This window comes from Marmota flaviventris, chromosome 7 (assembly GCF_047511675.1).
Source record: "Marmota flaviventris isolate mMarFla1 chromosome 7, mMarFla1.hap1, whole genome shotgun sequence".
Taxonomy (NCBI): domain Eukaryota; kingdom Metazoa; phylum Chordata; class Mammalia; order Rodentia; family Sciuridae; genus Marmota; species Marmota flaviventris.
In genome coordinates this window covers 9600283-9744461 of record NC_092504.1, presented here as the reverse complement: position 1 = coordinate 9744461, position 144179 = coordinate 9600283, and the positions used below count along the sequence as shown (strand labels likewise).

The 144179-nt window shown below is 40.0% G+C and overlaps 1 protein-coding gene and 1 long non-coding RNA gene across 3 annotated transcripts; one reads left to right on the top strand and one right to left on the bottom strand.

Moving 5' to 3' along the window:
• Positions 1-69637: 69637 nt before the first annotated feature.
• On the bottom strand, positions 69638-90333 carry LOC114094967 (uncharacterized). 2 transcript variants are annotated; one of them, XR_011707950.1, is made up of 4 exons: positions 89842-90333; positions 86638-86711; positions 85403-85506; positions 69638-70280 (listed from the first exon to the last, which is right to left on the bottom strand). It is a non-coding gene; the product is annotated as an uncharacterized lncRNA (long non-coding RNA). The 2 variants fall into 2 exon arrangements; XR_003583173.2 differs by lacking the exon at positions 85403-85506.
• A 150-nt stretch (positions 90334-90483) lies between these two features.
• Bod1l1 (biorientation of chromosomes in cell division 1 like 1) lies at positions 90484-142959 on the top strand. The gene is made up of 26 exons (XM_027939371.2): positions 90484-90834; positions 96353-96477; positions 100643-100833; positions 101990-102604; positions 103142-103291; positions 105574-105740; positions 107213-107324; positions 107951-108089; positions 109385-109457; positions 111245-117359; positions 119747-119811; positions 121673-121739; positions 122882-122925; positions 124192-124252; positions 125919-125965; positions 126587-126659; positions 127724-127803; positions 131135-131219; positions 131577-131650; positions 132346-132421; positions 132515-132549; positions 133581-133626; positions 136855-136904; positions 137002-137086; positions 137480-137633; positions 141699-142959. The coding sequence occupies exons 1-26, from the start codon at positions 90598-90600 to the stop codon at positions 141814-141816; spliced, it is 9084 nt and encodes a 3027-aa protein (XP_027795172.2). The 5' UTR covers positions 90484-90597; the 3' UTR covers positions 141817-142959.
• The last annotated feature ends 1220 nt before the right edge of the window (positions 142960-144179 follow it).

Here is a 144179-nt window from a genome sequence, read left to right as displayed (position 1 = left end):
AGCCAGGCCCCCAGCCCCTCTGTGTGGCCTCTTCTGTCCTTCACAGCAGGTGTATCCTGCTCATGCATCTCCCTCCCTTGGGGGAAGGTGGAGCCAGCAGCCACTCACCTTCGAGTGCAAGTACAACCAGCATAGGAACCTCTCCTTGACTTCCATGTGAAGGTCTTTCCCTCCCATAGAAAAACTTCTTCATTTAAAGTATCAGCCAATTTCCCCTTTGGGGAGAGTCTCATGAAGTTGTCCCAGAAGCCTCCATCTTCCAAAATAGCTACTGCAAAATGACACCCAGCGGAAGCTTCCCTCCTCTTGTGGGAGGTCAGGCTCCTTCTCCACTCCCTGTCTTCTCCTCTCCTGCTGGGGTACGTGCACCCTTACCTTCCTTGGTTTCTTCTCTCTGAGAACACAGGAGTACAGAGGAGGGGAAAGCAAGGTTACTGGAGAAGAAATGGAGGAAGAAAAGGCACGGAGGAGGGGGCAGATAAATACACAGTACTAACGTTCATTGAGAACTTGCTCTGGTGTGAACGCCCTTACCAAAACTACTCATGTTAAAATAATCTCCATCATGAAGTAAGAGGTGGGACCAGGTGGGTTCTTTAGAAAGTAATCTGTTTTAACTCTGGAAAGCAGTATGGAGAGTCCGCCGAAAACTTGACCCAGTTATCCCACTCCTCAGTTTATACCCAAACGACTTAAAATCAGCATTGTTTATGGCAATCAATGTTTACCACATCAATGTTTATGGCAGCTCAATTCAAAATAGCCAAGCTATGAAACCAACCAAGGTGCCCTTCAACAGATGAATGGATAAATAAAATGTGGTATATATACACACAATGGAATATTGCTCAGCCATAAAGAAAAATGACTTTATGACTTTTGCCAGTAAATGGAAGGATCTGGAGACTATCCTGCTAAATGAAATATGCCAATCCCCAAAACCAAAGGCTGAATGTTCTCTCTGATATGTGGCTAACAAACAACAAGGGAATGGGGGAAGAGAAGAATAGAAGTTTATTGGATCAGACAAAGGGGAATGAAGGGAAGGGAGTGGGGATGAGAATAGGAAAAGCAATGGAATGAATGGGACCTAACTTTCCTATGTTCATATATAAATACAGGACCAGCAAAACCCCACATCATGTGCAACCCCAAGAATGAGATCCTAATTAGAATAAGTTATACCCCATGTACATATAATATGTCAAATACACTCTACTGTCCTGTATATCGAAAAAGAATTTTTAAAAGGAAAGTAATCAGGTTTAGATGAGATCGTGAGGGTGGGGGCTTAATGATGAGTGAGAAGAGAAGAGAAAGAGAGACCCGAGGTAGAGAGCCTGCCCTGTTTGACCAAGTGAGGCCCTGGACCACCTCAGGACTCAGCAGAAGGCCCTTACCTGATGCCAAGAAGATGCCAGCACCATGTTTTTAGCCTTCCAGACTGTGAACAAAATCAACCTCCTTCCTTTATAAATCACCAGGCTGTAGTATTCAGTTAAAGTTACAGAAAATAAACTAATATAACACATAAGTACCAGTTATTTAACTATTATCTCTCAGCTCCAAATCCACCCTTTTATGCTCCACTTTGATGCTAGTCCTGAAAATCAAGGAAACCCATTTGCTCTTTGCCTCCTCCTACTTTAAGATCTGCCCAGGGGTGGTACTAGGTGAAGATTGACAGGTGGAAGGGGGGAGGAGGGACCAACTCCTTACAACTTTGCTTCTGTTCTTGTCTGGGTCACAACATCCCAAGCTCTTCACCAGGGAAGTTGTAGTTGGCGCCACATTCCAGTTCATTTCCCCCACACACACTCAACATTCACCTCATTTTGGTCTCTCAGAAGCACTAGTACCCCCTCCCCAGAGGCTCAGTCTCAAGCCCCACCTCCCAGCTTCTGGGTTCTGATCACCCAACCTCCTCTTTCACTTCTTCAGTTTCTCTCTCTGTTTCTTCAATGTTCCTTTTGTTTGTTTAATCCTTCAATCCCTGTTTAACTGATTCTCCGTATTAAATTCTTCGTGTTAAAATATCAGGTGGAGTTTCTGCTTTCCTAAATGAATACTGGCCGACTCAACTGTTGTAACATTTGCTCTTTACAGAATCCCGAGGGGGACTTTGTCCTCCTTTTATGGATGAGTAAACTGAGACATGGAGTTATTAAAGTCTTGCTCAAGATCACACAAGCTTGAACTATAATGCCAGAAGCTTCTAACCCCATGCAATCCTGTCTAAAAATATCTATTTGCATAAGACTCTTGGTTCCTATGGTGAATCTGTATCCTCAGGGTCATTCGTAGAACTAATACTATATGCAAAGTTCCCTGAATAAAGAAGCATGAAGTTCTCCACCTCCACCTCACAGGACAGTCACGCAGAGACTTGCTACCAACAGATGGCCGCAATATAGGAGTGAGACACAATGTGCCTGGACTTCTGGAGGCCTACACAGCAATCCCAGGTAATTTCCCACCTACACAGCCAAAAAGGAATCAAATTCCAATCAAGAAATGATTATGTCTTTCCCCACAGTTTCTGATGAAAAAAAAGCAAATAAAGTTCATTGAGTTGGCTATTCCTTCATAATACACAACCCCTCTACCCAACTTTTTGGGCATGACTCCAACTCAAAGTCTCCTTCATGGTTTTTATCTCCTCTTTTTATTATATTATCTCCCCATCTCTCTGTTATGTAAGTAAAATACATTCTTGGAAGACAGCTTAATCCTTTGAGGGAGAGATTTGGTCAACTTTTTGAACTTTACACAGAAAAATATCCCCCATACTCAGTTTTTCATCAAAAAGTGACCTGTAACGTAAAACCTCCTGAAGGCTCAGTAATTCCTCCTATTTGATTTTTGGCAATGGAAAGATGTGTGCTGGGTGTGTAATGACAGACTTGCTCTTACTCAGAGCCATGCACCTCCGAAGATTCATTGTTTTTCCTTTACACGAGAAACTGTGATCAGCCATATCTTTATCTATGACTAAGTTCCAGGTCATCTCCAGTTATTTAAAACATTAACGTCAGAATAATGTCTCATGTGTCGGTCACCATTGGCTTGCTATTGCTTTTGGGTTTTGACCATCATTTCTAATCAGACTGCAGTTCCTTCATTTGCATTCCCCCAGCATGGCTTTTTTTCTTATCATAGTCTGAAAAATAGCCATTTTTAATGGAGCACACCTAGTATCTCAAGGAAGAAGAAAATGGCATCATTTCACATCAGGAGCTTTATCACCAGAAGCCAAAATTGTCCCCGCAAGGAGTGTGGAGTGAGCCAGTTATTTTGTAGTACTTTAACAGGCATCTCCTCTGGCCTGACTTAGGGCCTTCTGAGAGGGACTTGTGGGTGACATGAGTCACAGCCTCAATTAACATCTCCACCACAGCAGATGTCATGCAGGCCCCCTGTTGTGGAGATAGAAAGTGAATTATACTGGGAGTAAGAGGAGCCTGCCCTTGAATCCCAGCTCTGTACCACACTAAGGCTCTCAGAGCCTCAGGTGTCTCATTTTGTAAAATGAGATCTTTCCTACTCCCTAGAGTTAGCAAGAGTGAACCATTATCAGTGACGATATTCGCATGGTGAGCTCTGAATTTTCTCAAGTTGGATATTAGTTACCATCTTTATTTTACATATGAGGAAACTGAGTCTCGGATAGTGAATTAAGTTTTCTGAGGCTCTTGAGTGAGTAAGAGGTCAACCTAAGTTTAAATCAAATTGTCTAACCCCAAAGTTATAGCTTTCCTGCACACCACTCTGACACCTATCAAAGACTAGATGGGTCGTAGCAGACAGGCGGAATGGTAATAAATGGGAAGCCTTTCTCCAGGGCTCTTTAAATTACATCAAGTATTGCCTTCAAGAATGTGACATGCATGACCACAGAAGAGTGTGGAAAGGAAGGACAGGGAAGGAGCCTTGTCACATCAGGGAGACACTCTCACATAGCACAGGGAGGTGGAAGGCTGTCAGAGTTTAGTGGAGGAGTCCGCCTTCGCACGCATGCATTGAGGGCATGCTGGCTAGCGCTCTGGGTGGCTGGGGTTAGAAAGCCAATGTCTGTCCCTCTTCTCTCCTAAGGACTCTGGTCCATTGGGATAGACCCAGGAACCAGACAGAAATCAAAAGTGTCTGATTTATAACCCAGCTGAGGCTGGGTTGTGGCATGCTGTTTGGACCCAAGGCCAAAATAAGCGTCTATAATGATTTATTCTTTTCTTTCATTCACATTTCTCCAGATTCTATTGCCAAAGGGAACTAAGAGATTAATAAAAAAAAAAATCACTTTTCAACATTTTGACCCAGGCTCTCATTCTTCCTTAAAATGGAAGAAATCTTGGTAGAATTGACTTTTTTATGACCCAAGACAGATCCAAAAGAAAGGGGAGTCTTTCTTTCCTAACTACATTAACATAGTTTTATAATATATACAGCCCCATTTATTAAGACAAAATAAAGTAATACTCTATATTTTGGGATGCACTGATAAAATAGACTTGTCTAGAAACTTAACTTCCATATGTAACATTTTTTCTGTGGGAAAACACACACACACACATACACATACACACACACACACACACACACACACATTCTGTCTTCCAAACAACCCACAAACCAAAGTTTGAGAACTGTTATTTACCAGTATAAATATAGCACTATATTCCTGCGATATTCTTTCTTAAGAGACAGTCGGCTCCAAAGATCTCATTTTTAGTTGAAAAAAGACAAAATCCAATGCTAAACTCTAGGAACTGTCATAATGATGAGGGGGACAAAATTCCAATTCCAATGACTCTCTCCACCATCCTCTTCTCTGCACACAAAATCCTCTTCTTAGGTTTGTCTTCATTCCAACAACCTAATTATAGAGGAAACAGAAACATTTTTAATGACAACATTGCTTATAGGTGTGATATGAATTTATTCTGTTAGGCTCTGGGAAGTTAAATGCCTGAAGCATTCAGGGAGAAGGAAAGTATGAAATAATTCCCTCAAACAGTTAACTCATCACATTCTATTGTTAAAGGTTAGTATCCTCACTTGGGGTCCCTGCAGAATGGGATCCATTTATTTCTGCCTTATCCACTCTTACATCTTTTGTCTTAGATTGTGATTTGATTGTCATTGTGGAACAACTCTTTGTTCAAAAATCTCTACACGGTTCTAGGAGCATTCTTTGATCCTGACTCTCTCAGCAGCAGTATCGACAGTCTCAGGCAGGCAACTTCAATATGCATATAGAAGACTCAGCCAACACTCTGCCTTCTTTGATTTCTCCTTCAATAATTATCCATGATCCTCCTCCAGGCACCCATTCCACTGTCATACCCCAGACTGCCACACTACCACTATCGCTTCAAAATATCAAATGCAATAATCCCATATTTACCACCAATCCCATATTTACCACCAACCCCATATGGAGTCCTCTCCTGCTGTGCCCATATTCAACTACCCTTCATTGCAGTGCAGATTAAAATGTATCATCTCTTTTCACTTGTTCATGCCCCCCACCCCTCATCCCTTTGTTCATAGTCAACTTAAAACTCATGGTCTATCATTGACTGTAGAATCAGTCCCATATGTAGACTCTCAACCTTTCTCACCTCCCTGGGCATGGGAGGCAAGCCATGTTTGAGGACAATTCTCCACCTACCCTGTGCCTGCAGACATGGCAGAAGGAAACACATGACCACGTGGATTGATTCCACTTTAAATTCATGAGCACGATGCTTTAGAGGGTCCTTACTGCTGTGGATGGAATCTACCCCACACTCTCTGTCCATCTGTGATTATTTTCTCTTCTGGATCAGCGGCATCATGCAGATTTGATACAATTTCCCCCATCAATCCCTTCTGGCCACCATCCCAATCTCTTACAGAAACACGCTTCCTAAGAGTGGTCTGTATTCTTTCCCTACTTTCTTTATACTTTCTCAAATGTATGCCACTAAGTCTTTGAACTTCAGGTCTCCACTGAAACTCATTCTATCGAGGCCACTAATGGCCTTCACATTGGCATTCTCACTCACGGCTCCATTCTTGCCAAACTCAACCCATGAGCTTCATTTGAAATACCTTGAAATACCTTCTTGGCTTCCCTTCGGAGAGCACTTGACTCTCCTCCCGGCTTCTCCTTCTGGAATTCCTTCACTGACACCTCCTTTTTTTCCTGACTTCTGAATTTGGGAGTGCTCAGGACCCCCTCCTTAGATTTTTTGTTGTCATTTATATTATCTACCCTTACTCTCTGGGCCATCCAATCCCATGATTTTAAATATCATTTGTAGGCTGTTGGCATCTAAATCATCGTGAATCTGGTCACCACTAATCTGGACTTCTTCCCCTAACGCCAGACTCTTTCATTCAACTTCTTCTTTCAGTTCTGGATGTCTGTGGACATCTCAAACTTCCCATTATCAAAACTCAGCTCTTTATCTTCTATCTGCCAACCCGTTTTTCCCACCTTTATTATATGTGCAAATAACAACTCCATCCTTCCTGTCTCTCAGGCTCAAAGCCCACTGGAGTCATCCTTCAATCCCATCCCATTCGTCTTTGTTCATAAATCTCTCTGGCATTAATTTTGAAAGATATCTCAAACCTTGAGCTGCTTCTCACAACTTTCCCTGCTACCACCCTGGTCCAAGGAGCCATCACTCATTGACTAAATAATAATTGCAACATCTTTGAACTAGTCGAACACTCTTCAGACTTTCATTCTTATCCCCTTGTTTCCCACATAACAGCCAGAATGACCTCTGAAAATCATAACTCACATAATTTCTCTCCTCTGGCCAAAACTATTCAATAGATTTCCATAACACTCAGAATACTGAGTCCTTATAGACCTCCAAGGCCCCTGGCGTCCCAGCCTGACTCCCTTCCTCTCTAACTCTCCTGGTAGCAGTGCCCTCCTCTCTCTCTGTCCCTGCCACAGGGGCTCCCCCACTATTGCTCTTTCACCCAGACACACATTTGCCTCCTGAACTTGTCCTGACTGCTCTCCATGCCTGGAAATCTCTTCCTTCTGACATCTTCTGAAGGATTCTTCTTCCATTTCACACAGGTCTATACTTAAATGTCACCTTCGAAGAGTAACAGCTCCTAAGTAACTTGCCCATAACAGCTTCACACCACCACTGTGTCCTCCCTGGCATGTTTTTCTTCTTAGTACCTGTCCCCACCTGGCATACTGTAATGTCACTCCCTGCCTCTGATAGAGTTCCATGAGAGTATGCATTCCATGTCCTTTTTTGTTTTCAAATACTACATTGCCAATATGTAGAATAACATCCCTAGAGGCCCCCAAAAAATTAGTGGAGTTTATGAATGGCTGGATTAATGAACTCGTAGGCTATGGGGCTGTTTAAGCCTTCCAGAAAGACCTTTCGTATGTCAAGGCCACAAAAAAGGCAGGAATAAAAACTCAGAATCGGCTTCTGTACTGTGATGTTGTGGACGTTCTCCATGCCCTTCATCAGAACCTTCTTAGAAATGCTAAGTTGAGGGTCATCCCAGACTGAGAGGGTTAACAAAGAGCCTGCTCTGTTTTCTAAGTCAAGTCAAATAATTAGTACCAACTGTGACTTGAGTCTCACACTCCCAGAAAGATTAACCTTTGCTTAATGATGGAAAACCATCAAAAGGATCGGGATGTTTTAGCTTGTTCCCTCCTATATTCAGGTCATACTTAGCCAGCTTTGTTCCTCGCGAGGTCTGTCCCATGCCGGTTGTACTAGCAAACATGCCGCATCCATCATGCTGAAGCGGTCCTCTTCGCTGTCTCCCAGATCATTCAGTAATCACCCTTTGCACTTGATGTGCAAACTGACTAATGCGCCCATCCCTCAAATGCCTGGCACTCTAGAAGTGTACATTTTCTGGAAGGACAAAGACCTGAATGTCTTATAGTTACTGAAATATATGAGTGTGCAACATTACCAATGCCTTTTTTAAAAAAATATTTATTTATTTTTTAGTTTTTGGCAGACACAACATCTTTGTTTGTATGTGGTGCTGAGGATCGAACCCGGGCCGCAAGCATGCCAGGCGAGCGCGCTACCGCTTGAGCCACATCCCCGGCCCCACCAATGCCTTTTTGACTGATCCCCTATGTGAAAGTCCTCTTCTTCCCAAATTAAAAAGCACCAAATGGATAACTACAATTCTTTGCTAACAATAGATTGGACACCTTCTGTGTCCAATCCCTGGATCTGCCCAGTGCTGAAGCCAAACCCTTTATTCTCTTCAGAAGGCATGTTTCTCTCTATCCTAGGTTGCTGTTATCTCCATATGAGCCAGACAGAGTCAGACAGAGATGGGTCCCATCTCAGCTCCTTAGGGACAGTGTGACCATTGCTAATTATTTCACCTCTTTGAGCTTCAGTTCTTTCATCTGTAAAGTGGAGATAATAATAGTACCTGCTGCATGAGGCTGCTGCAAACTTTTCTTAGTATGATATGTAAAACCTTAACACTGTGCCAGGCACATAGGAAGGGTTTAATAGCTTAGAAGCCTCAGAGCATCTGTTTCTCTCGGTTGGGAGATGGCTGCTGTGTGAAGGGTCTTGGGCTTAATCAATGCAGAGAGGCCACATGCAAGCAGAAGCCACTGGAGGAAACCAAGGAAGCCAGCCAAGAGCCACCACCAAGGCCCAACGTGCTCATCCAGCCTGACTTGGGTGCAAGCATTGGGCTAGTTCAACACCTCTCTCTAGTCATGCCTGAGTATTTGCATACTAAAATATTTTATATATACATATATTATTTTATCTTAAATAGCTTTCCTTTAATTCCTCCATTTGTTATTTTTGTTACATAAGGGTATTCTATTAATTTAGTTTTGAAATAATATTGTAGATGGATTGTATTGTCTTTTCAGTAAAGTGAAGGAAGTGCTATGAAATTTTGTTAGAAAAAGGGGGCATCAGAGAGAAAAATCCCTGCCTTTGACAGTCTAACCTCATCCTCCAGGTCCAGGAGTGGCCTCACTAATGCTTGGTTAAGTGTATTGTCAGCATTAAAAACAGGTTTAATTACTCATGGACCCAACGAGTCATTTCTTCTCTCTAGGCCAGGGGTTCCAATTTTTATTTGTTGTACATGACAACAGAATGCATTTGGACCCATTGTACACAAATGGAGCACAGCTTTTCATTTCTCTGTTTATACATGATGCAGAATCACACCATTCATGCAATCACACATGTACATAGGGAAATAATGTCCATCTCATTCCACCATCTTTCCCATCCCTATACCTGCTCCCCTCCCCTCACTCCCCTCTGCCCAATCCAAAGTTCCTCTGTACTTCCCTTGTCCCACCCCCACACCCCATTATGGATCAACATCCACATATCAGAGAAAACATTTGGCCTTTGGTTTGGGGGGATTGGCTTACTTCACTTAGCATGATATTCTCCAACTCCATCCATTTACTTGCAAATTCTGTAATTTCATTCGTCTTTAAGGCTGAGTAATATTCCACTATGTATATATACCACAGTTTCTTCATCCACTCATCTGTTGAAGGGCATCTAAGGTTTGTTCCACAGTTAGCTATTGTGAATTGAGCTGCTATAAGATTTTTAATGTTTTGTTAATCCAAAACTATTTTTGACAAACATGGAAACAATTTATCTGTGGCCTCTCTCTCTCTCTCTCTCTCTCTCTCTCTCTCTCTCTCTCATACACACACTCACAAACACACACACTCCCATATTTTGCTGATTAAAACCTGATCCTCTGCTCCAGCTGAAGGCCTCCCTTCCTCGTCCCAGCTCTAGATGGTGTCTGCCTCCCTGAGGGACAAACAGCTTGATGAATTTCCATACCCCACTCTTCCCTAACAGCACCTACAATAGCACCTTGCACTTAATAAATATTTGGTTTATTTCTTCTTGGTTGACTTCATAAAGAAGAAGTAAATATTGCCTGAAATTAATATCAACTTGTGCAAATTTCTGGTTCATTATTTCTAATCTCCAAATGAAATATTTACCTCAATACCTCCTTCTATGCCCATACAAAAACCAAGAGCCCTAAGAATCCCTCTCTGATACAAATATCTTCACATTAAATGCAATTTTGCACAAAACCAAGTTAATGACCTAGAAATCAGGGAGGTTGTATTAACATTTTTAATAAGAGAGGTTTATTAAAGCATCTTTATGTGTGAAGAGATGATTATTTATTGAATCAGGCACTTTACATAATTTTTCAATGCTCACAACTGTTCCTTAACATACCTATTATTTTCCCTATTTCATAGATGAGGAAATCAATGGAGAATGAGCATTAAGTGGCTCAAAGATCAAGGTCATAACCTGATGAATGGCAGAGCCCATGTCTCTGAAGGCTGAGTCCAGGGTGCTTTCTGCTGCATCCCAACTATTAACAACTGTAGAAATGCTACATGCCCTGGAGACATTACCTCATTTTTTTAGTCCTCACTTTTCCCATCTTAAAATGAGGAGGTTAATGTCACTTAACATCAGAGAGTTACGCAGACCATACGAGCTGCTCCAAATGATCTTCTCAGACTAGCACCTGCCATACCATAAGAACAGGCCACCATCTGGCACAGAGTTAAAACAGAAACACAAATTGGTCATCATTACGCCTTGGACTCTGCTGCTTTCTGCAGAAGGAAGTTCTTTGTGTTTGCAAACAGCAGACAATACCTCAAACATTCATTCATTGGAGATTGAGTTCTGCCAAGGACAGAAAAACAGGAAGTAAACACCCTGGACCAGGTGTGTCTTGTAACAACCTATTTTGTTTGCCCTTGAAAAGTGCTTTCAACATTTGGCGCAATCCAATGCCTATTTCCATGATGCATGTATTATTCTCACCTTTCAAAGTGTATTCCAGGAGCCATGGAAACCCACATTCACTGTGTGGCTTTGTGATGCAGAGAAGCAAGACATTCAAGCCATGATCCACACCTGGACTGCAGGGAATCACAGAATGGAGGGTTCTTAGTCACTGCCCTTTTAACACCACCCACATCTTACTGAGAAGGAAACTGAGGCATGGAGAAGGAAGGAAGCTGTTTTCTCGGGCTTTGCTTCAACAGCTCTGTGAAGCAAATGGCCATCTGTTACACATGTCTCTCTGCTCTCCAGTGCACACCAATACTCCCCCTGCAAACCGTGAGTCCCCCTCCCTATACTGTTTCATCCAGAAGGGCTTTTCCTCTGCTCCCCAAACAGGTAGGATCTTGCTGGGGCCTTGGCTTTTGCCCCTGCTTCTCATCCTCCCAAGAACTCCTGCCTCGGACCTGCAGAGAGGTGACTCTTTCTTGTCCCTCAGGCCTCCGTCCAGCTGCACTGTCTTACACCCTTCCTATCACCGCAGGATTATTCAGACTCCCCATCACTCTCTATATTTCCGGGGCTCTGTGGCAGAGCACTTCTCTAGCACATGTGAGGCACTGGGTTGGATCCTTAGCACCTCATACAAAACTAAACAAAGAAAATAAAGGCATGCTGTCCATCTAAAACTACAAAAAAAAATCAAAAAATAAAAAATGATTTCCAACTATCTGAAGTAACTAGGCTCATGCACTTCAACCCATCCCTCCCACCCAATGCCCTGCCCCATGACAGAAGTCATATGCTCTTGTTTGCTGTTAATCTCCAAAGCTTAGCACAAGCCTGACACAGAGTTGATGCTGAATAAATGGATAGGTGAAGCCACATCCAGCCCTGAAGGGCAACCCCTAAAGGCTGGTATTTTCAAAAAGCTGCAACGTGGTAGTTAATGTGTATGGCAGTGACCCTCGAGTGCCTAAGTTTCTACCGTCTGTCAGCTGAGGGTTCCTATGATCTTGCCAAAATTTTGGTGGTTATCTTGTAGGTTTCAGGAAATGTTTTTCTTGAAATAAGTCATCATTCTCCCCACTCATTCTTATCTGAGAATTTGGCTTTATCTACTCATCACATTGGTGTTTGTTTCAGAAAAAATGGATAGAAGAAATTGTCCATTTGGTAAAAGATACAGGAGAATCCAGTATCAGTCTGCTCCATGATCATCTCCCGTGTTGACAGGGCAGAGACCTAATCTCAGAGACAGCCCCAGAGGGGAGGGACAGATGCTCTGATCAGGGAGACAGACACCTTGGGGTCTCATTCCCTTAGGGGTGACTTTGACAATTATCCAGGGCTCATTATCTTTATCTTCTAAAGTGCCTTGGATGTTCTCCGGGGTTCCTTCCAAGGCTAAAGTTAATATTCATTTATTCAACAAAGACAAATATTTGCTCCATAACTCTGTGCCAAGTACTGTCAAGGGGCTGGAAATAGAGCTTTGGAAAGCAGAGGGAGGCCATCTTCACCCCTGCATGACTTTATGTGATTGTTTACAGCATAATCCATTTAATTCTTAAAAGTTTGATCTTATTCATGGAATACTTTAATTATGAGAGAGTGGATTTCTTATGCACTCCCACTTGGGGATGAGACTTTTGCTCTTTGCTTTCCAGTCTTGTGCTCTGCTTTCTATCATGAGTGGAAGAAAACCCACCCCTGTCTCCTCTTCTGTCCTGACCAAGTGTTTGGTCCACCCAGTGAGCTTCCCTGTGCTCTTCCTTTCCTACCAAACACCCCCAATCAGATGGGGGCAGGGCAGGAGGGGTTGGGGAGGTGGAGGGACATCAGAAGTACAAGTAGAGTCACCCTGTGTCTTAAGAAAGCAATTCAAGTTAGGGTCCAGGATCCTGACATTAATCCACACTCTGCCAACCACTGGGCATCAGACCTTGAGAATATCCCTGAACCTCTCTGGGTATCAGTTTCATCTCCTCAAATTAAGGTGTGGTGGTCATGAGAATGTCCTGAAGACATCCCGCTGTGTCCCGTGGAGTTGACTGAGGACCTTAGTTCTGCCTTCTAAACTCCGTCACCACATTGGCACCACCAAGAGCCCCCAGCTAAAATCCAAGCATGGCAGGGGCATTGCTGGGAGAAGCAGGTGTGTTTCCGGAACACATGGGACTCCTCTGACTGCCAACTCTGGCCCAAGGGCTCCATCAGCTTTGCTAAACTTTCTTCCAGCTGCTCGTCAATCAGAGACTTTGTTCCTCTCTCCTCCACATGAGCAAGACCCACACGGCTGCCTGATGGCTTCCCAGCCTCCACTGCCCCTTCCCCACTTCCCCTAGAGGTGGTCTCCCTAATCCATCTCTTGCCTGTTGAACCCAAACTTAACACCCCCTTCTCAAGCTAACACATTGGAACTACAATAACTTTTTCCTCCCTCACTGTTGGGAAGACAGTGTCAACAAAAATATTTTACAAAGTACACAAGGCTTTCTACAACACAAAGACTCATACCAAGGAGACAGTGTCATTCATTTATTCACTTAATAGTGAATTAATTTATTTATTCACCTAATAGTACTGACCAACCATCCTGAGCAGGGATCTGGAGATACAAAGGAATGATGCTCTTCCCTGAGCAGGTCACAGGCTAGAGGAGCCTACCAGCTTCATCATGGACTTGCACTTAGATGATAATATCTTAGATAATAAGTTTTGGTGGCGAAATGAGATGGGGGGACATAAAGTAAGAGGAAAGAGGGAGAAATGACTCCGCCATCACACCAAGGAACTGAGCATGTTAGATCCTGGCTGTTCAAGTGGATGTGAGAGGTTTTTCAATTGTGCTCCCATGTAACCTGATGCTGCCCTCCTGCCAGAGCCTCTCAGCACCAGGAGGACTTGTTGGGATGCGATGGCTGTAGCGCTTTTGCAGGGAAACTCAACTGTTGTCACCATTTCATGGCTCTGAATATTCAGCTATACAACAGACCTCCAGGAGAATATGCTCTGAGTTGTAATTTTCCAAAGGCAACACGATTATAAAACCCAAGCAGATGGAAAGACAATTGCGGCGGACAGGAAAGCTGTTAGCAGTTTCCATTTGTAGACAAAACCATTATTTTTTAACAGATCACTGCCAGAATTTGATGAAGCCGGTACTCTTTGCACCCTCTGATTTGCAAAAAGCCCTGTAGCTCTGTAAGACTTTGCAAACAGTTGAAGAATGCTATTTTTATACATTTGTTTATGTCAAAGGCACCGGCTCATAGGGTTTCACATTTAGCTTGCTGTTAATCTCCAAACTTCCATTAATATAGAGTTCCCAACCCTGAAAATTGTACTTCAAAATAAATGGTGGTGCGATCATCTTTTATTTAAAATATCACTGCATCCCATCATTCAGTGTCAAGGCCCAGCTTGTTTATGGGAGAGCTTGATTACATAATTACATATTAGGAATCATTTGTAAGGAAAATTGATTGGTGTATTTACAGCAAGGATTTCACCAGAAATAACCCTGTCTCTAGATGTGGGAGTGAAGTATCAGGTTGAAATGGCACAAGAACTTCAGGAGCTTGTCACCATTTTGTTTATTTCTCATCCCAGGAAGGAGTACTTGCCCACAGAGCAACGGGGGACCAACTGTTAGCTTTGTTACACTGTGTGATCCACAAATCAAGTTTTAGGTGGTGGGTTTACAGAGTACTGGAAAGAGTGCTTCAAAGGGATTGGTGAGTCTCAAGTTCAAGGTCTGACCCTGTTGATAACTGGTAGAAAAAAATCGTTCTGTCTCTCCAAACCAATAATAAATGGCAATGAAAACATGAGTGATTAAGTGTAAAAGTTAGGCAATGCACAGGATCTGAGAAGGATCTAAAGGCACAGATGAGCTTCACTCCAAACGGGAAGATTGATGGGCGATGGAAAGACAGCCTTCTATCATTGGTGTCTTCGTGGTTCCTCCTCAATGGTGACAAGAGCCCTAAGATGGTCCCCATTCAGCTTCCCTGCAGTCCCAGAGACACCAGGTCACATCTTTCCATTCTTCTCTATTCTGATTTTCTGTCTGCACATTTCCTTCCTCAGGTTGCTAACTCTTTTTTAAATTTTTTTTTCTTTGCCTTTCATGATATCTGGCCACAGGAACATTTGGTCAATAGAATATGTCCAAATTTTTCTATGGAACCTGTCTGCAGCCTTTGTCTCTAGTACTGAAGAAGATGAGTTCTGTCCTTCTTATAAGATAAGCATGAAGAAAGCATACTAATTTAAACCTCAAAGTAGTCTCGGTCCCCAGAAAGGAAAAGATAATGAAAATTACAGCAATAGCAGCAGTTATAAGATTTGTCCTTCCAAATGTATTGGACTCTAGAGGGAAAAAGAGCATAACTGGAAGATTGTCACCATGTCTCTGCATCTGTCCTTGGCCATTTCCAGGTCCCCAGCATTTTTCTGAAAATGTTACTGCCGTTAAGAAAGGCAAAACTTAACAACTGTGACCAGGCCAAAGATAATCTTAGAAAGCAGATTAAATTGAGCAAGGTTGCAAGGGAGACCTTTCCCTATGAACTTTCCCTATTTCTCTTTCTTCAGGCAGGGTATCAATCTTCCAGGCCTCTGCCTCCTCTACCTGGTGTATTGTACCTGTAAGCTTTCTGAGGATGGAAATGGGGATTTGTTCACCTCGTCAATACCACTGCCCATCCTGGGTCCATCCCACATCACGCCTCAGTAAATGATAGTCAAACCAAACTGAACTAATCCCTTTTGCCTCCATGGGTAATGCCTACTCATCCTGCAGTAAGTCCCAACTCAAAAACCGCCTGCTTTTTCTATGAGCATGTAGTTTGCGTCTCCCTTCACGGTAATTCTACAGGGTTTTATCCACAGCCTTCGGTAGTCATCACAGTAGATTTTCTGCATCTGCATATCTGCCTTTCTCTGCATGCTTCTTCCCAGCATTCTGGTTTAAGAAGTAAACTGAATGAACAGTTAGAGGATGGGTTTCTTTGAAGCCCGCACAGTCATACACATTATCGGTACTTAATAGATGCTTATTGAATTGAATTGAACTGAACTGAACTGAATTAGTGCTAGGGTTTCCAATAGCGGAATTGGATAGATTGCTACCTCTTTAGCTCTAGTTTTAACCTTAATGATCTTACTGATGTTCGATGATGGATGAGCACAGCATAAACTGTTTCCCCTTTATCACCTGCCAAATCCAAAAGTGCTGACACTTTTCATGCCCTGTTGGTTCTCTTCCTTCTTGCAGAGGATAAGGTCAGACACAGTTTACTTGCAGTGATTGTATTGATCTTCATTCTTAAGATGCAATTGGAACTTCCCCTGGCAGGCACGTTGTCATTGACTTTTACTTGGAGAGACAGACACTGACCATGGATGCTTTGGAGGAAGCCAAGCTCAGTCTTCAGTTCTGACCAGTCCAGTGAGCTGGAGTTTTACCCACACAGAGCTAACCTTCATTATCTTGTTGGATGGGCTCTTTTACTTTGCTTCCCAAAGAGTTTTCTACAATACAGATTTGTACAGTGGGAAAGGGATATTAAATTATTTAAGATTCCCAATCTAATAAAATCTGCATCCTTTTCAAGCTCACAGTTGTCACTGTTAAGTCACACATGTCGGACATCAAAGAACAGTGAGGACAAGAGCCGGCTGAGTGAGCAGATGTGCATAGAGGAAGAATACAACTCCTTCCTTTGAACAGGGATGTCTTGTTTTAGAAAACACGCATTTATAAACATTGATTTGTTTGTCCTTGAGAGATCCCTGGCAAGAAATATACATTTATCCCCCTTTTTACAGAAGAAGAAACCAAGGTTCAGAGAGAACAGGAATAAATGGAATACAACACAGCTGAGAAAAGGTCTAAGTGTCAAAGCCCTTGCTCCACTACACCTTGCCACTATATTATTTGGCTTTTGTGACATGTGGCTGTTCATAGATACCTTCCTTTTCAATATCTCACCTGCTACAATAACACTGTGAAGAGATTCATGATCCCTTTGAAAGCAAACATCTGTGCATTGATAAAGCTATTCTTTTTAATGTAAACTTGAGCTAGAATCTAACAAACATGCATCAGACTTGCATGCTGAAAACTATCAATGGTGACCCAAAAAATCAAAGAAGATTTAAATAAATGAAGAGAAATACTTTTTTCTTGAAAGACTCAACTTAGTTAAAGATGCCAATTCTTCCCAAAATGAGAAACATATTTAACACGATGCCAGTCAAAAATCTTAGCAAGAGTTCTGAAGGTATAGACAAGAACCTAAAATGTATAGAGAAAACCAAAGAAACTATAATGGTTAAATAATTTTGAAAAGTAGAAAAAAAGCAAAAGAAATTAGTCTACCCAACTTTATAACTTCTAGTTAAGGTAATTAAGACTGTAGAACTGGCAAAGGGAGAGACACGTGGATCAATGAAGCCAAACACAGAACGTAGAGATAGATCCTCACGAACATAACAACTGATTTTTCACTAAGTTGCAAAGGCAATTCAGGAGAATACGCTTTTTCCAGAAATGGTAATGGACCAACTAGACATCCATAGTCAAAGAGGAGAAGGATAAGAAAGAGATGGAGAGAGAACAGAATGAGGAGGAAGAGCGGGAGGAGGAGGAGGAGGAGGAAGAGGAGAATTAGCACTGTTGAAAGCTTAGACTAGGGCTCACCTTCTTCAAAAATCAACTCAAAATGGGTTATGAACTGAAGGCACATGCACTTTATATAAGAGAGAATATTTTGGATCTGGAGCTAAGCAACAAGTTCTCAGACTCAACACCAAAATTCAATCCTTAGAAGAAAATATTGAGCAGGACACAGTGGTACGTGTCTATCATCCCAGTGACTCAGGGGGCTTGGACAGACGATGGCACATTTAACCCTAACCTCAGTGACTTAGTGAGACCTGGTCTCAAAATAATGTTTTTTAAAAGGGCTGGAGGTGTAGCTCAGTGGTAACGCACCCCTGGGTTCAATCCTTAATGCAAAAAGAATAAGAAAGAAAGAAATTATTAATAAATCTCACTTTAAATAAAAATGTTGCTCTGTGAAAAATACTGTTAAGAAATGAAGAAACAAGTTATAGAATGAGAGAAAAAAAATTGAAAAATCCACCCAGCCAAAAAGAGGTTCATATCTAGAATATGTAAAAAAGAAAAAAAAATCTCAGAACTCAAAAATAAGAAACAAACAATTATAAAATAGGCAAAAGATAGGAAGAAAAATATAACAGATGAGCACATGAGAATATGCTCAGCATTTTTAGACACCAGGGAAATGAAAATTAAAACCACATGAGATATAATCACACACCTATTAGAAAGGCTAAAGTAATAATAGTGACATCACCCTATGCTAGCGAGAATTCAGAACAACCACTTCGCTCATATGCTGCTGGTGGGAATGTAAAATGGTACAATCGCTTTGCATAACAATTTGACATTTTCTCAAAATACTAAACATACAACCACCTTATAACACAGAAATGACACTCCTGGGCATGTATTACAGAGAAATGGAAGTTTATGTTCACACAAAACAAAAACTGAACACAAATGTTTATAGCAGCTTTTTCTTAACGGCCCCAAACTGGAAACAACCCTAATGTCCTTCAGTGGTTAATTAATGTGGCACCCATTCACCATGGAATACTACTCAGCAATAAAAAGGAATGAACTACTGTTACATGCAACCTGAATGAATCTCCGGAGTATCTTGTTAAGTGGAAAAAGTCCCAAAAGGTCTCTCGCTGTATTATTCCATTTATTTAGCATTCTTGAGATGGAAGAGTTTTAGACAGGGAGAAAAGACAGGCTGTGGCCAGGGATTGAGGGACTGGGTCTGGGAAGGCAGGGAGTGTGGATGGGAAAGGGAAACGGGAGGCATCCTTGTGGTGTGGACGAACCTGTCTCAGCTGCATTGGTCTCAATCTCTTAACCATGGTGTTCACAAGAATTTTGCAAGATAGTGCCACCAGGGGAAGGTAAGTAAATGATACACAGAGTCTCGCCCATGAATTTCTTACAACCACATGGGAATCTACAATTATATCAGAATAAAAATCTCCATTTTAAAAATAGAAGTTGAAAAAGAAACCTGAAAAAGACTAGTTCAGAGGAATCAAGGCGTTAGGTTTCTACTAGTGACCTAGAACTCATCTTGTCACCTCTTTTATATTGACTTGTTTCAGTTTTCTCTAATCGAAGCATCTGATGAAATACTCCCCCCATGGCTACCTAACAGTGCCCAGAATGTCATGGATTTGCACTTGCTCTTTCTTCTGGCCAGACTTCACCTTCTCTCAGGCTCCCCCAGCAGACCCCTTGTGACTAGAGACAGTGCATGTACCTTCTGGAGAGCTCACCTACATGTACACATCAGGCCCAGGGGGTATCGGCTCCTTTGGGCATATACTTGAAGCTGCACACTGTTGTTATCTAATGTTTTTCTTGACACATTAATTGGACATATTGTGGGTTTCGGCATGCATAAAGTATGCATCAATCAAATCCAACCTCCCTTATTCCAATCACCACCCCCCACAAACCCTTCCCAATTTCTAGTAATCAACACTCCACTCTCATGTCAACATTTTTTAGCTTGCATCTATGACAGAGAACATGTGATGCTTGCTTTCTTGTGTCTGGCTTATTTCACTAAACAGAAGATTCTCCAGTTCTATTCATTTTCTTGCAAATGATAGGATTTCATTCTTTATGGCTGACTAATACTCCATTGTGCATATATGCCATGCTTTCTTTACCCATTCATCTGTGGATGGGCATCGAGGCTCATCCATGTCTTAGCTGTTGTGGATAGCTGCCATAAATGGGTATGCAGGTATCTCGTTAGTGGTCTGATTTCATTTCCTTTGGATGAACACCTAGAAATGGGAGAGCTGGAGCATATGGTGATTCTCTTTGCAGTTTGTTGAGGAACCTCCATACTGGTCTTTGTATATAAGTTCCTTTTCTCCACCCTCACCAGCATTTTATTTGTTTTTATTCATAGTAGCCCCTCTCTCTGGAGTGAGACGGACTCTCCTTGTCATTTTGTCTCTCATTTCTCTGATGACTAATGATATTGATTATTCTTTCCTATTTTTGGCTTTGCATTTCTTTGAGAAATGTCTATTTCTTCTGAGAAGTGTCTGTTCAGATCATTTGCCCAATTTTTAACTGAATTACTTGGGCTTTGTCAAGTTTTGGGGGTTACTTATTTATTCTGGTTACTTATTTATTAGCCCTGTGTTGGATGAGTGGCTGGCAAATATCTTCTCTCATTCTCTAAATTATCTCATTGCTCTGTAGTTTCCTTTTCTATGCTTTTTAGTTTGACACCATCTCATTTGTCAATTTTTGCTTCTATTTCCTGTGCTTTGGGGGTCCTATTCAAAAAAAATCACTGCCTATACCAATGTCTCAAGGTGTTTTCCCTATATTTTTTCTAGCAGTTTTAAATTTTCCAAATCTTACACTTAGGTACATTGTCTTTTGACAGTCTTGAAATTCTCTCTCTGTTCTGCTACATTGGCAATTCCTCACCTATCCTAGGAACAATTTTGAGACAAACCAATGCAGTGTCTTCAAGGAGGTGATAGACATCTCCCTAATTAGCAGAGAACACACTCTTCCTTTCCTCCCCCACTGCTGGAAATATTGGCTGCTGGTCATTCTCAGCTGAGTCCTTCTCCAACACCCTGGGCAGGGTGAGTTCCTCACCCCATTCAGCACTCCGGCATCAGGGACACCAGGAGATGTCAAGGTACAGCTGTCACTTAGATTCGGGGCAACTCTAAAGGGCCAGCTCCAAAACTCTCTAAGAAATCATCTGAGGTCTCTATTGCAAGTACATCAACTTGTCCCTCTGACCAAATTTGTTTCCCTCCCTTTTTACCTGGTGTTGTTGCCAAAAGTTTCCTTCAATAAACTCCTTACACATAAATCTTTATCTCACAGTATTTCCTGGGAGACCCAAACTAGAAACAGTATTAGGAGCAGCACACACAAAAGAATTGATTTTGAAAAGGTATTTTTTAGCCGGATCACCAGCCAGCTGCTTTACAATGGGGACTCCATCATAAGTGGTAGATGAAGTGTTAATAATCTTCCATATATTGTAGCTACAATCATTACAGTCTTTGCTGGTAGAGAACTGAGATGGAATACCAGGGGATGAACTAGCAGGGGCAATGCTGCAGTTGTTCAAGCAAAGCAATAATTCCAAGGACTATGGAAGTGGTTGGCTTTTGCTGGGGTTATTATGTATTGAAGAAATAGCAATGAAAGGTTGAAGATGATGAATCACAAACTCAAGCCAAAGAACAATAGCCAAAGGGCCTTTTTGGCAGCATATAAGAAATCCTCCATATTCTGCAGCCAGAGGATAGAAAAAACTAAGGATCAGATTCAGGATTTAAGTAGAGTAATGGAGTTCCAGAGATGACCATCTCAACCCCAACAGATCTGTTCCACCGAGACCTGAATTCTGATTACAAAGGACTAGGGCCCTGGCATATGGGATGGAAATCTTACTGTCAATGTACTCAGAAATTGTGAATCCCCAGATTTTCCTAACCCCTCTGCACTTAAAGAAGAGGTCCATTCCTCCAGGTGAAATCTGAGTTCTCTATAAAAATAATGCAGAAGCCTCTGCCTTAGAACAAAACATGACCACTCCCAACCCCCAGGGTCTATTTCTGTCTCCCTGGCCACTGGACCTTTAACTAGGGCCAAATCATAATGAAGCACTTGGCCTGCTGAGAGAGGAAAGAAACCTGCTCTGAAGGAGTGGGGAACTGGTCACCACCATTCACCAGCATTGATAGACGAGAACACGTGGGACTGGATACTGAGGCTGCTGCATCAAGTCGGATGGGGGTGAAGCTAGGAGACTTCATTGAGATGAGGGTCCTCTCTTGAATAAAGGATTTTCCAGAATTAGGGCAAATTTCAGGGCTAACAGCAGATCCTCAACCCCTTATATGGGTTCATGTGATACTACATGTAACCAAGGAAGAATTGAAAGTTTTTGCTTTCCAAGTTTTGATCAAATAATAAAATTTCTACCATAACACAAGGTGCCATGTGTCTGTACGTTGAGAAGTCCAGGTAGCTGTAAGGTAGAAAGACCAAGTATGGAAACAGTGAGGAGGGAATCTAAAGCACCTGATGGTCACAGAGTTCTCGAAGGTAACATTGATTTTGAAGAAGCAATCCGCTCATACACTCAGTCAAGTTCAGGTTGTAGGGGACAACAACAAACCATTGGTAGAAAGAAAAATCTCCTGGAGAAGTTTCATAGGTGAAAGGAAGTTTGCCATATGGCATATTTTAAACAATCAATTTAATGACTAGTATGATATTTTGCTAGAAAAAATACATATATATTTCTTATTAATATTTTATATGTATGTTTACACATATAATTATATAAGAAATATATATATATATATATATATATATATATATATATATATATATATAAAATCTTTGCACTCATTTCTAAAACAAAGGTTCTGAAACTTTTGGAATTAATTTCCTGAGTAATAAGGGTGAGAGGCTTGTCTTTTGTTGTCCATAATAAGCTCTTTCAACCTGCTGAGTTGATGCTAACTGAATCTCCGTGAGCACCTAGATGGCTGCAGGATTGGGACTGGTTGCCAGAGGAACTGACCACTAATTAGAAGGTTGGCACTTTAGTCTTACTCCCCAGACTTCAGTGATGGGAGTGGAACTGGAGATTGAGTTAATTACCTATAACCGATGACTTCATCATGCCTTTGAATAGGACCTCCATTAAAACCCTGAAGATTGCTTAGAGAGGTTCCCGGTTAGTTTGTAAATGGAAGAGTTGTGGGGACAATGTGCCCAGAGAGAGTGCGAAGCTCCGTACCCCTCCCCCACACCTTACCCTTTGCATCTATAATAGTCACCTTGACTAGATTAAGAAATATCTAGAAAACTGCAAACCATTATTTCTGAGTGCATCTGTGTAGGTGTATGCAGAGGAAATTAGCATGAGTTGGTGAACTGAATAGGGTCAGGCACCATCCAATAAACTGCAAACCCATATGGCACAGAAAGGTGAGCGAAAGGTGAATTTGCGCTCACTCTATCTGTGTGTGTGCGTGTGTGTGTGTGTGTGTGTGTGTGCACGCGCATGCGTACCCTGAGTTTGGACATTTCTCCACCCCTTGGATATCAGAATTCCAGGCTCTCCAGCAGGTGCACTCTGAGACTTGCCTCAGTACCCCCACAAACTGACCCCCCACAGAGTTCTCAGACTTTCACCCTCAGAGCTAAACCATTGACTTCTCTGGTTCTAAAGTTTTTAGACTTGGACTGAGTCAGGCTCCTAGCATCCTAGTATCTCCAGCTCACAGCCATCCTGATGTGAGATATCTCAGCCTCCATTATCACATAAGCCAGTCCCTCTAACAAATCTCCTCTCAAATATCTAGATCCACTCATCCATCCATTTGTCTATCTATCTATCTATCTATCTATCTATCTACACACACACACACACACACACACACACGTATAGTTCGTATACTTAGTATGTGCATTTTTTGCAAATTCATGCAAAAACATGTACATAAGACTTGAAACAACATGGAGGCAGATTACTATGAAATTCTGCACTTACCTTGTTTCAAGATTTGAGATAATTGCTTCAAGTTTTATGGAAATGTTTTTGCATGAGTTTAAATATATACATGATAGATAATTAGTTGGATCAACCAATCCATGGATAGATAAATAGATCCTATCAGTTCTGTATGTCTGGAGAATACCGATTAACAAAATATATCTTCTATTTGGTGATTCTATCCGGAGGTGGCAGAAACATCAGGAGGTGGGGCCTAGGTGAAAAGAGATGGATCACTGGGGACATTGCCTTAGAAGGGTATATTTTATTCCTGGACTCTCTTCTGCTCCTCTGCTTGCTTCTGCTGTCAGTTGAGCAGTTTTGGTCCACATGCCCTCCTTCCACCATGATGTACCACCTCACCACAGGTCCAGAAAAAAATGGAGCCAGCTGATAATTAACTGGAACCTTTGAAACCATGACCCAATATAAGTCTTCCTCAAGTTGCTTTTCCAGTATTTTGTCACAGTGATATAAAATGCTTTCCTGAGTTCTTGAGCCATTTGCAAATTATCAAACTAGACAAGACAGTCATGGGAACTACCAGCTTTATAGCACACAGATTGTGACTGACATCTTGTGAGGGCAGTCTTGTGAGACTAAGTCCTTAACCTCTGTGGGACCTGCAGAAGTTCTAGGTGGTGTTAGAATCACTTAGATCATTGGAAACCCAGGTAGAGCCCAGAGTTGGGGAATTGTTTTATATGAGGAAAAAAAACATACACATTTATTATTAGAAGTGTTCTATGAGAAAAAAAAAACTAGGGAGCTCATGTTTTTAAATTGCTAAATTAAATGAACTCATTAATTATGTTATTAGATAGTATAGAAATAAAGATTACAAAATGAGCCAGGTGTACAGATTCTCTACCTCAACAATTCTACTTCTGGAAAACTAGCCTTACAGATATTTTACTAATGTCTGTGACCATGCATGCTAAGATGTATTTAAGAAGGGTGTTCATTTTAGCATTACTTGCATTAGCCAGGGGAGGGAAGGAAAAACAACTGAATCCATGGTACTATATAAATAAATAATGTTTAATTCATGCAAAGGAAAGCCAGACAGACCTTTCAAATAGTGAGTTATATCACTCAGAGAAAAGTAGACTTGTGTAATAATCTCAGTTTTGTTTCAAGCTATATTTACATGTTTTGCATGAATTTACACAGACATTTTCTAGACAAATACAAAATAAATGTTTAATGCTGACTTCTTCTCCAGTGGGAAAAGGGCTCACACTTTAACTTTCAGAATTTTGTTCTGTTTGTACTGTTGAAATGTTTTGATCTGTTCATTTACTTAATTATTTTTAAATAATAGAAAAGGTCATTTTAAACAACGAGAACCAAGAAATATGAATCTATTTTAAATTGCAAAATAAAATGTTGAATATCATTGGGAAGTCATCCTCATGGCTGAACAAGGTGAGCAAAGCTGAGAAAATTGGCCCTGAAATTCAAACTCGTCGCAAGGAATCAAGTAGGCAGCAGTCACTGGCCTTGACAGGTGAACACTGTCTGCAAGGTGCATTAGTCCTTGGCCTGATCACTGGGAATCACAGAATAAAACAGGAGAATGTTCTGACCACACTCCATGGCACTCAAGTGTCTCCTGAAAGCAAAAGCAGCCAGGCAAAAAAACACAGTGGCTTTCAATCTTGAAATCTAATGTGAACCCTTGACTGGTCTTTAAATCACCACATGGGCATCTGGAATGGGGAAGCACAGTCTGTATGTTCTGACAGAGAGATGATATTGACAATCATTATGAATTCCAAGTGGGGCTATACCTAGCAAAGAATGGCAAACTTAATTATAACAAAAATGGAATTTAAATGGTCACTATTCCCCAGAACCCACTGAATTTACCTTTACCATGTTTACTGCTTATGTCCCCAAACAGGACCAGCATAATGTAGCAGAAATGTCAACAAATTTGGATGCAGAAAGCTTACGTTTCAAGCCTCCAGTGTTCCAAATAACATTCAGTTAAATCATGTAAATTTTAAGCCTTGATTTTTTAATTAACTGAAAAAATTAAAGAGAAGTATAAAATTTCACAGGTAACTCAGGTGTTAATTAGAAAAGGAATCCAATATTCATACCCACCTACAGAATGAGACATATCACAAACTTGTACAGACACACACAAATGTGAACCCACACACACACATTTTCAACACAATTTTAGAAGACTAGTAGACCCCGTAAAACCTATTCATGGACTCTCAGTAAGAATCTCTAACATTATGTCCTCTTATATAAAATGAGATGTCAGTGTTTGATCAGAACAACAAATTAACACTCCCCTTGGAGCAAATAGAATTTTATTAAATGTATTATTTCTTGCTCCCAAAGAGATCAATGATCACTTCACATTAAATATCCACATAACAGTTGGTGATAATGTCAACTTCTGTTTTTGAGGATTTACCCAACTTTTCACAAATCATCTTCCCTGGCTTGTAAGGAGGAGCCTGGACTTTCACCCAAATCTGGCCAGCTAACAAGCCCATTTCTTTTTACTACATCACTTTGGCAAGTAGCTATATGGACAACCAAATGCTGATCAATTTCCCAGTATACTTCTCAGACATTTGCACACAGAACCCAAGAACACCTCACAATTCATAACATTTTAATATGTTGATTCTCTTCTATATAAAACTATTGAAACAAAAACAAAATGCCTACCCTAAAGAATGCAAAACAATGAGCACTCTTCCAACACTTAAATATACATGTTATGGGATGCTTAGTGCTCTATCCATCTTTATACAATACTCTGATCAGCCATGGGATAATCACTACCAAATATAATAATTTTTGGGTTTTTTTTCATTCTTTTTAGACAAAATAAGTCTCACTGCACAACCTCTCCCACCACAGTTGTGTTGTATTTTGTATCCCTAACTTGATTTTTCCCCATCTACTAAATGATATTGATGGCCATCAGTTCCAGTTTTGAAGAAAGAGATGAACATGTGACAACTCAGTGCTATTCTTTTCTTCACATGATACCCTCTGCTTCCAGTGCCCTCTCTCCACCTGACCCTACCTAAACATACATAGCTGCCAAACTCCTAATTAAACTGAAGTTCAATGCAAAGTCTCATAAGGGCCTCTGTGAACTCCCCGACCTATGGTTAAAAAATAAATAACTCTTCTTCCATTTGCATTGGGTAGAGGAAGTGATTTTAACTCATTGTGAATGAGGGACATGAGCAGGGAGAGAAAGATCCAGAGTGATTTTTGTTTCATACATACCAAAAGCAGTTGCAAAAATTGATCCTGATCATAGCCAACAGCCTACTGGTCTACTCATGGGACATCAAGGGTGAAACAACTTCCTCTTCACCCAAGCCCCAGAGGACCCTGATATATCCAGCCTCACCTTCTTCTCTGTGAAGAAATGAACAAAGGCTGTTCCACACAAACCAACTCCATTTATCAAGGTTAAAAGAGAGATTAAGGAACTCAATTTATTAATATAAATGTACATGTTAGAACTGGAGCATTTTTTTTAAATTACATTTTGATGCTTCCAACTGTATACTTCATAAGAAAATTTGCTTCTTTTTTTAACTATTATATGTAATTTTTAAAACAAATTATTGAAAATAATGTGAAAGGTGCAGAAGAAGAGAGTTTGTCTTTTCACTTTTAAATATACTTCATTTGAATGAAAATTTATTTTATAAATTGACCTTAAAGAGTAATCATACTCTGATGATTATTTTTTTGTTCTTTTGAGAACATTTTTAAATGTCATTATAAATGCTTTAGTTAATTAATTTTTATTTGAATAAAAATCTTATATATGCAATATATATATAAAAAAAAGACTCCCTTGGGGACAACTGTCACACACTCAGGCTCACAAAGAGAGGCACAAACTTACCTCTCACCTGACCTTCCATCAGGAAGAAAGTTTTGCTGCCTGAGCCTCTTCTCCTCCATTTTTCTCCTTCATGCAAGAAAGAGACAGGTGTCTGGAATGCAGTGGGCTGACCAGGAGATTACTGCATCCCAAAGCCACCAAACACCACATGCACCTGTGCTTGATAGTCTCTCTCCCTGTTACAGTTCATCAGGCCGCAACTCCACACTCCCTACATCCTCACCTCCATGCAACACTTTTGGGGCATCCTTAGGTACTTGGTTCCAACACCCCTCTCCCCAGAGCATCTCCCCAGACAAACCCACACCAAATGGGGCTGGAGCTCTTTTTTCTGGGCTTGACCTTTATGCTACCTTTACTTCCTAGTTAATACAGCTATCTTGTTAGTCTTATTTTGTACCTTGTTAGTCCCCACCCACCCCTACACACACACAAAATAACAGTGAGATTGGCACTGAGTCCATTAAGAAATTAGATAAACTTAGCTGAACACTCACTCTGCACCTGGCATCCTGCAAAGTGCTTCCTATAGATGATGCAGATTAGCTCCTTGACTTCTCCCACCAAGCACACTACTACCTCATTTTTCAGATAAGAGCACTAAGGCCAGGACAAATGACAACTCGTCAGAAATTGAACTCAAGCAGCCTGATGCCAGGTCCACATGTTGACTGCTGTAAGGTGCAACTCAACCCTTCAAGATGTGGAATTGTGAAGGAAGAAGGGCAGTCTGTGGGGTGGGCAGTGGGAAACAGGCATTTTTGTGCTTAATGAGTAACTGATGTAATGGCTCAAAGGTACAAAATAAGATGGTATTAAGGAGGTGGAGGAGCAAACAGTGGTTGGTGAATCAAAGAACTAGGTGAGAACAAAACCTCCAAAGACTTTTTTTTTTTTTTGCTAAAACAAAGGATTTGGAACTTGAACTTTATCCTTTAGAAAATTGGGGTCATTGAAGAGTTTTAAGTAGAAATTGGACAAGATTATGTTTTAGAAAGATATTTTTGCTGGCCATATATGGGGTGATTTAAAAAGTAGAGATGAAAATTTGAACTATATAATAAAACCGAATGATTATTATGTACAGCCTGGTAACCAGGTTTAGGAGTGGGAGGCAGAAGGTATAGATAACACAAGAAAAAAGACTAACAGTATTTAGCTTCAAGACATCTACAGAGTGACAATGGAAAGAGACATGCAATGATAATAAACAAAGCGTGATTACCATGCATTAAGTAGAGGTACTAGCTAAAATATGAACAAAATTCCAAGCACACATCAAGAAGGGAGTGGTTAATAGATGTCACCATCTCCTAATTTTCTTTCTGAGTTCTGCTAATATCCTGCAAGAAGATAAAAGGTGGAGAGAAGAACCAGGCAGCATGATAGAAAACTGGGGCTGGCTGAGGTGAGCAGCATACTGATATGGGAAACATGCAACACCAAACATCAATCCACGTCCACAATGAACCTTATAAGTTGACCACAGCTTTTCCTGTGGATGCTAAATAGAAGCTCAGACCCTTTCACAGAGTGTCTTAAGTAGTCTTGGTTGACTTCCAAGTTAAACCAATTTTATTCCTCAAATGGCTGGAACTTGAACAGGTAGTTGTACTGAAGGATGGCTGCATTGGAAGGGAAAACAGTCTGGTTTCCCCTCTTCAGTTTATCCTGCCATAATAACTAGCCACAAATTTTGTTTTGTTTTGTATTTATTTGTTCTAATCAGTTATGCATGAAAACAGAATGCATCTTGGCACATCATATATACATGGAGTATAACTTCTCATTCTTCTGGTTGTACATGATATAGAATCACACAGGTCGTGTAATCATATATGTACATAGGGTAATAGTGTCCGATCGTTCTACTATCCTTCCTACCCCCATACCTTCTCCCCTTACTCCACTCCCCTCTGGTGGCCACCAATTTAAAAGTGATTGAGAAAAGGCTTTCAGTAAGGAATCAGGAAAATGAATATCTTTATCCCATAGGAAACAGTCAAGCAGATTTCCATGTGTGACTCTATTGATACCTAAAGTAATCTTTATTCTATGAATTGAGCCGAAGAGCTCATAGCTTGTAAATCTGTATGATCATCTAAAGACAACTATGTATGATTTTAAAAAAACAGGAAAATAATGTTGTCATTAGAGTGTATTAAACAAAGCTACGTTCAAAGCCTTCTTTGTCCTCTTTGTGTAATATTCAGATCCCGTTGGTGATGAATTTCCTCTGACTGCCGCCTCCTCTAAAACCTCCAGGAACATTCTCCTATTGTGAATGACCAGAGAAAGAAACTCCACCTTCTGGAGCTGCTCATATAAATAAACCCCCAGAAGCCCTAGAAAGTTGGTAGGGACATACCTATCTCATTGCAGATGAGGGGAAAGCTCAGAAACTGGCCCAAGGATGCAGCTTTGCAGCAAGACCAGGTCTGTCCCCTCCAAGGCTGTCCCCTCCAGCCATTAACCACTAACTCCTTCAGCAGTTGGAGCTTTACCTTGGTAGTTTGTTCTAATTAGTTATGCATGACAATAGAATGCATTTTGGCACATCTCTGGAATAATGGCCAGAAGAAATGGGATAAGCAGGAAGATTCCTCACAGTTGGCTAGTTGGAAAGGAAAATCCAAGATTCATCCCTCAAAAATAAGCAGTTGGCAGTCTCCAAGACCAAAGAGGACTGAGCTGCCCCATATATAAGGAACCATGTTCACTTAAAAGATCTCAGAAGCCCCATGCTCTGATTTACTGTGCTTCTGGACACTCAGGCCTAGCGTTGGCTATTCCTTGATTCTGGATTCTTTATTCCCTTACTCCCTGGTCCATCCTTCCAACAAAGAATACACACACATGCACAGACTCATGCAATGGATCAATATTGTTTCATCCATCTTTGGATTAGTTACCACCCACAGGAGAATTGCAGTTTTCCAGACACTACCCTAATATGATTTTCATCCAGTAGATGAACAAAACCTCCGGAAGCTATGCTATTCATGTCACAGATTAGGACTCTGATGCCTCTTAAACAATGTTCCCAATCTTGGCTAATATTAGGTCACCAAGAGTTTTTAAATTACCATGTTTGAAATGTAGTCATGGAAATTCCAATATAACTAGTTTGAGAGGGGACCTGAGCATCAGTATCTTTAAATGGACAGCTGGGGTTGAAAATCCTGCACGAAGTGTGAGCTTCACTCCCAGACACATTTCTCTGTTCCTAGCCAGTCTGGAAAATCATGCATGATAATGGTTAGAAAAACCCACAGGAATGAATTTCAAACTGTCAAGCTGCCAGGTGTCCAGGTGGTCAATTCCAACAACGAGCCAAAATGAAAGTACCAATCAAGGCTTCATTCACTTACTGCAACACTGCAAACAATAGACAGAAAAGCTGCCATCTCCTCGGGGTCCACTTTTCTCACAGAATGGCACACCTGAGAATCAGATGGATGCAGCACAGGTGGAGAAAGAGTCTGGCTATGAAGGAGCCCTGAACAAAAGGCTCCTGCCTCCTAGGAACATGTCAGCTTGGAGGAGAAGGACAGAAAGGCTAGGAGTAGAAAGACGCTGAATCAAAAGGAGAAAAGCACCTCCACCAAAACTCTCTATGGGGACTTCCAGAAGGAGGCACCAGTCTAGGAATGCAGCCAATGAACATGGCTGGCCCCAGGACTGAGTCCTTACTGCATCTCCCTTCAGACAACTGCAATGTGCTGGCTATTTGATGCAAGGAGAGCATCTTCCCCCTGAGGACTGCCAGGCAGAGCTTTCTAATTGCCTATAATCATGCCTAAAAAAACACATAGGATTTGGGACAGGAGACAGATCCTCAAAAATGTCTATCATTTTTATAACAGTGTTAGAAATCAGGAGTCAATACATGGGCCCTGCTTTTTTTATGTAAGTCTATTCTGAAAAACAAGCCAGCTCCTGACTACTGTGATTAGGCAAAATAAGTCTTCAGTGATCCTCTTTAACACCTTACCTGCCTTCTTCTATAGGTACCTCTTCATTATATGCTTCCTATGACACCAGAACCCTCATTTTATCCACCCATTCCAAGTAAACATTAGGGTTTTTTTCAATCAAAAGGCAAAAAAAAAAAAGAAAAATTAAACGATAAAGGATGTTTGGTCTCAGAGAATCAAGCAGTCAGAAGAAGAGCAAGGGTGAACTTAAGCACGGTCAAATAGATTCAAAGGTTCCAATACACCATGAGTTATCTTTTTTTAAAATTTTTTTTGTTTCACTTTCCATCATGGGGGCTTCATCCTCAGGAGGCTCTTTCTAAAGGCATCAAAGACAGCCACCAGCAGCTTCAGGCTCACCCTTGCTCACAGCTAACACTCTCAGCAAAGTGTGCTGCTCTTTATCCACTGGTAACCACAGCAAACTCCAATAAAGACTGTGATTGGCTCTTTCTAGGATCATGTGTCCACCCTGGACCAATCACTGTAGTAAGGAAGGCAGAGCCACTCTTTATCAATCCCCACAAGAAATATATGGAGAGAGGGAAGAAAGTTCCCAGAAGGAAGAAATGCCAAATACACAGAAGAGGAACAATTAGCATGCTATTAAGGCTTGCTGAGAACTTCTTTCTAAAGCTCTGATATTTGTTCTTGAAGATCATAAACCACTTTCAAATAAAATGTTCCTTATCCCAGAATACCTTAACAAAATCATATCGTTAACTCAAAAGAGAGGTGAGAAGAAAGAAGAGCTTCTTGTCCAGGACTAACTATACAAAAGGCCCAAACACGGGGTGTGGCACTCTACATACATCATCTCCTTGAAGCCTCAGAACCACCACCAAGAAAAATGGGAAAACTGGAGCCCAGGGATTTAATGTACTTTCCCAAGAACCCAGAACAGCTCTGGTAACCCAAGCCCATTCTCTCACGGAAACACAATCTTATCTTCTTATAATGAGCTCTATTTCCATAACACAATCACATAATATTATCTGATGTACCAATGGCCAATGAAAAAAATAGGACAGGCACTATTGCAATGATTTTAACAATACTTCCTCCAGCTCAGTCCCTATCAAGATCACTGTGGGCCCAGCCACCAGGGGAAAAAGTCTTCAGAGCAGCCATAAAGACTTACGGGCATTTCCAAAGAGCACACCAGGAAGTGAAAGGAAAGCAACATTCGTGGGTCATTCTGTCTTCCAGGGGTCTCTTGTGGAGGGAAAGCAACACACATTTCCTGACAGCTCCCATCACTCTTACTCGCCTACCGTGGAATCTCCCTGGAGGACACAGAAGACCATCTCACTCCAGAGCTGTTTTCATCCCTAACTGTACTAGCCCTGCACAACTGAGAGTGTTTGAGTTACCTATGAAACCAAACCTACTTGATCAGTTTTATGTCACTGCACCTGGAACTTACAGTTTTGCATCCAGGTATCAAGAAAGAAATACTGGGAATGGAAAGAATACAGTCCTTGGGATCAAAAACATGATGGTTTGGATTCTGTGTAATATATTTTCTGGCACACAGTAGGAGAACATTAAGTTCTTTCCTTTCTTTATCTGTGGGTTCAATTTGAATGTAATATGATAGAAAGAAACTTGAACTAGAAGCCAGAAAAATTTGTAATTTGTATTCCAGTCCTTCCTCTGCCACTAGTTTACTCTGTGACCTTGTTAAGGCAATATAGCCTCAATGTTCTTTGGCTTCCTCATTCTTCAAATGAGAATAATAATGCCAGTCTAGCCTACCTTCAGACTATCATGGGGATTAAATAAATGAGTGTTCATGAATTCATTGTGGAAAGTCTAAAGAGCTACACAAATATTAGGGATCACATTGGGCCATGCCCCCTCATCAATAATCTCTGGGACAGCCTTTGGAGAGCGTGATTGCTGGCAGAAAGAAATGCAAAGTGGCTGTTTCACTTTGCAAGGTCACTGCTGTGCTACAGGCATCGACAAGCCTGAAAAACGTGGAGGTCGAATACCAGGGAAATCCTTCATGCAACAGAAGATTTTTGTCAGCAGAACTGAGCAGAATGCCAAAGCACAGACAGTCCCCTAAAATCCTGGTTAATTCCCTGATCTACCTTCCAAAATGATCTAGAAAAAAATCATTACAAACCATAGACTACAAGAAGGATAGATGTGAGAGACAACCTTAGAAGTCAGAAATTCAAAGTCTTCATTGTACTTTATTTTTTTATACAATTGGGGAAACTGAGGCCCAAACTCACACAGCTAATTTAACATTCAGATTTTTCCTACTATGCCAAGTATATATCTGTAATATAATTAAGGAATGAAATAGTCTCAAAATCCTGGAATATCTTGTCTGAGTAGAGTTGGTACTGTCTCCAGAGGGGACTACACCTCCACAGGATTTGGAAATATTGAATTAAATGTGGTCAGGATGCAGAAGCTCTGTATACAGCATAATTTCTAAAATTAGTACAGCACTTAAGGCACTGTGGATGAAATTCACCACAGAACCGCCCATATTTTCATGAAATGGCATTGTAGTATGTCTCAGAAGATTTTCATTAAATTTCAAAGCTGCCCTGTTGGTTAAAAGAGTTTGGTTTTCTTAAACATCTAACTCTAGAGTTTTAACTTTCCTGTGGTACTTTCAATATGACCATGCACAGTTTTTTCCTTCCCTCAGGAAACAAGGCTTGTGTCACAGAAGAGTTGCCTCGGGAATGATGGTGACCCTCAAATATGGATGATGATTCAGAAGGGAGATGGAAGTCCTCTTTTTATTTGTTGGTTTGAATGCTACCGTCTTACTAAATTACTGTGTTCACTTAAACAAAAGAAAGTAGCTCACCAAGGACATGCTCATGAACACACGTGTGTACAATGAGCATATGCTTGGAACTGAGCCCCTCTCCACCTACCTACCAAGTATACACTTGAAGCAGCTCTTAACCAACCTCAGGCAATTGCAAAGGATGCCCAAGCCTTCATAAATGTGGTATCCTTGGATACCTTCTGCTTCCATTGCTTTCCCAAAAATGATTTGCTGAAATCCCACTCTCAATGTCTTCTAATGTGAACTTGTTCGGAACTAGGGTTACCACAGATGCAATTCATTAAGAAGAGTGGGGTGAGCCCTTAATCTAATATGACTGGCATCCTTATTATTAAAGATACAGAGACAGATACAGACAGGGAAAATGCAAAGTGACGATGAAGGTAGAGACCCACCAGAGTGTCACAGCTGCAAGAGGAACAGTGCGGAGGATGGCGGGCAGCACCACAAGCTCAGAGCTTCTTCTCCTCTAGAGGCTTAGGAGAGAGCATGACTCTGCCAAGTACCTTGCTTTCAGACTTCTAGCCCCTACAACTACGAAAGAAGCATTTCTGTTGAACTAAGCCACTCAGTGTATGGTATTTTGTTATGGCAACTCAAGGAAAACAACACAGCTTCCAACTCCAAGAAGGACAAAAACTCAGGACCAGAACAAGGACGTGCAAAGGCAAAGAGTGCAAAGCAATCTGGCCAACAGGCTCCACACCCCCCTCACCTGGCAGGCTGGGCTCTCATATGCAGGCTTGAGAAATGGTCTCTCCCGTCACATGGCTAGGAAAAAGAACGAAGAAGGAAGGCCACCTTTATTGCTGATCTGGCCTCATAAAAATAATTAGCAAATTGCCACAAGGTGCTTCCGGAAGGTGATTCAGACCTTCTGTTGTTCTGCCTGAAAGAACAGTGCCGAGTGGCCAGCCCAGCTGCTAATGCATCACTTTCAGAGGAAACGACTCTGTTTATGAGCAGATATTACTCCAAATTATTCTCCACAGCAAAGAACTTCTTTTCTGCACCTGGCATATCCATATTTGGCTCACAGAAAACAGCCTCAGGTGTGGAAAGAAGGTCACGTCGGTCTGAGTAAGTGGAATGACAGCTCCAGTCCAGTTCCAAAACCCAAGGGCAGCCTGTCCACCTGCTTAGACTCAGGAAGCTTGATTGTGCAGTTTCCCTGAAACAGACCATTACCCAGAAAGCTCAGCGTGCAGCTCCAGACCCTTAAAGTCAGTCACATACAAGCCTGATAGTGTTGAGAACATGAAAAGTTAAGTACTTCACTCTACATATGTCTATTAAGATGCTCCCAAAACTTTAAGTCTCCTGCTCCTCATCAAGTTCTTGTGATCAAAGTTCCCATTTTTTAATTTAAACCCAACATGTTTGATCTATTCAGATACATATGTAAGGAATAATTCTATGGCTGTCACTTTAATTTTCACTTTCTACTATCAAAAACATAAGCATTGACCTTGAATAAAGAGATGAAGCAAAATAAGGTAACGGTCTCACTATACCCTCATTGACTGAGTTGAACTTCAGGTACCATGCTGAATGCATTGAGTGTATTATTCTTTAAGTCCTTGCCAAAGCCTTTCGGTGAGGGCCCACTATATTCCTTAATTTCAAATGAAGAAGCTGAGATTCAGTTGATTAACCTGTATTATCTATCAAACTTCCACAGCAAGTTAGGGCGAAGGTGAGATTCAGCTGAGGTCTCTCTGCCTTCGAAGTCTGCACTCTTACCCACTGCATTACCCGTGCCACTTCATCTTTGAAATTGGAAAATCTCCAAAACTGTGTCCAATTTGTGATTAAAATAGTGAGAGAGACTCTCCGTGGACCCTGTCAGGGATGTCTATGTCTACCTTTCCCAGGGCAGGTAAGTATTTATAAACTGTAAAGTGCCAAGTGCTGAAAATGATCAAGTTTCTATTTTGCCCTCCCTGGTTATGTTTGGCATGTGCCCTGCAAGCACTATTTTCTGGTTCAAGAGAATATTGCTGGGTGCGGTGCTCACACCTGTAATCCCGACAGCCAGGAGGCTGAGGCAGGAAGATCGTGAGTTCAAGGCCAGTCTCCGCAATTTAGTGAGGCCCTAAGCAACTTAGGAAGACCCTGTCTCTAAACCAAATATTACAAAGGCTGAGGATGTAGCTCAGTAGTAAAGCACTCTTGGGTTCAATCCCCAGTACCAGAGAGAGAGAGAGAGAGAGAGAGAGAGAGAGAGAGAGAGAGAGAGAGAATATTGATATACATCAATTATAATACATCAATTATAAGTTAATAATAACATATTATATATGTGAAAATTGCTGAGAATAGATCTTAAATATTCTCACCACCCAATAATAACCATTCGAAGCAGTGGGTGTGTTCCTTAGCGTGATTATGGTGATCACTACACAGTGTGTGCAATATCAAAGCATTTCATTGTACACTGCAAATATATGCAATGTTTATTTAACAATTATACCTCAACAAATCTGGAGGCAGGATGGAAGAAAGGAAGGAAGGATGGAAGAGGGAAAGAATAAAGGGGAGAATAGGGGAAGGGTGAGGAGGGAAGAAGAGGAAAGAAAGGAAGGAAGAAAAGAGGGGTAGAAGGAAGGGAAGAAGGAACTTAAGTTAAAAATTACCCAAAAAAGGAAGGCATTGGACAAAGCCAATGGCAATTAGACATGGCAGCAGGAAGAAGCCATTGGTTTCAAGATGAGTCGGAGAGCAAAGGAAGGAAGCACCGCATGGAGGGGATTCTGTACCGTGTATGGGAACAGAAAGGCAAAGGAAGTCACAGAAATAAAGTAATTCCAGCAACACAACCAGAGATGGAATTGTCCCTTTGCTTCCTGGTGAGAGGTGGCAACCCATTGGGAGAAAAGTCAGTTTAAAGCTTTGAATAAAAAGCTGTACATGTAGGATTGCTGGAGATCTTTCCTCTCCTATTTAGGACATATCAAGTGACTCATCCACCTGCTCGTAAACTGAAAACAAGAAAATTTGCTCAGTAAGTGCCACAAATGGTTACGTTGATTATGGTACAGCCATAATTTGGAATACTATGCTTCTGTTAAAAATCATATTTCCAAGAATAGTTAATGACATGAGGTAATGCTAGCAAGAGAAAGTCAAGCATGAAAATCAAGGTTCAAATGTGTCTCTGCAATAGAATATATTTTATTAAAATAAATGTCAATTCTGCTCATTTGAATAGAAAGGAGATTGGGAGAACATATACTTAAATTGCTAATAATGTTTATCTCTGGGTAAAATGACTTTTACCCAGAGATCGTTTTTTCATTTCAATTTTTATTGTTTTCTTTTCAGCTTCTCTATTTTTAAACATATTTTTAAAGGCCATGTAATATCTTTAGCATAAAAAATTTTTAAAATACATTTAGCAAATGCTAAAGAATCATGAGGGCCTGAGGGTATAGCTCAGGGGTAGAGCCTGAGTTTAGCATGCACAAGGCCCTATGTTCAATCTCCTGCACCAAAAAATTATTGAAAAATAAGGATATTGGTTGGTGAATCACAAGAGGCAGGTTTACATTCTGACTCTGCTTCACATCCTGCTTTATATGCCTCAGTTTCCTGATCTGTGAACTCTGAGTGTTGCTCTTCACGTCCAAAGGTTACTGCTTCCATTACCCATAGTAGCCAGTTAGTGAGGAGAAGATGTATGGAAGAAAGCGAAGGGTGAAGGAGAGAGGAAGCCATCCACAGAGGAGAAAGAAAAGTGGGGAGAAAGAGAAAGCTGGTAAGAGAGGAATACAGACAGGAAAGTGGAAAGTCAGAAGATTTTTCATTTTAAGTGGCTGTCATTGTTCACCAGGGCCCTGTGTTCTTTTAACCTTCAGTTATTCACAGACTTTCTTCTGTTTTAATAGCTAAACTTTTAAACACCTCCCAGAGTAGTTTGTCACACTAGTCCACCAGGATAGAAATCAATCTCTGTGCTAAAGCAGGAGTGACCGGTGACCATGGGAATGCAATGGAATCAAACTGAAATCTGGACCTAGTGCCCCAGGCCAGAAATGACTCACCCTTGAAATAAAGCAATTATTGGTGTTATCTGCCCACTTCACTTCAGCCCTTGGTTTATGTGGAAAACAATTCAGTTAAAGATGGTACTGATTAACCCCATTCCACCAAACCCAGGTCCCTTCTCTCCAGACCCTCAGGCCCTAGGAACCTGTGGACAACACTTCCCTCCTGTCCAAGTTGACAGCTTCCAGAGCCTCAATATTCCCAGAGGCACAATGTGGTTAACCGTGATTTTCACTCTGCTAATAAAATCGGGATCTCAACTTTCTCTCTTCTGTCCTCACAGCATTCAGTGTTGGAAACACAGAACATGACAGCTACCATAACTCTTGGAATATCGTGTTTCTCACCTTGAATACATCATGGAAAATCAGTGTCCATCTGAATCAGGGACAAGGTGTGGTAGATCTTTAGGGAAAAGCCATGGAACTTCAGTTACTGATTTCTGCATGTCACTTTAAAGTTATAAGTATATATAACCTAGGGTAGGCAGGACAGCTCTTACCCTCTAAGGTTACAGGGTCCTACAGATTTCAGTATCCTATTAGTCTTTTTATTTCTATAGAGGCATTGAGTGAAGTGGTCAAGAAAACCAGCTCTTGGGCAGACTGCCCGGATTCAAATTCTACCTCTGGAATATACTAATCACTTAACCTCCCTATGCCTCAAATTTCTCATTGGTTAAATTGTAACAGCGGTTCACTTGATGCCTTGACTACGTGTTTTTCTTTTCCCTAAATTTTCTTCCTAATCTTCTTTTCCCTAAACTTCTCCTCCTTGATCTTCTTTTCCCTAAACTTCTCCCTGATCTCTCCTCTCTAATCTCATTTTCTCTGAGTCACCTCTATAAAAGCTCCCTGTGATGGGAAGAATCACAGCGTTTGGGACAGGAGTCCCCTGTGTTTCTCCTTTGCTAGCAAAGCAATAAACCTTCTTTTTCCTTTTTCTCAAGACTTTGTCTTCATTATTGGATTGGCATCGAAAATAAGGACCACGCTTTCAGTTACAAAATGGGTCATGATGGTGTTGCCATAAAAAGATATCATAAGTTGGGGTTGTGGCTCAGTGATAGGAACATTTGCCTAGCATGTATGAGGCATTAGGTTTGAGTCTCAGCAGTGCATATAAATAAATGAATAAAATAAAGGTTCATTGACATCTAAAAAATATTTTAAAAAAAGAAAGTTACCATGAAATCAAATCACTAAACATTTAACCTAGTCCCTGGCACAGTCCCTGATATTGTCTTAAGGAAATAAACTACTTATCAACCTGATTTAATTTTGTAGATTTGCACTATGGTCTGAACCTTTGTGCCCTCCCACAAATTCTTAGGTGGAGATCCAAACCCTAATTTGATGGTACTTAGAGGTGGAATGTCTGGGGAGTGATTGGGGTATGAGGGAGCAGACTTCATGAAGGATTAGTGCCCTTGCAAAATAAGCCCAGGAGCCCTCCATGCCTTCCATCATGTGAGGTGGACTAAGAAATGCTTGTGATTTACCCCTTCTCCTAATCCTAAGAATTTGAGGAGACTTACTGTAAAGACAAGTGTGTTTTGTAGGCTAATCAGCATATATGAAAGATGAAAGTACTGATAGATTCATAAGGAAGCACTTTTTCTTTATAATTCACATCAGAAACCTTCCAACAGGAGAATGAACAAAGTGAAGTATGTTCATACAAGAGAATCCTCTTCAGCAAAAAGAAAAAAACAAAAGACTATTGCTACATCCATTGATAGGGCTGAACTCACACAGATTCACTGCTACATGATAGAAGCCAGATGCAAGGATACATAGAGTCTGACTCCATGAAACCAAGTTCAAAACCAAGCAAAGTTAATCAGTGATGACTGAGGTCAGACCTGAAGGGATGTGGGTGACAAATTGTCCTGTTTTACCCAGGATTTTCCCAGCTTTCCCTAACACCCCACATTCCAGGAAATCCCTCAGTTCCAGCAATGCCATTCTCAGGCGAGCTGTGACAACCTGTCACCACAGTGATCATTCCAGAGCATGAGGTTAGAGACTTGGAAGGACCCAGAGGAAACTTCCAGAGCGGGGATTAGAAATGTATAAATTTGATCCCTGAACTCCAGGTCCTGATACCAGGCCTGTCCTCAATGTGTGTGTGGGGGGGGTGGGGCGGGTAGTTAAAGGAGCCATGGATTCATCGATCCATAGTTTTTTATTCATGGTCCAAACCAGTTGTGCACCATGACAACAATCACCCTCCTACAAATCCCCTGGGGTTATGCCCTCATCCAGTAGGGGGGATCCGGGGCCTCCCAATTAGGCCACACTCACATCCCCAACCCCCATTTTATTTGACTTTGATCACCATTTCATGGACCTGGTTTACACTGCTGCCAAGCCTCATCTTGGATAAACCAGTTTCCTCTTTGAAAGTTTCTAGAAGAAATGGAATCTGATCTCTCCAGTCCAGTATGCCTGAATATTCCCAGTAGCACCACAGCAAAAACTCATGACACTAGAAAGAATTCTAGTAGTCTAGAGAATCCAGCCCCCATCCAATTTCCTCAAGTAAAACCTCGGGCCAAGAGTAGTTAGCCAACATTTGGCATACATGCCTGCAACCCACCCTATCACACCCTCACAGACATCACCAATCAATGCCGAGTCTCCTTTTTGAACCAGGATGAGGTCTTGGTGTCCTCATTTACTCCCTGTGGTACTCACGGATGAGAGAAGATGAAACCCATTTGTTATCCCCACGCTGGGATCCAAGTTCACAGAGGGACTTTCTCTGCCTTGTTCCTGGCCAGAGAAGACAATAGCATGCACCAGTGCCTCTGCTCTGGTCAGTTCATCTACTCCTCACTGATGACCTGGACCTCCCAGATGCATTAAATAAATGTGACCACTCCTCCAAACATTAATTCTGACTCTGACAATTCTAGCACTATTTGCCCAGCTACTTAATGGCTGTTAATTTGCCATTGGGATGGTAGCAAAGAGGAGAAAAATATTTATTCTGCTCTTCTCTTTTTTATTATTTATGTGATTTTTATTGACATACTGATATTAATACAATATACTGGTCTTTGATGTTCATTTTTATGAGTTTTGACAATTGTATACCCCCAGGCAGCTACCATCCAGAACAAGACAGACCATTTTTGACCTGGCCATAATTTAGTCCCCTTGCTGAAAGGGACATTTCTCATCACAGTGATAATTCTAAAGGAGCCAGGCCTGATGGCATGTTCCTGAAATCCCAGTGGCTCGGGAGGCTGAGACAGAAGGATCACAAGTTCAAAGTCAGCCTCAGCAATGGCAAGGCACTAAGCAACTCAGTGAATCCCTGTCTCTAAATAAAATACAAAATAGAGCTGGGGATGTGGCCCAATGGTCAGGTGTCCCTGTGTTCAATCTCTGGTACAAAAAAAAAAAAAAAAGTCTAAAGGAAGTTGTCCATCAGTTTCCTTTACGCAGATGGGATCAGGATCCTAGCTGGTTGGTAAATTGCCCTCCTGCAAGGTCCTCCTCTAATAGCAGCTACAAGCTCAAGCAGCGCCTTGTAATTTTCTATCTAAGACACAGAAAACTCCATTCCATTTCTATCTGTCCCTATACTATTGAGTTTTATCTCCCCAGGCTTAGTTGACCTTCTAAAAGTTTTTAAATTTCTTACATCCTTGTTCTTCCACTTATCTTATTTATTGAAGTAACCATTTCTCAGAATAGACTGTGCAGGTTCTTTTATAGCCCTGCACAGCAGTCTCGTACGTTAGGTATCTTGTGGGAGGGCCATAAACACAGGAGATTGTGGTAGGCCTACTGCTTGAGACTTGCTGTCATATTTTTTGCATCTTGTTCCCTGCAACATCAGAGTCGATGACTTGAAATCCGTGGTTTTCAACCTATGGGACATGCTTAATACAACCTTTCCATACTACAAGAAATTGCATAAATTTCATCAATCCAGAGAAAGAAGTGTTAGAAATGTTAAAAATTAAGGCATAATTTATATACAAGATTCGTGGATTTTAAAGGTAGAGTGTGATGAACTGTGACAAATGTATATATGCACATCACCCTCATTTCATTCAAAACATAGACTATTTTCATCATTCCAGGAAAGTTCCATCCAGCCCATTCCCGCCAGTTGTATCCCCAAACCACTTGTCTGATCTGTCCTACCATTGTTCTGTTTGCCCAGAACTACGTGTAAATGAAATCATACAACATGCCCTCTTCTGTGCCCAGTATTATTCACTCAACATAATATTTCTGTGATTCATTTTTGTTCTGTGTTTCAATACTTTTTTCCTTCATATCACTTCATATTCATTGTGAGAATGTACAACAATTTGGTTATTCTTCTGCAGATAACTATTTGGGCTATGTTCTACTTGGGACCATTATTTTTTAAACTGTCATGAATATTCTTGAAAAAAAGGTGCATTATAACATTATGAATAATAGCTAAAAAGCATAAATGACTTAAATACCCACAATTACTTACTCCAATAGTAATATAACAATATAAAAGGAACTATGCAATCATTCAAAATTATGTTTACTAAGAATTATTCGTGGACTGGAAAATATTTATAGAAAAAAGATGAAGGGGAAGAAGTAGAATGCAAAATCTTTTTTTCAGTGTATTCTCAAGTCTGTTAAATATATGCATTTCACCTAGACTACGTATTTTCATGTAAATATGAATGAAAACACACTAAAATATCAATGAGAAAAAATAAGTGTGGCAAGGGGTTTTGAACTGCATCCCACTATTAATAAAGCAGAACTATTTTTCAGATTAAAAAGAACATGCCAGATTCTATTATTCCAGTTATTTATCAATCTCTGTGCCTAAGCAAGTGAAAATTAAATCATTTCTAGATATCTCCACATGCTATTATTCAGCAGTGACCTAAATGTGAAAGACACCCAACCTGATTTCATCTGGAAGGAGACAGACATAAGCAAGAGGTAAAGGAAATAGCCATCAGGATGTGTCCCTGTTACCTCCACAGTCCCCATTCAGTGGCTGTTTGAGACCCTCATTATTTCTTGCCCAGATTATTTCAATGACCTCCTAACCAGTCCTCTGTCACTAGTCTCACCCACCTCCATCCTTCACACTATTGAACGTGTGATCTTTCCAAATCACCCTGATCAAGGACCTTGCTATGACGTTCTGCCGCCGCTTCTCCCTACCTGCAGAATGACACTCACCCTCCCACAGGCCGTTAGCGCTCTCCACAGATAAGCACTGCTCCCAGCCATGCCTGCTTCTCTACCCAAGTGTGTCCTCCTTCCATTCCACAGTCCAGGCCCAAGACAGCCCATGTTCTCCTGACCTGTTGAGAGCCACAGCCTAAGGGGCCCCAGCAAACTTCCAGCTGCCAGCAAACTTCGAGCTGCAGGCTGATGATTGGCTCACAGCGCCCCAGCAACATCTAGCTGATTGGCTCCTCTGCGGTGATGCTCATTGGGCTGTTTCCCTGCCCTTTCAGACCAGGGAGCTGCTCATTGGGGGACTTTTTTGGCTCCGCCCACGTGACCCAGCCAATCGCCTCAAGAGCAGGAGGATTGTGGGAGGTGGAGAGAAGCTTGTGTGGGTGAGAGAGGCTTGTGGAAAGCCGGTGGTGGCAGTTGAGGCTCTGAGGGTTTTTCCTGAGAGGCTGTTTTGTTTGGTGTGTGTGGTTCTAAAAATAAAGTTAGTTTCTTTTGACAAGTGGCTCCTGATTGTGCCCAGCCAGACTGCGGCACTGACCCCTTTAGATTTGCAACCACTTTTTCCTATGCCTGAAATTTAATTCATTCCATCTTCCAGTTAATTCCACATCACCTTGAATTCACTTAAATGTCACCTCCTCCGAAGCTCTGCAAACGCTTCTGAAGAGCACTTCGGATCTCCTCCTCTGCATCCCATAAGTCTCTGTTCAAGCCTCTTCTGTTCTTCTTTGTCCCCCAACTCCAGGGACGCCACTCAGATTCAATGCAATGAGAATGGGACTCCCTGGAGCTGTGTCATAGGGACCCTGAGTCTTTGCACCTGAATCATTTGCTTAACTTTCTCTCCCTCCCTCTTTAAGCCCCCTCCTGCAATCCTTTCACTCATGGACAGTCCTCAAACTCTCTTCTGGATCTGCCCATCTTTTTGAACAAATTTACTGCATTAAACTCATTCCTTCTGTGAACCCTGGGCTCTGGAATATTAAAGTTTGGTCTTTCCATTAACTCTGAAGTTCAGCCTCGCCTGGGGCAGTGCTCTGATTTCCACTGGTGCCTTATCTGACTAGGACTGAAGCACAGACCCTATGGGTGACTAAAGTCCCAGGCCTCCTGTCCCCTCTGAGAAGAATTCAGCCACAGAGAAGCAAAGCTGTCCTCACCATTATCACCCTTCGGAGAGGAGTGATGCTTTCAATTTCCTCAAAACTCTTCTTTGTCCCCAAATTAGCTAGTTCATATGGTGTGCATCATAAATAGTCATGTAAGCTTTGGGAGTGAGTGTGTTTATAAATTAATTATGTGGAGCAAAGAAACAATATTTATCTTTGAAAGACCTGCATCTTTAAAACAATAAAATTCAAAGGGTTTTTTGAAACACAAAGAACCTATGAACAGTTTTTGTTGATATTATCATTATACATTTTCCACAAACTTGAGATTTTCTAAGTCAGCCACCTGGAGGGACTAACTATGTCAGTGCCCATTTTGGTGCCTATAAGCACAGACACAATCTTTTTGGCAGAGAGCATTCTCCACAGTGGATTAGAGAGTCATTTGTCTTTGGTTTAGTGTTGCAGATTCTCCATTTATTTCCAGAGACACAAAGATAATAAAGTCTCCCAAAATCATATATTCAAAACAGATAGGCTGTTAGAGAGAGGAGGACAAGAAAAATGGGTTAGAAGAGGTGCTTGTGTTTTCCTGACTATACAAGAGCATCACTCCCTACTCTGACCTTGATCGACCTTGAGTGCAACCTTGAGTGTGCAGCTTTCTGAGACTGCCCACTTCCTTAGGGAATCAATCTGCTTCACTGAATTTTTCTTCACTTAAAAAAAAAATAAATAAATAAATAATCATTCTGCTTTGAAACCTCTAACGGTCAAGTGAAATAACCCCTGTCTTTCTCTGGAGTTCAGACACTGCCAGGCAATTACAGGTAGCTAAGGTATCTGCCATAGACCCTTGTTTGGTCAGAGTTCGGATCCTATTCAGTTCTTAAAATTTCATCATAAATCAGTTCCTCTGGCTTTTTAATAACTCTTCTTGCTGGGTTCTGAACCAGTTCCAGGATAATAAATCAATTAGGAAACGTTTGTAAAGTGTTTTAAGTGATAAGAAGGGTGCATAAGAGCAGTATATTGTGGAAACAGCGGTACACTTAAAAGTGAATCTGGTGTTCCAGGTGCGGCCCAGTGCACGGGGGCTTACATTTCACAGAGACCTCACTGAGGTGGATTGATTCACTTCTCCTTTGATATTTCTCTTATGTTGTAGAAACAAAAACAAATCATATTTCTTTGAGATACTTGTTCTGGCTGAAAGGCAAAAGCAGCCACATTTTACCACAGGAGAGGTTGTGTTTGGAAATAAGAACTTTCTAATAGCCAAAGGAGGAGAATGAACAAGTGATCAGCAGGAGAGTGTCTCTATTGGTAGAAAACTAACAAGCAAGCAAAAGAAGAATACTCTGGCCAGGTGTAGTGGCTCATGCCTGCAATCCCAATGGCTGGGGAGGCTGAAGCATGAGGCCTATGAGTTCAAGGCCAGCCTCAGCAATTTAGTGAGAGCGAGGCCCTAAGCAATAAGCAACCTGGGTTCAATCCCCAGGAACCTGCCCCGCCCTGCAAAAATACTCTGGAATTAATAGAGTTTAACTTTCAATTTAAGGGCCAGTTCTGATCAGTTGGTACTAGCCACCTGTAAAAACAGCTCTAAAAAAATGTGGAAGCTATGCCCAGGCTCCGTGGAACAGCATCATGGTCAATTGACAGTGTTCATCTTAGTTTGAAGGAGGCAAGTGGAGGCAGGGCATTATCTGTTTGCCATTAGACATTGGACAACCTCAAGGCAAGATAGATAATGGTCAGACACAAGACAAGTCTTCTCATGCTCTAAAACATTCCACATTTTGATTAAAACAGCCTCATAGTTCTGCTCTACTTTGTACCCAGGACACATGGACTACCACAGCTGCATGCCTACTCTCCAGAGAGATCTATGCTAAGCTTTTGGAGGTGGAGAGAACAGAGTATTTTGCATTCGCATCATTCCCTAAGTTTACAAACATTTGCACATATGTTCTCTTGTTTTCCGCTCATTCATTTTTCAGCAAGTATTTATTGTTCCAGGTTATATGCTATGAGCTGGCGGTAATTGGTAAATTCATAAATAAAATAAATATGAGCTCTGCTTCAGTAGATAAGATCCCAGATGGAGATGACAGGGAGAGACATCGTAGCTGTCGGGGATGGCAGTGTAGGAAGAAGAAATAGCATGAAGTTACATGTGAAGATAGAAACTCACAAAAGAAGGAAGTGACTCAGGGAACAATGAGTATCAATAGGTTTGATTCATCCAAAGGAAAAACCAGGGCCAGGTACTTCCTGAAAATCTATTTTATACATGAATCCTCGCAACAACTACCTGAGCTAGGAAGGCAGCCGGCATCCCTCTTCATAGGTGGGGTAGATACTGTCCTTCATGGCCAGGTAACTTGTCCAATTCTGCAAGCAGAACAGGCAAGACAGGGTTCATGCCCATGTTTCCCTCTCCAAAGAACTCCTGCACTCCTGCTCAAAGAACTCATGGTGGGGTGTGCAAGGCCCTCCATGCACAAGAGGGTGAGATTTGTGGAAAGTGTAAAAGTAGACATCAAAATCAGACTGGGGATAAGGAAGACAGACCATCTTGGCCAGTTTGCTTGCACCTGCTCCTACCTAGCATGCAATATGCTGATAGGAAGGTCAGCGCCAACGATTTACCCACAAATCCAAGCCTTCCATCTGCCACGAGGAATCTTGACCATTGCTACTTTAAGGAGTGCTAAAAACCTGGAGATGGGTTCCTCACAGCCCTCTCTTCTCTCCTGCTGCCTTTTCTGCACAGCAGCTGCTCTACTTACCCCTTTGCCTCTTGCTGAACGCACAGCTGGTTGGCTTCTTCATATTAATTCCCTCTCCTTCCTGTGGAACCTCCAATTCATTCATTCACATCAACCCTCCCCCAAAAGATGTGTTCCCAGCCTCAGCAGGTGACCCTGGCCTGATCTAAGCCAGTCATGGAGGCCCCCTTGCTCTAAACTGGGTTAACTTAGGTTTGATGCTATTGAGCCCATGAGACTTGAGGGTGAGTATGCTGGGAGGCAGTGGGAGAAGGCTCTTCACTCGCAAGGGGATACAGGAAAAGAAATGGCCTCTGCTTCCTCTGGATACTATTCTCTCTGCATGGGATACCTGGAGACATGCAGCCATGTTGCAATACCTGACGGTATTGCTCTTGCCTGGTATGTGTTGAGGGGAAGATGGTGCTGAGTCACTGGGCATCAAGGGGACTGAAGAAGAGTTTGGTAACCAAGGTTAGGAAATGGGGGTGTGTAACAGCAGGATACAAAGTGTCCTTTTAGTCATAAAATGAGTAATATAAATATATTTTGAGAAAAAGGAAAAAATAATGAAATTCTAAAATTTTTTTGGTTTTTGAATTATGCTTCTTGTATGTGTCACCTCTCAGAAATTAGGCCACAATGATCATAGCTTTCATAGCACTGAAACAGGTCAGGAGAGCGTGAGTCACAACATAAGAGACAGCTGTTACTCACACATTTGTAAATTTTGTGGAAATTATTTTAGAACAGGGTCAATGAACTAGGGCAGTAGGGCCAAATCAGACCTACTGCTTATTTTTGAGAATAAAGTTTTAGTGGAACACAGCCAAAACCCATTCTCTACCTATTGCCTGCGTCTGCTTTCAAGCTAAATGCCAGAGTTGAGTGATGGCCACAGAGACTGCACAGCTTGCAAAGCTGAAAATACTTTCTCTCTGGCTCTTTACAGAATGCCTGCTGAGGCCTGATCTGGAAGGAACAAGACAGACTGACAGACTGAATGCACACACAATGGACAGATGGGAAATCAAACTGACCTTCATGGACCCATAAGAACTCTGAACCCCAATCTGGAGCAGCCGACCCAGAAACCCCATCCAGTGTCTTTAGAATCCGCCCAGGAACCCAGCCTGCTGTCTGTGATGGAGGCTATTCCAGGAAGTCAGACAACTGTCCCACCAATTGGTCCAGAAAGCCAGCCAACAATGATTCCCTGGCCCCCTACAATCATCCCAAAACACTCAAGACTTGATTAATAACTGAAAGCCTAACTGATTCTTGTCTTTGATTCCAACTGAGGACCAAAAACCAACATTCCTGGCCAACAACCTCCAGCCCGGGAACCCCTGACACCCGCCCTTCCTTCCACTTCTGTCCACTTCCTGCTCCTCTGCCTACCTGTGAGTTTGTACCAAAACACAAATGTCAGGGCTGCCTTCCTTGCCACGGCAGCTCCAAACAAAGAGCCTTCACTTATACTCATCTGTTTGGTCTTTACTTATTTCCCCAGAACTTGGAGACTCAGGATCTGGACCTGATCCTAGACCTGTCATGCACATACACGTCACATGTGGCTTTAAATAACTCACCTCACCTGTTAAAAACAATTAAAGAGGCAGTCACTGCTCATACCTAACACACAAGCCACATGCAATATAAGGTTGAGATTATTGCCTTGCCTGAAATATAAGCAAAGGACAAAAGTGGCTCCGAGGAAGGAGTAACTGATTGTACCTGGGCCACGCATCAGGAATACCAGTAAATACCCGGCATCGAATAGCTAATAATCACTATTACCTTTGATCACTCTTAATATTGTCTTTAGGAAAGTATCTATTCCCTAAGTTCACAAATTTCTTCCTTTTCAAGTACAACCAAAACCTACTCATTTTGAAAAATGGACCAGCCATCGCTTTGAAAATATAATTCCACAAATGGCTCATCTATTAAAGTAATATTTTAATGGATCTTGATTCAAACAGAGCCCTTGACTTGAACCTTCTTTTCTAATGTTTCCATTAGTGGAATAATTTGAGTTTTTCCAAAGTGTTGTCTAGTTTGGTTCATAGATGGTTAGAGACTCCCACAAATGATACACTTCTGAATATTTTGAATGCCTTAAATCTTTCATAAAACACTTATTTGATGTTTGATGTGCAAAATAAAACCCAAGTTGTGCCGAACTTTTGCTGAATCAAGCCCCAACCATCTGCATAAGTTGCAGAAAGTAACCTCATATCTTTGGATACCTATTTTTTCTCATGTAAGGTTCATTTCAAGACTAAAAATCTATAGTCAGTGAGCTGTGGGAATTTTAAGCACAGGTGGAAACAACATTTTGATGTGTTCAGCCTAAGCTCATGGAATCTCAATAAGATTCACCTCAGAATCAAGTGAGAAGCACTGGATTCAAAGTGGAATCTAGAAAGATTTCGCTCCAGGTGATGCTCCCAGACAGAACAAGACTTTATTAAATCATCTGGAAAGACTATGAGTATTGAAAAGGTCAAGGGGGAGATGGATCGCTGTTCCTATATCACTCATTAAGCAAGGGCTGAGCTGAATGCTGGGAATAGGGGTGAGCAAGACACAGCCCTTCCTGATGTGCACAGGAGGTGAGCAGAGAGGTAGTTTGCAAATGAATGAAGACCATGCACTTGGCCTAGATCTTATTCTATGACCCCTTTAGGTAAGAAGCAGGTGTCTGACTGTATTATCAGTGTGGCAGTTACCAACAAGATATCTACAACCAGGCTTCCTGGGTTTGAATTCTCGTGACATCACTATCTGTGTAATTTTGAGAGTTTCCTAAATGCACTATGCCTCTTGCTTTCTTTATCGATAAAATGAGGATGATAGCCAGGCACAGTGGTACTCTCCTATAATCCCAGCAATTCTGGAGGCTGATGGAGGAGGATCACAAGTTTGAGGCCAGTCTACACAACTTGGTGAACCTTGCAGCAGCTTAGCAAGACACTGTTTAAAACTAAAAAAAAAAAAAAAAAAAAAAAAAGGACTAGGAGTGTAGCTCAGTGGTAAAGCATCCCTGAGTTCATTCCCCAATACAAAAAAATAAATTAAACATGGATGATAGTAGCATCTTCTTTATGGGGTTTTCTGAAAAACAGTCAGCATATATAAGGTACTTTATATTGTGCACAGAAAACTATAAGCACTCCTGAACTATTAGTAAATATGAACTATTTTTTGGCATTGTCTAAACAGTATATGCACGATGCCATTTAATCTTCACTTAAGTAGGTATTAACATTCTCATTTTATAGGGAAAAAATGAGGTTTAAATGTCTTGAGCAATACCATGATCCCTACTGGTCATTTGTTTCTAAGGTTAGCACCAAACCATGTACCATACAACATTTGGGGTTGATGAGGCTAATGTATATCTTTGCTTTACCATAGCCAGTTGTTATTGCTCATTTTAACTCTCAGAATTACATGTCTTAAACTATAGATATCGAAGAACTGTTATGGTTTAGATAAGAGGTGTCTCCCAAAAAAAGAATGTGTGATACAATGCACAGACATTTAGAGGTGAAATGATTGAGTTGTGAGAACCATAACTTAATCAGTGCATTGATTCACTTGAACGAATTAACTGGGTGGTAACTATACAGAGGTAGGGTGTGGCTAGCAGAGGTCCTGGGGAGGTGCTTTTGTGGGATACGTTAGGTCCCTGGTGAGTAGAGCTCTCTCTTGCTCTGCTCCTTATTGCTACGTTCTGAGCTGCTTTCGTCCTCCAAGCCCTTCCACCTTCATGTTCAGCTCAGCTTGGACTCAGAGCTGCGGAGTCAGTCCTCTATCTACTGCGACCTGAACCCATGAGCCCCAAGTAAACTTCTCCTCCTTGACATTGTTCTTGCTGGGTCTGTTGGTCACAGCAACAAAACAACTGACTAAAACAAAACAATAGTTTCAAAATGTAAGCGATGCCAATATTTTCATTGCCTACAATGATGCTAACAAAATACCATAAGGTTTATCTGAGAATGTGCAACTATTGAAACTAATGATGAAACAAAACAGACTGTCATTTATATTTAATAAGTATGAATAGCAGCTTGTGAAAAGCACAACTAACAGACTGCCCTGATGGCATGTGCTGAGTCCTTCCAGAAGCAGAGGGAGCGCCTGATGCCTGCAGGCAGCCGTGCCTGGGATGTCTGCCTGGGCACCAAGTTTACCCGTTCGCAAACTCCAGTCCTGGGGAATCTCTATTTTTAAATGCAAACTTAACCTCCCAGTGATTCACACAAAAGTAGATATACATGGTGTTCAATTTGAAAAGGAGGAGAAAGATAGAAGGAAGGAAAGAAGGAGAGTGCTATGGTTTAGATATTAGGTGTCCCCTAAAAGCTCATGTGTAAGATAATGCAAGAAGGTTCACAGGTGAAATGATTGGGTTAGGAGAGCCTTAACCTAATCAGTGCATTAATTCCCTGATAGGGATTAACTGGGTGATAGGGTATGGCTGGAGGATGTAGGTCACTGGGGGTGTGACTTTGAAGTAGATGTTGTCCCTAGTGAGTGGAGTCTGTCTCTCTGCTTCCTGACACTATGTTCTGGGCTGTTTTTCTGTACCACACCTTTCTGCCATGATGTCCTGCCTTATCACAGACCCAGAGCAATGGAGCTGCTGTCTGTAGAATGAGACCTCTGAAATCCTGAGCGCCAAATAAACTTTTCCTCCTCTAAAATCATTCTTGTCTGGTCTTTTAATCCCAACAACAAAATAGTTGACTGAAACAGACAGCCTATGCAAGTTTGCGTAATTCATCGATAGGAATTACAAAAGGGATACTCTGTGAATTTCTTTTAAATGTATTTTTTTGCTGGTGGTGGTGGTGCAGGGCATGGAACCCAGAGCCTCGTGTATGTTAGACAAGTACGTACCCGTGTCACTGAGCTGGTATCCCACCATCCCCCAACCCATTTTTGAAATCTGTCCTTCCAAAGTCCAGGGTACAACTCTGACTGCATTTCTTTTCTTCTCCCTGGCACTCATGAACTCCATGAAGCTGTGGTCATTCCCAAAGGATAAATCCCATCTGGCTTCATGTTAACACCCCTGTGATTTCCACTTCACCAACCAACTAGCAGCTCATTATTAGGTTCCGAGTGGAAATTCTTTAGTCACTACCTCCAGGAAGTGAAGTGGCCAGTAAAGCTCAACGAACACCAAACATTTTCAGTTAGAGAAGCGTGGAGCAGGTATCTAGAAAGTTGGCAGCTCCTTTACTACCGAATCCTACCTGTCACAGCTGCTCACCACCCTTGTGGCCTCAGTAAGAAGGACATCAGTTATCTTGGAGATTCACAAGAATCCTTTCTATGCCTTTAAGAATGTCTCTCCCGTGAGTCCTTATATATGTTCATATATCTTCACCCTGAGCTCTGTTGCCTGTTTCCCACCCTCAAGACCTCAGGTGACATGAGTCTGTCTGAGTTTGTTTTTTAATGTCAAAATATTTTCCCATTTAATATCTGTATGGTTATTCCTTGATATCCACAGAGAACTGGCTCCAGGAACCCCTCCCCATATGAAAACCCACCATGTAAAATGTAAAGTGGTGGAGATTCACATCTAACCCACCCACATCCTCTCTCGTACCTTAAGTCATCTCTAGATTACTCACAATCACCAATACAATGTAAACGCCATGTAAACAGTCGTTACGCTGTATTATTTAAGAGATTAATGATAAGAAAAAAAGCCTGTACATGTTCGGTTACAGAAACAGTTTCTTTAATGTATTTCCAATCCACGGCTGGTTGATGCTGCAGATGTAGATACTGTGGGTCTAGAGATCAGCTGTACTGCCTGTTCCAGTTCAGAGCCACGCTGAATTCCAGCCAACTCTTGACGACTAGAAAATATCACAGCTACCACCTTTGCCATCCATTTCTTTTATTTCTTGGGCTGCCCATTTGTATGGAGATTCCAAGACCGTAATTCCCATCCTCCTCTGAAATCTTTCTTTGCTGTAAGTCCCCAGACACTTGCTAACGTCCATTCCTTTCTCTGAGTCACATGTATTAGCATCCAAAGCAATTATTTTCATGAATCACTTTCCCTTCCCATCTGTATTAGTTTTCTAAGGTTTTTGTTAAAAAAAAAAATTCCACAAACCTTGTAGCTTAAAATGGTGAAAATCTAAGAATCTAAGGCCTGGAGACTGGAAGTGCAAAATCAAGGCATCAGCGAGCTCAGCTCCCCTCCTGCAGGCTCAGCAGGATAATCTGTTCCAGGCTGCTCAGCCAGCTTCTGGTGGTCCCTGGAAATGCTCAGTGTTCCTTGCATGTAATCACTCAGATCTCTGCATGCCCTCCCATGGTGTTCACCCTGTGTGTCTCTGTGTCCTCAGACTTATAAAGACTTCCATCAAAGCACTTAGGGCTACCCTAACTAAGTATGACCCCTTCTTAGTTAATCTCATATGCAAAGACCCTATTTCCAAAGAAACTCATATGTACAAGTACCAGGGTTAGGACTCTGTCATATCTTCACAATTCAACCCACAATACCATCCAGATTCCCTTTAGATTCCTGCATTTTTGGACAGCTGCATTTCATAAAAAATAACTCATCCGTCCTCGGGGATGAAGCCAGCCTGAGAAGCCACCACCCTTTCCACCCTCTACTTTGTCTCATGATGCCAGATCCCATAGTTCAACCCCATGTATGGAACCAGCTCCACACCTCCCAGACCTGATCTCCATTCCAAGATCACAGTATTCGAAGAAACAATGAACACCTGCCTGTGGTCAAAAGTTCTCCTGCCTCTGTAGATCCTTCCCTGTTGGTGGTGTCTTCCATGTGTAATTAGAAGAACCTGATAATAATGTGCATGTCGTAATTTGTTTTCTGTTTCTGTAACAGAATACCACAGGCCAGATCATTTATAAAGAGAAGAAGTTTACTTGGTTCCTAGTTCTGAAAGCTGACAAGTCCAAGTTTACAGCACCAGCTTTTGATGAGAGTTTTCGTACTGTGACAAAACACCGTGGAAAAGCAGATGGGCAGGCAAGCAGATGTGATAAAGGTTGCTTTTGTAACAGCTGCTCACATCAGAACTAACCCAGTCCCATGAGAAAGGACTTAGTCCATTTATAGCAGTGAGTTCAGAACCCACCTCCCAACACTGTAGCACTGAGAATTAAAACCTCCTGCACGTGGGTCTGGGGACAAACCTAAACCATAGCAGTGGAACAGGCTCTTGGATTCCCCAAATATTAGGTAGGTTGGGTGGTGAGAATGAAGACTCATCAGATGGGCCTGGGGACAGAGCAATCATGGCTCTGTGTCACCAGCAATGTCACCTTAAAAAAAGATGCCTGATTTCTTTTTGCCTCTGACTTTACATTTGTAAATGAAGTTATTAGTAGTACTAGTCTTGGGATTTCAGTGAAAATTAAAAATGATCGTGTAAAATGTTTAGCTTCACCAAGTGCAGTGACACATACTAGTAATCCCGAGACTTAGAAGGCGAAGGCAGGAAGATCAAAAGATGGAGGATGGCCTCAGCAACTTAGCAAGGCCCTGTCTTAAAAATTTTTTTAAAAAAAAGGTATAGGAATATATATCAGTGAGAAAGTGCCACCAAATAAAGAAAGAAAGAAAAGAAAAAAGAAAAAAAAAATTTAACAAGGAGAAAGAAAAAGTTCAGTTTGGTATCTTTTGAATTGTGTCCCCTCCCCCACATTTATATATTGAAGTCCTAACCCCAGAGCCTCTGAATGTGAATGTATTTAGAGACAGAGGAATAGGCTAAGTTTAAAGAGGACCATTGAAGTGGGACCTGATTCTATCTGTCTGATACCTTTATAAAAGGAAGAAATTTGGACACGGAGAGAAAAAGCAAGGATGGGCTGCCACAGAGGGAAGACATGAGACTCAGGGAGAGAGAGGACAGCTCTCTGCAAGGTGGGCAGGGAGACTGTGGGGAGCCAGACCTGCCTCCTCCTGGGTCCTGGTTTTGCCACCTTCAGAACTCTGAGCAGATCTGCTGTTGTTTTGGCCGCGCCCACCGGACGTCTTCTGCTGTGGCAGCCCAAAACCAATGCAAGAGCCAGCAGTTCTTAAGTGCTGGATGGTCCTTAGCTATCAAGATGGTTCTGTCAAGATGGTTCTGGCTTCCTCTAAACCTGAGCCATGTGGGACTCCAGCCATGGCCTCGTGTGTTCTAAGCACTTGCAACATGGTTAATCAAAGTGAGATGCACCTGAAGTGTAAGATACACACAAGATTTCAAAGATTTGACACAAAAGGTACATACATGTACACATCTCCTTAGAAATTCTTCATTTTGATTGCTGTGAAAAGATGATATTTTTGGATATACTCAGACAAATCAAATGCATTATAAAATGAATTCCACATATGTCTTCTTTCCTTTTATTATGTGGCTGGTGTCATATTTTTAGCCAAATCGGGCTTCTCTCAAGCCTTCAACTAGAAGTAATGACCACAGTCCCCTTCTTGCCTTTGAAGCCACCACTTGGAAAATCCCCCTCTAGAGCCAAGGCATAGTGAAGGGGGCCCAAAGGCTGAAGTCCAACGAGTCTGGAGCTGCAACCCACCCCCAGTGCTTGGCTAGGCCTGTGACCAGGGACAAAGCTTCTCTGAGACTCTGGGTTCCCTCCTCACAAAACTGAGAGTAATGAACACTAATGAAAGGCAGTGACATTAGCGTTGTCTTTGGCACACAGTAGATGCATGTTACAGACTGCAAGTTCATGCTGCCCCCAAATTTCTGTTGAATTCCCAACCCCAGTGTGATGGTATTTGGAGATGTGCTTTTGGAAAGTGATTAAGTTAAAGGGGTGTTAATCCAAGGATGGGATTAGTGCCCTTATAAAAGACCCAGAGAGGTCCTCGCACCCTATGCCAAATGAAATTAGTGAAAAGGTACCATCTATAAATCAAGAAGTGGCCCTCCCTGGACACAAAATCTGCCAGCACCTTGACCTTGGACTTCTCACAACCGTGAAGGATAATCTCCCATTGTGTATAAGCCTCTTATTCTGGAGTTCTTTCTCATAGCAGCCTGAACAGGCCACTGCAGTGCACAATAAATTTTGGCTCCCATTGCTGACCTCATGAGACACAAATAGCCAACCTCTGTGTAGTTGCAGCAGGTGTAGCTTCCCCAAAGTGATCTCCAACAGAAAGAACAGAAGGAGTGTCCCATGAGGAAGACACCTCCCATGAGGGAAGAGCATCAGAGTCGTCCTTTCCTCAGCTACAAACACAGACTTCAAGCTTGTCTGAAATTGTCCTTTGCCTCACCTTGACCTTCCTCATCCCCTTGCCTGAGTTCAGGTGCCTCTGGCTTTCATAGATGCATTTCCTTGTCCTTCTGTCAAAATCCCAACATCTTTCAAGGCCTGGCTAAAGTTCTGCTTTCTTGATGAAACTTCCACTGGAAATCCTCTGCCCTTTCTCTGCAACATCTGAGAGATGTGGAAATGGAATCCAGACACACACACACACACACACACACACACGCACTCAATTGACTCTCCCTGTGTTGCTGAGCCCAGAGCCTGAAAGATAAAATCTTAGTGGAATAAAGCAAAGAGAATATGAAGTTGCCTCCTGGAGTAGAGATGGGGAAATGCCAAGACATTGTCTACTTAGGAAATGGCTTTATGTTTGAAAACTTGGCAAAATATAAAAGTAAACCCTACAACTTTGATTACAAATCTTATTGTGTTCACAGGGATGGAATTCTACCAACTCTTGCAAGAGATGTGCATCCCTCAGGCACCACAGGGGAAAGGCTCCTCCTGTGCCCCAGATCCTCAGCTCCTCCTCAGTGAAAAGGAGATAGGATAGTCTAGAAAGAAAACACAGTGTGGGCCTCAGCCCCAGCAGTCTCTGCAGAGCACAAGATGCACAGTTGAAATGTCTTCAAATAGCAATTCAAATGAAAACTGAAGAAATTCTACGTGCTACCAAAACAAGTTGCAAAAGTCTAAAATTGAGAATGCACTGCCTCAAAACATACACCGAGGCACTGAGGACATGATGTAAGTGGGCACTGTGCACCATAGACAAGAGCTAGACCCATAACCACATGGTCTGCACCCAAATCTCAGCCCCATCTCTTCCTTACTGTGCAACTCTGGACAGGTTACTTCACCCTTCACCTTTTTGGCCCTCAGTTTCCTCTTATCCAAAAGAAAAGTAGTCTTATAAGTTAACATTAATGAAGTTATTACCATCTGCCGAACGTTGTGACAAATGCAGTATGTAATAGGATTGAATAGATGAGCACAAATGAAGCCCTTGGTTCAGGACTTGACTATTGTGGTCTGAATGTTTTTGTCCCCCTGAAATCTACATGTAGAAATCCTAGACTCCAAAGTGATGATATTAGAAGTTAGGGGCTAGAGGAGATGATTAGATCATGAACAGTATTGATGCCCTTATAAAGAGGACCAAGAGAGATCCCTTGCCTCTTCTACCAGTTGAGAACACAGAAAGGAGTCACCATCCGTGAAGAGAGCAGACCCTCACCAGATGCTGAATTGCCCAACACCATGATCTTAGACCTCCCAGTCTTCTGAACTTTAAAAAATATCTTTTGATTTTATAAGCTACTCAATTTATAGTATTTTTACAGCAGCTCAAATAGACTAAGACAGAATTGGTACTGAGAGGTGGGAGTGCTGCTGTAACAAATACCTAAAAACAAGGGTGGAGCTTTGGGACTGGTTAATGGGAAGAGGCTGAAAGTTTCATGCTGGCTAAGATTCACATTGCTATGAACAGACTGCTGTCAGGGGATTGTCTTGAGGACCCCGGATGAAAAGAGGAAAACTATAGAGAGAGCCTCAACCTCCTTAGGGAAAAATTAAGTGGCCACCAACAGAATGTCGGTAGAAATATGGATGGTAAAGGCCATTCTGATGAGGTTACAAACAGAAACGAGGAATCTGTTAATGGAAATCAGAGGAGGGGCCGCTCCTGGTAACAAGCGGCAATGAACTTAACTGAGTTGGGTTCATGTCCTAGCATTTTGTAGAAGGTAGAGCTTACAAATAATGAACTAGGATATTTGACAGAAGAAATATTTAAGCAGTGTTGAATGTGCAGCTTGGCTTCTCTTAACTTATTATAATAAAATATGAGAAGAGAAAAATGACTTAGAGACAGAATTTTTAATCAAAAGAGAAGCAAAACTTAAAGGTTTAAAAAATTCACAACCTGTCCACACTGAAAAAAAATTGTATTCAGGAGAGAACAAAATTCAGGCCAAGCAACCTTTTGATAAAAAGATTAGTTAGAATCATCCAAGACCTATTGTCCAAGACAATGGAAGAGTGACCCAAGATATTTGAAAGATCATCAGGGCTAGCCCTTTCTGATAGCCAGAGTTCCAAGGCCTGGAGCACAAAGCAAGGTCAAAGACAGGCACACAGAGACTCCCATAAGACCTTAGCACTGGCTACCTGGCACCTCCTCAGTGCTGTTCTCCCCACACTCAAAGGCAACCCTCCTCAGTCACCAGGCTCGAGTGCAGCATGGGCCATGTGGCACGCTTCCAGAAGGCACAGATGATAAACCTCAGAGCACTCTGGAGCTACCATCTATACCAGCACAGAGTGCATGAGCCATGGGTGCCTGGCTACTTCCATCTGGATTTAGAAGGATGGAGTTGCTCAGGGCTTTAGGCACTGACCCAGGCAGAGGGCTGCTGTGTGGGTGAGGCCACTGCAGAGCCCCTATGAGGGCGATTCTCAGCCGAGCCATAGGCAGGACTTCCAAGCCATGGGGGCAGGGCCACTATGCCAATGAGCCTTGAGTGAAAGATTATTCTCAAATCCAAAGGCTTTGGACTAGTTCAGACCTGTGGCTCCTTTCTTCTTCCCTGTTTCTTCTGGGATAGGAACACCAGCTCTATGTCATCCCACCATTTTATTTTGGAAGCACATAACTTGTTTGCTTTCACAGGTTCATAACTAGAGGGAAATTTGTCTCAAAGTGAATTATATCATGACTCTCGCCCATATCCAAATCTAAATATAATCATATTTAGATGAGAGTTTGGACTTAAACTTTAAAGTTGGTGCTGGGATGAATGAAGACTTTGGGGACTGTTTGGTATTTTGTATGTGAGAAAGGTATAAACTTGGGGGAACCCAGGGCAGATTGCTATGATTTAAAGATTTGTGTTCCACTAAAATTCACATATCGAAATCCTATTCACCCCTGCCAAGGTGATGGTATTTCGGAGTAGGTGCCTTTGAGAGGTGATTAACTAGTGAGGACAGAGTTCTCATTAGTGATATTAGTGCCTTGACTCTCAAGGAGTCCAAGAGGGATCTTTCGCCTCTCTCATCATGTGAGTATGTGATGAGAAGATTCCATCTGAGAAGAGCTTCTTATCAGAGACCAAATCAGCAAGCTCCTCAATCTTAAACTTCCCGGCCTCCAGACCATGAGAAATAAGTTTCTGTTATTTATAAGCCACCCAGGCTACAGTATTTTGTTATAGCAGCCATAACAGACCAAGACACTGGTTCAGGGTAAATTATACAATTAAATGGTTGTTAGGATGGTGATTCTTTTCCTAGTTAAGAAAGACATCCCTATAGCTTACAGTCAAATGAAGAATAGGCCTTTCATTATGAAAAGCTCCAGTACTGACTTTGTCTCGAGTGGCTGTATGACCTTGGCTAAACTTCTGAAGCAGCTCAGCCTTTGCTTCTCTGATTTCTCAATCGTGCATAAAAAGCTCCATTTTACAAGGTTGTTGGAGAACCAGGTGGGAGATTGGAGGTAAAAGGCTATGAAACTTACTGTGCTGTGTAAATAGATGAGATTGTTCTCATTTCTGCTGCCAACGTGAGGTCATTTCTGCTCCATTCCAACAGTGAGCAGCATGATAGTGTTCAAGGGAACATGAGAGATAGCCAGCCTATCTTTCCAGGGGTGAATTCATAGTGGCAAGTTTATATCCCTTGCACTGTCTTCTGGAGATCTGAGCCATCAGAGGATACCAATAAACCACATCTAGAAAAAGTCAACAAGGAAAAATGCATTTAACCAACCTGTCTATCATTTCCAGGTGCTGTCTTGCCACTCTGCCTGCTGGAAGGGCACCCAATGAGCAACATGGTGGCCTTCACCAAACAACAGGGGACATGGACAAGAAAACATGGATTTTAGAGGTACTCAGGAAGTGTATACTCCTTGGCCTGCTTTAAAGTCACTTGCCACAGGAATGATATTGACCAAATTATATTGTTATATCTTATGCACATACAAATGCCTATCAATGAATCCATTGTGTATGATTATAATACATCAATAAAAAATATGTAAAAAGGCCACTTCCCAAGGATGTCTTTCTTGATCACACTATCTAAAACAGTCCATCCCTCTCCATTACTTTCTAGCTCTGTTTTCCTTTACAAAATAAAAGATGATAATTATACCTATTTTTTAGGATGGTGACAAGGATTAAATATATAATGCAGGTAAATGTTTAAAACAGTGAGTAACATAGTATTTAAGAGGTAATAGCTTTTATTAATATTATTATTAACATTTGTATTATCTAATCACTATTTCATTCTACCATGCATGATATCTGGAAAGAAATGTCTTGATTATCTATTGACATGATTATTATCTGATGTCCCCACTAGATCTTAGCACAAAATGCTTAAGTTAGCTTCCCAATAAGTACTTTTAAGTCAATACTTTCTCAATAAGTACTTAAGAAGTACTTATTAATAAATAAATGATTCAATTAGTCAATATCTTAATGAGTAAACAACCAAAACAATCACTTTTCCCCCATATATCTTTATCCCAAGAACATATGTAAGACACAATTTCTATTATGAATTGGAGGAATGAAGAAATTTTTTAAATTTATTTATTCTAATTTGTTACATATGACAGCAGAATGCATTTCAATTCATAGTACACACATAGAGCATAATTTTTCATGTCTCTGGTTGTACACAAAGTAGAGTCGTACCATTCGTGTCTTTATATATGTACTTGGGGTAATGATGTCCATTCCATTCCATGGTCTATCCTACCCCTCTGACCACTCCCTTCCCCTCCCTCCCCTTTGCCCTATCCAGAGTTCCTCCATTCCTCCCATGTCTCCCCACTGCCATCCCCATTATAGATCAGCATCCTCATATCAGAGAAAACATTTGGCATTTGGTGTTTTAGGATTGGCTTACTTAGCATAACATTCTCCAACTCTACTCATTTACCTGCAAATGCATGGTTTTATTCTCTTTTAATGCTGAGTAATATTCCATTTTGTGTATATACCACAGTTTCTTTATCCATTCATCTACTGAAGGGCATCTAGGTTGGTTCCACAATTTAGCTATTGTGAATTGAGCTGCTATGAACATTGATGTGGCTGCATCAGTGTAGTATGCTTTTTAAAAATCCTTTGGGTATAAACTGAGGAGTGGGACAGCTGGGTCAAATGGTGGTTCCATTCCCAGTTTTCCAAGGTATCTCCATACTGCTTTCCAAAGTGGTTTCATCAATTTGCAGTCCCACCAGCAATGTATGAGTGTGTCTTTCTCCCCACACCCTCACCAAGATTTATTGTTGTTTATATTCTTAATAGCTGCCATTCTGACTGGAGTGAGATGAAATCTTAAAGTAGTTTTGATTTGCATGTCTCTAATTGCTAGAGATGTTGAACATTTCTTTATATATTTGTTGATTGACTGTATATCATCTTCTGAGAAGTGTCTGTTCAGTCCCTTGGCCCATTTATTTATTGGGTTATTTGTTTTTTTGGTGTTAAGATTTTTTGAGTTCTTTATATATCCTAGAAGTTAGTGCTCTATCTCATGTGTGTGTGGTAAAAATTCGCTTCCAAGGAATGAAGAAATTTTGACATTGAGAAAGTTTAGTGACTTGATAACACAGGGATAAAGATTAACTGGAGACTAATGCTTCTAGTACCCTGATTCTACACCAACCATCATGCAAGATCTAGTGATTTGCCCAGGCTTCTCATCATTCATTTCACAAATATTCATTAAATCCCTGCTCTGGGCCATTCATTGGGCTCCACTGTCCCACCCAAAGACGTGCTGTCCATAACCCTGTGCTATACCCCTCTTTTGTGACCACACTGTGTCTATAGGAAAGCAAGATTCACAGCAGGCATCACAGCAAGGAGGAGGCAGGAGGCTGAGTGAGGCTCCCCAAGAGCAGGCTCTGAGTGTGGATGGGTCCTTTCTCCCTCTGACTCCTGATTTTCTCGTGGTTGATTGTCCAGGCCAGAATTAAATTGCCTCAGGACCAGGACATCTGGGTCTACTTTTGACAGTCTGCAAGTACAGCTTGCAGCTTTGCTAGTCCAGCAGGGGTGTTGAAAATCAGCACAACTGGGATGCATTGTCCCCGACTTGCCATTCACTTCCTAATCAGTCATCGAATTTGTTCAAGCTTGATGCTGGCCTACCCTGCTTCACTCCACGTTCCTCAACAGAAGTCTGCTGATGCATTTATTGGGGGAACCAGCCAGCTCTTGCCCTGGCTGCTGCAGCAAGCCTGGAAACTGAGGCTTAGATGATTTTCCCCTCCTCATTATCTCTGAGTGCTTATTTTGGACAAAAGTTTGTTTCCCTCTTTCCCTACTCCTCCTGTTCCTTCCTTCCCTCCACAGGGCCAAGATAACCTGACTATTTACAGGCCCCAGCAGCTTGACATCTGGGCCAATGTGCTGCCCTGCTCCAGTTCCATCCCACCGGGACATGCACGTGCATTTGCATACATGTGCTCTCACACATGCACACACAGAATGTGAGCCAAGGAGACACTGTATGGCCTCAGGCAGTCACATTCTTCTCAACCTCCAATTTCTTCTCAAATTCCAATTTTCCCTTAATTCCCAAATGATGATGTTAGAATTTTTTAAAAAATGCCTGAGATAAAAGACATGTTTAGAAACAATCCACCACAATATTCCCACATTCCAATCATTTGAGTGCCATCTTCATCATTCTTGCCATATTTACCTACCACTATCCTATCATTCATTCAACTATTATCCTTTAAATTATTTATTTTTACTTAAATTCATGTATTTAAATGGGACATTTTATCACTGTCACAACAGAAAACCATAATCATTTACCACAAATGCAATGATGCATAAAGAACAATAAAACAGTGTAGGAAAGTTCTAGTAGGAATATCAGACTGCCAGAAGACCCCCACTGGCTGCCTGTGTTCTCTGTTGAAATGACAGACTTTGTTTTGACACAGCAAGTGTTAAAAGGTACTGAAGTCGCAGTCACACTAGCACTGAAGGAGACTTGTTTCTTATCCTAATCAGAATCAGAAACAGCCGCGCTCTCTCCCCAAGGGCGTGGATATTATTTAATACAGAAACCCAATATCACCCGAGATCACCCCCAAGAACTTCTCTTTGATACAATGTGGTCACTACGATTCTCTGGGTTCACTGTTGCGATCTAGGTTCATCCAGTGCTCACCAACTGACACAGTACTTCCACTGCAGCATTGCCAGGAAGCTTGGATCGGAAAGTGCTCAGAAGCAGGCACACTCAAGAGTACAATGTGCTCTCAAACAATGTTTTGAACAACATAGTCCTTTCCCTGGCATTTCCCCAAGTCCATAGCTCTAGGAATCTCTGAACTTGGGCAGTTCTGTTATTCCCTTTCCTAAAGGAACTTCTGCCCACATACAACAGGGGGGCAGTTTCCATTGAGCATTTGGGGAGCTCTGAGCTGGTTTCCCTGTCTTCCTTTTCACTCTCTCTAGATGCTCTGTGGAGCAGGGAGCAGGTGGAACACCCTTATGAGAAAGCCGGAGATAGCCGGAGGAAGACAGGAGACAGACCCACAAGGGAGGTACTGCCTTCCACTTGTTTAGTAGGGTGTAGGGATAAAGTATTTAAATGTTTCAGCTTTTAACATGGTCTGCCTTCCCATTTCCATTCTACCATTTTCCAGCAAGATAAAGTTGGGCAAGTGCCTCAGTCCATCTGAGCTTTAATCTCCTCCTTAACAGAATGGCTTTAGTGACCTTGGTGCACCATGGTGTATTAGAATGTAAGAAGTTGTGGCAGGCACAATGCCAGGACACAGATAAACATTCCAAATGAACTCAGCCTCCTCCCCTTTTACCTTTTTTTCTTTTCTTTTCTTTTTTAAACTTTGGCACCCTCCACAGAGGTCCAAAATCAACCCTCTTTTTATTTGTTTGATTGTTTGTTTTGCCTTCCAAATCCTGAGTCTCATCTGCACAATGAAAAAATAAGCTGTGAATTTCCATAATTTAAGTTTTGTTTTCTGTGACTTGATTATGGCAAGTGCTGTATGGGAGCTGAGTGGAATGATAAGGAGGGGCAGAAAGAAGAGAGAAGAAGGACTTTATACAAGCAAACTCGACAATCAGCCCCTTTTGAATAATCATTAGCAGCCTGCTGGAAGCTCCAAGTCCCCTCAAGATTTGGGGGATGAGAGGGTAACAACATGAATCTAGCAAATGTGGTGCATTTTGTGCATAGATTTGAATTAAAGAATTCTTGGTCCATTTTGCATACCAAGTTGGGGAGGTGGAGAAAGGTGCAAAGAAAAACAGAGAAACACCTCCCCCTGCTGCCTGGATGGCAAATAGCAGGATTGATGTAAAAACAAATTCCATGATCCTCTGAAAACGCTCACCCCCACCCCTAATATTTGCAAAGGACTGAATGTTGTGCAATGCATTTTCCCATCTAAAGCTTCCTTCAAAGGTTGTAAGAATGATGATAGGACATTATTACAATGATTATGTTCTTCACTGGGCACTTCAGTACTTATGTCTTTATTTGAACAGGAAATACATTGATGGAATTTTTAAAATCAAAATGATACACAAGTTATAAATTGGAAAATCTTAGTTTTTGCCCTCCTTTTCCACATCCAGATACTTTTATCACATTGTTATGCATATACAGAAATGTTAACTATGTAGCCCCCCCTCATACAACACTTATTTAGGTGTTCACTTATTCACTCACACCTGTTCTTTATTTTGCTCTTGTCACTTAACAACAGATTTCAGAGTCTTTTTCCATTTCAGTATAGAGTAAGCATCCTTATTCTTTCTTTTATGAGCTTGTTATATGTGAAAAGAACACATCTTCAATTGGGAAGCCATGTGAGTTGTTTATTGCAAAAAGTGAATGACTTATACATTTTAAGGTAGAAGTACCTCCTTGGGCGCACAGACAGACACTCCCTATAACCCCTGCCTAGTTTTTTTTATGATGACCTTCTGATTAGAACCTACCACCTTGGTACCCACTGTGCTCCATAGAAGAACAGAGCTTCGACATCACTGAACTTCAGAGTGCACAGAATTAAAGGACTGAATGTCACCAAGATTTCTCTTCAGAAGCCCAAAGTGAAGGAAAAAATCACTCCTTTTTTTCCAGCTGAAATGTGCCTATAAAGGGCAAAATGGAAAATACAGACACCACTGGCTTTATTGGCTGGTTGCCATAGCCATTGGCACCTTGTGACTGTGGCAGGCCTGCCAGCCCTCCATGGAAGCCAGGTTTGGCTTGCTATATTTGAGAGAGTTAGAAAACTGTCTTCCAATGCAGGTAGTGAGCCAGCAAGACTGTCAAGGTCAAAGAAAAATCCAATTATACACAGCAAACACCAACTGTACAATTAAATTACACCAGTCAGGAAAACATTTGATCTTCTTCAACTATCTTTTCCAGAAAATTCACCCTCAAATCAATCAGAGCCACTCATCAGCATCCAGCTGACCAGTTCCTTCAGTCACCCAGCATCCTGCAACATGTCTGCAGAGACTGGTCCTTGTCCACCCACATCCTTTTGACCCCCATCCCAGAGGTCACTGCAGCTTTAGTGAGCAGTTCCCAAGCACATAGACATCTTACCAGCAAGAAATTACTTCTCTCTTCCTGGGGCTTTTTCTGGCCTCAGAAGTATGTTCTTCATAGTCCAGACAGGGAGTTGTCCCCAAGAGCAACCCTCCATGAGCTACTTCTGTTGGCCCCTACTAGGGCAAGGCTAAAGGGCATGGCATGCAGACTTTCAGAGGAACTCTGGTGGGTCTGAGCCCTACATGTGCACAGTAGAGACTCCCCTGTTCGCATACTGCTTATTGTCTTCTTCCTGGGATAGTCTCCTACAATAATCTTGGTCCTTAGAAGACAGAGGCCTCACAGTAAGGTAACTGGTCTCCTGTTATTCATTATTTATTTATTATCATTATTTAGAACAAAGAATCGTTAACTAGGAAGCACCCTTGGGCTAAGGGAGAGCACCCAGGAAAAAAGCAAACTTGAGAAGGACCCAGATTTCTAGGGGAAGTTTTGGTTCAGCCCACTGGATAGCAGAGAAGCTGCTTTGGCTGGGCCGCAGGTGGCCTGGAACCAGTGGGACTAGGCCAGCCTCCGGAGTGCAGGCTGGGGTGCGATCAGGATGAGATCCCGGAGCAGGTCAGAGCATGAGGCCTTCCGAGGGCGCTGGACGCAGGACGTTGTAGGAGCGGCAACTCTATCAGCGACCCACTACCCGGAGAGTTCCTGCACAGGTCATGCAGGAACCTGCGGAGCGAGGCCGCCACCCACCTGAGCGCAGCCAGGTAGGGAGTCCGAGCACTGGGGAGCGCGGGAGCCCTTCAGGGAGCGCAGGCTGTGCTGGGGGCTCTGCTTTCCATGCCCGGGGACGAGGGGGATGCACAAAGGTTATCAGCAGGCGGAGGCTGCTCGGTCCCAGAAGGAGCGATCCTCCTTTACTCACACCTCCAAGCCCCTGGCGCGCGGAGACAGCGGGGACCCGGCTCCGGGTGCAATGTCCTACAGCGCCCTCTACTGAGAAAGCTTAACATTGGGCTCACTTTAAAGGAGAAAAGCCTAAAAGGAATCCTTTTGTTTGCCACAGAGCATATATTGAAGGGTACCAAGCTGAGACCAAAAATTGACAGCAATTTCGGAATAGACCACTTTCAAATCTAGGTCGCAAGAGCCTGCTTTTGAAAGGCTCCAAATCAGAACAACTCCTAACAGACCCGATTTCAGTCCGGGCTCTGAGTGACCTGAAAGAAGGGCCTCAACATTCCGGAATCCTCACTGTCTCACCCGTAAAATGCAGGTGATAGATAACAAATAAAACATGCCTTAGGATGTTGAGAGAATGGGCGGCGCGGGGAATTGACCATCCAAAAGGCATCTGGTACAAAATAAAAACTCAGAAAGTGTCATTCCTTCCACCTTTGCAAACCGAATTGCAGCCACATATTTCCTTTCTCCATTTCTTAAGAGTCAAATTGATAAGCTGATTGGAACTGTTCTACCCAAGACATTTTATCCTTGAAGGTGGCCCAGGGTTGGCAGGAGGAGGAGCTCAGTGAAGAGACTCTTTGTTCTGGAAAGGGACTGAAGGGTTGGAAATAAAGAACAAAGATCAACACGTGTTTCTGTTCAGAGAAAGATTCAAATGGAGAAGAAGTTTTCCAGGATTATGATGCAAAACTTCCTCTTGGCACTCAAGTAAGTAGGTTTTAAAGGTTAATAAACGGTGTGATAAGAGCTATCATTCACTAAGAACTCTCTGTTAAGAATTCAGTCACATTCTCTCAATCCTTAAAATAACTCTTTAAGATAAATGCTATTTTTTAATCTCGGTTTTGCAAATGAGAAGGCAGAGACTCAGAGGAAGCCATTTGCCCAAGGTCAAAGTCAGAATTTGAAACTATGTGTACATGACTCCAAACCTCAGCTCCAACTGCAAACCAGAACCCCAGTTTGGACTAAGAATTGAGCAGACTGTTGCTCTGGTCCACACTTTATCTTTAAAACCCTATGTATTCTAGGGAATTATTCTTTCTTTCCGGAGGTAGTGCATCCCTCCTTCATAGAATAAAAAAATGAGTGCTTTGTAGGAGTGGTACCAACCTCAAGGATGTTTTGGAAATGTGTGAGGATGTTGGGCTCCATGACAAGAGGGCACTCACTGGCATTTCATGGGTGAGGGCCAAGCAGATACCCTATGACAATAATGCGGAGCTATCCACTCCATAAAGACTAGGCTTCACGCCCATGTAACCCACAGGTATTCAGGTAGTTGAAAAAGTTGTCAGAACTTGGGCTCCAGCTCCTTTTTTCATCTAAAAACAGAGCATTTTTATATAATTTCTTTGCTGTATTTTATGTTTTGTTGCCCCCCCCACCCCAGTGCTAGAGATAGAACCCAGGGCCTCACACATGCCAGGCAAGCATTTTGCCACTGAGTTACATCCTCAGTTCTGTGCAGATTTAATATAATGAATTTCCCGGAGTCAACAGAGGGGAGATTTGTACTTTATGAGAGATCTTGCCATGCATTGGTCACCATTTAGGAAATTCCACACATGATACAACTTACCAGAACATGTCAACTTTTTCTCCATGTTTCTGTCTACCTTGTGTATAGTTACAAATACCTGTGTATTTCATGGGGTCTTTAAAAGTAGGAGTAGGCATTTGTGTGTTGAAATATTCATTGCCTTACTGTAAATTACTTTCTTTTCATTTTCTCCCTTGAAGAATGGCAAAGATATCATATTGACTTTTTTAAAAAAAATACATCTGTGGACAAATTACATGATCTGTGAACATCATTGCAAGACATTTCAAGAAGCATTATAAAATATTTGTTTCAAAAGGGGGACTCTGGGCACAGAAACTCCGAAAGAGGTTCTGACTGCTCTGTTCGCTGAAATTGAACAACTTCAATACGAAGCCAAGACCAAGACGTACACTCTGCAAATATATTCTGTTATTCCCAAAAGACTTATTAGCACTGACTCTGAGTCAGGTACTGCCAAGGCTTCTGGGGATACAGGAGAGAATAAGAGGAACTGAGTTCCTGACTTTATGGAGTTTCTCCTGGATAAAACAAAGCCTTGTGTCTTAGTCCACCCCACAGCTTCTCTCTCTCTCTCTCTCTCTCTCTCTCTCTCTCTCTCTCTCTCTCCACACACACACACACACACACACACACACACACACTCACACAATATCATAGATTGGTAATGTGTAAACAACAGAAATTTACTGAACATAGTTCTAGAGGGTGGAAAGTCCAAGGTCAAGGCATCAGCAGATTTGATGCTTGGTGAGGGCTCATTCCTTACTGATGGCACTTTCTGTGTGTTCTCACATGGCAGAAGGAACAAGAAGTTTCACACATGCATGTTTTACATGAAGCATGTTTAATATTTGCAGTTAAGAGACAACAGATACTCTGGATTCATGCCAGCCCGTTCCCCAATGCTCAGGAAAACTGCCCTGGACAAGTAGTCTCAACTGTGTGTGCCTCAGTAGCACAGCAGCTGAGGGATCCTGAAAGCAGCCCTGGGTTGTGTTGAACAAGCCAAACACCAGAAACACTGGGCTGAATCACTGCAGTGTCCAAGTCCATGTCTTGTTGCTATAACAGAATCCAGTCTTGACACTGTATAAAGAAATTTATTTCTCACAGTTTTGAAGACTGGGATTTCTAGAAGCTAGAAGATGGCACATGATAAGGGTCTTCTTCCTATTCTTCATATGGGGAGAGAGAAGAGAAGGCAGATACACTCATCCTCTTACCAAGAGCCACTCCTACCATAACTCACCTGCCCATGATAACAGGATTAATCCATTAATACCATCTCTTAAAGGATGCACCTCTCAACACTGTTGCCTTGAAGGCCAAGTTTCCAGCACAGGAACTTTGGGAGACATGTTGAAACCATAGCAGAGGGCATCCTGTTTCTGGGGAGGTCGACTAGAACAGAGCTCAGATTGTCCAGCCTGTCTCTCCTTATCTCAGGATGCTGTGTTCTCAGGACATTCTCTGGTTATTGTTGAGACCTGCAGGCAAGAAAGGAGGAAAAACTGGTTTGGTCCAAAGCCACCTGAAGAACTGTTCATTCCTCTCTGGTTTGCCAACAGGCCTCGAGACATGACACAGTGGTCACCCCTACCTCCCAGCAGTCTTCTTGTGCAATAGCTATTTTTGTTTTAGACAAATATCACACTGTATTAGCTTTGACTTCTCAAAAGTAGGGTCGTGCCCATGGTGGCATATGTGACATTCATGTTCCTTGGAAGACATAGCTAAGTGACTGACACTCTTCTCTGCTCACCCTTCAAATCCCTCTCACAGCAGCTCTCCCCGAGTCTGCATCACTTCTTGAGAGCTGGCACATGAAAGAAGACTAATTTGCCACTCTGACCTGAGTGTATTCATCTTTGCCTTGTCTGTAGCATCTAGTTCTAGCACTTGTCAAGCTCATAAAAAATTGAAAAAAGAACTGATATTTATTTAGCATCTAAAACTCAACAGCACTCAGGCTGAGAATTTTTTTTATATGTATCGTACTTCTTAAATCCCTACAATAAAACTCCTGTGGGGGGCGGGAAATGTAATTTGCAGAGCAATCAAAGAAAGTGAGACCCATTTAAGTAAGAAACACCAACCCACAGATGGGGTGGCTAAGACAAGTTCAAATCCAGGTTTGTCCACCTTGGAATGCCATGCTTCATCAACTTTGGACACTCAGTAATCTCTAACATCAGAAAAGAAACATGCAGTGGCTGGTTTCTTCCCTCCACTATTGTGGACAAATCATCTAGAATCCAGATCAAGGAAAGCAGACATGCATGAACCCATTAGCAGTGAGTTAGAAAGAGCAGATTATAGATATCTTCATGCCAAGAAGTGAACAAAAATAAGTAAGGTCTTATTCTAAAAATAAGTGAGACAGAATCTGCAATCTTCAATATTGACTGTTTACTGGCTGTTAATTCTGCAGATTTGCTTTTCAAACACATTAGGTCTTCTGACAATGTAGTTAGAGAACACCTCCTGCAATCCCAAGTAAAGTGTGGATGCATATTCTCTGCAGGACTTTGGTTTTCTTGCTTTCATTTTGGTTTTCCCCCTACAGTTCCATGTACCTCATCCGAATTTGAAGTTAGGAAAACAGAGCTGCACCTGACAAAGAAGAGGTGACTCTTGGGAGAACTGAGAGGACCCTTTAAGCACAGACCTCAACAGTCAAGGTCACTGTTTTGAATCTGAATATAGATGTGCCACCCCCTCTCCTGGACAGCACATGGCCACAGAGAGGAAACAGGAGAAAAGACAGGGAAGAGGGGAAGAATTCTAGAAAGTCAATCAGAAGGTCCTTTTGCCTACTTTCCTAAATACCAGTCATGCTCCTTATTTGTATACCATCACTACTATTATTTAATTGAGTTTAGTTTCTTCCTAGGGAGTAACATCAATGAAATCATACACTTCTTTTTCCCAAATAGACATTAAAAAAATGGTAACTACGAATACTAAAGTGCCCACCTGAGTATCAGTATCAGTTTATATAGCTCTCCTGGGACATGCACCATACATTGAGAAATACTATCAAGTTCATTGGATTCATGACTTTCTATTTATTTTCTTATTATTATAATTGTATAAATTTATGGAGTACATTGTGATAATTTAATACATATATCATACACCTGCTTGTTTCAAGCACCATTTGAGGTCAGAGAAGAGGAAACCTAGGGTTAGAAAATAAGGCAGTGAGCAGAAATTGGACAATTATGACTGAAAGATCTTTTAACAGAAGCTATAGTACCAATGCATCAATGAACCTCAAATTCACAGCTCAAATGCCTCTGGATCATTGGAGTCCCTTTGTTCTCCCTAAAAGGACACTTCAAATAGTGACAGCATCTCGAAATACAATCACATACTCAAGGGCCACTCCAGAAGTGCTGAAGAATAATCTGAGACTTCCACACCTCTGACTCCTTCCTCACCTGTAGTTCCTCCTGTCTCACCTTCCAGCCACACCCACCAGCAGCCTACTTGGGATCTGCCCTCCAGTGGAGCCCAGCATCTGTTCCCATGTAGAAGAAATGAGCTGCTCCACAGAGCCATTCCATCTGTGGGTTGGTGTATCTTACTATTTCTTACTTGAGAAATAGTCTCCTCCACCTATCCACCTATCAGGCAGAGAAAACCATCCTGCCAGGAATGAAGTCTTCTTCCTTCAAAGGCTGGAGAGGGAGTCATAAATATTAAAAATGTTGCCAATGTTTCTTGACTATACCAGAGTTTAGCTTGTTACAAGAAATCATTTTCCAACAGGCAGAACTTTCTGGCTCATGTAGTGATGGTACCTCAGGCACAGTGTGCCTCACCCAGGAGGGGAGGGCATGAAGAGGCGGCATTGGAAGATTCTACACAGATGAGGAATTGCATTAGATGACCACTAATGCACACTTCCAACCTTGGCATTCTCTGCCTCTTCAGGGCTCTTTTGGCCTTTGGTTCACAGTGAGGAGAATTATGAAATCTGAGGTCATTTGGAGAAACATTTGGGCTGAGAAGAATCTTTGACTCTAAAGCAGGAATTGGCAAACTTATTCTGTAAAGGGCCAAATAATACTGACTTTAGACTTTACCGGTTGTATGTTCTCATTTTCAATTGCTCAATTCTGTCATTGTAAGCATGAAAGAAGCCATAAATGATATATAAACAAATAAGAATGGTTATGTTCTAATAAAATTTTATTTACAAAATGGGTGCAGGTAGAGTCTTAAAATTATTTCAAAATAAAAAGCTGAAACTGGTGGCAGACTAGCTGTGACCTTGTGGATGTAGTTGGCTAACCTTGCTCTAGAGGAAGTTGTCAACCTGAATACCTCTCTCCTTTCCTGCTTCATCCATTGACCACCAAGTCAGTACTACCAGTACCACCTCCTAAATATTTTTTGTGACTTCCCATGGTAAATAAGCTTACCCAAATCATCCATGGCTGTAACCAAGAAAAGTCTAAAACTGTCCTTCCCTTTGTGGGACATGCACACATTTCTTAAAACATCAATGGTCGTTAAAACCCTAGGGTGAAAGAGTCATAGCTTTCTGAGACCACTATTGTAGGTTTAGGGGTGCTAAGATCAAGCCATGACCTTCCCAGATTCCTAACTAATAAGAGCAGACCCAAAGAACCGTGAGAGAATCAAGACACAGTATTCCTAAAGGCAGGCAAGTACCAAACAACTCCCATATTAGTGCCTTGGTATGACTGTTGAAAGCATAGATTAATATAGACTTACCCCAGTTTTGTCCTATTCCTTGAAGACCTAAAGGTCTACCTAGAAGGAAACAGAAGTTCAAGAAGCAACCCCAAACCACCTGACCAAGAGCTGTTCTCTTGAATTGTTCTCACAGGAACAGAAGAGAGTGAGGAAGGATTCCTGGGCACATAGCCCTGTGCTTCAATGCACAGGCCTCATCACTGAGTCAGGGTGACTCCTCTGATTGATGATGTGGTGACAACCTGGAATCCACTGGATTGTATTGACTGGGTGTCAGACCACCACACTGAATTCAATGCAGGGGCAGGAGAAAGAAGCCCTGGGACTCTTGCAACCCAAAGGAACAACTCTGATTAGAAGTGAATTAGCATAACTAATTAATGATAGTGACAATAATTAGTCCTTTTGAATTGATCTTTACACATCTTATCTCATTTATTATTCTGAACAACCCTGTGAGAAAAACATTCATACCAATCTAATTGTCATGTAGTAAGTTGACTAGGGCAATAAAACTTAAAATTGGTTGTAACTAAGAAAACTTGGGTATTGTAAGTTCATAGTGAAAATCTGAACTTAGCTTTAGGGCAGGTTGTTCTTTTGTTCTGGGAATACTCGTCCCAATAGCCCCTGTAAGTTACAGAAAGTAAGATCATTCCTACCCATTGGTTCAAGGATAAGAACATTTTTATGGGACTTGGAAATAGAGCATTGAAAGAGCTTGGGTTCAGAAAAAGCTGGTAGGTAAAATGATAATAGGTATTCGCTCTTATTTTTTATACATATGAACCCATACACACATAAAGAAGAAACAAAGGAAACTTCTGAGAGAAGAGGGTTTGGTGTTTATTGTTACATTTACTAAGACACATCTTATAGATGAGAGAAGACCGACCTGAAGCCAGGTGGCAAAAAGAAATGGAAGAATGACCGAGCAGAAACATTCCAGGAGTATGGGCTGGTAACCCAGGCTTAGGTGGTGGGAGCACAGTGCTAGAACTAGGTGGGGAGGGGAAAATGTTACAGTCTGTTGTGAGGCTGCTCCTCGGGTGCAGGGCTCTGCCTTGGGAAACATGGCTGCCCTGTGTGAAGTGGAGGAGCTGATCTCTTACAGGCTGTGTCCCTGAAAACCCAGGCCAACTGTGGAGAATGGTATCCTTAAGCAACGGTAACCTAAGAGAATGACCAGTGTCCACTGTTCTCTGAGGAAGCTCTGGAAGGGCTGGCATTTGTCCAGACTACGAGGGACTTCTCAGTTTCAGCAAGGCAAAAAAAAAAAAAAGAAAAGAAAATCCAAAGAATTGTTATTCATCTGCAGAACACCAGGGAATATTCTTTGGCATTTTGTGAAATGGCTTCTAACAATAAGCCATAGGGGGAGGGTACCCACTAATCTGAGCAAGTGGAAGATTTTTGTCACAAAGTGTCTGTTAGTAAAGGCACATTTTTTATATTTATGTGAGCTGTTAGGGTCCAGGGACTTCCAGATTATGAGCATGTGAGCCAACTGAGACTCAGAGAGAATTAATAAGAGGATCTTAAAGTTCTTAACATTTGTGGCACACAGAATTACATGGGGAGCTTCTAAAACAGACCGATGTTTGGGCTGAAATCCAGTCCAATAGAATCAGTCTTTTGGAGTACAGCCAGGAATCCACTATTTCTGAAAAGCTCCCCAAGTAATTATAATGTGTGGCTATGTTGTGAAGAACAGGCCTAGTTTGAGGTAGACAGATCAGACAGAGACAGACAAAGAGTGAGACAGACATACACTATGGGGGAAACCATGTAAGATGGCTATTCTGGGGCTTCAGACCTCACCAAAGAGGTCCCCATGAACTAGTGCTTTACCAGAGCCTTCTGAGTACCTCTGAATACTTAGTAAAAACACAACATGATCAGAACTCCTGTTTATGGAGACCCTATGCACCAAGTCCTAAGCACAGACTTTAATGGTAACCCTCTCACTGGCCTCCTACACCTGTATCTACACCCAAGGAGGTTGGCAGTGATGAGGATGCCGAGGCCTAGCGGCATGTATGACGGAACAGTCCAACCCACACAGCAAGCCATGTGATGCTGCTCGGGTTCCATCTTAGGAGAAAAAAAAATGATACTGAAATTTATTTGTTACTAGGGATATGGGGTCTGATTAACTTTGAATTTATGGCAATTTGTGACAGGGAAAAATGCAGCCAGGAAACTGAAACCAGCCCAAAGTCTGCCCTGGTAGCTTCCCTCTGTCTTTCTATGTCCTTTCCTGGGTTTATAAGTAGGAATAAAATAGGAAGAACCAGAGGGACACTTGCAGTGTTGTACTACTAAGTGTTTAAAAACTAGCCCTATGGGAAGAGAAAGGCTGATTTGTGTCATTTGCCAATTTCTGTGATATAAATACTACTGTGATGGTCAACTTGTAGGTACAAAATTGGCATTATCTACTTCACAAATTTCCTAAAAAATTAGCATTTGAGTTGATTTAGCCAGCTCTAGTTCACCTCTGGAACTGATTCCATTCTACAAAAAATAATGCTTTTTTTTTTTTTTTTTAATTAGAAGTAGAGCCTTCCCCATTCATAGTAGAATCCAGATCCTTTTGGCATCCTTCAGTGATTGTGTCACTGGGAAGAGGGTCTGAAGGAGTTCCAAGAGTGGAGTGTGGACTTGCCTTAGAACATGTGGAGTCCTTGGAAAATATAATGGAGAAAAATTTCAGCAAATTCCAGTCAAAGGCTGTTGTAGTCAGATTTTTTAGTGCTGTGACCAAAAGAACTGACAAGAACAATTTTAGAGAAGGAAAAATTTGTCACTCACAGTTTCAGAGGTTTTAGTCCATAGATGGCCAACTTCATTGCTCTGTGCCTTAACAGAAGGGTGTGGAGGATAAAACAGCTCAGGTCATGGATACCAGGAAGCAGAGAGAGAGCTCTCCTTGCCATGACAAAATATAAATTCCAAAGGCACGCCCCCAGTGACCACCTCCTCCAGGCCCATACTACCTCCTTACAATTACCACCCAGTTAATTCCTATCAGAGGATTAATGCGTTATTAGGTTAAGACTCTCATAACCCAATCATTTCACATATAAACTTTCTTGTATTTTCTCACATCTAAGCTTTTGGGGGAACACTAACGTCTAAATCATAACATTACACTCTTGGACCCCAAAAGCTCATGCTCATCTCACAGCGCAAAAATATCTTTAGTTCATTTTCAAGAGTCCCAAAATATCACCAGTTCTAAATTCACCCAAAAGTCCAAACCCAAAGTCTCCACGGAGACTCAAGGCAAACTCTTAGCATGAGCCCCTGTTAAAACCAAAAGCAAGTTACACATATGCAATATAAAAATGCACACAGTAAACATTTCCACGGAGAGAAACAGCAGCATAGAAAGAAGAGACAGGCCCAAAACAAGACTGAAATCCAGCTGGGCAAACAAGTTCTATAGCTTCCCTATCTGAAGCACATGGATTCATGAGGTTTTCTTCAAAGGCTTGTGTAGCTCTGCCCCTATGGCCTTGATGGTTGCAGCCCACATGGCCTCTCTTGACTTGTTTCTGCTTGATTCCTGCATATTTCCACATTACTGGCATTTCTTAATCTTGGTAGTCCCAAATGCAGCTTTGGCTTCCTTCTCATAGCTCCATACATTGCCTTTTCAGGAGCTACCTGCAGGGACTCTGACTCTCTCGCACTTTGCCTGGCATCCCAGGACTTGCTTTGAAATCTTGGTGGAAGCCTCCATGACCCCCTAATTCCAATGTCCTGGATCCCTGCAGAAACAACACCACATGGTTGATGCCAAGGTCTGCCACCTCCTCAAGCAGTAGTCAAGCCTCCTGGGGCCCTCATCGCAGCAACCTCTGAGTACCTGGATGGCTGAGCACGGTGAAACAACTTCCTAAGCGCCTCTGTGTAAGTACGCCTCACTGGTCTCTGCTTAAGGGAATTTTTATTTTTCACCTTTGAGCCTGAGATGGGTAAGGTTCTACAGATTCCTGAAATCCCCTCAATCCATCTTTCCCATTGTTCCTAGGTAAAGTAATTAATGTTTCTTTAGTGGCTGTAATATCTTTTAACTACCACACCTTCCCTAGCCCGTGGCTACTCACAGTTTTCTGGCCAAACTACAAGTTCTTCAAATTTTTCTGCTTTGCTTTCTGCTCCTAATTATTAGAATAAACTTGGCTAAAAGATGCCAGCAACATCCAGGATACCTTCAGGAGGTGTCCTGAAGGCTGTACTGTCTTACAATTTTCTCCACCATATTAATTACTCCATCACCTTTAAATTCAGTCTAACAGAAAGCCTCAGGACATGTACAAATTATAGACAACTCCTTAGCCAGAACATAACACAAATGACCTTTAGTCCAATGTCCAATAGAGTCCTCCTCCTGCTCTGAAAACTCATGAGCTCAGACTTCACCGTTCACAGTCCTATTGGCACTCTGGTCTTCCCAGCTCTCACTACAGTCACTCACGAAGCTCTGCTTACAACAATCTAAAACTTTTCCAGCTTTAAATCTCTAAACTTTTCAGAATTTCTTCCCAAATTTTAAAAAGCTCCAAAAGCTTCTGAACCACATGGTCAGGTTAGTCCAGCAACAACCCCACTTCTTGATACCAATTTAAATTTTAGTCAGTTTTTTGACTGATGTGATCAAAAGACCTGACAATAATTTTAGAGGAGGAAGGTTTCTTTGGCGCTCATAATTTCAGAGATCTCAGTCCATAGATGGCTGACTCCATCACTCTGTGTCTGAGGTGAGGCAGGACATCAAGATGGAAGGGTGTGGAGGAAGGTTCCTGGGGACACGCCTATGGGGTTTGTATTTTGTCCTTGTTGAGCAGAGCTCTTTCCTTCTGCTTCCTGATCATGTCCTGAGCTGCTTTCCTCCACTACACTCTTCCACTATGAGGTTGAACCTCACCTAGAGACCCTAGGAATGGAGCCAGCTATCTATGGACTGAGACCTCTGAAACCATGAGCCACAAAATAAACTTTTCCTCCTTAATATTGTTCTTGTTGGATTTTTGATCACAGCAGTGAAAAAGCTGACTAAAGCAATAACCAAAGGTCCTAATAGTGGTAACAACCATCTGAATTTAGACAAGTAAACCTATACCTTTTACATCTTTATACATCTCAAGATTTGGAATTTTTTAATAGCAGTTCTATTAAATCGGAATCAAGCTAACTCAGAATAAACTTGTAATTTCAACACAGTCTCTTTTGAAAGTTATTATCACATATCATACATCAGAATCTTTTTGACTTTTGTAGGGCTGGCATAAGTGTACATCTAAAGTTATATTTACAAGGACCTTGTCTTTTTCCTTTTAAATGTTCATGCCTACATAACCGTCCTTTCACTTTTCTTCTTCCCTTATGTGAGTATATTTGTCTTCAGTTATACTTCCATGTTGGGCATTCAAGATCACATACATGACCCCTGTGTTGGTCAAAAATTAACCATTTTCTGTTCTACTATTAAGGTCACCTGAGACTCCCTGGGAGTTACTTTTAGGAACTTGTGAAGGTCTCCTGGTTCCTTCAGTCTTTTTCTTCTTCTAGTTGGGCCATCTGTCAGTATGGGTCAGGGACCTGCTGACCATGTGGCTTACCTTGGAAGTTTTAGGGATATTTTCCTTTCCAACGACCCTCCTCTATGCAGAACATACACTGATTGGCTTCCTGTTCTCAAATCCCCCTGTGCAGTAGGTCAGGTGATTCACCAAAGTGACAGGCCCTTAGGGGGGTCCCATAGTTCCTCAGGTCCTAAAAGACCTTGGAAGAGAAGACCCAAATGTTGGCTATTTTTCCTTAGCTCTGTTGTTTTCCTTGGCTTTCAGCTCCATGTCTCAGTTGTTGAATACCTGGGAGGTCAGTTCTACCAGTCATGAACTGGGAGTAGTAGGTTTTAATTTAACATTTGCCATTTTACAGTTACACCTTCCATTACCTCAGGGTCAGTATTAGTTTGGGGAGTCAGTTCATATCAGTGTCATGTAGGTGATGACTCACTGTCTCAAAATACCTCAGGTTATTCTGTTGGAAATTTTACTTCTGCAAACTGCTACCAGGCAACAATTTCACAAAGAAAATACAAAATAAAATTAATAATAAATATTCAGTTTGTATAATATTTCTGAACCAAAAAACATAATTTTGTAACATTAAAGTACCTTATATGACTGTTTAGCCTACACAAAAATCCATACTTTGTCAACTCAGTCACACATAAAATCTTTTACAAGTTCTATTTCCTTTTAAAAATCCTTTTACAACTTTCAAATTCCTATTATACTCACCCAAATTCATACTTAATTTTATATTATATCAATTTTGGAATTGTAATATTGTTTATGCCAAAAATTTATCCTTTTGAACAGAACTTTAGATGAAATTAATTTTAGGGGACTTTACAAAGCAATACTAAACTTCTTTTTTTTCATACACCAACAATTTATAAAAACACATTTATTAATAGACCCAAATATGTATTTTAAAATATTTAAGATGTCAAGAGTACTTTAATCTATAGTTAATGACTGACAATTTAGAATTTTAACTTACACATGACTCAGGTTTTTTTCCAATACATTTACCAATGCTTATCCCATTTCTATAAAACCTAATTTACCTACTTAAACAGCTTTTTTAGCTTACCAATGAAAAACAAGATATCAGACAAGTATAGTTATCATTTTAAGCATATTTTTCCTGCCAAGGAAGAACCCTAAAAGCAATGGACATTGTAATTTAAACATCTTAACAGAAAAATACAGTCTCAATTGCCTAATAACTTAGTAAAAAAAATGTGTATTAATAATTTTAAAGACAAGTTTACTTTCAAAGATGAAATTTTGTTAACTTAAGATATATAACGAATTTAAGTTAACTTAAGATATATAACAAAGATATAATTAAGTCACTTGGTCTACAAGGCATTTGGTGTTATGTCTTTTTAAATTTATGAGTGCTCCTTTGTTTATAAGCCAATTTGGTGCCATGTACACATAATATACAGTATACACATATATACATAAACTTACGTAAAAAGACAAAACAAAGATTTTATAGATCGCATTTAGATTCACCATTTGCCAGTTTTCAAAAAGTTAGATTATTGATGATTATCATAGCCCCAAGCAATCCTTAATATCATATCTGTACTTCCAAAGGTATAATTCAGTTGAAGCAAGGTAGAAATTTTACATATACAAAATCTCAATATCACTAAGAAAGGCATAGACAAAAGCCCAGTGAAAGCAGAAGGTTGAAAAAGGAGACTTTTATGCAAATTTAATATATTTTCCTATTTTAAGAACTACTCAGTAGAGTAGACCCTACAAATGAAAAAAAAATTGTAAAGAATTAAGAAAATTATATTTTAGAGAACTATTTACTTGCTTTCTAATCCAATGTAGCACTTAAATGAGTAGGACAAAGAGCACTATGTCCACCAACTCAGGAATGCCTCCTTTGATATTTTGAAAGCTTTTTGAATTAGATTTCTACCCAATAATGTTTTTACGACTCATTTTGTTAGTGCTTAATGTATTGGCTAGAGCAAGAATCCATGCTAGGGCACAGAAACATTTCTTTCCAGAGTCACCAATGGACCAGATAGCCCCTTTAACAAAGAAGAAAGAAAGAAAGTTTCTCAGGAAACAGAAGAAGGAAAAAGACAAAGAAACAAAAACCTGGTTTTTAAAATTTGCATAAACCAGGTATCAGATACCCTTAGGTACACTAGAATCTAGTCTGCTTACTAAACAGACCATGCACCAGATTTAGAATTCCAGAAACCAAAGCAGAGCCTGTCACAAATGTCTATCATGTGAGAAATAGATTATAGCATAGGGAACACAGACACATGGAGGCCTGTACAGTTGGGAACATCCAGGGCCGTGTTTTCCAACTATAACTGACAGTGAATCAATGGTTCAGGTGGCCACTTGTCATTCATGAGGCAAATCTGCCTTGATCATCACTACTGTTTATTTTCCACTTCTAAAGGGCAAGATCCCTCTTTGTCCTTTAGTCCCAACTGAGTTTGAGAGCTAGCCCTTGGATTGCTTGAGGTAATAATACTTGAATAACCAGTTTTCTCAGAAAAGGCAGCAGGGAGAAAGCAAGCTAAATAGATAATCAGATCTTGTACATTTCTCTTCCCATTTATAGAGTAAATCTCTATTCCCTAATTTATATTGGAACCAAGCCACATCAATTTCTTTTTTTCTTTAATTGTGTACTCCAATGACTTTCTTCTGTTATTTTAAAAATCAAAAAAAAAAAAGAGAGAGAGAATTATGATATTAAAGATCTTAGGGTACCTTATAAGTCTCCACCAAGATGGGACTTTTTATTCTGACCCATGTTGTATCTTTGATGTACTTTATGAGCCAATTCACTCCAAAGTATTGGCAGTATGAGCATCCTCATTCCTGATACATCTATTCCTGCTTCCAGGCATTCCTGGAGCCCCCAAAAGCCTAGTCCCAAATTTGAACTCTTCAAGCAAAAGCAAAATAGAAGTCTTAGTCCCTTATTAAAAGAATATTCGTGAGGTTTCAAGTAATCTAGGTGCAACTGAAAACTTACACTTTTTAAAATAGGACACAAAGACTTTATACAGAGTATTTTAGGAGGATTTGGAGATACTAAAGACAGAGTTAGACAAACTTCAATAAAAGAAAATCTATTTATAGTTGATGTCTTACTCTAAGTAACAAATAAGATCACCTAAATCTTATAGCAGTTTAGATTTAAAAGTGATACCTTTGATTTCAAATGTGGAGCAGGCAGCCAGTGTGAGAAGGCCGAGAATTCAAGATAGGAAGGTGCCAAGCAACACTCTGTTTAGGTCTTAAGGATTTTGTCTTTGCTTCAACCTACTTTTTTTTTCTTAATTTTCTTTGGAAGTAAAATTTTTAGACCAAGGGGGCTGCCTCTTTTATGCCCACCCTAGAAACACCTCTTGTAAAGATTTATCCTAAGCCTGGAAAGTTACCCCCTGGACTTTCTATGAAAAGACTTATTGGGCTAAGTCTCTATTAGAATAAATACATTCATTCTAATAAAATTTGATAAAAAGTAAAATATATCAAATGTATGTTCAATCAAAAAGAATCTTTGCTGTTACTCAGATTTTTTAATGTTTATCTAAATTTCACCTAGTAATCATCTCATACTCTTGTCACAGAGTAGTGACATTTAAATACAAGTTCCTCATTTAGATCCAGGAAAGTACAATAGTCATTTTGGTGTCCATTGTCTAAAATAATTACTAAAGGGGATTTTTATTCAACTTTCTTTTAAGAAGTGGCCCCATTTTCTCTTTTTCCAAATAACTGCTCCCACTGAGACATGCCACTAAATTCCACAGAAACAATTCTTCAATAAGTTCTTGCTTTTGTAAGATGCCACTCCCCAATCCATGGCTCCCCTGGAGTAACTGAAGCACTGTTATGAAAAGAGCAACCCATCTGGCTTGAGGAATATCAGCTCTGTGTTGGCATTCTGGTGCATGCCGGCATCAATTAGCAGGAAGTGCCAAGGTTTGGTTTGTTTACAAATGGGTAAATATTGAGGAATGTTGATATTCATTAGTCCCTGTGCATGCTTCACCATTCCTCACAATCCCTTGCCGTTTAGTACCCTTCTGTTACCATAGCAGTGCACATTCCAATTCAACAACACTCTATCAGTTTGGGTCATTTTTGGAATTTGTTCCACATAATCAAATGAAGTGTAGGAACAAGTCTAACTGGGCTTCAGGAACACGTGGAGTGCAGGCAGGGCATTGGCTGTCCACCCTGCTTCCAGTGGCTCCACAGATGTTTCTCCTATTGAGACTGGCTCTGTTCAGAGAGCAAAGCCTCCGCTGTTGACTACTCCAGACTTCCACTTATGGCATGGACATCAGTGGGATACCAATTATCTTCAGAACTCCCATGAAAGGGTTCTGATTGGTCCAGTTTGGGTCTTGTGCTCATCTTCAGATTATTTACCAATATCAATAAATGTATGCCTTTACTTAGTTTTCTACAAGGAACTTGTCACTGGTGTAACCATTAACAATTTCAATAAAAAATATGGCCAATCCAATTAGTTGTCACCTGAGATAGAATAGTTGGTCTCCCAAAGAGGTCCCACAGCAATACTTGGAGTTGTTGACCAACGTGGGGCTCAATTTTCAGTCTTAAAAGGTCAGAGAAGATTGTCTACACAAAGGGAGGATCTGAATCTCAGCTGGTTTCCAAGTCCTTAGAGTCATATGCATAAAAATCACTCATGGGAAGATATAACCTCCAAGTAGATAGCTTCATTTATTTAATGATCAGAACTTTTTCTTCCTACAGGCATTTCCAAATGTGAAACCAAATGTAATCCAAAAAGTACTTAATGACCATACAGTCAGAGAAGGAATTAATTAGATGATCTTAATGGCTGGCACCCAGCAGCTAATGCATATTCTCTGTAGAGACCATGCCAGTTCTATCATTTTAGATTCCTCCCTTTCATAGATGCAATCTCCCCTCTGAAAGGATTATTTCTTCAAATATATCAAACTACTTTGACTCACATATCTAATTATTTATTTATAATCACTATTTGGTCATACCTCTCAGAATTTTTCTTGAATGCCCTGGATTGAATTTGGGGTATTCAAATAATATTGTTTCTACAACTCTTACTTCAATTTCTACTCTTCCTAAATTCATTCTTGGAGGTAGGGCTTTAGTTTTCAAGCCATCAGTACTATGTAGAATATTCAGGAAACACACATAAAAGCTATTTTAAAAATCAAAACAATTTTCTTATAGACTAAATTGTTATTAAACTAAAATATTCAGGAAATATACAGTAAGGTTATTTTTAAACAAAAATATTTTTCTTGAGAACCAAATTTAAAACTTCTTTCTAATAAGCATATAAAGGGATATCTTTTTTTTTCATGACATCTACAATAGTACCATCCCAGTTTTCAAACTAGTAAGCAATTCAATAATATTTAACATCCTCCAACCCAGTGCTGGAGATCAAATCCAGGGCCTTGAACGGACTAGGTAGATAGGCAAGTGCTTGACCACTGAATTATACTCCCAGCACAAATCACTAGTATTAATAGGGACCAGCTATCTAAATTCACAATAAAGACGAATTTGGAAACCTTATTGCTATTGTTACTAGGAGTTTTAATCCTAAAACCAAAGAAATATGAAAAAGAGAAATACTATCTCCATAAAAGGAATATCCTCTTATAAAAAAAAATGTTCAAAGTTGAAAGAATACAATAAAAATATTACAAAAAGACTTAAATGAACCATAAGTGGCCATCAGGAATCAGGGTTCTCCAAAAATGATGAGAAAATTCAGATTTTAGAAGTTGATCTCGCCAAGCCACCAAAGCCAGAAATAATTTTTTCACAACATAGTAAATTTGCATGTGTGTTAATGGAAAGTTTAAGTTTACTATTAATAAATGGGCAAGATCACAGACTAGTTTTTTGTTTTTCCTTTTTAGTGGTGGTGGTACTGGTAATTGAATCCAGGGGCACTCTACCACTAAGCTACATCTCTAGCCCTTTTTACTTTTTTTTTTTTTTTTTTTTTTTTTTTGAGACAGGGTCTGAGTTGCCTAGGCTGATTTCAAACTTGTGATCCTCCTGTCTCAGCCTTCCCCTACAATAGATGGGATTACAGGTGGGTGCCTCTGTGCTGAACCAGAACAATTCAAATAGATATAAAATATACTGTAGTAAATGTTCATTTACTGAGCAGATAATGTGTGCCCAACACATACGAGGGACTTTGTTTCTATTCTCATTTACAGCATGACCAGAGATCATATAACAAATGGTCTCACCCTTTTCCTTTAACCTTGTTCTTTCCCCAACATGGAAATCTTCTCTTTTTTCTATTTGCCCAAATTTCACTCATTCTTGTCCCATCATTCTGGATATGGAATATCTATAAAATTTTTATGTGATTATATATAATATATAGTAACATAATTATAATAATTTTAACAATAATAAAATTATATTATAACAATTTTTAAATTAACGATAATACATATATAAACTCTAGATTATTATTTCCAGGCTATTTTAATGTACCTGTTTCAAGTTTGTTGAAACATTTGCAGAACTTAACACTTGGGACTTTCTGGGTTAACATTCATTTCATCTAGTGGGCATACTATCAACACTGTCATTTATATGACTTGACCTAGCTCTTCTAAAACTGAATTAGGCAAATCTCCACTTTTCAGAGAGGCAAATTTTTACCTAGTAAAGGCAGAAGTTCTCACATACTTTCTGACTCATCACTCTCACAACCACACCTTTGCTGCCTCCTTTGAGCCCAGCAGTTGGCAAACTTGAAAGGGCCAGGTGGTCAATATTCTTAGCTTTGCAAGCCATGCAGTCCCTGCCTGAACCTGACATTGAAGCAAAGGCAGCTATAGATAATAAGCAAATCCAGTGGGCGTGGCTGTCTCAGTAAAACTTTGTTTATAAAAATAGGTAGATTTGACTAGGCCTGTGGGCCATTATTTGTCCAGTTCATTGTTCCTCAAATAAAAATCTATCAGAAACTGTTAAAGATGGAAAGTCCCAGGTCCTTCTCAAGGAAACAGCCTGGTCCTGTGTCTTTAAATATGTCTTCTAGGAAATTCTGATGCAAGCTCAAATTTGAGTAACACTACAAATTTCTCATTACCCACAGAGAACCTTCTTAAAATATTAACAACTAAAGTGGTTAATATGTCTGACCTCAAAAAGAAGTCCTCCCTCCCCCTCCCTCTTTATGATCCCCCTCCTACCCCAATATGCTGGGATTACAAAACCAAATCCTAGTCTATTTTGGTTGGGACTGCTATCAGGCAGCTGCAGACCCATCTTCCTTTTTCTCAACAGCTGGGACTCAGTCACTATCTTGAATTCTGCAGCTCTTAAGGTAACACAAGCTCACACCGCTTAACACATTCACCATTTCACAAGCACCCTCCTCTCGGGCTCTTCCAGAATGACAGGGAGTGAGGAGGTTTACAGTCTCTGTCACAGGTCTTAGAATCACCTCTCTCCCTCCCCACCTTACCATCCCTTCCAGTTGCCTCTCCTCTTCTCCCATACCAGTGTGTAAGGCTCTGCCCAATCTCTGTGAAAGTGGAGCTGGCGAAATAGAAAAACACACGACAGAAATAGAAAAACAGTTATGACCACGTAGTTTGCCTCATAGAGGCAAATGACACACCTTTTTTCTCCCCCTTTGAGCTCTGCCTGTGCTATCATTGAAAAGATTCTACCAGGCTTTAGACTGATAAAGAGTTGCTTAGAAAATGATAGTCATTCACTTTTTTATAACAAAGACTTAGTCAAGATGGGCATGCCACAGAGTGAGGATACAAGGAAGGAAACAAATAACTCTGCCTGGAAACCAGACAGGCTCCCCAGGGTTGGGAAATTACCAACGTTTGACTTTCACTAGATATACTCCCAGAAACAGTGTTGGGAGGCTTTAGTGGGGTGGTGAGACGGCTAGACAGCAAGACAAAGAGGAATCCCAGGAGCCAACTACATGGCAGGAGCTAGGTGCACAAGGACACAGACAGCTATCGATAATGGCTATCACAAAAACCTACCTTTGCCTCCCCATTCCCAAAGTATTGCTAAAATTTGTTTAACTGTGACCTTATCTCACTTGGGAAACAAAATGAGAGTTTATCATGTTCAGGGAAGAAGTATTAGAACTTGTTGGGATGTTCTAAATTCAGAACATACATACAGATGGGTAGGGGTATGATGAGATTTTTTTTGTGTGTGAAGACCTCACCTCTTCCAGGACCTAATATATTAAAAAATTTTTACTTTTTATTTTATATTTTATTTTATTTTTTGGTCCTAGGGATTGAACCCAGGGGAACTTTCCCACTGAGTTACCTCCCCAGCCCCTTTTATTTTTAAATTTTGAGATAGGGTCTCTCCTTGTTGCTGATGCAGGGCTCAAATATGTACCCTCCTATCTCATCCTCTGGAATTACTAAAATTACAGGCATGTACCGCTGCATCCAGCACATTTAAATTTTTTTAAAGTTATTTTAGCCAGCTGCAGTGACCTAGACTGTAATCTCAGTGACTCCAGAGGCTATGATAAGAGGATTACAAATTCAAGGTCAGCCTCAAGAAATTTGGTGAAACCCTCAAGTAACTTAGCAAGACCCAACCTCAAAAAAAAAAAAAAAAATGTAAAAGGGATAAATTTTAAAATAAATATATAAAAAAGACTGGGGACATAGCTCAGGGATGAAGTGTCCCTATGTTCAATCCCCAGTACCAAAAAATAATAATAATAATAATAATAATAATAATAATAATAATTAAATATGTGTCTCCCTCACCCCAGGTATTTTGCAATGCTCATCCCTAGGCCCCATCTTCAAATGGAAAGAAAAAGAAACTTTGTACAGCCAAAGAAGTACATATCAGTGACCTTGATTCTTTTCAATGTATCCAGAATGTTTTTCAAGGCTACAACATTGTTCTGGTTACACTGTGTTTAGTATATTGCCAGTAACAAGTGTAACTTGAACTCGTGGGTACAAATGTGCTATTTCTTTTAGCCTAAGGCTGTGCTATTCAATAAAGCAACTATCACAAGCCAGGTATCCCTTATCTGTTTATAATCATTCTCATATTAACACATTTTGAAAAACTTTTGAGAATTTCCTACAGGCTATTCACAAAATAATAATACTTATTAGCTACTAAACAAGTTCTGGTTTTGGCAGCAAATCCCTTATTGTTTGACTATTTTCTTTTTTTTCTGTTATTTTATTGGTGTATTATAATTGTACTTATTGATGGGATTTGTTACATATTCGTACATGCATACAATATAATATGGCCAATATAACTCCCCAGCCTTTCCCCCAAGTTTGTTCATTATGCCTAATTAAATTTATGGAATTTTACATAAGTCTTACAGATAATCCTTAGTTATTCTCAAAAGGATGAATAAACGTGATATACACATCCACATATACCATAGAAATACCATACTGTTTCCATAGTATACACTTGATAAATAACAGAAGTTTTGCAACATATTGTACTCCATTGATGGTCAATTAAGTGAAGAGAATCATGTAATAGTCTCAACTTATTTTCAAAATTAATTTTGAAAATAGTGTAATATTTTACACTACTTTAACCTTGACTACTTTTAGTTAGAAATCTTTGAAGACTACGTTCATGATTTTTGCTCCCTCCCTCTCCTGTGTCTCTCTCCTTCCCATCCCCACCACCCCAGCACCCAGCCCCAAGTCTTCACTATGCTCCCTAAAACACAGGACAATATTTAAGTTGAAATGATGAAGTCAAAAGGTCTCTGATGGGGAAAAAAATCTGATTTGGCAGCTTTACATGAAAATAGGTCCTGTTAATTAGGTTACATGATAAACATTTGCAACTTGAATGAACAAAATTGATGCTGCAAAAGTTTTGACAAAACATAACTTAAACATCTAATAATGAAAAACGTTTATCCAACACTATTCTTAAAAATGAACAATGTTTACATATTCACCAAACTTTAATTATACCCAGTTAAACAAGGCATATTTCATTGAAAACGTTTAATTTATAGTTATTTGGTATTGGATAAAGCTTCCAGAAACTGAAAGAGTTTCTAGAGTAAGGACTAGCTAGGTAAACAAATCCTTTGGTAAGCCAGTTGATTCTCATTTGGTTGCTGTCAATAAAATTGAGGGAGGACCTAATTGAATATTCACCTTATAAATAACCAAAATAATATTTTGAGGTTAAGATTGTAATAAATGACCTTGGTACAACAAAATTCATCCATTTCCTAGTTCAGAACTTGCGTATGTGAACAAGGTTTCTCAGGCCATACAACTATAACAATTAAAAAAAGGGAAAGAATTGATGCTCAACCCTTTTTCCCCCTCTAAGAAGAAGAAATACGCATCCATAGATGCGTGAATTTTAAAAGAAACAATATCCATCTTATGGATGCACATTTTCTAATAAAATTTACATTCTATTCAATAGTTATGAAAATTTGTAATTTTTATGTTGCTTTGATACGGCACTAATAATAATTTTAAAGATAACTCAGCCCAAAATCAAGTGATCTGCTGACTGTGAAACCTTGTGCAATTCAACCTCTTTGGGCCTGAGTTTCCTGGTTTGTGAATTGGGGATAGTAATGTGACCTAGCCCTTAGCATTTTTCTGAAGATTGGATATGAGTTAACCTACTGCGCAGGCTACGTGAGCTTTACCTGTTATTTTGGTAATCAAGAGCAAAACCCTTCACCCTAAGAGCTGGGGGTGTCTTCCCCGACGGGAAAGGGTTGGAGGGCAGGGGTCCTGTCGCAGGCACACATCTCGGGTGGGAGGGACTGGGGGGGGGCTCAGCTGAGACCTCCGGGGCAGAGCGCGGGGCAGGACCGCAGGCTGAGACTGAGAGCGCAGCCTCGCGGAGTTTGAAATGAGCGGCCTGACTGACGCACGTTTGCTCCAAAAATGTCCACGATCCCGGTGGCTTCAAGCAACCGGAGCAAGAGCGCCCGTTGCAACGCCTGGTGGGCGGAACCGGCCAGCGCCCCACCCTGCGGTCCGGCCCTCTGCCACCAGGTGCCCACTCGGCCCCTGGGGTCCCTAGGAGGGCGGCAGGTCGAGCTCGAGATCTTCCTGGAGTCCACACTCGGGTCTCTGCATCAGATCTGCGACCCGCCGCCGCCGCTGGGCCTTTGGGTCATCGCCGCCACTGCTTCCGCCGCAGCCCAGCCCCCAGAGGGCGCTCGCTCCCGGACGCGGCCGGAACTGGCTCCTCGCGGCCCCCGTAGCAAGGCTGCACTACTCTTATCACCGCCTTTTCCTTCCTTCCCTCGGTTCCCTTTCACTTCCGGGGTTGCTCTGGATCCGCTGGTTCTGTAACAACATCCCGTTGGCTTCCCTCAGGCGGCGGGACCTGTGTAGCCGTCGCCTTCCAGGAGCGCTCGCCCGGGTCCGCACGCTCCCCGGCCCAGGCCGCCATGGCCACTAACCCGCAGCCGCAGCCGCCACCTCCGGCGCCGCCGCCTCCCCCGCCACAGCCGCAGCCACCGCCGCCGCCGCCGGGCCCGGGGACTGGCCCGGGAGCGGGAGGGGCGGGCGGCGCGGGGGCCGGCGCCGGGGACCCGCAGCTCGTGGCAATGATCGTGAACCACCTCAAGAGCCAGGGGCTCTTCGACCAGTTCCGCAGGGACTGCCTCGCCGACGTGGACACCAAGGTTCGGGGCGCGCGGGGGCTGGGGTCGGCGGGGCCGGGGCCCTGGAGGCGCCTTTCGGGGCGCTATCCCGCAGCCCCCCCGGGGCCGGGGAGTCCCGGCTTGGCCAGCCCGGCTCCCCCGAGTGCGCCTCTCACCGAGTCCTTTTGCAGCGCTCCCTGTTAGAGCTGCAGCTGTGGCTCGCTCCGCCAGGCGCGGTGTGTTCATTCATTCACCTGTCCTTGTTCCCTTGACCGACCGTGTTTATGAAGTGCCTGCTCCTTGGCGGGCACGACCTGGGCTGTGCAGTCAAGCCCGTGTGCTGAGCCAGACTGAGTCGTCATTCTTAGGGGGAGCGGTTTGGGAGCACTAACGCCGGGAGTGCCGTTTTGTGTTCGTTCTTGTCTCTTGACAATTTTGTTCCTTGGTTTACTTTGTATCCAAGTTAATTCGTCTTCTCTCTTGAAGGTTCCTGGGCAGTCAGGGCCTTGTCTTTGTCTTTTGGAGAAATCACTCTGATAATTGAGAAAATTACTTGCAGTGTGTTTGGCTGAACACTGGGGGCGGGGCCAAGGAGGCAAACCCAGGCAGCGAAAAGTTGGGTGAGGAGATGGGATTTTAGTTTGGTGTCTAGCAACGACTGCCTGGCTAAAGTGGAGTAGGCCAAGTCATTTCTCTAAGGTGAGGGGCAGGTATAGAGAACGGCGGCATTCATTGGGGAAAGGATGGAGAAGAGGTGACAGCAAATACTGGAGAGGAAAAGCAGAAGAGAGTGAGTTCAGGAGAATAAGGGGAAAGGCGGAAAGATCAGCAAAAATGTTCTCTGTCCAAAAAGATGGGGTAGGGAAGGGAAGGGACTTTGTTCCAAATGTCAGAGTAAAGGGGGAATTTAGCAGGAACGGGTGAACTTACAGGGTTTGGCAGAGAATGAACAGAAGACAACAGGCAGGAGCAATTACTGAGACGTATGGAAAAACAGAACCTAGAACTAGAGGCAGGTGAAGCTGGAAGCATATTGGAAAATTGTTGTTGTTATATTTTTGGCTTCAATTCTGGTGTGTTTTGGTGTTTTGGTGATGCTGGAGTGTGTTCATAGAATATTTGGCTGGTCTGAGAAAACTTGTTTCTTTGGGGGGAAAAAAAAAAAGGTGTTTGCAGTATTTGCAGATTCTTCCCAGCCACCACTTCTAGGAAAAGCTCTCTGGAAAATCTGGCTATATCTTTCCCTGTAAGAACCACTATGTAGAACTAAAGAGAATATGATTTATTCAGGAGAGTTACACTGGCATCTTTTTTGTTTCTTTGTGGTTTGTTTTGTTTTGTTTTTGTGGTGCTGGGGGTTAACTCCAGGAACTTGGACATTCTGGGTAATTGCTGTACTGCTGAGCTATATCCCCAAACCTTTTTATTTTTTTATTTGAGACGGGATCTTGCCAACCTACACTTTTTTAAAAAACTGATACCAGTTGCTTTTTTATTATTACTTAATGGAAAAATATTAGACATATCCAGATAAATGATACCCACATAAAGTTTATTATTATTCAGTAAGTAGAGATTTTACTTTGCTATTCTCAGAAACCCACAAATCTTGTGTATGCAACTGGAAATTTTTAATACATGGATTGGAGAGAGCTGCAATATCTAAGATTCAATTTTTATTTATCCCATTCCCATTAAATGTTATTATTGTGTCTATAATATTCCTTCCAGACCCTTGAAAGTGGATTATTAAAACCTTTCTTGGAGGTGGGGGGAGGCACAGTTGCTTTGACAATATAATGAATGCTAGGGCCTTCTCCCAAGAAAAATACATATATACACATTAAGATACTGCTTTAATAGTTCAAAGTGGTCAGGTATAGTCACTTCATGTGGTTCAACCAAATCTGTGAGTATTCAGGGAATCACAAAATAAGAGTAGAACTTGCAAAAAGCAGGAATTCTCTGGGTATGGTTGTAGTTCTTCCCTTGCTCCTCATATGCTGTCACAAACTCTCCTGCAGATACTCTCTCCTTCTATTCTTTCTTTCCCTTAGCAATTTTGTTGATTTTATTTTTATTTATGATATTGAGTAGCATTTTGCATTCCTTTTCTTATTTGGAAAAAAAGTAAGTTTAAAGATATCAAAAATACTACAAAAAAGTTTTCTTCATTGTAGCTTAATATTCATAAAAATGTGATAACTAAGCCAAAGTATAAATAAGATTGCCTATCCAAGCAAAGGAGCTTCCTTGATTGTCATCTACCATTTACAATATGGTGCTTTTGATGGCAGACCCTGAGAGACTGACCTTTTGTCAAAAAATCTTACCACTAGCATATAGGATTGCAGCAATATATGTTAGTCATGTACATACATAAGAATCAAGACAATTGCCTGGGGCTCTCCAAAAGAAAATTGCCCAACCCCAAAAAGCTATCCTGGGGTCATCATCGAAGGTCCCTAAACAAGGAGATCTGACTATGGCAGATCAAATCAACTCTTCCAAGCAAGGAATTAAAGCCTTGATTTACCCAAAGATCCAACTACTACTAGGGTTTCTTCATTATAGACTCCAGTTTCCAGATCTCTGGAGCAAGCCTCATGATTGTGAGCCCGTTATGACTCCTTTATATTGATTAGCAACTGAAGAGGGTGAGGAGAAACAATCTAGAGGCCCATCACTGTGACCTAGGCAGCGAGCTCTCCAACAGTTAAGTGTGTCTCCTCTCTCCCCAAGTTATAAAGGCAGATTTGGGGGATTTTTCTTAGTTTTACATGGCTCCTGATCAATTTATTAACCCAAGAAACATGCACTGAGCAACACCTACATACCAGGCATAATTTTCAGTGCCAGGATACAGCAGTAAACCAAAAGTCCCCCTGTTATGGAGTTTACATCCTAGCAGAGAAAAATGGACAATAAATAATGCATGAAGGCTTCTATGGGAAAAAAATAAATAAAGCAAGACTAGGGGAGAAAAGACTTACCATTTTACTTTGATCAAGTCATTCAGGGAAGGTTTCAATTAGTTGAACTGAAGGAACTGATGCATTCCAAGTAAAGACATGGCAAGTGTAGAAGATCAGAGGTCTTGGAACCTGGTGAGAGAAAAGGTGCACCTCCCTCCACAGATTGCAAGCTTTAGACACCAACCTAATTGGTTTGCCTTTTTCTTGAACTGAGAAGCCATTAGCAGATTTTGAGCAAAAGGACATAATCAACTTGTATTTTAGGAAGGTTGACCATGGGTAATTATTAATAACATTCCCTTTTATGCTCATTCATTTTCTACTTTAGACAATGAATTATATGGTTATTAGAAGATCTACTGGGCTGGGGATGTGGCTCAAGCGGTAGCGCGCTCACCTGGCATGCGTGCGGCCTGGGTTCGATCCTCAGCACCACATACAAACAAAGATGTTGTGTCTGCCGATAACTAAAAAATAAATATTAAAATAATTTCTCTCTCTCTCTTTAAAAAAAAAAAAAAGAAGATCTACTGTACTCTGTTGGAAAATAGACATTAGGTATGCAAGGGTAGGCAGATCAGTTACTGGAATTTATAACAGGAGATGAGAATTCCTTAGGCCAGAGTGATAACAGAAAGATGGTAGGAAGTAGTCAGTATCTGAGTGTATGCTGATGCTAGTTCTGTTGGCATTTGCTCATGGAAGGAGGACTTGGAAATAAGAGGGGAAAAAATGAGCTTATTTTGGAGATACTATAATGCTAAATACATTGGAATATCTGAGACTGATGTTTGCTGGATTTGGAAATACTGGGGAAAAGTATTATGCTTTAGAATCATTGGGCCCAAGAAATATTAGTTTTAGTTCACATTCATAGGATAAGTGGAGAGGAGCATGAGAAATGATTATGAGACATTCCTGTAGAGTAGAAAACAGGCATCAACCAAAGTCTGAGTGTTGGAAGTGATGAAAGGACATCTCATAGGTATGGAATCTTTGTCATTCTGTGGTGGAGATAGTTAACCAGTATCTAAGAACTCTTTTAATTGTTTATCTGCTAAGCAATATGAAAACAAAGATTAAGAAAAGGAGAGAGTAAGCTTACACCCATGTGGAGAGGTAAATAGCTCCCCTTCCCCAAAATACTGTGCAATGGAAGGATTGTTCAAATGTTGTATGTATAGAAGACAGTAGGAACATGGAAGAAGGGCAACGTAAGTCTACCCTGGGCGTCATGATGACTTCCCAGTTTAGGCTGAGCTCTGAAGGTGAGAAGTTTCCCACACAGACAAATAGGGGGAATGGTAGGTGCATGAGATTTATTGCTGGAGTTTAAACTTTGAAAAGCAAAGGTAGCAAATGGCAGAAGGGGAGGCTGTACTGTTTTTTCCTAATATCATTCAAGGATAATCAAACTCATCTCTGTTAAGAGCCATAGGAAGGAAAACTAAAGACCTTCAGTGGCAGGGGCAACTTCTAGGGACTGGGGGCAGTACTGAGTGAGTGGTTGCACATTCCTTCTAGAAGATGGCCTAGTATGTGTCCTCTCTCTCTGTGCTCCCCTTCTATTAACACTTTTGACATTCTGGGCAGGATAGTTCTTGCTTGGGGGCAAGAACTGTGCATAGTAGGTTCAATAGCATTCTCACCTTTTCCCTAGGTACCCAATAGCATCCCCCTCCATCATGGCAACACGAAGTGTCTCAGACATTGCCAAGCTTATCCTTGACCATGGGAGTGGGGAAAGTTAGAAATCACTTACAGTTGAGAGCCACTGCCTTATATCACATTTGATGCCATATCTCTGCCACCCTGGCTCAGATCTTCATCACTCTAGTTATTGCATGCTTTTCTAAATACATTTTGTGTCTTTTTACTCTTTGACTGTAGAATGAATAATGATCCAAAGACCACCATCTCATCACTGTGCTGCTTTGTATAGTGCATTCCTGCTCTCAGCCTTCTAACCTCAGACTTCTTGTCCAGGTGCCCAAAGGCTTCTAGCATCAGACCCCAATCTATATCTCCAGTATCACTTCTGCTTTTTGTATTTTCTTCTCCATCCAAATTGGATCGTTAATTTTGGGGGGGTCCCCCAAATAAATGCTCCTGACCCTGCAATTTCTTATCTACTTGCTCTTTGCTTATATTGTGGGCTGTGTCTTCAAAGAGAGTGGTTCTTGTCCTAGCTACATTGTGAAACTTTGGAATTGATTTTTTTGTAGCTCAAATGCCAGACTCTCAGTGAGGGCTTATTTCCTCTGCCTTTCTCCCTTTGTTTCACATCATCTAAATTAAAATATATTTGTGTTTTATTTTCTAGTCCTTTGTGTATAGAAGGTGTTTTTCTACTTTGTGTTCCTCCTCTCAGAATACCTTGTCTTAGATAAATTAGGCAATATTTGAGTAAGTATAAGTTACAAGCAGCATTATCATAGGTTGTGAAACTTTGTTGCCTTATTACTAACACTATAAGAACTATTAACACATCTAAAGATACACAAATTCCTGAGTCTGATATGATACTGATATTGTATAACCCTGGAGATTTCTTAACTTCTATGTTTGTTTGTTTCTCATTCTAGCCTGCCTATCAGAATTTGAGACAGCGTGTTGACAACTTTGTTGCAAACCACTTGGCCACTCATACATGGAGTCCACATCTCAATAAGAACCAACTAAGAAACAATATTCGGCAACAAGTCCTTAAGTAAGTCTCAAAATTGGCATTTCTTGGCAGGTTTTAAACTGCAATAACCTACTCTGCCTGAGAGCTGAAACATTGCATAGGAGTTTGTTCGCCTGATGTTGTTGGCAGTTTTTATCAGGTTTGGTGTGGCTATTCCATATGATGCAGTATAATTTTGGAATATGGTCCAATTGCTTCACATTTCTCCCATTAGTTTTAACAATTTTATTTTATTTATTTATTTGTTTGTTTTTTGCCTCTGACATATGAAAATATGCGAAAAAAGGAAATAATATATGATTTTTAAATAAAACTTTTACATATAATATAACGGCTGGTAAATGTCATAATGTCATAGAGCTGCATTTACAAATATTTTCTCGACACCGAAAAAGTAGTCTTTATTATTTTTATTTTATAAATAAAAATTAAACATCACTGAAATTAAAATATTTCCACATAATTTGAGACCATGTCTTCTTTATCATTTTATTGACTTTTAACTCTACTATTTTTTAATGATATAGAAGGGGAGAAAAAAGTATTGATCTGTCAGAGCTGTTTTGAGTGAACACAAAATAAAGAGAATACGAGTTGGAATGTTTAGGTAGGCCTGAAAAATGATTTACTACAAACAAATAAACCTGATTTACAGTGTCATAGTTGTTTTTGAATTTAAATATTTATGAAGACAAGAAGACTTTTTATCCCTGTTCTTCACCCCAAAAGGGTAAGTTATTTAAATAGTTTCTAGTCTTTCTGCCTTGACAGATACATTCAGACACAGAAACATTTAATTTTTGAAAATTAAATCTGGCTTTTAAACAATTAAACAGTCATTTTACACTGCTACCTCTTAATTCTCTCTAGTTCAGTAGGAACTACAAACCTGTCTAGTGTGATAGTTCCAAGCCACAGGAAGCCCCAGAAATAAAAAATTCACACCCTAACTAAATAGTCACAGGTAATACTAGAAACCAGGAGCCTGGGGGCTTGGACTGTGTCTCTTGGTGAATAGAGAAGAGTAAAATTAACAACAGCTTTGTTGTCTACATTTTAAAGGATGTTTGAGGAACCTGTAAGAGAGTCCAGGTGAGATCAAAAGATTTCATTCGAGGACTGCATCATAATACGTGTTGGGGTAAAAAGTCAGAGCCATTGCAGGAAAAAGAGACAGAAGACATTTGTTGGGTGACAGGCTTGGAGGGCTATTCATTTCCAAAAAGACCTTCAGAACAGTACCAAAATAAGCTGCAGGAAAGGGGCTTGGGCAAGTGGGGACAGTGTCCCCCCTACATTCATGCACAGCTGTACTAGTTATATGCTGCTTTCATTTAACACTTTGACTAGCCGCCTTCCTTTTCACAAATGATTGCATTGCTTCTTTAAAGCATATTTTATATATTCTTGCATTCTTTTTCTTATATGTTGAGAATATCAAATGGAAGGTAAATTTCTTTCTTAAGCAAGAATCACTGTTACATATTCATATGTGCACATTATATAGCAATATAATTTGATTAATATCATTTCCCAGTATCTGAAGTTGCATTTACTTTTCAGCATACAGAATCTGTAAGATAAGGAAACAATGTTTTGTTACATTTTATTTAAAGGAACTGAACCTTGTGCTTGTGAAAATCAGACACTTAAAATATTTGTACCAATATGAGAGATTGTTATACACAAAATTGCATTTGGAGAGGGGGTAAGGTGTTCTGTGAGGAAATCTGGAGCAGACTACTTGTGAGTAAGGACCTAGACATTTTAAGTGATAGAAAACAGCTGTCTTTTCTTGGATAACTTAGGCATTGCTCTTCCTAGGACATCTAAAAATTTTTCCTTAGTTATGTTATTTATTTATACTATTTTCATTTAAATATCATTAGTAAAATTTTCTGTTATAGTGAAAATAACATTTTAAAGCTTCCTCAAAGAGAGAGATTTAGTTGTGTGTAAACTAATGGTATAGGGATAGATTAGCTTCTACAAATATATATAATTTCTAGGGGATAGGAAAGGCAGCAAAATACAACAGTCACTAATATGGCATTATGTAAAAATTGAGAATGTGTAACTGATGTGATTCTGCAATTTGTATTTGGGGTAAAAATGGGAATTCATAACTCACTTGAATCAAATGTATGAAAGATGATATGTCATGAGCTTTGTAATGTTTTGAACAACCAATAAAAAAAAAATATAAATATATATATATAATTTCAGTTTTTTATGCATGGACTTTGAGAGATTAAGGTACTATTTAGTAAGTTTGAGCTATCTGCAATTGCCATTTTTGTTCTACAGAAATGTTCTAATATCAGCAGTCTCAGATGACTTGACTTGATTGCTCATCTCAACTTTATCAGAAGGAAATTTTTATTCTATATACGCTTTTATTTGTATTGCTGAATTTGAAAATCTCAGATAGCTTTGAATAATGATCTTAACTGAACTGAATCTCTAAGAAAGACAAGGAAATAACTTTAACCAGGCAAATGCCAGCTGCCAACATTTTGGCTTTGACCTTGAACCTTGGGCTGAGGTTTCTTTGCACTCTTGTGAGGCAGCTGTGGCCACAGCTCAAAGCATTGAGCCCACTCAGAGAAGTGTGATTGTTAACACTGACGCTATTCCTATTTAAGATCAAAGCTGACATCCATGGGAGAGAAGACTAATGTAAATGTGTTTTCTTTGTTCTCAGAACAGACATCGAAGTGATAGCTTTGGAATGGGTAGACTTTATTTTTTATTTTATGCCTTTGTACTTATGTCTTAAAACATTCTTAAAATTGCCTCTCTATTTCTCTTCTTCCTCCTGCATTTTCAAGACACCTTAAATTCAGCAGGGTTTGCAAGATTTGCATTGGTTTTTTTTTTTCTCTCTCTCTCTCTTTTTTCAATCTTAGAACTTTAAAAAGCGGGTAACCTACTTTGTGCTGTGTTGACTCATTTTTCTCTGCGGCCCACTTAAGTGGAATTATAGTATCACATGGTAGCAGTGTGCCTCAGGAAATGAAAATAAAATCCATCCTCCATTCCAGACAGAGCTGTACTCAAAAATAGCTCTTGTCAAGTGTAAAGAGAAACGTCTTCTCACCCACTTTGTAGAGGGAGACTGAGGCCTAGAACCTGGAAATGACCTACACGCATCTCTATTTCCCAACATAGTCACTTCTCCAGTTCTGTTTTGTGAAGAAAGTGTGTTTCTTAATTTCATGTTCACTTATTTTGCTCAGATAACTGCTTCATCGTTACACAAGGTGCTTGTGTCAGATACTATTGTCTGCCCACTCATCTTTCTGTTGTGTGTGATATCTCTTCAACCTGAAGTTCCTTTCTTCACTTTCTCTTCTGTAGAAATCAACATTCAACTCAAAATGTCTCCTTTTTGGAGCATTCCGAAGTTACCTTGGACATATCAAATGACTACTCACCCCTCTTTCCCTGCAGTACCTGATGTACACACATGCTTGTCATTTGTGTTATAATTGTTCGTGTCTGCTCCCCAACCAGAACAGAGGCCAGGTCTGATTTGTCACTGCTGGATAGCCATATGGCAGCTGTTATGGAGAAGACAATTGTAATATGATTACTGAATGAATAAATTATCATGTCTCTATATCAGGAAGATAATAAAAAGCCAAAAGTCTTAAGTTTTATTTGTATTTTTTCTTTTTTTTTTTTTTAATAATTTGATGGAATAATACTTTTTGCATGTGTTCTTCAGCTTTCCTGGAGACTTAGAAAAAGCTTATGTTTTTCTATAAAAAAAATAAAATAAAAGTTATAGGGTTCATTGATTTAATACACTAAACTCAACTTTAGTGATTCTTTATTCCTGTGTACCATGAGCAGAGTGGAAGCGAGAAAAGAATCACCTATATACCTGGGCTCTGGTACTGTGGCTAGTTCTAAAAATATTTTGTTTTTGTTCTGTCTGTTTTAGTTTTCAACCAGTGGTATAATGGCGAGCAGTTCACATACTTTTTTGTATGTATAGTAAAATATCACTGTAGCATGAAATTATTTTGTCTTCTCCACTTCCTATATAATCAGATAAGTGGATTGGGACAATTTAAGGTTAAAAACATATTTACAAGAGATACAGTTTTATTTAAAAGTAGTTAGTGCAAATAATACAAGATTATTTTTTTTTACCCTACTCTAAATTATGTTATTTCAGATCAGGAATGCTGGAGTCTGGTATCGACCGAATTATTTCTCAGGTTGTGGATCCAAAGATCAACCACACATTCAGACCTCAGGTGGAAAAAGCCGTGCATGAGTTTTTGGCCACACTAAATCACAAAGAGGAAGCAAGTGGCAGCACAGCTCCAGATGACGAGAAACCAGACTCCTCTATCGTTACACAAGGTGCTTTGCTTTTACTCTTGGTCAGTCTCATTGTTTTTCTTCTTGAACTGAGTATCAAATTAGGGATATTTGGTTCTTTAAAATATTGCCCTATATCCTGCTACTTTGCTGAATTCATTTATTAGTTCTAGAAGTTTTCTGGTGGAACTTTTTTGGATCTTCTAGATGTAGAATCATGTCATCAGCAAATAGTGACAGTTTGAGTTCTTTTTTACCTATTTGTATCCCTTTAATTTCTGCTATCAAACTCCCTAGGTTTATACCCAAAGGAACTAAAATCAGTATACTATAGTGACGCAGCCAATCAATGTTCATAGCAGCTCAATTCACAGTAGCTAGACTATGGAATCAACCTAGGTGTCCCTCAGTAGATGAATGGATAAAGAAAATGTGGTATATATACTCAATGGAATATTACTCAGCTTTAAAGAATAGTGAAATTATGGCATTTGCCAGTTGGAGTTGGAGAATATCATGCTAAGCAAAATAAGCCAATCCCACAAAACCAAAGGCCGAATGTTTTCTCTAATATGTGGATGCTAATTCACAATAAGGCAGGGGGCACTAGGGAAGAATAGTGTTACCTTAGACTAGGTAACTGGAAGTGATGGGAGGGGATGTGGGGATAGGAAAGATAGTAGAATGAAACAGACATTATTACTGTATGTATGTATGTGTCTACATAATCAATATGATTCTGCAATATGTACACTCAGAAAAAATGAGAAATTATATCCAATCTATGTATGATATATCAAAGTGCATAAATGCATTCTACTGTCATGTATAACTAATTAAAACAAATTAAAAATTTAAAAAATATATAGCCCTACTTGGCTGCTCAAGTGAAATTATACTTACTTTAAGTATCAGCGAAACTCCTCAACTGAAGCAATATTTTTTTGAGATTAATATAAAATGATAAACATTTTAGCAATTGTGAGTGCGTGTGCAAATTATAATAGAGGGAGTAACTAAAATAGAGAAGATACTCTTCTTCTGGGAAATAGACTATTCTGGGATTTGTTGGTACCTTTCCCAATATGTTAAAGGAAGTAGAATATTCTGAATATGTGTACCAGCACTGGTATTTGAAAACCTAAAGGAGTGCAAATGGTCTGCATAATGTACTCTAAAACTTATTTTTTCCTTTAAGGTGTCCCTGCTCCTGGTCCCAGTGCTAATGTAGCCAAGGATGCCATGTCAATCTTGGAAACTATAACTTCTCTTAACCAGGAAGCTAATGCTGCCAGGGCTTCAACAGAAATGTCCAATGCTAAGACCAATGAGAGACAATCAAAAAAACTCTCATCTCAGCCAAGCAGTGACATTAGTACTGACAAAGAGAGAACTTCAGAGGACTTGACTGATAAAGAAAAAGCTACACCTGACACTGGAGGGGAAGGACTGGAAGCAGCCCCAAAGTCAGAAGAGCATAGTGATCTCCCTTGTCCAGTTGAAGAAATTAAAAACTCTACAAAAGAGAACAGTAGCTCAATTCTACTCAATAAGGATGTTCAGCAGGAAAACGGTGATCAAAAAAATAAATCAACAGACAAAGGTGAAAAGAAATCAGACATCATTGAGAAAGGAGAAAGAAAGAAAGAAAAGAAAGAAAAGACCGAAAAGAAATTTGATTACTCAAAAAAAAGTGAAGATACACAAAAAATAAAAGATGAAAAACAAGCAAAAGAAAAAGAAGTAGAGAGTTCAAAACTTCCTTCAGAAAAGAACAGTAACAAAGCCAACACTGTTGAAGGGGCAAGAGAAGGTACTTGAGAATTTGCAAAAACCTGCAGCAGTGTATAGACACAGCATCGATTGGGGAAGGGGAGTATCAAATTTGCCTCCAAATTTTAGTTTTTTGAGACTTGTTTCAAAACTATGAATATATTTATTCCCTTTGCTAAAAGAAAGCAATAAGCATTTATGTATTTCTTTTCATATTAATGTATTTACAGAAAAGTATCAGAAAAACTATAATTTTGTAATTTGTCTTGTACTTTCATCATATGCATTATTCCAAGCAACTTAATTCATAGTTATACATCCTAACTGCTGTAAGGTGTCTAGTTCAATTACTTAAAATTTACTTTTGTGTTTATCATTTACACTATTAATTAATATTCAGTCATTTTTTACAATGTACTAGTTTGCCTTTATATTTTCTGGAAACAGCTCTACTTGAAGGTTTAATTTCTTTGACATGTATTTAAAGCAGCAAATTTTAAGTGAAATTTAGGAATTGGGCTTTGAGTATGTTCTTGTAATGAGGTGACTTATTTTCTGTTTTATTCTCTTCTTGGAGATTGCTTTTTGATAGATTCTGACGTGGATGGACTTACAGACATCACAGTTAGTTCTGTCCATACCAGTGACCTTTCGTCTTTTGAAGAAGACACTGAGGAAGAAGTGGTAATGTCTGATAGCATGGAAGAAGGAGAGATTACATCAGATGGTAAAGCATTTTACTTATTAATGTTTCTGGGAAGCTTCTATCCAGAACTATTTGCATATTCTGATGGCTTTGTCCTGGGAAATAATGTGGTGTTGTGGCAAGGGTGTGGGATTTTGTTGTTGGAAAATTTGTTTCTTAGTTCCAGCTTTTAATGTTGACTGTCTGAGCAAGCTTGGTAAGGTTACCAGCCCTCAATAAGCCTGGGTTCTCCTTTTCTGAACTCCATCCCTTAGGTCTGTCTTTAAATTCAAATGAGATAATGTATATAAAGATGCTTTTTGTATATGTGTGTGTGATGTTTAGGGAAGCACATTCTACAAGACCATCCTTCTCTCTGGTACTGATTGCAAATTCAGGGGTCCCCAAGACTGTCCTTAGATTCAGTAATTCACTACCAGGTCTTATAGAACTCACTAAAAAGTGGTATACTCATGGTTACCAGTTACCACAACTAAGAGACACAGATTAAAATCAGCCAAGGGAGTAGGTACACAGGGCAGAGTCTAGAAAAATTCTAAACAGGAAGCTTCCAGGTGCCCTCTCCTCTGGAGTTCTGAACAGCCTTACTTTCTTGACATCCATGTCTGATAATACACACAGAGTACAGTCAACCAGAGAAGTTCATCAGAGTCTTGGTTTCCAAAGTTCTTAATGGAACTCTAGTATATAGTCATAGTTGACTGCCTATGAAGCTGATCTTAGACTCTGACCTCTCTTGTCCAAGGTAAAACTCCATGACCCAAAGTTCTACCCTCAACCACATCCTAGACTATTTGGTTTGACTCACATGCAATGCAAACAAAAACCTTCCAGTCAATCACAACATTCCCAAGACTTAGAGATACTTCCCAGAAACCAAGGCCAAACTTCTCTGAGGCTGAATTCCTTATTATATGGTTTGTTTTCCAGTGAACCCTTCCTAAGTACTCAGTATATTCCAGGGACTGCAGTACTTCTATGTAATAACTCCTAGAGTCCTTGCCACAACCCTGAAAAGTATGTATAGGAGAAGAAGCAAAGTCACTGGAGGAGTGTGTCTTATCAAGAGTCACATGGCTAGTGAGCATCAATGCAGATTTCAAACCTGAAACTGCTTCTAACCAGGACCTTCTTCTGTTCTTCACCCCATGATTAAAGTCTGTCTTCTGACGTTGTTTTAAAAAATCAAAAATACTGAAGTAAATCTGCCATTCCCTATAGATAGCATCTGGTAAATTTGTTGCTGGCTTTGGGTAGGGTACCTATGGAGATAATCAGGAGAACAAAGTAGAACCTTCTAATCATACAGATATTTTTCTCAGTCTTTCCCATTATTTATTTATGTCTTCGTATCTAAAAACTAAAAACAACAGTGTTCCTAGTTGTCATGCCTGTGTTCATGAGACCAGTTCTATAGTGCCCATTCTGAAAGAATGTCGCGCTCTCTGTGAACACTCCACTTACTCTACCCTAACTAAGATTCTAATACATGATGCTGTTTGGAGTCTCTTTTTTTAAACAGAAAGATTTTATGTGTCTAAAAGGTAAGAAGATGGCTATTTTGGCTAAGAGGTGAGAAGTAAAAACTTTGTTTATTCTTTTCCTTCTTGCCAAATGGAAGCAAATCACCTTCTTAGTGTAGACGGAGTAGTGTATACTTGGTGTATAAACCATTATTGATTCTTGCCTCTTCTTGAAATCTAAAGTGGTCATTAAATTTTTTTTAATCCACATTTTTTATTGGTACATTTTAATTGTACATATGGATGGTATTTGTTATTTCATATTTATACGACCATACCAAGTAATGCAAAGGGCATCACCAATCCAGTAAGTTATTTGCTTCTGCATTCAATCTATAAAAGCCTTCTTAAGCTTAAAGTGAAGTTCTCTGAACCTCTTCTGGTTCTGAGTTTGCCAGATTCAGGAAATTTCTTTGCCAAAATAGAATGAAGAGCTGGAGGTGTGGCTCCATGGTAGAGTACTTGTCTAGTGGGCATGAGACCTTCCATCCCATCCCCACAACTGAAAAAACAAATAGCTCTGTTAAATTTAATCTGTCTGAAGTTTTTCTTTTAACAACATAAGCAAATGTAATGATTAATTTATCTTTTCCTTTCTTTATTGGTGAGAATATGATTGTTACGAAATTAGATGAATAATAATAACTTGTAAAATTTTCAATTTCTGAATTTTCACAACCAGGTACACTTGAACTATATTGATACTGCTTTTACTGCTTGTACAAATTGATTTTCTTACTAATTCATAGACATATTCTTTTTCTATTGACTTTCTTCCAGATGAAGAGAAGAACAAACAGAACAAAACAAAAACTCAAACTAGTGATTCTAATGAAGGAAAACCAAAAAGTGTACGGCATGCTTATGTTCACAAACCATACCTTTACTCAAAGTACTATAGTGATTCTGATGATGAGCTTACTGTAGAACAACGCCGACAGTCTATTGTAAGTCTAGGTTGGTTTGTTAGTGTTTTAGCTTGCTGCTTCAGTTTGACAAACTTGAATAGTCTGTGTGCACAGTACTGGTGCACATCTAGAGCAGAGACATCTGACTCTGCCTTTAACTAGGTGGCATAGACATATACATATGACAGAGGTGTTTGTGCCATTGTTGTTAATAGAAGTGAACACTGGTAACACTCTAAATGTTTCATAGTGTGGAATGTGGATCAGTATGGATAAAGTCATAGAAAAATATGATGTGCAGCTGTTACCATAATACTAAGAGAAAAATGTAGTCAACATATTTCCTGGATTTGAAAATGCTTTCAAATATGAGCTGTGCTACTGAGTTAACAAAAGCTTTTTAAAGAAAATTCTTGTCTCATTGAATGTGTGCTTCAGGTTAAGTTGGCTTAGAGTGTGAGAAACATTAAAATATGAAAAGTTAGTACACTAAAGTGTTACTAATGGATAGCCTTCCTTCCAGGTTTGTCTCTTTTTTTTTCGGAGGGGCGGGAGGGGGGGGTGGCGTGTGGGTGCCAGGGATTGAACCTAGGAGCACTCAACCACTGAGCCACATCCCCAGCCCTGTTTTGTATCTTATTTAGAGACATGGTCTCATTGAGTTGCTTAGTGCCTCACTTTTGCTGAGGCTGACTTTGAACTCGTGATCCTCCTGCCTCATCCTCCTGCCTCACCCCTGAGATTTCAAGCTGCAACCAGCTAGGCTTGTCTCATAAAGGTTACATGGTCAGGAGTTGTCCCTGCTTAGGACTTTTGGTGCTTTGCTTTGAACTCTGGTCAGAAAGGCATGGTGAGAGTAATGTGATTATGAATTGTTCATTTAAAATATGAAAGAAGAAGGCTGGGAATATAGCTCAGTTTGGTAGAGTGCTTGCCTTGCATGCACAAGGCCATGGGTTCAATCCCAAGCACCACAAAAAAATATGAAAGAAAAAAGTTTCAAATCCAAAGCCTATGTCCCAAGGCTGTAACCATCAGGTCACCTCTGTTTAGAACCAACCCATTAACTCAGCATTCCAACTTTTTCCTACCTATATTTACTTGAAAATTATTGATATTTTCATTGCTATCTTTTTAATTAAAACTGCCAGGTAAAACTAAACAATCTTAATTACACTTTTCCCATTTTGTAAACGAGTGGCATCCTAAGAGTAAAGGAAAATCTTTACATCTGTCTCTTCTGATAACTTCCAAATTGAAACATACACATCCATACATATGTGCACATACACACTCACAGATGTGTGCATGTATATTATCTGTATACATACATATATACTGTATATATGTGTGTGTATAATATATAATATATATGTGTGTAGTACATATGTGTTTTTGCGAAGTCCATTAAACTGTAAGAAATCTGAGGGCAAACTAAGACTTTTTCCTATTTATTTCAAAGTAATTTTTGCTTTTGCCTGATAATCTGTCAGGGTATTTTGTGGTTTTAGGCTAAAGAAAAAGAAGAGAGACTTTTAAGAAGGCAGATTAATAGAGAGAAACTTGAAGAAAAGCGAAAACAGAAAGCAGAAAAGACAAAGTCTTCCAAAGCCAAAAGTCAAGGTATAGTAGATGTTGCTTTTTTTATTTTAAGCTTTCTTATGTACTCTCTTATTTTCTAATTGCTCAATTAATTGTGACATAATAATGTAAAATATATTCTCAAGTATAGAAGATTTCCTTCCTTTGTAATGTGATGTGTTTAATTATTTTTCTTTTATTATATTTTATATGTAAATTAAACATTCCATAGGATACCAGTGGTTGCCCTCCATGTGTTAGCAATTTATTTTCTAGTAATGGTAGATTGAATTATCACTGGAAAATGGGTCATTGACACATAAGTAATCAAGTCTTTCTGCAGATAATAATGCGGTTAACCTATTCTCTATGTTAACTTTTTTTCTGTTTTTTTTTCTTCTTCTTCTTCTTGGTGCTGTGATTAAACCCACCTTGTAAATGATGAGCACATGTTCTACCAATGAGCTATACCCACAGCTCCTTAAGTTAATGTTTATCTGGAATGTTGAATAAAACAAAATTGAATTCTGTTATGTTATTTCAGCACATTTAAGAATATTAAAGTCATGTTACATTTTTGGAGTAATTATAAACCTTAATGAAATAGAAATATAACACTGTTTATAAAATTCTTTTCTGAAATGTTTTATTGATTGCTTCTTCCCTAGGGAAAAGTCCTGTGGACTTAGAAGAATCATCAGCAAAGAGTTTGGAACCAAAAGCCCCCAGAATTAAAGAAGTCCTTAAAGAACGGAAAGTTTTAGAGAAAAAAGTAGCCTTAAGCAAAAAAAGAAGAAAGGATTCAAGGTGCATATTTTTTCTGGCCATGTTCCATTCAAACACTTGCTTGGCATACTTTTAGAAGAGAGACATTGAAAATGTAGTAAAGAGTTGTGCCTTGAAAGTGTATGTCACTGCATGTTTTGAAGTACCTTAAAGGTTCATTTTTGTCTTCAGGGGTGATTCTTTGTGTTAAGATTTATAATATTTCAAAGTAATGAATCTTTTGTGTATGTGTGTGTGATGCTGGGAATTGAACTCAAGGCCTCATGCTTGCTAGGCAAATACTCTCCCACTGACATAAATCTCCAGCCCTTAGAGTAATGTATCTTAATTTTAAGTACTTTTACTCTAATCTCATAGAAGCTTTAAAGCTTCTCTCAAAAATAGTGTACATATGTAAACATACTATTATCCCTGGAGTTTGAGAGAGTTTATGGACACCATGACTATACTCTAGAAGTATCCATGTTCTGGGCATTTGGTAGCCACTTACTTACAATAATTGCACGCATTCAGTTCTTTTTACCATTGTCCAGGCTTCTCCCCCTAACCCAGACCCTGAACCAGATTCTTTTTTTAATTTTTATTTTTACTTTTTTGGGAGGTGGTGCTAGGGATCAAACTCAAGGCCTCATGCTTGTTAGATAAGTGCTCTACTACAAAGCTACATCTCAAGCTCTTTATTTTTTTTTATTTTGAGGCAGGGTCTTGCTGAGTTACCCAGGCTGGCCTCAAACTTTAGTTCTCCTGCCTTAGCTTCTCAAGTAGCTAAGATTATAGGCGGCATCGCTCTGCCCAGCTATTTCTTTTCTAATACTGCATTATAATTCTATAAGAATGAGAAAGCCAGAGAAACTTCTGAGAGTAGCCATAAGGACATGTGAGCCCTGGGCTACAATTCTGTTGCTCTATCAAATCAGAATTATGTAACTTAATCATGGACTTGGAGCTAACTGAATCAATAATTTGCAAAACTCGTGAGTCAGCTGTCAGATTTATTACTATATCTCATTCTACTCATCTGAATGAAAAAGAATGCTTTGTTGACTCAAAAGTTGGTAAGACTTCTGAAATGTAAATGTGGCCTGTACATTATTTCTCTTTATGCAACAAATCAGGAATTTTTGTTTTAGCTGTACTTTTCTTTAGCACCAAGAGTAATTTCATGTCACATTTCAGATTGTGTTCTCTGTTGACTAAGAATAGGATTTAAATTGAAGTACAGCAAGTTTATAGTAAAGGAAAGCTTTTTTTCTTACCTTCCTGAGAAATTTTGACCTTAGATTCAAAATTAATGTTTGACTTTTCTTCCTCCTTAGGAATGTTGAAGAGAATTCCAAAAAGAAACAGCAGTCTGAAGAAGATTCCAAAGAAACCCTCAAAACAAATGAGGTGTGTCTTTATAAAACCCCATTTCAAGTGCTCTTTTGTTAGATGTAGATTAGTCTTTTGTAGTAAATATTTGACTGTAATTTGATATTTTCCATGTTAAATTTAAAAATCCCTCACATTAAGCAGTCTTGAACCCTCATTCTATTATGGCCTGAATTCTTCATTTTGGTGAGTTGATTTATATGAACTTACATCTAAGTAATAGCTATTCCTCTTCCTTTCCCTCACTGTTTCTTATATTGGCAATAACAAAATTGCCAGTAATAATAATGAGAAAGAATAAAGAGGGAAGATAACTAAAATAACAATCCATTTTACTCTTTCATTCCTTGATCACACATGTACATAATATTTTAGGGTAGAAGTAATCTGTTTTTCACATCTTAATCATTTGATGTTACCTTGCAAACTTTGTAATTATTTAAGATTGCATTGTGGTATAATAAATGGATCCATCATAATTTATTTAAGCATTTTTTATATTTGAGCACTTAGGTTGTATCTGAGATTTGATCATTTTAAGTAGTAAAATTATATTTAGTGAATACATTTCTTCCCCTTTTTGGATTATTTTCTCAGGACAAACTTTGGCTTTCGTTGATCTTCTTTACTCAGCCATTTTTACAGTTCTTTAGCTGAAACATCTTAACATTTCCAGGGGAGGAAACTAATAATTCAGTAATTATTTGTTCATAGACAATAAGTATTTTATATTTCTTTATCTAGAAATTAGAGGCATGTATGGAAGTACATCCTGATATTTTACTGGCATATCTTTAAGAGTTTAACTTTATTTTGTGTAATTTTGGGGGGGATTATAAAATTTCATTCACATTGTTTAAAGTTATTTATTGTACAGTCAGATCGATAACAGACTCCTGTTCTTAGGTTCTTCCTATGTCTTTGTCCCATGAATTAGTTAAAGTACATAAACCTTTATGTTGAAATATGCAGAGTTGTCGTATTAAACTGACCCAGAGACACAAATGACTTTCTGAAGACAGGGCTTTGGCCCCATTATTTGAACAAAAATAATTATAGCTGGTATTAATTAAGCAGGTCTTATTGAAGTGGGTTCGGTCAACATCTACTGATTGATATTAATAATCTACTCAGTACCGAGACATGGAGTAGGAAGGAAGGTTTACATGTTATTATCTTTTAGTATCTGCCCCTAAATACATAAATATACATATGTTTGGTATTATTGCTATGAGTTAGTGTGTATATATGAAACTTCATAAGTAGAATATTGTACAAGTAATCTAAACTGAAGGGCTTTTCTCTAAATGATTTGGGTTTCTAAATATAAGAAACCTTTATTTCAGTGTAAAAGTGTTTAAAATATTTTCATCAGCATGCATTATATTTTTAGACTGAAAAGAAAATTGAAATATCATTCATTCAGTTCACATTTATTAATGACTACTGAGCATTAGTGAGTTCTAACAAATTAGAGTTGAAGAAGGCCTCCTAAGTGCATTGACAAATTTCAGGAGAAGTAACTAGTCTCTGCAAATCTGCCTACAGTGCAGTAGAGAAGAGCAAGACTCACTGCTAGCACAAGTACTCATTGCCTCAGTGTCCAGTTATTGAGTCATGCTGAGCTTAAGCTTCCTGATGCATAAACGAGATTAATAATACCTACCACAGGCTGTTTCAAGGATTAAATGAGGTATCATATATGTGCCCACACTCAACATATTAATATAGTGTGCTCAAATATTAAATTTGAGTCTAAAGATCGGTTGTGGTACTTCTCACATTTTAACCTTTATTTCCTACAGCACTGTGAAAAGGAAAAGGCATCTTCTTCAAAGGAGCCAAAGCATGCTTATGCAAAAAGTGAACCAAGTAAACCTGCCCGAAGACTTTCAGAGTCTTTGCATTCAGCTGATGAAAACAAGAATGAATCTAAAATTGAAAGAGAACATAAAAGACGGACATCTACCCCTGTGGTAATGGAAGGAGCACCAGAAGAAACTGACACAAGAGATGGAAAAAGACAAGTAGAACGCTCAGAAATTGCCATGGAAGAATCCCAGAAACAGAAGAGCACACTTAAAAATGAAAAGCATTTGAAGAAAGATGATTCTGAAACACCACATTTGAAAAGCCTACCTAAGAAAGACATGAAATCCTCTAAGGAGAAGCCAGAAAAAGAGAAAACTCTGTCAGAAGAGAAGTCATGTACAAAACATAAATATAAAGGTGACAGTATGCATAAAACAAGTGATGAGACTGAACTTCACTCTTCTGAGAAAAGTTTAAAAGTAGAGGAAAATACTCAAAAGCAAAGTCAACAAATAAAGCTTTCTTCAGATGACAAAGCTGAACGAAAAAGTAAACATAGAAATGAAAGGAAATTATCAGTTTTAGGCAAAGATGGAAAGCCAGTTTCTGAATATATTATAAAAACAGATGAAAATGTACGGAAAGACAACAAAAAAGAGAGACACTTGTCCACCGAGAAAACTAAGGCAGAACACAAGTCAAGAAGATCAAGTGATTCTAAAATTCAGAAAGATTCTCTAGGTTCCAAGCAACATGGTATCACTTTACAGCGAAGAAGTGAAAGTTATTCAGAAGATAAGTGTGATACAGACACGACTAATTTAGATAGCAGTGTAAAACCAGAAGAGGTGGTTCACAAGGAGAGGCGAAGAACAAAGAATTTGTTGGAAGAGAAACTTGTGTTGAAGTCTAAATCAAAAGGTCAGGGCAAACAATTAAAAATTGCTGAAACAGAATTACAAGAAAACATCACAAAACAGATGTCAACTCCAAAACCAGATAAGGAGAAAAACACAGAAGAAAATGACTCAGAAAAACAGCGCAAGTCTAAAGTTGAAGAAAAACCTGTAGAAGAAACTGGTGTTGAACCTGTATCAGAGAGTGCTGCTGCTTCAGCACATAGTTCACAAAGAGACCCTAGTCACCGAGCTAAGCTACCATTAGCAAAAGAGAAGCCTAAAGGGGAGAGGGACACAAGCTCCTCCAGACTTGACAGGAAGCTATCAGATGGGCACAAAAGCAAAAGCTTAAAGCATGGCAGCAAAGACATGAAAAAAAGAGAAGAAAATAAATCAGATGACAAGGATGGTAAAGAAGTTGACAGTAATCATGAAAAGGCCAGAGGAAATGGTTCAGTCCTGGAAAAGAAATTGAGTAGAAGGTTGTGTGAAAATCGAAGAGGAAGCATATCACAAGAAATGACTAAAGGAGAAGAAAAATTAGCAGCAAACACACTGGGCACTCCTAGTAGTTCCTCCCTTCAGAGACCAAAAAAATGTGGTGACACCACATCAATCCCTGAGCAAGAGCCAATGGAAATTGATTCTGAGGCAGTTGTTGAAAATGTATCAGAAGTGTCTAAAACCCAGGACAGCAGCAATAGTAGTTCCCAACAAGACATTGACTCTGAAAATGGTACAAAACAAAAAACAACTACCACAGTTCTAAAGGATGAGTTAAGAACTTCCATAGTAGATTCAAAGCCAGCAGGTACAGCCTGCAAATCAGGGCGTGGAACAGGAGTTACTAGCAATTCTGAAAAGCATGCTGACCATAAAAGCACATTGACTAAGAAAATGCATATCCAAAGTGCTATATCCAAACCGAATCCTGGGGAGAAAGAGCTTACTCGAGGAACTCACGAAGTGAATGTGGACTCCAAAACAAGTCAGAAAATGTTCCCTAGTGTTCCATCAGAAAATGAGAGGCCACAAAAGAATTTGAAAAGCACAGCCAGACCCACCGAAGAATGTGTTGCTCAAGGAGATGCTGTTTTTGAACATTCCACAGATTTAGACTCCTCGTTATCTTCAAGTTCAATGACTGTCAAGCCTCAAAAAGAATCTCTTGTTTCAGCTGTAATTCCTGAAGTTGACAGAGCTGGTTTAGAAGGTAGCATAGCCAGCACTTCCCTTGTGGATCGCTCTGATATCCCTAACCAAAGTTTGACTATTAGAAAATCAGAAGCCCCCAGGACAGGTGATAGCAAAGAAGGTGGTAAAAGTTCCACTGTAGATACACCAGCAAAAGCAAATGTGGCCAGCAAAAGACACATTCCAGAAGGTTACCAGGCCACTTCGTTAGGCAGCAAACAAGGAAGAGTGAACACATCTCTTTCTAGCAAGTCATCAGACATGATTGTGGAAAATGAGAATCTCAGAAAAGAAAGTGGATTGATACACACAACCAAGCAAGAAAGTGATTTAAGTACACAGCCCAGTTTAAAGCAGGCAGACAGAACTACAGTAGAAAATGGCAAGAAGGATGGCATTGCTGTCAGTCTTGTGGCAGACATGAGTACAGGAAAAGATGCTAAAATTGTGGAACTTAAGCATAATAGAGTCCCAGATGAAATTAAAACTCTACCAGTTGATGTTGAAAGGAGTGAAATCAGTGAGGTAGACACCAGTGCTGGGGGCAATGCTGCATCATCTGTTTTACAGCAGAGAAATGGAAAACCTGAGAGTGTGGCAGCTAGGACTAGAGGAGCAGAAAGGGCTTCGGTTGCCACTAGTACTGAGGAGAAGGACAAAGGCTTTACCTTAAATCCAGTAAAGGCTGGAGATGCCACCACCACTTCTTCAGAAACGGGAGAATGTGGGATGGCTTTTCCCTGCACCAGCATTGAGGCAGATGAAGGTTTCATAGTAGATGCAGGCCCCAGAAACAATCCACTCCTGGGCCAAGTAGAAGCCAGCGAATGCACAGTTTTTGCTGCAGCTGAAGAGGGTGGGGGTGTTGTCACAGAAGGATTTGCGGCAAGTGAAACTTTTCTCACAAGTACTAAGGAAGGAGAAAGTGGAGAGTGTTCTGTGGCTGAATCAGAAGACAGGGCAGCAGGTCCTGTGGCTGCTCATACAGTTCAAAGCGAAGCCAGCATGAACAGTGTTGTCACAGAGGAAAAAGATGATGCCGTAACCAGCGCAGGTTCCGAAGAAAAATGTGACGGTTCTTCAAGTAGAGACCCTGAAATAGTTGAAGGAACTGGTACTTTTATTAGTGAAATTGAAAGTGATGGAGCAGTTACAAGTGCCGGAACAGAAATAAGAATGGGATCTGTGAGCAGTGAAGAAATTGATGGGTCCCAGGGAAATATGACAAGAATGGGTCCCAAGAGAGAAACAGAGGGCACCGTGACTTGTACAGGAGCAGAAGGCAGAAGTGATAACTTTGCTATCTGCTCAGTAACTGAGGCAGGGCCCCAGGAGGAGCGCATGGTTACAGGGGCAGATGTGGTCCTAGTAGATAATGACACACCCCCGGGAACAAGTGCCAACCAAGAAGGAGATGGTTCTGTGAATGATGGTGCTGAAGGTGAGAGTGCAGTTACTAGCACTGGCATAACTGAAGAAGATGGAGAAGGGCCAGCAAGCTGCACGGGCTCAGAAGACAGCAGTGAAGGCTGTGCTATAAGTTCTGAAACAGAAGAAAATGGAGAGGGTGCAATGGATAGCACAGTAGCTAAAGAAGTCACTAATGTACCATTAGTTGCTACTGGTCCCTGTGATGATGAAGGCATTGTGACCAGCACAGGCGCAAAAGAGGAGGATGATGAGGGGGAAGGCATTGTGACGAGTACCGGAAGAGGAAATGAAATCGGACATGCTTCAACTTGCACAGGAATAGGAGAAGAAAGTGAAGGGGTCTTGATTTGTGAAAGTGCAGAAGGGGACAGTCAGATTGGTCCTACGGTAGAGCATGTGGACGCTGAGGCTGGGGCAGGCATCATGAATGCAAATGAAAGTAACATTGATAGCATGAGTGGTGCTGAAAAGGAAATCAAAGACACAGAGATCTGCTCCAGTGCTAAAGGGATTGTAGAAAGCAGTGTGACCAGTGCAGTTGCTGGAAAGGGTCAAGTGGTGTCAGTTCCAGAAGGTTGTGAGGATCCCATGACTAGTGCAGCTTCTGATCAAAGTGATAGTCAACTCACCCGGAAAGAAAAAGTTGAAGATATCAGTATTTCCACTGGCCTTGTGGGAGGCAGTCATGATATTCTTCTATCTGGGGTAGTCCCAGAATGTGAAGTTGAGCATACATCACCAAGTGAGAAAGAAGATGAGGGCATCATCACCTCTGTAGAAAATGAAGAATGTAATGGCCTCATGGCTACTACAGCTGGTGACCATATTTCCAACCAAAGTAGTTTAGCTGGGGGTAAAAGTCCAGGCAAAGGCTTGATGATTTCCACCAGTACAACAAATGATTACACCCCTCAAGTGAGCACAATTGTAGACATGGGAGAAGGGCATTCAAGTGCCCTGAAAACTGAGGAAAATTTGGAAGGCACCAGAGTAAACTTGGAAGAATTTGAGGCCCCCATGCCCAGTGCAGTTTCTGGTGATGAGAGCCAACGTACAGCTAGGAATTGTGAAGAGAAAGATGAGTGTGCCATGATTTCTACAAGTATAAGGGAAGAGTTTGAAATGCCTATTTCTAGTGCAACAACCATCAAATGTGCAGAAAGTCAGCAGCCGGTTGCAGTAGTTGAAGAGGGAGCTAAAGGTCCAATGTTGGTAAGCACTGAGGACTTCGAGTTTCCTATGCCCAGTGCTCCCACGGAAGTTGAATGTCCTCTTGCCTCAACCAGCAAGGAAGACAAAGATGAATGTGCTCTCATTTCCACCAGCATAGCAGAAGAATGTGAGGCCTCTATTTCTGGTGTAAGTGAAAATGCACGATCTGTTACAGATGGGAGTGCTATTATCTCAACAAGCTCTGTGGAAGACTGTGAAGGCCCAGTGTCGAGTGCCATCCCTCAGGAGAAAGTCCGCCCCTTGATTACACCAGTGGAAGAGTCAAGTGATACTGCCATGATTTCCACAAGCACTTCTGAAGGGTGGGAGGCAGTCATGATTGGTGCTGTCCCCCCAGATGAAGACCAGGCCACCATTGCAAGAGTGGAAGACTCAGGTGATGCTGCCATCATCTCCACCAGCACAGCAGAGTGTGTGCTGATGGTCACCAGCCTAGACAGACCCAAGGAGAATCAGCTGGCTGCAAGCAAACCAGAAGGTAATGATGACCTGCCAGCTACAAAGGTAAGCAGGGGTGAGATCCCCATGCCAAGCCTCATTGCTGAGAATAACTGTCAATGTCCTGGGCCATTCACAGGAGGCAAAGAAGCTGGCCCTCTATTGGCGGTGAGCACCCAGGAAGGGCACAATGGGCTGTCAGTCTGTGAGCCTGCCAAGGAACAAGACCAGCCAAAGGCTATGGCTACAGAAGAGGAAGACAGACTTGACAAGGACTGCCCTGTTCAGGGCTCATTTTCAGCAAGAGGACAAAATGAGAGTACTTTGCACCTCATAAATGTAGAAGAGAAGAAGGTATTGTTGAGCTCCATTCAGAGAGAAGACAGAAGCCCAGAGACAGAGACGGTGGGAGGCAGTAGCACTGCCAGCTGTTCTCCAGCAGAAAGGGGTGTGGAGAAAAGCGCCAATTCCTCCATCCATCCGAGAGGACCACAGCAGACGGCTGGAGACATCTCTGTCAGTATTTGCTCTTTGTCAGCAGTAAATACCGGTGCTATAAAAGCTGATGACATGCTACCTGTCAAAGACACTGCCTCAGAGTATTCTTCTAATCCTCCCGACCAACAGGGGAGGAAGGACAACTTGAAAACTACCACCACTAAATGTATTACTGACCTAGGGTCAAAAATTGCTTCCTCCCACTCAGTGAACCTTCCAGCTGCCTGGCACGTAGCTCAGTCATCAGCTCCAACATGTGGAAAGGACTTGACCACAAAGAGTGATCGTAGCAGCAAGCGAGCTGTGGAAGCTTCTGCTGAGAAAACAGGACGTGGTAATGGCACACGGAGGTCATTGCAAGGGGAAGGAAACTTCGAGGACACTGTTTCTGTTGAACCCAATGTGTGTGACATAGGTGAGAATCTGTTTGTAATTGCATATTTTAGCATTTTACAAAGATGGTTGTATAACAGTTCACTTAAATCAGTTTTCCAAAAGATAATTTTGGTTCCATTCCAAAAGAAGGATAATTCAATATATTTTTTCCTCCTGTGAGACTGTTGCTAAATAATTCTCAGACCTGAAGGTTGAGCTTCTCTAAAAATATACTCAGGTTTAAAAGTTTAAAACCATAGACCCACACCTCATGTTATCAGGAGAGAAGAGGCAGGAGGCTGAAGTATAGGAAGTCAGTTAACTGTGTTCTTTGCGTGATGACTGTTGCAAGTTGCTAATCCTGCATATCCAGATTTCTTTTTTGTTGTCGTTTTTACTTGGCAGTATTGGGGATTGAACTCATTCATGCTAGTAAAGTGTTCTGCCACTGAGCAATACATCCTCAGCTCCCTATCTTCAGGTTTCTTGTCAATCAAAATGAAGAATGCCTTACCAGATCCCTCTGAGGTCCATATGTTTTTACCACCCCCATTTTACAAATGAAGAAATATGGTCAGAGATTTAAATAATTTGTATGGCACTTGGGGGTCCCTTAGGAAAAAAAATATGTGAACTTCTGAACCTTTCTGTTGTGTAAAATGGAAATAGAAATAGTTATAATCTATAACAGTAATTATGGGTTTTGTAGTATGATTCAGTTATTGCCTACTCCTAATTAAGGGAGCACTTGTTTTTGGAAAGCCTGGGAATGGAACCCCAGGCCTAGCATATACCAGACAAGCACTCTTCCACCCAGCCCCTGTTATTTTTTAACTGAGTTTGCTTTTCAAGTTTGTTTAGAATCTGTTTGAAAGAGAAAGGAAACATGTTCCCTCCTGACAGATTTCAGAGAATGATGGTCTTGTAGAAATAGTTGATAACTTTCAGAGGTAATTTCTATGACATTCATCATACTATCCAGTTTCAGATACTTTATACAAAATACTACTTTCTAGGTTCTGGGCGTGCAAAGATAAATAGAGAATCTGGGAAGACAGCTACAAATTCAGCCATATATCATTACAGTTGGCAGTGACACTGAGGTGACAAGTACATAGAATACAGTGAAGTACTGAGAACTCAAAGAAAGCACATGGGCTAGACTTGAAGGCTCAGGGCATACTGACTTCTTTTCCACTCGGGCTGTGTAAATTGTAGCATCCTAGACTTTTAAACTGGAACCGACCTTAGCTATCATCTAATGTAACCTCAGGAAACTGAGACCAGTAGGTTTAGTCCTATTCATTATAAGGACTCTCAGATAGGCGATATTAAGGGCTGAAATAAGTAACTTTAAAATTTTTCATTGAATTTAGCTTGGAGAAAATTGAATACTCTGGAAGTTTTTGACTCAGTCACTGCTAGTCTGTTGTTCTGTCCTCCCCTCCCCCCACCCCCGAAGAGAAAAATTAGAAGCACTTTTAGCAAGAAAAAGTCTGCAAACTCTTGGAGAAAAGGTTTCTCTGGCAGTTTATGTGTGAGGCCGGAGAAGGAAACTGAAGAAACCACAGGCACAGAAGGACAGGGACAGAAAAGAAAGAGGCAAGACCCAGAGTCAAATTGAGTTTCCACCTGAGAAATTTTTCCTTGTTTTTTGTCTGCCTTGCAGGGTTTTTTTTTTTTTTTTAATGTTTTTATTAGTGCATTATATTTATATATGATAGCAGGGTTCATTTGGACTTAATCATACACGCATGGAATGAAATTTACTTCATTCACTAGCACTTCCTCTTTCTGTCCCCCTCTCCGCTCTTCTCGTTCCCCTTCCTCTAGTCCACTGTCTTTGTTTTTTGTTTTTTAATTGGTGCTTTATAGATAAACATAAAAGTGGAATTCACTTTGATATATTCATATATGGACATATCAAAATTTAGTAAGTTTTATTTCAGTTTTTCCCTTTTACCATCCTGTCTCTGTCTCCCCCTTAATCCCCTCAGTTTTTTAACTTTACCTTCAGTTTTGCTGTGTCAGCATGATACAAGTAAAGTGAATCTATTCATAAATCCTACCTGCTTTGTTGAGAAGTTTATAACATGTGTGTGTCTGTGTGTGTGTAGAACAAACAATAAAGATGACTGCATAAAAGTACTGGGAAATGAGATGTCTCCACAAACAATATTTTTCATTTTTTCTGAGCAGCCATCTTACCATACAAGCAGGAAAGCTTTACTAGCTCAAAATGAATAAATGACCCTGCCTTTCATCCAGATCCTTTTCATTCAACATATTCTTTTCTATTGTTTTGTACTTACTATAAAATAAACCAGCAAAGGAAGGTCTGCCAAATAACATTGTTGTTTGTTTTTTAATTAGAATGTATTTTGCAATCAAATTCTTAAATTATTTTAATGGTTTGGATTTCATTAGATAATGAAGAGTCTCCACCAAAAGTTTTGGGAGGATCAGAACTGGCAACCAACTTGAAAACTGAGGTATGGCTGATAATTTGATTATCTTGAGCTGTTAGTGGTTATGTGCCATTTCGTCATATATTCATCCGTGTGTGTATACATGTGTATATATACACATGCCTAAGCAGCATATTGCTCCTATTCTTCCTGTATTTCTGACACTGAGTACCATTATTGCCATATCCTATGGGGAAGGATGGCTAAGAATCTCAATAAATATTACCATCATTAAGTCCATTTTCTCAAGCTTGAAACCCAGGAAGGAGTCAGTTTCAGTTTCTCTCTGTCGACCACGTTTACTCCATTGCCAATTCTTACAAGTTCCATTTCCAAATAGAACATGAACCATCTATTTTTATTTCTATAGCTATTGCCTTCACTGAGCCACTGCTTCAGTAGCCACTCATTATGCTTCTACTCTAGCCCCTCCTCCAGTCTGTAATTCATGCAGACCCAAATTTAAAACTTAAAAAGAGTTAGCTACTGGGATTTGAACCCAGGGTGCTCTGCAACTGAGCTACACCCTACCCCTTTTTATTTTTTATTTTGAGACAAGGTCTCCCACGTTGCCAGGGCTAGTCTCAACCTTGAGATCTTCCTGCCTCAGCCTCCTGAGTAGCTGGGATTAAAGGTGTACATCACTATTTCCTGCGATGTGGGTTGTCTTAAGAAACAAATTAGTCGGGTGCCGTGGCACATGCCTATAATCTCAGCGGCTTGGGAGGCTGAGACAGGTGGATTGCGAATTCAAAACCAGCCTCAGCAAAAGCAAAGTACTAAGCAATTCAGTGAGACCCTGCCCCTAAATATAAAATACAGAATAGGGCTGGGGATGTGGCTCAGTGGTTGAATGCCTCTGAGTTCAATCCCTGGTACCAAAAAAAAAGGAAGAAAAGAAAAAAAAAATTAAATCCTATCATTACTCTGCTTAAAATTCCAGTGGCTTCACATCACACTTAGAACAAAATCTTTTTTCTTTTTTTCCCTAATTGTGGCCTGGATACCTTACACAATTTAGTCTCCATGCCCCATTCCAGTCTGATTCTGTGGCACCCTCAAATTCTGTATGACAAGATAGCAGTGAATGTAGGGGTTACCAGGGCAGAGGGAGAATAACCTACCCAAAAGAAACAGTGGGCTGCAGCAAAATAATGGGGGGGGGGGGGTGACGAGCAACTTGTGTACATTGATACAGCAGGAGTGGGAGCCGTTTATTGTAGGACAGGAGGGGTATATATACATTACACACAGCTTATCTTAATTAACATAAACTAAATACAGCAGTCAACCAATAAGGAATCTCCACACTTAATGGCTCGCTGGTGTTACTTCACAAACCACTCCCTCTGCAAAATGCCAGGCGCCATCTTGACTTGTTTACAGACTCTAACAGTGGGCCAGAGACAGAAGGGCTTACAAGAGGACATTTGAGTGGGAACTCTGAGAGTATAATAGATGCTCACCATAAGAGAAAGCAAAGGAAGAGCCTTCCAGGCAAAGGGAGTTTATGTTCTAGATTCAGAGGGGGAGCCTGTGGCCTCCCAGGCTCTCAGTGGCTTGGGGTGAGCTGTGGAGAGGTATAAACCTGATCAGGAAGGCTGGGTGTTGTGCTAAGTTGGAGTTTTACTTTTAAAGCAGTAGGAAAACCATCGATGGGTGAAAAATGAGATTAGATTGATTTTTCTTTCTTGCTTTGTTTGTAAAGGCTGATATATTCATTTTTCAGTTTTTATATGAACTTGAAAGTGGGTTTTTATATTGTTTAAAGATTCTGGGGTTTTGTTTGTTTTTGTTTTTTTATCTAATTCACTTGAGGCAAGTTTTACCTCCTTGTTGTAAAAACCTCAGTTAACTTATTTTTATGGTGCTTTGGATTTTTTAGACATTTGTGCCTTCAGGGAAAAAGAAACATCAGGACATTCTGGCACCACCAGGAACTGTGTGTGGGGGTAAGCTCCTTTTAGCAGTTGTTCATATTGACTTTTCCTTACATATGTTTTTACTTTCATTGCATCTTAAAATCAATAGCTGATCCATAGTAAAACTCTGACAGGCTATGTGAATTTGCTTATCATTTTTTAAAACAGTCTAGAGGGAATCTTTACTTCCCTACCCCCTGCTTCGGTACTGGGACTTGAACCAGTGGTGCTTTACCACTAAGGCACATCCCTAACCCTTTTTATTTTTCATTTTGAGTTAGGATCTTGCTAAGCTGCCAAAGCTGGCTTTAAACTTGGTGATTCTACTTCCTCTCCTCCTGAGTACCTGGTTGTATAGGCATGTGCCATCACACCAGGTCTTACTGTTTCACTTTTAATATATGTTTTTGTTTTTCTTTAGATATCAATCAATTTTATTTAAAGTAATTGTTTTTATCTGATGTCTCCAAATAATGGTGACATCAGTCAGTCCTGGAAGACCACATGAAGACTTGGTATATCATTCATGCTGAAGATGTCTAATTCAAAATTTGGACAGACACATTAGTTAAAATGTATATGGGTGTTTCTTAGTTCAGATAATTAACATCTCTTATTAATCATCGAGAAGATAACATTTTTGAATTCTGAAATCCTTTGTTCCCACAGTTAATATTTCTGACTGCTTTTCTGTGTTTAGTTACAATTCATTAAAAGATGTATTTACATAAAAGGAAGTTGTTTAAAAGAAAAATGTGTGTTCTGTCATTGTTGAGTAGAAACAGCAGACCTTATATTTCAAATCTCCAAATATAAACAGACCATTGCCATTTGAAGGGATAGGATCTAACTTGTCATTTGATGCCATTATTTTTAAATGAACCAGTGTTATTCTGCAGTTTAACAGTTGCATTAAGTCTCCACCTTTTTCCTAAGTTTCAGATCACCAAGATAGTTAAATCACTGTAGTGACTTAAAGGACCATTGCCATCATTACAAAAAGGCAGGCAACATTAATTTCCATTGTTTTTCTAGTACTAGAAAATAATTTGTCAAAGTTTTATAATTCATGAAGGCCACTTTACGATCTTAATTACCCCGAAAATCTTCAAATTTGTTTCTCTGTAATTCAGAAACTATTTTTCTTATGTCTCATTTTTGTTTTTGAACAGGTGAACTACCGAAGGAGCCTACATTGATGAATGAATCCCTAAATGTAAGTAACTAATGGTTTTGATTTTAATGGTGGTAGTTATTCCATTTTGTTTGAGAGTGAGGAACAGATACCAAGTGGAGGGGTTGTCTGTGCATTTTTTGAGGACTTAGGAGGCCATTTGGTAACATGCTTACCACTGAAGTTCAACCTACTGACAGCTGCTTTTTACTTTCTTTTCCCTATTCACCTATAGCCACTGATAAAGAAATCTGAACTTACTGGTTTTTAAAATTATAGTGGAATGAAAATTGTATCGTGATGTCTTAATTCATCCTGGTGCTATAGACAAACAGTTTTTAGTTTGAGAATTAAAGTTCACTTTATGATTTTAGAAAGCTTGTCTGAAGGTACTAAACCATAATTGCCATATATACATATTTTTTTCCCAGATGTGGCTCATAATCCCCTTTAATTCTTAAAAGAGTGTTATTTGTTGTTTTCATTTTTTGCCTTAACATATTTATAGAAAACCTTATTATCATTCCAGAGGTGAGCATTTTCTAAAACACTAGTAAATTGTTGATAGCCACCTTCTTCCCAAGGCTCTTAGAGGAGCTGGGAGAGCTTTACTTACCGTCAGTCCTCATAGGATCATAACGTGTTCCTGTTCTGTGACTGAACATTCAGACGCAGTGTGCTGAAAAGGAAAGGAAGGGCAGACAGAAAAGCCCCACTTAGCACACTTCAGGTTTGCCCTCCAAGAGTTACAGAGATTCTAAATGAGGCTGAAACCCACAGAACTCGCCAGTGTGTGCTCCCTCCTGTGTCGTCCATCCCCCATGACCTAGCAACCATCCTGTCCCCAGGTGAGCAAAACTTCTACACAGGCACAAAGTTCTGTAGCTGCAACTTGGAATATTGTAGGATATTTTGAGACCTTCCTCTCAGTTTAAAATAAATAAAGTAGTATTGTCATGATTTACCTAGACAAATAATTATGACAAAATCCTTCAGAGTTTTTAAATAAAGTAAAAAAGAATACATTGAGAGTTCTTTGGAAGAGAAGGGAATTCAGAAAATGTTTTATTTTTTACTCTTTTGCCAAAGCCATTTTAAGGAAGGAGAATAAACACTGAGATATGAGAGCTTTTAAATTGAAACAGTTTAGGAATAAATTTAAAAGAACATATACTCCAGTTCCTTTTGTTGTTTGCACAAACAGCCAGATTATTTAAATATCCCCCACACCCACCTTTTTATTTTTTTTCTTGTTTTTAAGCTTTTACTGAGACTATCCATAAGTAACCATTTATATTGTATATTTAGGTTGAAAATTCAGGATCAAGAGCAGATGAAGAATTTCAAAATGAATCCTACATAAAAGCAGGTGAGTTCATGAATTTCACAGTTGTCATCCCAACCCCTCCCTTACCCCGAGTACTAAGGATTGAACCCACTGAGCTACATATCCGGCCCTCCTTTTTGGCAGGGGGGGACAGGGTCTTGTTGAATTGCTCAAGCTGACCTCAAACTTAAAATCCTCCTGCAGTTGTGATTATAGACATATGCCATTATATCCAGCTTATCGTAGTCATTTTCAAATTAATTATATTTACCAGTTTTTGAGAGCTTCTATGTGACAGGCTCTGTAATAGTTACTTCACTAATTTTCTCACTGAAATTTATAATCATTTGAAGTGAATGTTAAGCATTGCATATATCATTGAGTAAACTAAGGCTTGTTGACTTGTTCAAAGCCACACAGCTTAAAAGTGTGGTATCTTGCCTTAAATAGCTACTTGAATTTTGCCAGTAATCTCACAATGGACTCAAGGTACAAAATGCATAGTCTCCTCTGGTGGTACCATAGAAATCTAGAAGTTTTGTGCTATATACTCAACAGAACATTTGTTAACTACTAACAGGTAGTCTCAAATGTAGTAGCCGATCAAGGACATCACATTTATGTGGATCTTCTCCCAGGGGTCTCATTGCAGACAATGTGTAGAGGCCCCAACTCCAGAGAGATCATTTTCTTCTCAACCACAAGATAGGATTTTATTGGTTCTCCATTCTGAGAATGGGGAACAAGGAAGGGTCTGTTCATCATACACAAATTTTATAGCATATCATTTAAAACAAAAATAATGCAGTGATAGTTATAAGCACCTTTATGTCCAGAGCCTAGTTTAATCAATGTTAACATTTAGCATATTTGATTTCCACATCTCTTAAAAATGTTACAAATGTAGTAAAATCCCCTTATCACCCCTTCCCAGTTACAGTGTCTTTCCCTGTTATCCCACTCTAACAGGAAGCACTATTTGCATTTAAAGAATTTCTAGTTTCATAAACAATATGCAGCATATGTTGCCTTGTTTAGTTGAATGGTAACATATTATATAAACCATCTCCATGTTATTTACTCACTTGGCAATATGTTCTGAGATTTTTTTCCTGTTGACTTGTGTAACACTAGTTATTTTAATTGCTAGTTACTATTCCATTGTGGGCAGCATATGCCGTTGTTATTTATTGCTTCTTTTGCTGGTAGACATTTAGGTTCTCCGTTATTTTTCTAAATACAGAGAGTGCTGCTTTGCCTACTGTTGGGCCTGATCCCCAGAATATATGCAGTGCACCTCTGTCTCTAGCATGGTACTATTCTCTTATAGGCAGCTCTCTAGTGTACTGAGTATGCTAAATTGTGTCCAAATTGTGTACTGATATTACGCTGCTGCAACACAAACTGAAAGGAAAAGGCCTTGACATTGACTATGTTAAAATTCAGCATTGTGACCCTGGACATGTTACTTCCCTCCTTGAGCCCAGTTTACTGATGTCTAACAATGGCAGAAACTGGAACTTACCTGACAGCATCAAAAATTATATGTGAACTATAGCAGTGCTACATAACATTACTGTTACTCTGTAAAATTTCCAAGTCAGTTTTTCCCCACCCCATTCCCCACATATACCCCTAAAATAAGTGTTAGAATGAAAAATATATAAGTATTTAACATAGTTTCTTCATTGTTGTATTTATCACTCAGGGATATCCAGTGGCGGGAAAGATAACACAGAAGCAAACTCTAAAGAGGTATGTTTTCATAATAAACTCAAGCATCTCATGTTTTAAATGTAATATTTTCATCTGTACACAAAGAAAAGTGTTAGAAAGGTTTTAATTATTTATAATATTAAATGGATGCATATCACTTGTATCTGTGTGCTGTTAAAATGTTTAGGTAATTTCACAGGTCTCAGGATTATTTGGACACATCCATGTTATGGTCAAAATCTGTCTTCATATGCTGTCTTTTGTCAACCACAAGAAGCCCATTTTTAATGGGCCACTAAGAAAGTAGGAAAACTGTCAATTAAATTATGATATGCCATTGATGTAAGAGATAGCTTATCTTCAGAAATGATAAAATAAGAAAATTTTAAAAATTTATTTTAGAATTGTTGAAATATAGTATGTTACCACAGCCATATTTGAATGTTCTATATGGATTTACATTCAAAACCAGAAAGACTGAAGATTAGAAAATTAGTGTAATTCAAGTCTAGATGCCAAAAATGTTATTTGAGGTTCTTTTCTTAAAATTAATATAGAAATTTATTCCAAAGGATAGAAAGGTAATATTATATGTCCCCATGTCAGTTGATTTGGTCAAGATGCTATTATTGCCTTTAATATAATCATTCTTAATTCCAGGTCGAAGAGGAAGAAAGGCATATTCCTAAAAGAAAAAGAAAGAAGCATTATGCTTCCTCAGAAGATGAACTGGGTATTTAGAATATATATATATATACACATATATTTATTCCTCTTTTAGACATCTTTAAAAAAATCACATTATTTGGCAGTCAAAAGAGTAAGCCAGTAACAGAATCCTTGAGGGTATCTTCAAGGATTACTTGAAGTTAGTTACTTCACAACTCTGGAGGCTAGTGGTGTCTTTACACTGCCAGGATCTCTACAGGCTGGTGAAGCACTTTAGCTCCTCTGCTTCAGACTGTTGATTTTCTCATGTCCATAACAGTGCCATCAGCTGGAACTTCCTGCAGTGATGGAAATGTTCCATGCTTACTTTGTCAGTATAGGAGCTACTAGTCACATGTAGCTGTTCAGCACATCATTGTGATCAGTGTGAATAAAAGAATGAATTTTTAATTTTAAATTTTAGTAGCTACATGTGATTAACTTTATTGGCCAGTATAGGGACCTTTCTACTCAAATACCTGCCACAGAGTAGAAATTCAATAAATACTTATTCAGTGACTATAAGAAAAAATTATAATTAAGTGCTTTTTTAGCTATTTTATAGTGATTTATTCAGTTCATATTATATTCAGGTACTATCATGTACATGTCCCATTTTTCATAGTAATTCAGTGAGTTAGGTATTGTTGCCGTTTAATAAAGAAGAAATTAAGGTTCTGAGAATCTAACTTTACTTCTACCAACCAAATCCAATTCCAGAGCCCAACCACTAAGCTGTGCCTCTTAGGTGGTAACTCATCCAGGAAATTAAAGTTAAGGTATCTCTGGGAACTGTGTGTGCACTTAACCCTCTCCATAGAACTGCTGCTTTGTTGATACCTTGTGAGCATTTAGGAATTTTTTATGTTATGCTTTATTTATTTATTTATTTATTTTACTTTGCCAGGGCCAAAGGCCAATGCTTGATGCTGAAATCACATGACATTGTAAATACATTCAGAATAATTTTTGACTTCATTGTGTCCCAAGCCTAAAAAAGAACTTTCGAACTGTCTTAAAATAGAACTGTGCATGTCGTTTTTCATTTAGCTTTTATTCCTTTGTGATTCTGTCTAAACTGATTTATAGATGATAATTCAGATGTCCTGGATTCCAGAATAGAAACAGCACAGAGACAGTGCTCTGGAGCGGAACCACAAGACACAAAGGTATTTTTTCTACATATTAATTTTAAGTTAGGGATAGCCTAATTACATCACTGTGAGTACTTATGGTAGTATTGTTTCATTCTCGAATCCCTTTTAATTTATGTATACCTAACAATAATCCCCCACAAAAAAAGAGCAGATGTTATACTTTATAATTCTTAAATTCCAAGATTATGTTAATGTCACAGTTCAGAATAATGGTTGTTTGGGGTTTTGCTCAGTAATATTATTGATTTCTTAAGGCTTCCAGGTGCTTTCATTGCAGATGTACCAAAATACTGAAATACAGTGATGTGTATTACTTTAAATGTTAATATTGTACCTTCCCTTTTGCTTACCTCCTGCCCCTAAAATATAGGGATTTCCCCAAGGTCAGCTTCCTTACCGCCTTTTCCTATGGACCTGTTTTTCTCTTATGACTCAGAGAAGTTCACAAACTTTTATTTCTGCTCCTGCCCAGATTTCCCCTCTTCCTGCTAGACACAATATCTTTATTTAGGGTATTTTTCCATTTCTGAGACTTGTTACTCTGAAACTTTATATTGTGTATTCAGACTAGCTCCATCTCCTCCTCTCTTTCCTCTCTCTTTCTCTATTTTCTTCCACCTTGTTACAAAAGTATTTAAGTCAGATCATTATTAAATACTTACCAACTAAAAAAGGAAAATGGCCTATTCTCATAAATCCTGGTGAATTATAGTCAAAGGAATAAACAACTTTTAATCCATTCCTTACTGCCCTTTCCAGAACAGGAATTATGAGATAATACTTCTAAATTTGAAGAGATGCAGATTGAAAGGGTATCTCTTTATTTTTCCTTCAGTCTCATGTATGTTTTTTAATTTTAAATTTAAGCAAAATAAGTCAGCTTGTCTCATCAAAAATTGTGTACACAGATAATATTTTCAGTATTAGAATGTTTTCTTACATGGAAAGTTGTCTGTAATAGCATTTATTTCATATCACATTTAGTGTTAATAGTAATTTTTATATACTAGGTTGGGAGTGATTTTATCATTCCTGTTTTAGCTTTCCACATAATCAGAATGTGTCTCTTTATAAAAGGAATAACATCATTACTCTAAAATGTATATGCTAAGACTAAAAGAAGACTGAAATTGAATATGTGAAAAAAAATGTAGGCATTGGAGAAGTCATAATAGGGAATAAAAGTGAGTTGTTTGCATGTCCTCAGGATCTGATTAAGTGCCTAAGGGGCCAGAGGTTCGGTCTTATAAGGACCACCTCAAGGACTGGAATGCAGTTCATTCAATGGTTTGAAAATTTCTGGGCAGAACTTCTTCAACCCAGGACATAAAAATACTGTAGGTGTTCTTGCTACACTGAAAGCAGGAATCCCCCAAACTCCTGCTTGCTCCAACCCCCGACATACAAACTCACTTTTTTTTTTTTTTTTTTTTTTTTTTTTTGGTGCTGGGGATTGAACTCCCAGGACTTTTTGCATGTGAGGCAAGCACTCTACCAACTGATCTATATCCCCAGCCCACAAACTCACTCTTCCCCATCCTTGCTCTCTTGCTTAAAAAAATTCTAGACCAAAAATCATAATGTGCCTTAGTCAGTGTTTATAAGATCAGAGAAAATAATTTGCTGTCTGTAATAGCATTTATTTCATATCACATTTAGTGTAAATAGTAAAGTTCTGGCTTTCCCTAGGGACTGATATTCCATTCTCTAAACCATATCCTTCCAAGGAGGGTGTAGAATGAACCATTGAGGTGTATGATAAAATGGTAGAACCACTATTTATATCAGCCTTTTATTCAAAAACAAACAAATCTCTAATAGTATTTATTGTACAGATTGGACCTGATGTCCTCACTGGCAGCAACATTATCTCTGATATCACATGTCAGTCATGCACCATAATTGCCTGTCTTGGTCCTGGCAATGTAGTACTTTCAAGGTACCATAAGGAAAGTGGGAGCTCCATAATACAGAGGACTTGAGAATAATTTCTTCAGTTCTTTATTCACTTTCAACATTTTATGATTGAATAGTTTACAGATGCTCAGTTGAAGGAATTTGCAGAGTCTGTTAAATTAGTTTTAATTGAGGGGCTGAGGTTATGTCTCAGTGGTAGAGTGCTCACCTAGCATGCATTCGGCACTTGGTTAGATCCTCAGCGCCACATTAAAAAAAAGATATTGTGTCCACCTTAAAAAAATTAGTTTTAATTGAACCGACCATTCCAAAATAGACACAGAATGAAGATTTCTGCAAGACAAATCATAAGACAAAAATAACATTTATAATGCAGGTACAAATACATAAGAGAAATGGCTGAACTGACACTTAGTGTTACTAGGAAGTAACAGAAAGTCTTTGTCATCGTCAATACTAGGTACAAAAAACCAGCATGAAATAGGCAAAAAAAATTCAAATGTTTAAGGAAAAGTGTGTGAAATGTGGATGTTAAATGGATGTATTTGCTTTCATATTTATACCCCTTCAAATGCTGGCTAAATCAAAACCCAGTGACATTGAAAATCTCTGAAGGGAAGTGTCAGGTGAGGGCATTTCTTTGTAGACCCTTTGGTATTTTTAATCAGGAGAACCTCTTCAAAAATAAGTAATATTAAAAGTAATTGAGGGCCAGGGGCAAACGTCAAGGGTAGAGTCTTTGCCTGGTATGTGTGAGGCCCTGAGTTTGAGTCCCAAAAGTAAATAATAATAATAATAATAATAAATAGAAATGAGGATTTATAATTATTTGTAAGGACTATTAAATAAAATTAAGGCTTTAGTTTTTAAATTTATCCTGATCTCATCCTATTTTATATAGTTTTGTTTGCATACTATATTTGTTTTATTTGAATGAAACACTTTGGTATTTCATGCTCAAAACCTTTTGTGTTTAAGGGTATATCATTTAATCGTTGAGAAATCACTGTTCTACGTTAGCACCTTGAAATACTCAGAAATCCCTTTGGCACCTTACAATTTGTCCCTTCCCCACAATCCTTTCCTCCACCACTTCACAAAGCTGTTGCCAATTTCTATGTGTTCTTCCTTTGTAGTTTCTCTCAAAGGAAAGAGAACAGCATTTTCCATTCTGCAGAGGAAAAGAAGTACAACCTTGCTATTTTGTGGTTGAGCCTGATCTCATGCTTTTCTGCCTTCAGAATCTGTTTCTTTTTTAATAATCTCACTAGCATCAATAATAGTTGCTTTTTAAAAGCCATTTTCCAACTAATTGTCCTAAAAAACATCAAGGAAATTGTTTTTGAAATAGAAAGGAAAACTTTGGAGAGGGTGAGTGGAGGCAGAGTTGTTTGAAGATGAATCCTCTTGTTTAACTTCTCTATAGGAAGAAAACTCTGGAGACTTGGAGGAATTATCCAGAACAAGTTTCAAGACAAACAGCAGTGCGTCAAGGGCCGTGGAAGAAAAAGGTGAGTTATAACATATACTGGGATAAATTGAGAGATTAAGGCTTCAAAGCAACCGGCATCTTCTCACTGAGCTTTGCCCCTCAAAATGTCTATTTTGCACATTTGCTTTCTCAGTGTAATACCGTACCTCATGCTTAAGGTTAATAAGGTTGGGAATTATTTTTTTAAATTGATCCTGCTCTACCCAAAGTGTGATGCTTTGCTCTTAACCAAACTCAGGCTTATTGATTTTGATAGTGGAAGCATGTAAATGAAGTGTGTGTGCGTGCAGCCACGACAGTTTAGGTCCCCTGGGTGAGTACCCCTGTGGGCATTGGTAAAGGCTGACTCTTGTACTGAGCCCTGCCTTTTCTGCAGATGAACTTAGCAGCAGTGAGGCTACTAGTGAAAAGACAGAGCAGAATGAAGATGATAGCATCAAATCACAGGAGGTGAGAAATGCTTTTCATGTTTATTTGCTCAGAATTGTTTAAGTACTAAAACCAGATTGAATGTGCAGAATAGTGTTACCAAGGGTTTTTCCTAAGTATTTTTGAAAGAGCTTTACTTTTTTAGTGCAGTGGGACACCATTACATAGCATGCATTTTATCAGTGTCATTATGATTAATTTTGTTCATCTTTGTTTCATCAGAACATTTTTGTAAGACCTACTTTTGTCATGGTCAGATAGGGTCAGTCCAGCACTACATCAGTGGCAATGAAAAGTTTCTGGCCCTGAAGCTTAGCACTACCAGGCCAGGTACCAGGACAGGGCAGCAGCAGGAGGTTTCCAAATCCATGGAGTCCAGCCAGGCGGAAATGGGAACAGCATCAGGGTGGGCCAAGGGGGACCCAGTTACAGAAGTAAGAGGTGACACCAGCACTTATCTCCATTACCTCATCCTCTCAACATCCTCACCTCTCTCTGGATCCTAAGGCAGTTATCAGAATCCGGTGAGGGAACTACAGTGAGAGAAATAAACACTACACCCAACACATCTCTTTCACGTGACAAAGTTGAAATTTGAACACTCTTAGGAGGGAACTCTAAGTCTCAGGTTGAGAAAACAAACTGTATAATAGAGGATAAAATTGTTCTTTTGTTGCTGTTTTTTTTTTTTTTTTTTTTTTTTAATTCTCCCTTAGGAAGATCAGCCGATAATTATTAAAAGGAAAAGAGGAAGACCTCGTAAATACCCTGTAGAAACAGCATTAAAAACGAGTAGGTATTTGGAGTGTTTTAAGTTCATACACAGGTGAATTCTTAAACACATCTGTTAAATGGGATTTTTGGTTTTTGTTTTGTTTTCTTTAGAAGACGACTCCAAAACAGATACTGGCATTGCCACTGTAAGTACCTACAAAACATAAAAACAAACTTTTCAAGGCTCTTGGCCTTGAAAGGGCACACTTCAATATCTAGTATTTTGAACTACTTTTTTTTTTTTTTTTTAAGTATTTGAAAAGCTTTAAAAGATTTTCTTAAACATGGGCAACCATTTAAATTTTTTGGCTAGTAGCAGAGTCTTATAAATGGGGTTTTATTAGCTGTTCTTTGGTTTCATTCCTTCCTCCCTATAGAGTTTGGTCATGTGAAAATTATATATTGGAACTTAGCTTCTTATGGTTACCCTTCGCTAAAATATAGAAATTTGCTGTTTTATGATTTTGAGATGGTAACTTTTTATGAAGATCTCTGACATGTCTTGCCATCTTACTGCTTTCTGTGGAATTATTTTTATACTAAAATGTATACTGGTTCAAGTGCAGAAGAATTCTCAGCAATAGTTTATCTTTTTGAATTTTTTTTTATCTTTGACCTTAAAGTGTATGCACACTGAAATCATGGTGTCAAGATCTCACTGTATGCAGTTCAGTGACAGCACTATTAGGAGGATAGACACATGGCCACTGACCTAACATAAACACTTGGAATGCCCAGCTCAGCTTTACCACTCATCATACCAGACCTGTGATTCACACCAGTCAGGGGACCCTCTGGAAATGCAATTCCTTGGCTGTAAAGTGATGCAATGATACCTGCAATACTGCTCATAGAATTATAATAAGATGAAAAGAAACCAGAGAACCAATGTGAATGTATTTACCAACACGGAAAATGAATTGCTGACTCTACGAAACATTAACCACAGTGGCCACTGTGGTTGCGTGCAGTACCCATTCTTCAGCTTGCAGCAGGGTGGCTGGGGAAGGGACTGGTTGCCAAGACTGTGTTTGGAAGTATGGGCAGCTAGCTGCAGAAAATGGGTCCCAAACATTCTATCTGTGTAATAAGTAGAAGTTTAAATCTTCTTTCCATTATAGATTGCCTTTCTATGTGATAAACTCCTGGTTTCGGTTTTTTGTTCGTTTAAACTTAGGTAGAACAATCTCCACCTAGCAGCAAACTGAAAGTGATACAAACAGGTATGTACCTGGAGCACCTAGCTCTGTGTATGCTGCAAGGAATTGGTATGCTTTCAGTTATTTCACAGAAAAATTTTTTTAAACTCTTTTTTTTTTATTTTTTTTATTTTTATTTTTTAGGTGTAGATGGACACAACACAATGTCTTTATTTCTATGTGGTCCTGAGACTCGAACCCGGGTCCCGCCCATGCTAGGAGAGCACTCTACCACTGAGCCACAATCCCAGCCCCTCTTTCACAGAAAGTTTCAAACTGATTTCCTAAGTAAATGTTTTTCCCTTGGTGAGCAGGAAGGCTGGCTTTTGGAAAAGGCTTTAGACTTTCATTCTGTTCATCAGTAAAATGAGTGGGCTGCTTAGTAAAAATAATTGTTCGTATAGCATGAGAGAATATACTTATGGTCTATTTCTTTGATCTGAGTCTTTCTGTGTTAAGAACCCTGGAGGGCCATCCTAGAGGAAGGTAAAGGCAATTGAAGGCAAAACACTGGAGGCACTGCATCCACAGGAAGAGCCTGTACTGCAGGATCCCACCAGATGTGTTGGATTTGTATAGGGAAGAAGTAGGTGGGATGCCTGGGATTGGGCAGTTACCAGAAAGGCACACATTCAGCTCAAGAGCCTGCTGATCTCAGAGGAATCATAATTTTGAAGCAGCCTGTTCAATTTCCAGAGCCCAGGACACAAGAGATAAAATGTTAGAAATATTTTTGCCCTCATTCCAAGAAGAAAAAATGTTCCAAAATCTTGACAATCTTTAGCTCCACACGGTAGAATGAGGAGAGCATTCCTTACTGTTTAGCCTGCTGCATACATTTTCCAGATTCTTTAACATGAGTATACATTGATTTCGTGGTTTAAAATTTTGTATTTTTATGCAAGAAGAGCCACTGGTGGGCTCTAAAGCATTGACATAAGCAAAAAGGATGAGAGGGACAGCTATTTTATATCAGCTAATTTAGGAACGTATGTATTCTGATCAGCAAGATAAAGCAAAGTATAATACCTGTATAAAATGTTTTTCCACATTCAACTATGTGTGAGCTTGTGTTATACTTCAATTTTTCTTGTCTCTTGGTAAGTTAAGGTTCATTTCTTCCTCCTGTATGCTTGGCAAGCATAATAGCAGTGACCTGCATCCCCAGCTCTTTTTATTTCAAGACATGGTCTCATTAAATTTCCTATACTGGCCTCAAACTTGTGATCCTCCTGCCTAAGCCTCCTGAGTATCTGGAATAACAAGCATGTATCACCACACCCAGCTATGCTTGGTTTTTAACCAATTTTAATTTATAATTAATATAATATTTTAAATCCATACAAAAAATCTTCATAACTTGAATGTTCTTTAAAGACTCCAACTTAAGCTTTGTGCGGTTGTTATTTGACAGTAGTTTTCTGAATCTGAGTAGTGATGACCAAATTAAAACAGACTTCTTTGTTGGCCTTGTTATCAGATTAACTTTTCCTCTTCTTTGTAATATAATATATTGAACTTGCAGAGAAAGACAATTAATACAGTCTTCATAACTACTAAGTACCTTTGAGTTTTTGTCATCTAAAAACATGCCTTATTTGTAGCTTCAAAGCATGTACATGAGCTAATCTTCATTTTTCTTACCAAAGTACATTCTCAGAAAATCATAACATCTACCAAAAACAAATGCATCATGAATAGGCATACACAACCTACAAAAAGGCTTGTAATGCATAACTTTTTTAGTTGCTGTGATATATTAAACTTTTCCAACTATCACTCTGCTTATTAGTTGTATGACTCTGAACAAATTATGGAAATCAAATTACACAAGCTTTATTTTTCCAAACTTTATATCAGGATTGTAATTTACAGAGTTACATTGAAATTTAAAAGGTGCACAGGTTTGGGGCTGGAGTTGTGGCTCAGTGGTAGAGCGCTCGCCTAGCATGCATGAGGCACTGGGTTCCATCCTCAGCACCACATAAATGTAAAATAAAGATACTGTGTCCACCTAAAACTTAAGAATAAACATTAAAAAAAAAAAAAAAGATGCACAAGCTTAACATCCTTAATCATAAATCTGAAATGCTCCAAAATTCAAAAGTTTTCAAGTGCTGGCATGACATTATAAGTGGACAACTCTACACCTAATTTCACGTGACAGGTCACAGTCAAAACACAGGTGCACTAAAAATGCTGCATAAAATTACCTGTAGAAGAAAGGAGAAAGAGCGCGAAAACTTACCTTAAAGAAATATCAGTAGGGCTGAGGATGTGGCTCAAGCGGTAGCACGCTCGCCTGGAGTGCATGCGGCCCTGGTTCCATCCTCAGCACCACATACAAACAAAGATGTTGTGTCCGCCGAAAACTGAAAAATAAATATTAAAAAGGAAAAAAAAGAAATATCAGTAAAGCTGCCAGCTAGCTTCTTATATACACCTGATGTTATCACTTTTAAAAACCCATACACAAGCATAGTTGTCTCTATCAATATGGCCTTCACAAATAAAATTGTCTTCCCCAGTTATAATAAATAATATTTTGAGAAATTTGTTCATTAAGATGGCATTTCTTTTAGGAATTCATCCTCAAATTGCAATGCTTCTTTTTGTTCTCTGTTGTCATTTTTATATTATGCTGTTTGAAGAAACATGAAATTCTATACTTTTTGGATATATGTATGTATAAGGTATATTTGAAATATAAATGAATTTCATGTTTAGACTTGGGTCCTATCCCCAAGATATCTCATTATGTATATGCAAATATTCCAAAATCTGAAATCTGAAAACACTTCTAGTTCCAAGCATTTCAGATAAGGAACGCCTATCCTGTATGTGATCCTGGGTTGCATGCATTTCCTGATGTGTCTTAGGGGTTCCCTACACACCTTTTTTTCCTGCCTTTCTGGGTTCAGAGCATATGAGTTTACTGTAAGGAACCAAAAAGATAGTCTAACCCAACTCCAATCTTACATATGAAAACATTGAGGCTCATAAATTGTAAATAATTGCCTATGGTCACAACTTATAGTTTGCAAATCTGAAATGAAAACTTTGCTTTCCTAACTTACATTCTGACATGCTTTCTGTTAGGTGTTCTGATTCTTTGTCTAACTGATATAAAATAATGATAAATTGTATAACAGTACATTAAATAGCATTGGTGCATTAACAGATAATAACTAGACTATTAAAATTAATTTTTAGTAATAAAATACTAATGCAAAGATTTTCCTTTTTTTAAAGATGAATCCAATAAAGAAACAGCTAACCTACAAGAAAGAGGTATAAGCAATGTAAGTGTTAGTTTTCTTATCAAGATGCATCCTTTAGGAAAAACCTTACTAAATGATCAGTTGACCATCCTTTCAACTTTAATTTTATTACTCCTAGGACGATGGTGATGAGAAAACCGTAGCAAGTGCACGTCGGAGAGGAAGGAAGCCCAAGCGTTCGCTCACGCTGTCAGATGATGCTGGTATGTCTCTAATTATACTTCAGAATCACCTTTTTTTAAGAGTTTTTCCTTGAACAAGGAAAATCCAGTGGGGTACAGCTTGTATTAATATTGTGTAAATATGTGTGAAATGGCTCTGATCCCATGTCAAAAATGGTACATCCCAGATGCTTTTCTCAGAATATGTGATTTTTTCATGAATGTTGGCTGTGAGCTGCATAAGTAAACTATCCCAAATGTGTTTGAGATTAAGTTAAACAGTTGTGAATTGCAAGTGCTAAGACTAAAAGGAAGTGGAAAACCACTTCTTTTGCCTCTAAGTCCCCAATATCCTAACTTCTACACTCCATGACTCTCCTTTGGAAGTGTCTTTGGGAATTGTACAATCCAGGTGTTATCCTTCTCTCTGAACAGAATTCTCAGAGCCAGAAAGAAAACGCCAGAAATCAGTTTCTGAAGCAACTGAGGACAAAAAAGATCAGGAGTCTGATGAGGAAGAGGAAGAAGAGGAAGAGGATGAGCCCCCTGGAGCCACCACAAGATCTACCACGAGATCAGAGGCTCAGAGGTGATGGGGGCAGCTAAGAGCTGCCAGACACTTTCACCAGCTTCTCCATCCAGAAAGAGTTCTTAGTTTTCTTTCATTTTATCCTCAGCAGAGGGCACATGTTCTCACCCTTCTGCCATTCTGCACCTTCTTGAAGAACCCATTTCCTTTTTTTCTTGGTCCTAGGGATTAAACCCAGAGTGCTTCCCTGCTGAGCCATATCCCTAGCCCTTTATATATATATATATTTATGGTTTTTTAAGAAGCTGGGGATATAGTCAATGGTAATGCCTCTCTGGGTTCAATCCCCAGTACCCCTCACCAAAAGTAATTCTTTAAAACTCATACTTAACTTATATAATCTGGATAAACCACCTGGATTATCACTGTTCTTCCCAATGTACTTAAGGAACTTGTAGTGGATTCTTTTCTCTTTGGCTTAGATTACCTGGCATTAGTTGATTGGTTCCAAGGCTATGGCGTCATCTTCATAATTTTAGATTATCAGGTGGGATGGGCTCTCAATGGTGCTCGAGTCCTAGGCCATCAGGGGCTGAACCACTGTTTGAGCAGTTCTGTGCTCTTGGTCTTCCTTTTCTTGCACATACTTCAGGCAGGGGAAGTCACTCCCTTCTTAGCATTCTCTTCCTTGTGTTCAGTAGAAGCTGGTATTCTGGTAGCTTCTACTGTTCTAGTTCTTTGGGGGCCTTGTAGTATTTTCTCTTAAGTATTTAAGGGCAACTTCCAGGTCTTCTTGTTTTAAACCTCCTTATCCCTGTTTTCTCCTTTCCACTTGTAGTCTCTTTAAAGCAAATGTCCTACACCAAGTCAGTCTAGTGAATTCAGAAGAGGATTGTCCCATCTTGTGGATTCTGTTTTTCAGTATGCATACGAATTACTTGCCTCAGACTGAACCATATCCCCCCTAAACAAGTTCTTTTTCTTAGAGTTTTTATTGGTAATTCATCTTCCATTATCTGATTTCTTTCTTATGCTGTTGACTTTTGGGGACCTGAACACTTAGCCCTCTCAATTGTGCTTTCATTAATCTAGGCCCCTTATTCTACTCCAGTGAGCTGTTTTGTTATCTCTATTTTATCAACCAATATATTTTCTATTTTTCACAGATTCGTCTTAAAATAAGTCATGACAAAATATCATGCACAGTAAAAGCCAGGATAGAGCCATGCAAGTAGTGTTGGTCCTGGGTGACATCAAGGTCTACTTAATAGCAATGGTCAGGAAAGCCAACAGTTTTTCTGCTTTTGATCCCCATTTTGCCTCCCCACTCTCCTATGCACAAGGAGCCTCATCCTTTCTAGATAGTCCCAAGGATGGGAGTATTCAGTGCTGCCAGTGTTTCTATAATCTATTTCAGAAAGCATCATAGGGAGCCATCTACATGAGCAACCTCCAAACTTGGCAGCCCAGAAACAGTTTCTCCTAGAAATCACCAAAAATTAGCAAAAGAGAAGTTACCTACCAGCAAAATAGTGACCCTCCCCCATTAGGAAGGTGATTCCCTGCTTACGCTTCAAGTCATGTTTAAGCCCTGAGACTATTTTTGGTAGAGTAATGCTTTGTTCCAAATTTGCTTTAAGATTTTTGTCTTTCCCAATAACTGTCTTTGGGGATCCTTGGTTTCCAAGAAGAATAAGAACGGCTACAGAAGGTGTCTTCAGTGGCTTCCACCAGGCCACGCTACACAGGCTCATCCTTTACACTTGTAAGCCTTGTTGTGGATTCCCGTCTACCATCACCAAAGGCAAGGCGTGTTTTCTCCAAGTGGCCCCAGGTCTGGGTGTTTGGTTAAATCCGCACTGTGTGGTGGAGCATCATACATCTTGCTTAGCCAGAGCTTTGCAGAGGTTAAGAGGTGACAAAGCATCTTCTTTCAGACACAGCCACCTGCCAGCTGCACCTTCCACTGCAGCCCGGTTGATTTCCCAGCTTCACAGGTTGTGCCAAGTCCTATCTCTTTGCCCTAGCTTGTGCTTTGGCAGGTTTGTCCCCACTGCTGATAAGGTATGTCCCCCTAGTAAGCAGGTTCTTCCCCTTCTTCAAGTCCCTCGTCTGCAGAGTGCCCTCCCCACATGCTTCAGCCTGTTCTCTTCTCTCCTTCCTGTTGCACTTTCAGTCAGTACTGGGCAATTGCTGACATGGCATTGTTTTCCCCCTCGGGGCTGTTTCTTCCTTGAGATCTTACTTTGTGTGCTCTATAGCATTTAAGAACAAAAGATGGTTCAAATGTATTGCTATGTTTTGATATCTCTTGCCACAATTTGATCTTCATAGAATACTTGTAATACATGTTTATGCTCTTATCCCTGTGTCTTACAAAGGAAAGCAGATTTTCTCATTATTTCCTGGAAGATCTGGGTGCATACTTCTTGAAATTGAATTTGTAGAGGAATCACCTGGTGAAAATGCAGATTGCAATTCTCTAGGTCTTGGGTAGGCTAAGATTATCTGACTAACAGGTTCCCAGGTAACCAGTGCCACTGGTCGCAGACCACAACTCTCCGTGGAAAGAAAGGGTGTGGGTGACCTACTGAGCTCCCACAGAAGGAAGATGCAGTCTGACTCACAGCTCTTCTCTGATCACATGTGATCATTGTCTTTCCTGGACACAGTTTGAAGTAGTTATTAGCAAACACGGCTTCTTATTCTCTATGCATGGGTAGGAAACATGCCAGAACCATATTGTCTGAGACAATATTAAAGTTTATAAGCAACTGTTTTTTATGCCAGTGAAGTTCCAGTTCTCCCTATTCTGCAGTTTTGGCTTTCCTAGTCTTTTCTTTCATTGACAGAAATGTGTTGCTTATTCCTTGTGTGGAGCATTGCACTAAGCACTGGAGTTAGAAAAATTAATAAATCTTAACATCCAACCTGGGTAAACATCTAATCTACTGGGAAAGATATATGTAAGACTTTGAATGCTTTTTTTTATAACTTTATTTTATTTATTTGCTTCTTAAGTGGTGCTGAGGATCGAACCCAGTGCCTCACTCATGCTAGGCAAGTGCTCTACCACTGAGCTATAGCCCCAGCCCCTTGAATGCTTTTTTGACTACAACCCACAGTAAAAATATATTTTGCAGTATATCTGGTGCTAACATTCCTGCTGTAGAAGCTGAGGCAAGTTTGTATGAGTAAAACTAAATAGATTTAATATCAGTGGTATTTTCTAATATGTTCTACTAATGTGCTGCTTTACAATACTGACTGTAATGTGAAATTTTAATAAATACCACAGATAAATTATAATGGCAAATGCTCTATGAAGATAGAAAGTACCATGGGGTTTCTTAGGAAGGCACAGCTCGTTCTGTGATACAGAAGGCTTCCCAGAGGAGTGGCTTTTGAACTGGACCTTAGCCAAGGAATTTGATGAGATGGGAGGTAGAAGGTGATTTAAAAAAAAAAAAAAAAAAAAACAATCATGTCAAAGCATGAAGATGTAAAGAAAACATTTGTTAATATTAGAGGGCTGATTATAAAAGATTTTGTGTACTGTACTCTGGTTAACTTTTCCTGAAAATTCAGAGAGCCAACAAGGATTTTATACATCTAAGGACAATAACATGATTAATTGGAGTCCTAACAGTTCTGATGGCAGACTAGAGGACATGCTGTGAGTGTCAGCATGTTCTTCCAAACATCCTGCTCTTCCTTTGCCAGCTGTTTCCATAATGCTGTACTGTGAGACATGGTTTTGCACTAGGATAGATCCTGGGTTACAGTCCTGCTCTTCTTGGTAGTTGTTTCAATTTGGGACAGGGTGTGTATTGGTAGGAGTAGCAGTTGACTTCTTTGTTTCAGAGCTAGAAGTGAGGCCCAGAGAAGGAAGCCAGCCTGCCCAGGTCAGCACCTAGGGGTGGTAGAGCAGAAACCAGAGGCTTCCATTCTCCTCTAGTACTCTGGGTTAGTGTGTCCCATTATCTCAAGCTCTTTTTCTTATATAAACTCCACTGGGCTTTTCTCTTCTCTGCAGTCCAGTTAAAAACCCTTTTTTGAAGGTCTCCCAAATTATTTGAAGCAGCGCTTTTAACTCACTATTGCCTTGACTTTTATTTAATGCAGATCAAAGACACAGCTCTCCCCTTCTACTAAACGCAAGAGAGAAGTCAGTCCTCCTGGGGCCCGGACAAGAGGCCAGCAAAGAGTAGAAGAAGCTCCTGTGAAAAAGGCGAAGCGGTAACCTGACCCTCCCCTGGCAGCTTGAGGAGCACAGTAGAGAGGTGATGATCATCCTCATGGGCTGTAGGCTTTTTTTTCCCCCAACCAAGAAAAGGATATGCATGTGCTGTAAGTTCCTAGGTGCAAGCTTTTTCTTGTTATGTTTTAAACAGCTTTATAAACTATTGTTCATAGAAGATATTATGTACATTTATTTCAGATAAAGGAAAGTAAGTTTACTTTGTATCTGAACTCAAAACAAAGGAGTTGTATATTTTAACATTCAAAATTGGGATTTCCCAATGTGACACATCACTAATGCAAACCCCTCCAGCCATCAGACACCAGGCTGCCTACTGGTGATCTGTGTATAGTATATGAACATGTAAAAATAGGTTGTATTTTACTCTATGTATGATGCTAATCAATGAACACTTTATTTATTTTACAGAGAAAACTTATCCGTGAACTTTACTATATCTGTTTATTTTATTTTATTATTTTTTTTTTAATAAAAAAAGGGTTTTAAATGCTATGCAGTCATTAGTAGAAAATTTTTAGGACTCTGCCTGCCCTGTGACTGTGTGATCCTGACCTGGCAGGAAACACAGGCGCTCGCATGTATCCAAGTAAAGTAGCTGAGCTGAAGAAGGGTCTCCACTGCTTTTCTTTTCACAGTTGTGACTGTTTTTAAGAACCTAACTCGTTTTTAGATTATATTTGCATCCGTGACTTTACCACCAGCCCCGCTGACGCTGGAGATCCTGGGTCAGGTGAAGTGACATGCCCCCCCAACCCCTGCAGTGGGATCCTCTGGGTGTCCATTCCACTCTCCCGCTGCTCAAAGCTTCTACCAATATTCTTTCCCTGTCTTTTTCAGTGAAGAGAAATGCGTTGAATGTTAGATCACTCCTATCTATTCAGCTTCAGGATTTTATGTTTTATATACAATTATTTCAGGATAGAAACTGGTTTTATTGCCAGATTCTTTTTTAAACATGTTTTAACTCCCATATGAACAAACTGTCCAATTTAAGTTTTTCATAAACTTTTCTTAAGGTCAAATTTGTCTCTTGCAATGATGTGATGAGTTGCCAAATAATTGAGATTATTTTACAATGTTTTGTTCATATTCTTATTTTATAATTAAAATTTACATTCAGTATGTGTGGATTTTTCTTATTTTTTTGTTTTGTTTTTTGGCTTAATGTAAGGTGGATATTTCTGTCATTTTACATGGTTTCTTACTGAGATTTTATATATAAATTATAAAATGTTTCCCTAAAACTTGAGTGGTAAGAATTTTTCTTCCTGTGTCTGAATTTTTTTTCTTGTGCAAACCATTTCTTCTCTACAAGTAATTGGAATTTTCATATTCAAAGATGAGTCAGTAATGGCCGATAGAATTGAATTTTAGACCTAGAAGGAATCTTCAGACCAGAAACATGAGAGTTTCTCATTTTTATTTATATGGGAGAATTTTAACCAAATCTCAAAAATCTAGTGAATTGTCTTAAAGTCAGCCAAGGTTAGAAGTCTGCCTAGGTTCCAAGGCTCTCAGTCCTGTACAGTCTCACTGCTCACTTTTAGATTGCTTAGTAGAAGTGCAGACCTGAAAATCTATTCTCAGTATGAAACTGTCCTCAGTTTAGAGATGCCTGTTGTGGGGCATGACCTTGTTGGGACTCAGTAGTTGGTTTTTGAAGAAAGGCTGCCTCATAATTAAATCAAAACTAAATAGAACTGCATGAAGAATTTCCAAGTGGGGAAGTCAGCTAGACCACTCAGCTTCCAGTGGTTCTGAACCTGAGTAGAGAGCAGGTCCCTCCTATATGGTCCTTGGGAATGTATGGGGGCAATTCTTGGTTGACATGATGATTTGATACTGCTAGAATTTAGAAAAAAAAAAACAGGTCAGGAATGTGAAACCTCCTGCAGTTCATGGGACAAACCTAGAGTTCCCCCACTAACCCACTGAGAAACACCTCTCCACATTTGTCATTTTCCTGACATCACCACTGCCACTGCCTCACTGCTTCTCAGTGGGCACACTGGACCCTAGCCATCTGCTTTCCTCATGACAGAGCTGAGACAAAGCTGCCACAATCCAGTGAGACATACTGAAGGTAGAAGACCATCCCACAACCCAGGGCAAGGTGGCTAATTCCTCTTCACTTGGTAATCAACACAATCATCCTCCCATTCCCAGAGAAAGGCCAGTTTCTCAGGTTTATACCACTGGAGTTAAATTCTAGAACCTACTAAGGCTCACTACATCCACCCCAATTCAGAATGACCAGCAGGTAACACTCCCCTTCTCCGCCAGGTCTCACAGTGAGCTGATGGAAAAGCTGAGCCTGAGCTGTTTCTTGTCTCTAGCGCAGC

Coding starts and splice junctions, on each gene's coding strand:
- Bod1l1 (XM_027939371.2), top strand. CDS start 90,598: ATGGCCACTAACCCGCAGCCGCAGCCGCCACCTCCGGCGCCGCCGCCT. Junction 131,651..132,345: donor ATAGCATCAAATCACAGGAG/GTGAGAAATGCT, acceptor ATTCTCCCTTAG/GAAGATCAGCCGATAATTAT. Junction 136,905..137,001: donor AAGAAAGAGGTATAAGCAAT/GTAAGTGTTAGT, acceptor TATTACTCCTAG/GACGATGGTGATGAGAAAAC.